The 144,179-nt window shown below is 39.3% G+C and overlaps 1 protein-coding gene across 2 annotated transcripts; it reads left to right on the top strand.

The window, feature by feature from the left end:
* Positions 1–45,961: 45,961 nt before the first annotated feature.
* On the top strand, positions 45,962–109,607 carry PLPP4 (phospholipid phosphatase 4; the record flags this gene model as incomplete). Of its 2 annotated transcripts, XM_082309207.1 has the most annotated exons (7): positions 45,962–46,017; positions 67,063–67,171; positions 71,592–71,682; positions 75,070–75,133; positions 76,633–76,757; positions 104,825–104,995; positions 109,408–109,607. In XM_082309207.1, 7 exons carry the CDS (start codon positions 45,962–45,964, stop codon positions 109,605–109,607), a joined length of 816 nt encoding a protein of 271 aa, XP_082165333.1. The 2 variants fall into 2 exon arrangements, with proteins under 2 accessions (XP_082165333.1, XP_082165334.1); XM_082309208.1 differs by lacking the exons at positions 75,070–75,133; positions 76,633–76,757.
* Positions 109,608–144,179: the final 34,572 nt, after the last annotated feature.

Below are 144,179 nucleotides of genomic sequence, written 5' to 3'. Positions count from 1 at the left end.
GAGCACTCAAAGTATTATTTACAGAATGATACTGTTCCTTATTCTTTCCTAAAATAACATCTGGGTGCCTATTAAATTCACTGATCTGTAGGACTGTTCTCAGTGCTTTGGTTGTCCCATTTTGCTGTTGCCTTTTTCATGCTGCTTCACACATAGCCACAGTCTCCAGCCAGAGCAACCATCGAAGCAGCCCTGGAGGTCTCAAGGACAAGAGAGAGGGTGAACTCCCCTTGGTGTTCTCAAGCATGAACACAAGATCCATATGAGTGATATAGTCGTATGTATAGACTTATGGCCAAAGAGCTACTGAATTATTTTGCAGTTTCCCTAGGTCCTCTAGGTTCACCCCCTTTTCTTTAGACTTTTACTGCTATGCCTTCGGCTGGGGCTGCACGGCTAGAAGGCGCGTCCCCTGGGTGGTGGATAGGGGATCCCTCTCTGGAGGGTGCACCGGATAAAATTGAAGAAGGTGCCGCGAACCAACGCAGCCTAAGGGAAGGCCACCCCGACAGAAAAACCACTGGCCCTCCAAGTCATGGGGGTTGGGCAGGAGGCCAACTACCTCCTCCCGGAAAAAAAAAAAAAAAAAAGTTGCAGAAACGACGAGCATCAACTTTCAAAAAAAACGAAATGGCGGAGATGGAGAAAATCAGTAATGAAGTGAGGAGGAGGAGATGGAACTGGATCGGTCATGTCTTGAGGAAAAAACCAACAGAAGGCTGCGCTGTGGCCCTTGGGACTCCAGAGCACGCAGCCGCAGACCGGTCGAAGTGGAAGAACGATGTTTGCGCCTTGTGTGCCTCCTGGCACTGAGAGAATTCAGATTCAGATTTACTGCTATGCCAGTTATAATGGGATCTCTTCTTGATATGCAAGACTGTCTTGGAGTTTGTGCATGGTCTCTCCCAGAGCTTCAGCCATTGGACACAATATTTATGCTTTGTTTCAACTGAGAAATTATTGTCACTTCTCGGTGTTAATTTGCTAAGGTTTCTGAACATCATTACAAGAAATCAAGACAAAATCAAGACTAAAATGCTCTAAAACGGTTCCCCTCAGTTGCTTTGCCAGTGTTAAGCGTTCTTTGGCTATTAAGCATCACTCTCTAAGGTGTCCTGCACTTGCTTCTCCTGAAACAGTCTTGTGCAGCCAGTATTCCTATTCCTTTGCTGATCCAATGGTAGAAATAAACACACAAGACCTATACTTCTCTTCCAAGTTCTTCATGGACTTGAGTCCTTCTGACTTTTTTCTTCATCTTCCTTGACTGTGTTTTTCTGTGCCCAGTTTGACTTATGACGCCTGTGAATCCCAAACAAGAGACTCTGTCGGTAAATATAGGTCCCTCTATAGTAAGGCTTCCATCTGAGTATAAGTCAGCAATGACCTCTGTTATTCTGCCTCCAGGAGACATTGAGGGATGGGTTCTACATTAACTATTTTTTTTTGACTGACACAGCGCTGCATTAGTTGTGTGAGAATGGCCTATAAATGCCACACAGATATTTTCTCATTACAAAACAGTAATCTTTTAAGGTGTTTGAATTAACACATGCCAAGAAATGAACTTCAGTAGCCAAACTGAATGAAAGAAATTGCAGATAAAATTAAATCTCTGTCTTCTTAAGGTAATTATCGAGTATTAATGAAGTCTTATAAATGTAGTTACATCAAAGCTCATAGGTTTGAAGAACTTCTTGAGAGACCTGAGGTATGTGAGATACAACTTCTCAGTTTTTCTTTTAACTCACAATTCATTGTGCATAATTTAGTCATAATTGACTTTTCTGGCTGGATGTTCATTGCCTGGTCCTTCTATATTACATTATGTGGCTCTTTCATAATTATAAGGATTTGTCTACTCAGAATTCTTCCAAAACAGCTCTTCAGGCACAGTTCCAGCATAGGTTATACTAAATAGGAAAAAGACAGTTTAAAGCTGAATTAGAGAGCACAGCACGGTAATTATTCTTGACTATCTATTTTGGTAAACTTCCAAATGCAGACAAATCCTAAGAGTTCAATTAAATACAACCACTGAATACTTTTTTTTGGAATTGCTCCATTAAAGTAATCATGGTTGTTACTCTTCAGGACTGTATCTGTCTTGTTTTATTTCTTATCTGTCGGCCAAACTTCACTCTGAATTAGGCCGTCCCTTCAGTATAAAAAGCAAGGCTGCTATAATGCCATCCAGAAGTAGGATGAGATTTACTTAGTTTCAAAACAGGCAGTTTTGTGGCCCACTGCTAACAGGCTGTACGGAGAAACAAAACGGGGGGTATCTGTGAAGCCTGGGGCACTGCCTACAGCTGCCTACGGCTGCCTACAGCTCAGTCACTGCTTTTGTATTTTGCACCTGGATTTCTCCTTTTTGAGGATTCTTGTTCACATGCCCTCCCAAGGATTAGTTGCCCCGAAATCCTTGTGCGAGCAGTGTTTGAAATAGACACAAATACGCAAATCTGTACAGGATCAGTAAAGTCATACTAGAAATGTACTGTGAATTTGAGAAGGGTTGTTACAATTTAGAGAAGCAATTTGCAATTACATTGTTGACTTGCATTCGGTCATATTCAGATGTACAAAAAATACACAGAAAGAATGATGAAATGAGAGATGGTAGAAGATACCACCATGGTTATAAAAGACTTTTCTGAGTCCTAGACATCTCTTGGAACGTTGAAGTGTACCTTGATAGGTTTTCACTTTTGGGTCACGACTGCATTTGTATCAATAGTGGATTCACCAGTTTGGGGATAATAGTTTTCCTTTAAAAAAGCAAGAAATAGATTTACAACTAAGCAGACACTTCTACATTTTGACTCTCTTCATTTTGTCAGTTTCTAAATTAAAATACATCTTTAACCTGAAAATAAAATTATTAATCTGGAAGACACTGAAACAGAGATCTTAGACTTTTCAGGTGTTATTACATTTTTAATTAATTACATGAAGAAACTGAAAGAATTTCCTGAAAGTTTTAGTTCCACTTTTAATTTTGTAATATCTACCTTTCATATTAAAAAATCTTAACAAAATGTTCTAAAACTGTCACTCAGTGCTGTCATTTCTTGGGCTTAGCATTTATTATGCCTACAGGCTGGGTACTGAGAGGGAATCTTGACTCAGCTGTGATCATCCTGGCAGATGTGACTTGGATTCTGACTGCAAGACAATTCCCTCTATAACAGTGACAAATAATATGTGAGGCAGCATATTTAGAAAGTCATAGTTAGAAAAACGTAGTGTACCCTCTATAAATTTGTGGATGATACTAAAGGAGGAGGAATAATTGACATGCCAAATGGTTGAGCTTCAATTTAGAGGGGTCTTGAGGACTGGGACAATGAGAACCTTGTGAAATTCAACCAAAATGTCTTGCATGTGGGGTGGAGTAAGCCCGTGCATCAGTATAGGATAGAAACTGCCCTGCTGAAAAAGACTTGGGTTTATGGTGGCCATCAAGCTCAGCATGACTCACCAGCATGCTCTCACTGTAAATATCACAAACTGCAGGTGTGGCTATGCTTGGAGGAGCATGGCAAGAAGACTGACAGAAGTCGTTATTCCTCACCACCTGACACTGGTGAAGCTACACGTGAAATACTGTGGCCAGTTAAAGGATTTCAAGAAGCCAGGAAGGATGAAATTGAGAGCTAAAGGATTGTTAGGGGCCTAGAGCAAGTGCTTAACCTGAAGAGGAGACTTTGTAACTGAAGAGCAGCCTTCAGCTGTTTGACAGGGAGTGCCAAAGGCAATGGAGCCATACTCTTGTGTGACGGATGGTACGGCACAAGGCAATGGCAGCAAGTTGCAGATTGGGAGGTTCAGAATGGATATGTTGGGAAAAACCTTTTCACTAGTAAAGTAGCGTGGTACCACAACAAAATTTCCTAAAAAGGACAAAGCCATGGTTGACATCATCTGTTCTTTGCAACGGTCCCATTTCTAGTGGAAATGTGGAGTAGATGATCTCCAGGTATCCTTTCTAATCAATGTTTCTGTGATCTTAAAAGTAATAATAACTACTGCATAACGTTCTCTCAGTGCATTTCATTCCATTGAAACCTTCTCCACAGAGCTGGTCTCTGCCAGACTTTTCATTTTACTGGCTGCTCATGAGTTTTCTCTACCTCCTCCACCTGTCAGACACTGTTTAGTTTACTAAAATTATTTTAATGGCTGTATGTTACTTAATTAGTAATGTACTAATTAACATTAGTATGTTAATATGTAGACATCCTTCAGAATTCATAATCTCACCACCAGCTCTATTTCTGTCATAGATGTTATTCAATTACAGCCATCTCTGATCACAGATTTAAAGTTTTAGATTTTCGTGGTTTTTTTTTTTTTTAAGACCCACAGGTCTTAAAATGCTCTAAAAGGATATAGTTTATTTCAATAAGAATTTGTCCAGAAAAAATGCCACTAAAGACATTGAAGGATCTACCTCAGAAAGAAGCACAGGTTCTGCTCTCCAATAACAGTGCAAATTGATTTTTAAAATGTGGCTATCCTAGCAGGGGTATGCTACCACCTGCTGCAGAACACTGCCAAACTGCGGGACACTGCTGGAATATCGTGTGATAAACAACTCTGTTGATCTCTTTTAAGGGTAAGGGAATCCCTTCGGGAGGGTTTCTTCACTGAAACTGTTGACTGAGATAAGAGGTTGCTAAATTTTGTTCCTCTTTGCACTGCAAAACAACAGCAGAAAAAGGGACAAAGAGCTATATTTTATTTTACTGTTGTGGAAACAACACTTTGAAGTAACAGCCCCTCTAAACCTCCTTAAACCAGGTGCAATAAAAGCTTGCTGAAGTAGTCAGAGAATGTATCTCTCTAACTGCTGGCAGAAATGAAACAGAGCAAACCCGTCAAAAGTTCTTCCACCTACTCCAGCCGAGGAAATAAACCACATTAAACCTATTCTCCCATGAAGGACTGAAGAGAATCCCCTGACTTTCAAGAGCAGTACCCGCAGGTAAATTGGGCAGTAGAGTTCTGTAAATATAAAATGAAAAAAGAGGGCAAAACAGCTTTTGGGTTAGAATCTGGCAGAATAATTTTCCTAATACGTACAATAAAACACATTAGTGCTTATAGTGTTTAATGAAACCATTAGTATGATGTAATATTAACCTCATTTGTGATTTTCAATGTAGTCTCCCAATATGACTTCATGTTGTTCTAGTTTAATTGGTTTTGTCAACTTGAGAAGCTTATTTGAGGAACAGAAGAAGAGAGTCTAAAGGATTTGCCACATGTTAAACAAACTGTGACTCTGATAACTCAGCTCATTTTACATGCAAGGGACAGAATTAATGATATTGTAGAGGGGTCTGGAAAATTACATTTGCTGACCCTGCTGACCCCATGATGGAAAACCCATCATTGCCATTAAGTTTTGAAAATGCAACGTCTGGAGCTGGTACGCTAAGAATTCAGAAATTATATTACCTCTATTAAAATGAAGTTTTAATGTCCTTAAACAATTAAAGCTCAAATATTATATGTCTGTTAATGAACTTCATAAATATTTATAAGGTGCCATTAAAGCGTACGGTCTAAAATGAGTAAGGAAAGACTTCAGCTGCCTTTTGCTTAATTTGAAAGGATTGTGTCATAACTTGGAGTCTACCTACCTCTCTGTTGCATGCAATTCTGTATCCTTTTACCATAGTAAATCAGAGGTAATTACACTAATGTCAAGGAAATTATACCAATGTAAAATATGAAATATCTTACTGTTACATAATGTTTTTATTGTCTGCATTCAGTCTGGACTTTGGCACCAGAATGACTGGTATAGATACAGGGGTACAACAGGAGCAGAGATGTAGCAGATTGTGCTGGCAAGTTTGAATCGCTACTTGTTCAGGGGCAGGAGGGTACTAGCGTTTTCAAATTTTTATAGTTGTGGTGCAGTATTTAAGAGCTGCATAGAGAAATCTTTTCAATGTAGTCCATCTTATGTTTAAATGTCAAGAAACGCTTGTTCCACTTAAATCAGGGCCAGTGAAGTTAATGAAACTTTACTCATGTAAAACTGGTGTACCTGAAGGGAAGGGATATGGCACAGTGGTTTTAGCTCTGGTTATAGCTTTAGGCCCTGTTAAATGCTTCTCTCTGTTAAAAAGCCTTATTGTAATAACCCCCTTTCTGGCTGCAGTTTTGTAGCCATAAATACTTATATTGGCTAGCTGGGATACATGTCCGGATAGCTGGAATACAATTCCTCTCTCCTCTGTCCGACCAATGAACCCAATTAGGCATTTATGAGTATTTATGAGTATTGAGGCATTCCTGCTTTTAGGAAGCTGTGGAAGTTGCTGATTAAGGTGATTTGAAAAAGTGTACTTGTAACCAAGTCAGTTTAGCCACAGGCTGATTGCACACAAAGAGAAGTTGAAAAAGCTGCCCTTGTTCTGCTTGTATGCCCTTGTCTACGTCTTCGTATTTTCCTACAGGTTTTAATAAATTCCTTTCAAATCAGTTCATTCCAACTCTTGGATTAAGACCCAAAAACAGAAAACAATTGCAGTGCCTGTGCTTCTGTAAGAGGCTCATCTCCAGCCATTGCCAACTTGATGGCCCATCTCAGTCCACTGCCTTAAAGTATTTGTTCTCCTTTTGGTATTTGTCTTGGGAAGCTCTTGGTTGGCATCACACAGCTGGATTCCCACATTAATGAGCTTTCTTTGTATCTTTAAGTACTATTGATATTGACTTACAACCTCTCTTATTATTTCTGGTTGTGTTTGTTTGGGGTTTTTTAATTTTTTTTTTTTATTTTATTTCCCTCTAGAAAGAATAGATCTTAGTTGCTTTGTCTTGTATATTTGAGTTTCCCTACCATAGCTGCGGGACAGCAAATGACTTAATAGATTAGTCTCCATTTTTCTCTGTTGATAGCTCGCTGCATCACTGCTGTTAAACAGCAGACCACAATGCATTAGTAGTTGCTTCCCAGATGAAAGTGAAATGCTTATAGTAAGTGTTTGGAAACACGTAGCAGACAAGCGTAAGCAGCACCCTTTCAGACAGCACTGGTGCTTTTCACAAATTACACGTCCTCTTCTAGACTGATAACAGATGGAGTTTTCTGAGAAATATTTTTCCTCTTTGATTCTTTAGGCCTTGCTACAGCTGCCTGAGTTTCATCTTTGGAACTGATACAATTTTAAAGATGCACAAAATATTCCCTTACTGGAGAAAGCAGAACGGATTTGCTGATACGAGAGAGGTTCCACTTTGTTTTAATTACATGAGAGATCAATAATGAGACAATTTTATTTGTTTAATCAAAGTTACTGTTTTAACTTCCTGGAGTATTTACACAAGGAGAAAAATACATCACATGGATTTTGACACTTACAGCCAATGAACACTGCATCTTTAACAAAATTGCATATGAGTTTCGCGTACTGTACTATAATTAAAACTCTACAAACGCTGAGGTTTAAATCAGAGCTGACTGATCATGTTTAATTTAAATGTCTTAATGGCTGTATTTTGAATAGAACATGGGTACATTAGCTAATCCAGGTTTTCTTCATACAGAGAAAGAAGGAGGTAAAAATCTCTAAGGCTTTGCTCCAAAAAAGCATATAAACTCATAGATTAATTCAGGCAACTAACAGTTCCACTGAAGTCAGTGATAATATTACTTACTTCAAGTTTTGTTTGTATTGAAAGAGTTGATATATCAAGAGCTTAATCTTGCAGTAACTTTTTTTTTGCACCAGAAGAAAAACATTTTGATGGAACGCGAATATTTCCTTAGCCTCCGATTCTTAGGGGACACAACAACGATCTGTCTTTTGCTTTTGCATCTGGCATAGTGCATTCAGAGATCCCAAATCACTTCCCAGGCTCTGTGGGAATTAATTCCACCCAGAGCAAAGGAGGACATGACTTACACCACTGGGGATAACGAAATGACTGGATGTATTTAAATCATAGTGAATGAGGGCAATTTTTGGCATTAGTTTTGGATTTTATCTAACAGAATTTGCTTCTTTCTTTACTCCCCAGAATAAAAAGGTATCTAAACTTTAACAAGGGTTTTTTGAAGGCATACAATGAACATCAAGCAGTTGTAGGGACAATTATAAGACAGGAATAATTACAAAGTATTTTGAATTGTGAAATTTTTCATCTCCCCTCTGTTTTGCCAAATCAGCATTTCTGAGGAGGATAAAAATGTTGAAAAACTGTGAAAATGCTTTAGTTTGAAGTCTCTTGCCTAAGGCAGTCCTTTTCCTATAATGACTCAGTGAATGGAAAACTGGAATGAGGTTTGTGAAATTGTTGGTGTGTAAAAATACATTTAAAGTTTGATACTGTATCTAGTTTTCAAATCATCCTTAGATTCAACAGTTCCTCTTCAAAGACATTAGTACTCAAGATGGCCAGAGCTGCTATTGAAAAAGGTAATCATTGGGTAGCCGTCTTCACGTGGTACATGCCTATTTATGGAACCTCATTAAGCTGAGTTGTGATATACTGTTTCAATACCCACTGCATTTTATGGCTAATTTTGAAATTCCTGACCAAACAAGATTTTTAATGGAGTTCTGACATATTTTTTGATAATCACTACCAAACAGCAGCAGGAATGAGTCTACTCTACATAATGATTAGGGCTGTTAAATCCTAATTCATGTCTCTCTTCTGACTGGACTATACTAAAAGATCATGGGCTTCAATCATTTGGAAATGTACCACAACTGACGTATAGACAGAAAAATAGCTAAAGAATCACTGTTAAATATATAGAAGAAGGAAAGTATAAAAAACAATTTGCTTTTATAAGCTCTAAGCCATATCTTTGGCTCCAGACCTCCCAAATAACAAGGTAATAAATCCATATGAAAACTGAACTTGCTACATCTGTGCTGCCATTAAGCTAGGCTCATTTCCTGTACTTTCCAGACAACTGCTGCTCTTAGCTGCTTCTTTGTGAAGACATCTTAGAAATATCCATTTACAAACACAGGGAAAAGTCGATCTTTAAAAATTTCTGTTTCTTACGACTTCACAGCTGTTCCTAAACATAGAAGGGGAAGTAGCTGCAGTTAATTTCTGTTATCTATCAGCAAATGTTGACCATATTAATGAGATTAATTAGTCATTTAGAGGTTAAACAGATTAATTAGATGTGATCTTATTTTATTTTTCTGTATGCTAATGAATATGTTATATTATACATTAATATACGTATATTATAATTTTCTGCACGCTCTCTTCTTGATGCTTCTGTTTAAAATATTAACAGCTCACTGATGCACACCTCAGGCAATATTTGATGAATTCAGTTCCCTGTCATTTTATGAATGTCTTTTGATCAACTGTTTTTGCATGGAGTGTTTCTGCATCAACTGTTTTTGCATCTCCTCCTCCGTCTGCTAAATCGTATTTAGGCAAACTTTTTTCCAGACACCAGGAAGTATTCAGGGGCTCCATCCATAGCTTTTCTCCAGTAAATTCAGCTTTATTTAGAGAGGCATCTGTATTCATTCAGTTCTGATTCTCTGACCAGGGGAGGCACAGACTCCTGCCTTGTTTTCTCAAACGAGCTTTGTTAGATCTTTGTTTTGAAGATGTCTCTCCTCTTCAAAACATTTAGTACCTCTGACTGTTAAGTTGCATTCGAGCACAGCAAATATTCAAGAACGTATTACTAGCTGAAAACTAGCTGAACAGGCTGCCCAGGGCAGGGGCTGAGTCCCCATCCCTGGAGGTATTTAAAAGCCGTGTAGATGTGGTGCTTAGGGCCATGGTTTAGTGGTGGACTTGGCAGTGCTGGGTTAACGGTTGGACTTGATGATCTTAGGGATCTTTTCCAACCTTAACGATTCTATGATTCTGTGGTTACTGTACATAGCAAACTGGGGACTAGTCCTAGCCCTATGGCTTTGGCAGATGGGAGATGATACCATCTTTCTCTTTCCACTGGTACTGGCTAGACCACAAAAGATGCCAGATGAGGACAATATCTCTGGAATTTGTTTGGTTTTATTATTAGGTGTTTTCTACCCCTATAAGTGTAATACTTTATGAATGAGCTACCTCAGCAAGTACTACAGCAAGGCCTGATCCAGTTGCAATGCAGATGTAAGCCAGGCCTGCAGGCAAGAATTTGATATAACTTGGATCCATCTTGTGACCCAGTGTGTGTGCAGCCCCAGGAGTGGTAACAGGGAATGGCCTTTGATCCTCTGATTTTAGGTAAATGCCTCCCTGAACAAGGGTTTACCACACTCACGCTTGGATTTCACTTAGATCTTGACCTGCTTTTGTGGGAAAAAGTGTGTAAAATCAATTGTACTGAATTATTTAACTTTGTTTATAGGCTGCTGGAGCTAGCTTTTCAGATGAAACTGAAAAGAATTCTGAAGTTGTCTCTATTTGGGAGAGTTCTATCTTGTTTTCCATTAAATCTTTTGCAATATTTAATCAATATTTAATTGACTTTATTAAAAAGTTTTCAAAATTATCACTGGACTGGTTTTTGCCTTTTTTTTTTTTTACTCATCCCCATGATTTTCAGTGCATGAAATATTTATACCGAAAACTGGCTTAATTAAGATTTTGGTATTAAGGAAAATTTTAGTTTTGACAAAAAAAGGCTCTGGTTTTGCTAGTAAGAAATTGCAAATCTTTCTTCCTGCTTCATCAGCAAGTGCATTTCAACCTTTTCAATTGCATTTTTTAATGATTATGATAAAACATCTCTGATTTATTAGAAAACACTGGTGAAGTTGACATAATTCTTAAAGAAGCTATGTGTGTATGCCAGCTACTTCCAGTAATGGTACTTCTTTTTTGAGCTGTTAATAGGTATTTCTACCTGAATAAAATCTTTTTGGAAATTTATTCAAAACATTTTAGGTTTAATGAACTCTTCCTGAATTCAAAACAGGGTCCAAAAGATTCATCGTAAAATGCCTCAGGGCAGAGTTTTAAGTCAGTCTGCAGTGGGAGTGTTTTGTAGAAATCCCTGCACATACCCAATTAAAATAATGCTCTCAAATGTCAGGTTCACTGAGAAGCTGAATTTCTAATTCAAATTGTTGGTTTGGATTCTGGAAAAACGTAAGTTTTATTCTGGCAACAGAAGTTTCCCTAAAAATGGAAACCTCTACTTTTTGATCAGCTTAGCTCCTAAAGTTGAACCGATGCTCCAGTAGAATTCCTTTTGCTTAATTTAGACTAAATTAATAAGCAAGCAAAAAACCAAGAGAGTAATGAGTCTTGCGATTTTCCTGGCTGTGAAAATAGCAATACACTAACACCAGAAACAGACAGGCACAGAAAAACTATACTGTGCAAGATGAAAAATGAAGTCAGATGACTAACTCACAGAAAAGGCAAAACTAAATCATGTTATTTTATGTTTTCTAACAGTTGTAATTGATTGGTATATTGTTCTATGTAATTGCAATTCATTCATTTGGGATTAAATGCAGTATCATACCATATTATCACATTGTAGTGCTCTTGGCATTCAATTTAATATATTAACATCAGGATAAAATTGTGAGTATAGATTTTGCTAAGAACAGGAGAGTAACCACAGTCCCTGGGAAAAAAAAGAGATGAGGTATAGCCGCAGGCAAGAGGACTTGAGGGACTGCACAGGGGTATTTGCATTATTTCTGTTTCTGTTGCTTCCATCCAGTATTTTGCTCTTTGTCCTTAATCATGCTTTGCTTTTACTTAATTGCTTCCCATGATGAAGATAAATTCAATCACCTCTTAACAAAGTCTTGCTGATCCAAAGCCAGAGATGTCTGTAAATGGGTGTAAACCGTGCATTGCTAAATAAAAGCTGAAAAGGCTGAAGAGACTCGAGAGAGATGTAAATCACACTCAGATTAAACTGTACTTCTCAGAATTTTCAGAGCAGGGAAGACATCCAAATTTGTCTGTAGTTATGGAACTGGTATTTTTTGCAGGTTTTGGGTACCTGTATTCCCCACTGGATTTTGAAATGTCAGAGCATACTCAGGAGAGCTCTCTGTCAAAATTCCCCTTCCACAATCATTTTCAAATTTCAGAAGATATTCATGACCCAGTGTGGCATGAAGTTTCACTTTGTGCTGGATGAATAAATTAGCAGGAACTTAAGGAGGCTTCTACTGGTAACCAGACAGACAGGAAAATTCTTTCTGAAGATTTCCAACCAGTCTGAAGGCAGCAGCTAGAACAGCATTTCAACAGGATGCCTGGGTCCTTTGTGGAAAAGCAGATGGTGAAACAAAGAGGCCCAGGTGGTGGGAATCAGCACAGGAGCTTGAGATTTGGCTAGAAGATTTAATAGGCCTCCAGTGAAAGAACAGGAAAAGACCGGGGGGGAATTAATCATAGATATCTCTTTCTTTTGAGATTAAAGAGTACTAGTTTTTTGTTACGAGCAACATGGTAGCATTTTTTTTGCCATAATTGGGTTGGGTTGTCTCATTCATTTGCCTGGTGGAGTAAAAAAAGCATTTTGAAATATATGCTTGATTTGCTGAGGCTCACCATTCACTCGTAGAGACAAACGCGTAGACAGTATATGCAGCTAAATTACCAGTTACAGCACATGGGCTGATCATGTCTCTCCCTATGCATCACTGAAATGGGTAGAAGGTTGTTACCGATACTTGGCTGAAAAGGTGGGAAGGGGTATAATTGGAGAGGAGGAACATGGCAGGGAGGCTGGAGAATGATAGGGTAGGTGACAGGAAAATGTAGCTCTGGGTCCTGCTGCACTTCTTAGGAAAGGCAGTAAGATCCCGCTTGAGGATGGGGAAATCTGCAGTAAAGGGAGAGATGACATGCTCAGATGTGTCAAAGAAGAGCTGAGGATTGATGCCTGAGTTAGGGTGGTTTGTAGGGTTGATGTAAGCCTACCTGTAGGATGCAAATTCCAGCAGTTTTCTAGCATTCCTGTTCCAGATGTGTGCAGCATCTGGGAAAGAAGGGTAATTGAATGATAAGGCTTGGAGAGATAACTGGTGGCATGAGAGCAAAGGATCAGAACATGGGGAGAAAGTGCCGAAGTCCTGCAAAGCTGGAGACAAGGGCTGATAAAAGCCCTGAGTCCTTGGGTTCCTGGGATCCCTGGGCAATGACTGGAAGTGCTTAACAGAAAGATAAAGGTCAGCAATTTGAATGGGGAGCTGCCAATAGCTAGCTGGTATAGGCCATAACTAAGGCAACATCATTGCTTTCAGTCTCTCTCTCTTAGCATTCATGATTGTGAACAATTAAGTAATTTTTTTTCTGTGTGGTTTACTCCTTAAGTAGTGTAAAGGGGCATTGGAACCTTTGCTTTTGCTTATGTGGCATATTTGTTAAAACACCTCTTTGAGGTATGAGAGGTCTTCCTCTAACACATGTGAAAATAAGGTTTAACCTCCCAGGAAAGTTCTCTCAGAGGGCTATAGGTAATCTTTGCAGAGGGCTTAATCTGCCATAGCTGTAGGGTTTTGTAAAATTAAGTAAGTACTTGCTGGTTTGGAATGAAGTAAAGATATCCACAATTGAGTTGACAGCCTACAGGTTGGAGTGCTCTCAGGGCATGGCAGAGATTTGAGTCTGAGATGCATCTCAGAGATGCAGGGAATATTGAATCAGGTATGCTATGGAATAGCTCCAGCAGAAAAGACTAGGATATACGTAAGTCACTCTACTCTTTAACCTGCAATTTCCCAATGTCAGACAGTTTGGATCAGATGAGGTAGCGGAGGAAACATGAGCCAAACTATACTACTCACTTATTGCTGAAGGAGTTGCAAAGACACAGTCTTTGAAAATCCTAGCAGATACTACCTCACTGCTGTACTGTGCGTTCTCACATACTACTAGTCATTAACACTCAGGTTTGCTTCTGGAGCTGGATTTTGCAGAAAGACTGGAGTTCGTAGGTTAAGGAGCTACTATCTTTTTTGCAGGTGCTCTTAATCTGATGAATTAGCCTCAAGATAAAATGTAATAATGTTCTCAGTCCAGTTTCCAATGGTAGGAGATTTACCATTACAGAAAGTATCACAAAGGGAGACAAATAAATGGCAATTTTGATGGCTGCTTCAGGAGAAATGTGAGGGCTGACCCTCCCCTGCTTCCTCGCTCATTTTTAGAGTCACACCAGATTGTGCAGGTCTAGAGAGCAAAGACCATTCACTTGAGAATGAAAAATTTACGGTGATCCCATCTGTATCGTGGCCAAATGGAGACTTGAGGGATGCCAGTCTTATGTATTCCTCAGGATCCCCATTGCATTGACCAAGAGGACTCTCCATCAGTCCAGCAGAAAGAAGTTCAAGAGCTTAGATTTGCTTTCTGTTGAGGGTTTTCTTATCCCTTTTCTATAGTTTCAATTCCTTTGGGCAGCAATGAACTCTTTCTTAAAGCAAAGGGGTTTTACTGCTAATGCTGCTTGTCTTCCTATACAGCCATATAGTTTTCAGGAATTTCTGCCCTGGTGCCCTCTCCTAAGTTGGATTTGCTAATCAAGGGGGAACAGACCCCTTTTCCAAGAGGTTTTGTTCAAAGGGAAGACATAGAAAAGAAAAAACTGATAGTTCCATAGACTGGAAATTTGTGCCAACTTAAGAAAAATACCGGTGTCCCTCATATATCACAAAAATAGTCAGTCAGTCAGTCAGCTAAAGGGACATATTAGCTGTTCTAGGTATTACAAAATTTATACATTGACTCTGCCTGTGTAATCAAGTATATACTGTCCTTATGATGGATGCAATGGAGTTAAGCATTGTTATTATAAGTGGTTGAATCTGTATGGATTATTCTCCGCTAGCAGTAGTATCAGAAAGTTCAAAGAAAATAAATCCATCCCAGAATAGCTACACAACTGAATGCATTTCCTCGCACCTTCTCCTACTTAAAGTTACTGGACACGCACTGAGTTATCTCCAAGTTAGGCTAGTTTATCTGTTTCAGCAGTTTTAAAAAATGTCAGATAATGAGACACTGATCAGATTCAAAACAGCCCCAAAACTGAAAGCACCTAAGAGCTATTTTATAAAACAGAGTTAGAAACATAATTATAAGAGAGTAGAATGAAGGGCACCTCCTAAATTTCCCTGTGGCCCTTGCTAAGAAATTAAATCAAGTTTGTACTGGATAAGCATGACTGAACTATTAGAAATGAGGGAAAGGAAAGATTAAAGTGTTATCTTCCAAACAATAAATACATAATGACCAGAAAATAAAAAAGCCATTATAATGACAAGAAAACAGAAATATAATGGATTGTATAAGACCCAGCAGTTAGAATTGGTACTGGAAAGAGTCAGTCAAGAGTTTATTTTGGAGGAACAACTCCCAAATTTTGGAACTTGTGTGGGAATAGGTTTGTCTGATATTTCGAGAGTAGTAATGTTGAAGCTGTTTCTTGAGCCACCATCTGCTGGAAGAGGAAGATGAGACATCTCTATGGATAGGTAGGAGATGTAATACAGCACCTGTCAAAATCAAATTAAATCTTTCCATTGGCGTCATTAGGCTCTGCATGAGGCTTTAGCAAAACAGGTCCCCTCTGATCTTGGGATGAATTTCACGTGAAATCTCACCTCAGATTTCTGGAAGCCACAGGAGAAGAGAAATGCACAGCCAAATGCAGCTGGTGGAATAGCAATAAGATGTTTTGCACAGCTGGGAGAGCAGCAGTGATTAAAAATGCTAACCACCACCAACCTTCGTTTTCCAGAATTGTCCTGCTTGCACAGGGACAAGAGGAGGCTAAGAGCTAAATAGATAACACAAAAGTTCTGCCCATAAAGAAAAAAAATGACATCTTCTAATGAAAAAAAGAACATAATCTGATTTTTGGAGAGTGAACAACTGAGATGACCTCAATTAATTATTTCAGCTTACCACAGCTGCTTGGAATGATATCAAAGCATTTATCATGAGGCTGCAAACAGCTTCTGCCTTAATCAGGTTCTCTCTACTACCTTGCTGACTAATCAGAGCAGGGTGTGAGCCAAGCTGAAGGGGTGTAGTTGAAGGTTTTACAGCTACTAGCTAGTAAGTCTTTCCTGTATATGGTTTGGTGGGGCTTTACATACTACCTGCAAGTTCTGCTAAAGAATAAAAATTATTGCCCAACAAAATGTTCATATTGGCTTGATCTTGCAAGATTTTTGCTGAATTTAACTTTTTTTATTGACTCATTGGAAAAAACAGTTCAAAATTTTGAAAATGCATTCATTTTCCCAAAGGCAAAAGCTGAACAGCATAGACAGGAAGTTTATATCCTGAGGGACATTTGTTCCTTGGTTTTGATGTGTAATTAATCACCTATATCCCATGTTATTCTTTCTGATATCTAACTGGGTAACTGAAGCTTTTTAAGTTATAAACATGAGAATGGAAAACAATAAGTAGTTAATTCTTCTGTCTGTTTCTAAAATTTAAATTTGCATGAAAATATGGGTGTTTGTGTTGATGTTTATTCCCTAACAGTTTTCTATAAAAAATGCAAAGTACCATACAGATGTTTGAGCAAAGTAATGGAATGTAAGTCTTGCGGACTTTTTTTTACAATCATTTCAGGTCCCAAGACCTTGTTTTCCTGCAATCTCTCTCACTCTCTGTTCTGTTTTGTTTTGCTAAATCAATTTACTTTCCAAATACAATGATTGTCAGCACTCAGGTTACCTCTGTTTCTGGAATAACAAGAGAAATCAGCAATCAGTTTGTGGAACTTTTCCAAATATGCCTAGAGGGCCCTCTTTAAAAGAGTGCGAATCTTTGGCAAACAACATGTTGTTGCATTAATTAATGCTACAGACACTTGCTGCACAAAATCAGAGGGAAGAAATGTCATAGTTGTAGCAGATATCTTTTTTTAACAGACTGGGTCCCTATTTATATTATGGGCTGCTGGAACTCCCCAGACTTCAACTACTAAAGCCATTTTCCTGTTACATCCTTTGCTTAATTTAGTAGTCTTAGAATAAATTATCTTTTTCTTACACGGCTTTTACAACCCTCTTATAATGGCATTGCTACAACTAACTGTCCCTCATGGGCAATTTTTAATTTTTTTTTTTTTTCCCCTAAAAGCTTAAAGTTTTCTCTCTCTAGTTACTGCCCAGTTCCTGTTTTGGAACATGTTCTCTGTCTTCAGTAACAAGCTTATGAATATTAACACTCCAGCATTTATCACAAGCTACGGAAGGAAAGCTCTTAATCAAAGACACTTGGGCATGTATATGAAGGTTACCTAGTACATTATGATAAAAGACCCTCCATAGATTCCATAGCTCACCTATTTTACTGATTTCGCACTGTGATAAGCCTGCCCATCTTATAGATATTAATAATTGAACCTGCTCCATTACAGTTAATATCTCTCTGAGAGATGTGTCTGATGAGGAAAAATGATACACTTATGAACTTTCTGAAACAATAAAATTGATCAAATCCTGAGCCAGCTTTTCCTGTGAAGCTAATTCCTAAGTAATTTATTTTCACTGATTAAACCTGCTGTCTGAAAGTAGGAGCTAGCAGATCTACATGAGGTAAACACAATCAGCTGCATTTGCAGATGGAGCCCAAAATCTCCGTAGAATCTAATGGAATTTGCACTGAATGAGATAAATGGTATACATTTTTGTGTTTACTTACAGAAAAACGGGGAATCAGTCTAAGACTTGGGGAGTTCTTTGTATTGAGCATCACGTTCTTCTGATATTCCACAGAGTGCGGCCTTTCATAATCGCAAGAACATGATAATCAGTGAAATTACGATTGTATTGATTTTACTGGTTCAGCAGGAGAAGGAAGGATGCTATTCGTTCTGGGATGAAAGGAGAAAGTGTAGTGTTTTACTGTGAAAAGCAATTCCACTAGGCATCAGTTTAGAGTCACTCTGTAGCTAATGTTTGTCCAGTGCTCTGTAACTAACTCATTAAGAATTTGTAAGTTAAGACTAAACATCTTAGAGTCTACTGAGGAGGAAAGGCAGATGAAAGAAATAGCTGCAGCAATATCCACGTATGAAAATAACATGCCTGTAATTAGAAATCTCACCTCTGGAATGATTTCCAAATCTGATCACAAAGGATAGACAGGTCCTTTCGGACAAGAAGGAAAGGCACAAACACGGAAATGGAAATCACTGAATAAGTCCTGGGCAGGAGAGAAAGATTATCCAGACATACTGTGAAAGGAAGGGAATCTTCTCAGGACAGCAGCCCCTGTGACATTGGTCTGCATGGATGTATTCCAGTTGTATTCTGCCAGCCCCTGGCTGTCAGCACAGCCTTTCAGAAAGGACAGTTGTCTGCTAGTTTTAGGGCAAATTCTTAAACTTATTTTAACTTGTAATCACAGCAAAAAATCCACATTGGTTCCTGACCAGACCTAAGGATGGAAAATAGATATGATTTCAAGCTATTTTTGTGTCTTGCTGGCCTGTCTGAATGTAAGTTGTAAATCATGACAGCATAGGACAGCACTTTGATTTCTATTAGTGAAGTTCTGTTTTACTGACGTGACCCTGAATAAGCCATTGAGGAAGTAACAGTCCGTAAGCTGACAGCATTTATGCATGCAGGGATTCCTTGGGTGCACAGCCTGTGCTTTAGCTCATTCACCATGCCCTTGGTGGACTGCATCTGGAGAAGCAGTAAGGTGTATTTCAGGAGGCACTTCACAAGCAACAACCTCATTATTACAGGGTAGAAACATCAAACGTTACAGACCTTCAACATTTATACGCTGTTTTAAGGAGGCCCATATGCTTCTAGATCCCTTTTATCAGGAAAATATATGTTAGTAGGGAAGCATAATCAGCCTTCTTTCATCAAAGATGGATACAGGAACCCCAGAATACATGCTGGGAGATGGGAGCTGAGGTTACTCGTACGCTACCATGACACTTCAATCCCAGGCTCTCTACAGCACAAAACCAGACAATGAGCCTTCGCTAAACTGGTATTCAGATTTTTGCAAAATTAAGCAAGCGATGCGAGGTATTTCTGTCACAGATTTTTTGGCCTTGATTTGAATTCAAGCAAGGACTTAGGATGACGCCCTCTGAATTTACAAGCTATTCCTCTATTTCTTCTCGTTAGCCTAACAAAATGCTATAGAATGGAAACTGAAAGCTAAAATATCATTCAGCCCATATGCCTAATTTTTACACTGAAGATTTATGTATGAGGTTAACTACATAATTATCCTGTTTAAGGGTATTTCTGTGTTTCTGAATAAAGACTGATGGCATAGATGAAAAAGTAAAGGTCATTCTTTGATGCATTAGTTCTTTGTTGACGGACAATTTAACACACAACTCCTTTGTATTTAGCATGAAACCTCTTTCATGAAAATCACATCCCACTGCCTGTTGTTATAAATATTAATTCACAAAATGTATGTACTTTATGTAGCTCCTGACAGCCTCTGTGGTGGAACTGACAAATTAGTTGAAAAGAGAGAAGTACCAAAAAAAAAAAGCCTGTAAAGTTTACTCCAAGGTGCCAAAGGGCATTAAGATACATATTTAAGTATAGATTCTTACTGAGTTGTAGAGCATAATCAAGTCAAAGACACTGGGGTAGATGAAGATGGAACCACCAGCAGTATATTCAGATCTTAAAATTCACACTGTAGGTGGGAATGCTCCCAAAAGGGCTATGGCAAAACAGTAGCTATGGCTACTGAAAAGTCCCAGATTCCTGCTACTTCTCAAAACAATCTTCAGCTTAGAAACAGATGTTATAAAACATTTATCTTGATTCAGGGAGATCTATATCTACTGTACTAGTGCATGTTACAAGAAAATCTTTACAGAGCTGGATCATTAATTTCAACAAAACAGAAAATATATCAGAAGTTATAGAGGAGTTTTTCAAAATGGGAACAGGCAAACGTCAGTACAATTATCAGAGGTCACGTATTTCAAGGACCTGGCTATGCTCTAAACATAATGCTGGGATTCTTTGTGTGCCTCTGTTAAAACAGTACAATAAGTTCCCATATGAAGACATCAAAAGGGTTTTATTGAATTCACCTTCTTAAAAATCTTTTCAGTTGGTGCTATACGTGTTGTGGTGTGGCAATACAGAAAAGCTATAGACAGATCTGTTGCAGTCTGCTTTTGATTTGGTTTCAATAACAAAAACTTATCCTTTCTTATTTTAGGTCTCATTTCTTATTTTTTACAATCTCGTCACTTGACAAGGATTACAAAGACTAAATCTACATTCTAAAAGTGTATTAATTTGTGTCTACAATGTTAATGCTTTGAATCTATATTCATTTATTAAACTATACAATTTTCAAATAAATACAATTCCAGTTACTTTAATTATATTAAACTATATAGTTCTAATCTTATGTGTTATGGTAGCTCCATATAGAGAATACAGAATATTCTCCTGGAATTTAACCAGTGAACTTTGGCTATGTGATTCACTTTCCATTTCAGTATTACTATAAAGCATCTTTATATCTCAATGTCCAAAAGGTGTATACACACTTTTACCTTTTCTTCATAATACTTAATCCACATTAGTTGTGTTTGTTATAGAGGTAACTGCCTAGATTTGAAGAGCATTGACTTCCAGCAACTCAAAAACTAATTTCATTTTTGTGGGACCAAATCAGGGTAGTGGCATTACTGAACGCTAAGTTGACTACATAAATTTATCTGCTTTCATTTGAGCAACACAAAAGTGGACCAGCCTAGAACACCATGGTGTTGAATTTATTAATTTTTTTTTAGATTCACTATTACACCACAGAAAGCAAGTTAATAACTTTATCATTTTATAATTTAGATACTTAAGAAAAGACAGCAGACAAACCCAAATTTAGTGTGTTATTAAAAACAGGGGGGGAAGCATTTTCTGCTTACATTAACTACATTACAAAGAAAAGTTACTTTAAAATTTTTCTTTGGTAGTAGAAAAGTGGTATTTCAAAGCTGTTTTCAGAGTACAGAAATCTTGAGCATGCTGGAGCAACTATTATATTTTTCTTTATCCACAAAAAGGGAGGCAAAGATTTTACTTGAAATATTATTTGTACTTTTTCACTGCATTTCAGGAAATTATATTGGTCCTTGCATTTATTTATTTTGATCATCCTCCAGGGAATTTACACAGTCGTCGTGCAAACAAAATCACCCAGTATATCCATCAAAGATTATCCATTTTCATAATATTTTTTAACAGTAATCAAGCTACATAAAAACTGAAATGCTTCCTGAATTGGAATATGTGGCTGTATGTTTTATGGCTGGCTCTGATGTGAGGTGATACAGGGCAGACTATCTTACCACTTCTTTAATGAAAGATGTAATGATTGAATCTCTGTCTTATAATCTCTTGTTCTTTAGAAATTATTTAGTTGAAATTTTCTGTGGATATGAAATTGCTATGTATTATGCAGAATACTTCAAAGATTTACTATTCAGAAAAAGGAATTTTTGAGAATATCAGGGTGCAGTTTCATAACTGAATTCATCATCTCAAGGGGTTATCTAACTTGACCTCTTCCAGCTGCAAGTTCCCTCCTGCTTCTTTGAGCAAGTGTTAGTATTCATGCAGCTCTGTGTGAATCATTGGACCAAAAATGTAACCTCCAAAAATCAAATGGTTCGTTTTCATTTGAATAGTGAAATGACTGAATTTACCCTGTGGGCCACATAACACCAGCAATAACTTAAGGGTAATTATGTGGAAGCAGGAGCGAGAGGAAGGATGGGATGGTCCCTTTTGGTAACAGAGCAGGCTTAGATTGGCTTGTCGTTGCCTTCTGAGACAATTTTGGGACAGCCTTTGCGGGCTGATTACTTTAGAAATGTGGACTTGTGTTTCAGAGGTCTGTGGTGGCCACATCATGTAGCCTTTTTCAGACCTGAGCATGAGAAAGCAATTTAGAAGAACTTCTAGACTTCAAAAGGCAGACTAACCTTAGGGCACCTAGCCCAGTCATAGAATCATAGAACCATAGAATGGTTTGGACTGGAAGGGACCTTTAAAGATCATCTAGTCCAACCCCCAGCCATGGGCATGGACATCTTTCACTAGATCAGGTTGCTCAAAGCCTCATCCAACCTGACTTTGACAACCTATGTATCAAATACTCTTCAAATCTGCATTCTTGTGAAGTCTCGACTATCAACCATGGATCAGGAAAACCTCAGCTGGAGTTTTCATGAGAATCCTCACTTTTAAAATAGAGTAAATTAAATCCCTCTGTTAACTCTAATTTTTAAAAATTCCTTCCAATAAAAATGTTTACGTTTCTATTGTTGATGGAAACATAACTACTCTTCCCTGTTTTCAGATTACTACACTCCAGAACTGGATCCAGCCCCTGTTATGTGCCAACCTGAAGTATCTGAGAAATTCCACTGCCAAGAGGAAAAACACCTTGTGCCATCTCAGCCCTTTCTGTAACTGGACTTCTGTTCTATGGAGAGACAGTCACAGATCTAGGAGATGATGTGCATGGAATAATTTGCTCAGGGTCTGTTTTCTGCCTTCTAGGCAACTGCAGTTACACTACAAATTGTAGCACAAATTCTTGAAAATAGAGGTTATAAAGTCATTTGAAGGTCAAAGCTTGATACAAACGTATATTCATATGTGACAGCTTCCCCACTCTGCTATGCTAGCACATACGGTTCTAAAAATGTTTTCTATATCTGCTGATGCTATACCTTCATAATTTAGTCCCTTACCAAAATTTCTTTTCTGGGATTCTTGCCAAAAGTTTAAATCCAGAGTCATGGTAGTTTTTCTGAGAGGATTATATCTCTATGAAGAGCCAAAAAGATTGCATTGGGAAGCTGTCGCATCGTCATGCTTCTAGAGCTGTGTATGACAAAGCAAAAAGCCTTAATGTCACTATTAACAAATGTACTATCGCTCAGCCTTATCACCTCCTAACATCCTGAGACTTTCTCTTTCCAATTTCCTTTTATCTTCTCACTATCCCAGATACCTATCACTACAATAGCACTTGCTGCACACCAAAAAAGAATTTAGATCAACTGTCATGGGTCCCTGGCTAATCTTCCATTTCTTTTTACCTTTCAAATGTAAGTTATCCAAATGTGATGTTTTTCAAATCTCCTCTGTCCAGAACTTTAGGGATGTTCAAAACCCATCTCTGTTCCACCAGGAAAAATAATGACTCCTGCTACAGTGGATTCCATGGAGCTAATCTGAAGTATCAAAAAAAGTGAGTTAACATTTGGATTTGTGAAAATAATATTTAGTTGATTGTAATGAGGATTATACGAGTATAATTTCACATGCAAGGATTAATGAGTCAAGTTACAAAAGAGGCTTGAAAAATAATGAGACTTTGCCTCAACATATATTATTCATTCTGTAGATATTAATACTTTTCTTCAATAATTCATGACCTGTGTTCATTTTTGTGGGAACCCAATATTTTCTAACACAGCCTCACTCCTTGGCAAGAAAGGGATGAACAGAACAGAAGCTCACATGTGGAAGATTACTGATTTTTGTAAGATTGCAGACCTGAGGTGCTACTAGGGAAGCCAATATGTGAGGAGCAAGTGCTTCAGGAAGAAACCATTTGGAGCCTTTAGACAGTTCAATATGTAATTCTGGTGATACTACGGAGTTTTTTAATGCCAGTTTCTGTAACGATTTATCAGAGCTAAGAGATTATAGTTAGTTATGGGTGTAAGAAAACTGTTTTTCTTCAGAGCTATATCCTTAATTGCGTTTTTATACAATACGTTCTTGTTGTTTCTAAGTGAAGTTGTTCTTTACTATGTGAACCCAGTGTGTTGGGGTGCAGCGAGGGCGGCTGCGGTGCGGCAGGGGCTGTAGATCAAGCCAGGCCTCAGCATCAAGCCTATCCCAGGGACAGGGGCTGGCTGCAGCGGGCTCTGGGAGCTCTCCCAGCGGGAATGGGCAGCCCTCCGCTGTGCTGTCCTGGAGCTGGCCCCGGCCTCCCCGGAGAGGAGAGGATGTGCTCAGGGCCCTCTCACATTTCACCAGAAAATTTTCTCTTTTAATTAAAAGCCAAATACTGAGCATTAGGGTTCAGGAATTAATATTCCAATATCAAGATAACTTTTCTCTTGTCCCTGTTTGTGTCCCACCCTACCCCCTCACTGCACCTTGCTGGACCATTCGACTGTAGGGCAGAGTCTATAAGCCCCTGCTTGTAAGTAAGGATGCCTGTGGTGTGAATACAAAAGAATCCAAGCTTCTACCTTAAAAATTTCATTATTTTTAAACCAGTGGCATCATTTTTGAGTAGCTATGTGACAGGGTGGTGAATTTTAGCATTACTCTTGTGAAAGATGGATACGGTTCATTCTACCCATTCATCTTTTGAACGTTGCTACGTTGGCTCATTTTACCCATTTACTTTGATGCTGTTAGGACTAAGGGAAAATTTTTATTCTAGAAAAACAGAATTGAAGGGAATTAGGTAACTTGTAGGCATTGCCAGGTTGGAATGAAGGGCTTTTCAAGGACCATCAACATATGAATAGGATTACCTTGGATGCACTGGTGACCAGACATATTTTTAGCCTTTGGCAGACAAGAACGGAACCTCTGAAAACAGCATGACTGCCGCTCAGCATGTAAGAATTAATATGTCAGGAAACTAGGGAAACATTTTGAGCATTACAGAGGGGGAGCTGCAATTTTTGGAGAATGGGACAAGGAGACAGGCAGTATCAAAAGCAGAGACGTATTTTTAATTTTGTTTTTTCCCTTATGATTTAAGGGTCCTAAAATAACATGTTCCAAATGAGTAGTAAATGTCAGGTTGTTTGCAGAAGTCTGCCACTGCACATTTATGTTGTATTGATTTTGAAAGAAAGAGTTCCTAAATGGAGGCTTATGTTCATTTGAAGCAAGCTGGGGGTCCTGGTGAGAAACAGGGGCTGTGAACTTAGCAACAAGTTATGAGAAGCAGGGAATGCTTAAAATTTAAAACTGAAATGGTGCCCCTGACAGAGGAGGGATTGGCTGATGTCAACAAGCACAGTCTTCAAAAAGAATTTTAGCTCTTTTAAAATTCTACCTCCTTTTACAGCAACATTTAATCATTACCTTTAACTTGTGAACTACCCTTTGGACGCTTATAGCTAATAATGCCTGGGATCTGCTAAAACCTGTGCTACGCCAGAAGTCTCTTGGCTTGACTGCATTCTCACTCTAAGTCAGCTCGAAATATCTCTTCCAAATGCAATGTCACTCTTAGTGCCAAGCTCGTGAGACTAGGTAGCATATAATATCTTGTATATGTAAATAGGTAATTAGAGTTTAATGATCTTATGGCTTAGATTACTTCATTGAATAAAATCCATGCATATTTTTAAATATATTTCACAGTGGGATTATTTTTAAGCCTTACTAAGAAATGTTGTCAGTCTAGCTTAAAACAAAGCAAAAGTGAAATCACAAAAGAAGACAAAATTAGAAAGCATTTTAACCCTCGTGAGAACTAAATTCTTAAAATATTTTAATAAGCTTCTGTTCATCTGCCTTTATTTTTATACTCCTGAATAGCATTATACTCAACCGTATCACCATATGTAGGTATCTCATAAAGCAATTTATCCCATTATAAAATCTGTACCAAAAATAGACAGGATGGCTTCCTCTCTGACAGTGCTGCTCTCTCTACATTGACTATAAAGGGAATGTAAATGACCATCTTAAATTACACAACATACGAGATGACAAATTGAGGTGATGTGAATACCATGATGAATTCAGATTCTTGGATAAACATTCAGAGCTAGGGCTTTTTTTAGGATCTCATTTTCTAGGAAAGTCAACAGAACTTAAATGAAAAATGCTTTTCAGATTGGCCCTTTTTATACCTGACATCAGTAAAATCAATCCTTTCCCATTTTTTCTCTGACCTGCCAATATAGATGTAAACGTCCTGGACCAGGACTGTTCCTTATTATATGAACAACATATAAGACAGCAACGGTGACTTAATTTTATTCTCTAAGAGCTGTTTGTAATAGGATTGATAAATAGTGCTAACTATAGAACGTATTATGTGTTGTGATGTTATATTTATTAGCTGCTGTACAATCTCCAATCTGCCACAATATGGAAGTGCAAAAAACTGAATGAAGACAAGATTGGTTTTACTCTGAACTAGTGTAGCATAGAAATGGATTAGGTATGTACAAAGATTATTTACGAAGTAGCAAATCATGCTAGGGGAAGAGTTCTACTCCATAGAATTTCCTGTGAAATTCATCTTGTAAAATAGCATAAAAGGATCATTCTTTTCTGTTATATGTCAGCTGACTTTTCCAGGAAGATCATTAAAATGTGTGTGGGCTAGTGCAGGAGGGGGCAAGAAGACAGAAACATTTTAGCAACTGTTAAAGCATTTTAGGTAGGTTGTTTTATTTACTGGTGCATTTTGAAACATGTTAAAGGTTAGAAACACTAGGGAGAAAACGCCTACATAAATTTTCCCCTCCCATCTCACTGAGTCCCATGAACATGGAATGAAAGCATTCTTCAATGTATTTTTAAAATTTATTCTTATTTGAAAAGTCAAAGGCCTTTTTTTAAATAGGAGCGACATCTTAAGAAACCCTTCATTGACACAGATCTGAGGGGTCTCAGTAAGGAATCATGTTATGAATACATGCAAGAGGCTTTCCTCTAAAAACACAAACAGCCCTGAGGCAAGATGCACAGAGTAAATATTGCAAATGTGCTTACTATAATCTGTAGCTTCTAATATGGCAAGGAAAAGGCATTTCCGAAGCTTACTCTTGCAGCCACAGTAGATATAAATCAGCAGAGTAATATGGCTTGTTTGTGCTCCTTTTTGTAGCAGTGACTGATGTTTTATATCGCACTGATCATTAAGCATAAGGTACCAGAGGTGGATCTCATAAAAAGAAGTAATACGGATGTATTTTTCCTGTTTGGAACAAATCCAGACAATTTAAAAACCCCACGTGTTGCTTGCACCTGCCATACGTAGTTTCACGACCGAACACAAGATGCCATTTATAATAGGCATTAGAAGTCATTAGAGCAGCATTTGTTGCCATCTCCTTTCAGAGATTTGGACCCTGGATCACAGGGCTTTAGTTAAACCTCTTTGGGAAATTCCCTCTTGTCTCCTGAGCCACTTCTGACCTGTCACTTTAACCTCTCTCTAGCCGAGAGCGATTTTCCCTTTTGCAAAAGAGGTAATCTTGGTAGTTGCTGCATATTTCATTCTCATACAGGTCTCTGATCATCATAAACCAAAGATTCCTGGGATTTTTTTTTATTACTAGATGATAAAAAATTTTAGCCTTGTGCTGTTGCAGCCCACTTCTAAATTATGTTTGCTATCTCTCTGAGATCGTACATCCTTCAGAAGGCTCCTGACCAGTTTGGGCCAGGCTGTTGTTAATAAAAGATCACAAAAGTTGACGGGAGATGAGATGCTGAAATCCGGTCCTTATTTAGTTAGATTTTCATGCCAGAGATTTGTGTTGTGTTCTGTTCCTAACTCAGCTTTAGTGTTGGCCCAGGTAATCAGTTGCACACAGCATATTTGCTTCCCTTCTGGATTCCAGAACCGATGATTTGCAGCTGGCTCAACAGTAATGTGCTGTAGGATCTTCCAGGTCGGTTCCCCTTTGATGGATTCTTGCCAGTTTGTGCTACAAATTCCCATACCATATGGAAGTGCATCTCAGCCAGAGGTGTTTTGTTCAATATGCCTGGGTGTCTTTTGCTTTTCTTAGATTGTAGAGGTCCTGCTCATCTGTAGTTACTAAATTATAAGTAGAATAGATACGGATTGACCAACAGGAGATCTAAATAAATCGTTACAAACTTTTTCCTCTTTTGTTACTCAGCTCAGTTTCTGGTGCAGTTAGAATGCTACACAGTAAGCAAGGTGTTTGCATAAGGTTAGATGGAAAATAGGAGTTAACCTGTATATAGTACTGGGACTTACTTCCCATTTCCTGGTCTACTTCTTGACTCTTCTTCACTAGTAGAGGCATCCTCCTTTCAGAAGTGAACCACTATAAAAACAGAGCATAGGAAGCACAAATGTAAACAAGGAGAAACATTTCTTTTTTAGTCTTCAAATAGTCACACCAGCTGTTTCAGACATCTATTTTAGCGTTCACACTCTGATTTGGTCAATACAGACGTACAGGAAAAGGGATTCAGGGAAGCAGAATGTGAATGAATGATAGCTGTTAGCCTGGTGACTGGACAAGGAGCTCTGGTGGACTGTCTGTGGTACCTTGCATGGGTTGTGTGGAAGAGTGGATGGAGTCAGCAAAGGATCGTGTCATAGCAAGGGGGTCTGAAATGTATCCAAGCCAGCTCCAGTGAATACCCTGCCAGGCGCTCCAGTGGAGCGATGAATCTTTGCTGAGGTTTGGGAACCTGAAAGCCTGAATCAATACATAAGCATTTACTGGTGTCAGTATTGCAGTTGGTGTCTGAAGATGCGTCTTCATTAGTGTATTAGCACCAGGAGCCTGCTCTTTGAGAGAATCTCCTGATCATTTCCATTCACCACATTTTGGTTGATGTCATTGTGTCTCAGAGCAGAGAAACTGAGTTTTATTTGGATGAAACTAAACCAATCCACCTAATCTGGAAACTGGAAACTCCTCTAATGAACAAAAACTCATCTAATGAATGCCCTCACTGGCATTCAGTTCAGGGCACCAGCCTAGATACAGTGTGGAGCAACCCTCCCAAATATGCATAACAGACATCAAATGCTCAGCACCATTTGATGCTACAACCCCACTCCTAATAGGTTGTGCTGCCTGTTAACATATATACATATGCAACACATACTAGTAAGGGTTAGAATATTGCCCTGTTTTCAAAACTTTCCCCTAGGCATTCCTCATGAAAAGAACTGCAGAACAGCTAAAAGGTAAGCACAGATGTTACAGTAAGATTTTGCTCTGCTGGGATCCCCTTTGTTTACCACATAACTTGTTTTTCTTTTTCAGAGGCTCCACTGATATAATCACAGCTGAAAGCACAGCACCTTAGCCCTAAGATTTTCCAACCCTGTCCAATCCTGAAAGGAATAGTTTGAGAGCTTCTGAGCTTCTCTTTTTTGCTCAAGAAATGTTGTAGGAAATATAAAATCATTTCAGCATCCCATAAAGTTCCCACCCCTCTTTCATTTTTGAAGTGATCCCTACATTGAGCTGCCCAGTCTTGCTGAGGTAAAACGTGGCTTGTGCAACTCCATCTCTCTGTGGGACATTATTCTTCTCATTTCATGACAGCCTTCAGAGTTTTTATCACTACTCCGTGACTTAAAATCTGCTTGTTGCAGGGGCAGCCTCCCATCTGCTTTGCTACTGGCACGCAAAGTCAACTTCCTACAGAAGCAAGGGCGGGGGGATGTTGAAAAAGGAAAGGAGAGCTGAATGTTTCACTGTAACGTCCCTTTCATTAGACGCGAGGTCATTTGCTGTGCAGGCAGCGAAACTGTCCGTATTCTCCACGTGTATGCCAAGATCTGCCAACTTGGGAAGAAGCTGGGAGTTCATAGAGAAATCACTGTTTCAGTAAAGCTGATAAGACACTCTCTGTTTCTGTGGAAAATTATTGCTTTTTTTCTTTCTTTCTTTTTTTTTTTTTTTCCTGAGAAGCAAAATGTTTCTACTGTTTGGCTTTGCAGGGAAACTAAAAATAGATTTCCCAGAAATTAGATCTTTTCAGTGAAGAAATTCATTGAATCTAAAACCTGCATTTTCCAGTTTTGATAGAGACTTTTCAGTCTGCTCATTTCAACTGTTTTTTGAAACACAGAGGAATTTAAAAACAAAACATTAATGCTTACTGCAATGATATTTTGAACACCTATAAATGACAACTTACGTTCTGCTTTACATTTTCACATATCTATTAAATGTAACCTATCGTCCTATCTTTTATTAAAAATGACATCCACTTGCAACACAAGCTCTAAGATTGCTTAGCATTTGTAAATACAGGGATATTTTTGTTCATGTTTCACAGTTCAAACATCTGGCTGGAGAAGGTCACCCAGAACTCAGCACCACCTTGGAGTTTCTCGGCTCCCACTAAAGGTACTCGACTTGCCTGAAGACACGCAGGTTACTGGGGAGAGAACCCAGATCTTTGGGACTTACGGGAGAGAATGAAGAACCCAGGTTTTTAATCCTAAGTTGAAATAACACTGAATATCACTGCTGCCTTTGTCCTAACGATGGCAATACAAAATGCAAGCTTTTGAGAGTAGGTGTTACAGTGTTTACTACAGCAGCCTGTATGACAAAAGAGGTTTTACCACAGATACGTTGCAGGAAATATATTTAAAATTATGCAGTAAATACCACTAAATGAAATAATAGGTATCTTTCCCATATGGCATGGCAAGGTTTGATTCATTCAACAATTTGAGCTATTACTTTCATAATAAGTATATATGCAAAGTAGCGTATATGATTGTGATGGGTTGACGCTGGCTGGACACCAGGTGCCCACCAAAGCCGCTCTATCACTCACCCTCCTCAGCCGGACAGGGGAGAGAAAAATATAACGAAAGGCTCGTGGGTCAAGATAAGGACAGGGAGAGATCATTCACCAATTACCATCACAGAAAAAACAGAGTCAGCTTGGGGAAATTAGCTTAATTTATTGCCAATCAAATCAGAGTAGGGTAATGAGAAATAAAAAATAAATCTTAAAACACCTTCCCCCCACCCCTCCATTCTTCCCAAGCTTAACTTCACTCTTGATTTCTCTACCTCCTCCCCCCGAGCGGCGCAGGGGGACGGGGAATGGGGGCTGTGGTCAGTTCATCACACGCTGTCTCTGCCGCTCCTTCCTCCCCAGGGGAGGACTCCTCACACTCTGCCCCTGCTCCAGCGTGGGGTCTCTCCCACAGCAGACAGTCCTCCATGAACTTCTCCATCATGAGTCCTTCCCACAGGCTACAGTTTTTCATTAACTGCTCCGGCATGGGTCTCTTCCACAGGTCCTGCCAGGAGCCTGCTCCAGCGCCGGCTTCCCACAGGGTCACAGCCTCCTTCGGGCATCCCCCTGCTCCAGCGTGGGGTCCTCCAGGGACTGCAGGTGGATCTCTGCTCCACCGCTAACCCCCATGGGCTGCAGGGGCACAGCCTGCCTCACCATGGGCTTCCCCACGGGCTGTGGGGGAATCTCTGCTCCGGTGCCTGGAGCACCTCCTCCCCCTCCTTCTTCCCTGGCCTTGGTGTCTGCAGGGTTGTGCCTCTCACATATTCTCACTCCTCTCTCCCAGCTGCTGTTGCGCAGCAGTTTTTTCCCCCCTTCTTAAATGTGTTATCCCAGAGGCGCTGTCACCATTGCTGATGGGCTTGGCCTTGGCCAGCGGTGGGTCCGTCTTGGAGCCGCCTGGCATTGGCTCTATCGGACACGGAGGAAGCTTCTAGCAGCTTCTCACAGAAGCCACCCCTGTAGCCCCCCAGCTACTAAAACCTTGCCACGCAACCCCAATTCTGTAATATCAAGTATGTTATTTAATATTTATGCAATTCTTTTAAGGATTACAAGTAATTCTTACAAGGCTAAGAACTCCAGAGGCTATGGTGCTTTGGTTTGGAACTGGTAGCTTCATCTCAATTTAGACTGTGATGGCTTTGTGTGCCTTTGAAATTGATATTCTCTTCAAAGAACAAAGAGCTTTAAATGTTTTTTTTTTGTTGTTGTCTCTTTCAGCTTGGAGCTCTTTTGAAACAAATTCAATTTTGAGTAAAGAGAGTGTTCTAAATTTTAAAATGTTAATGTAAATACTGCAGGGTGTCAGTGTAAAACAGGTGCCCACTGTACACAGGACCATGTTTTTGTTCATGTCTGATCTCTTGAACAACAGAAGTTTCAGACTGTTGTAGAAGGGGCTTTATAAAAGAGAGCTGGATGACTCAGTTAAAACTGCAAAGCATAATGGCAATATACAATTACATCTCAAGAGCTGAACTAAAGTCTTTTTTCTCTCTCATTTTTATCTACGTGTATCATTATCATCTATACAGAGCTACAGTTTTTTGAAGAAATACCTGATTTTTGATGCCTCTATTTTTTTTGATTTCTTTATTCAAGGCACTTTGCATTTCAGAGAGTGAAGCAGGCACTTTAAACACCCAGACTGGCTGCTCATATGTTTTCTGAGCTTTATTTTCTGTCTCTAGATACAAAATAAGTTGCTATAATAGGTTTATTAGCTAGAATGAAAACTCGCAAAGATTTAGCCTCCCTTTTCTATTATCTTGACAACAGTTTAGCATTGCTCTGATTCTGTGGAGAGCTTGAAAGACATGGAAAATTTAAAAGAAGCTGTGGCTCTGTGCCACAATTAAGAAACACGAATTTCTCCCTTGCAGAAACTTGTGCTATGGACTCTTCTCCATCGTATGTCTGATGCAAAGATGTATGCCTGTCTTGTGACCTGCTGTTGGAGGACAAAAGGAGGACTCAGATCCCCCACTGGTACCTTTAGAGCTGGAAACCGGTGAACTCTTACTTTCTTTGAAAAACCCTGCTCTGCGTGACTTTTTGAAAGTGCTTTGGATATAAATTGAAACTTGGCTAATTTGGATTACCGTTACTACAGTGTCTACCAAGACAGCAGGTAGCATGATCTCAGATTTTCAAAGACTAAGTGCTCCAGCACAGCACTTTCCCCTCAAATTATCCCTGGTAAACCAAAGTTACAAATTTCTCTTTCTGCCAGGTCTATGAAGCTCATACAGTTGTAGTAAACTATTGCGCCCTCATTCCCTGAAAGGAAAAATTGGGAGCTAATATCCAATGTTCATGACCTACGAGTGCTTGCAGATGAAAAATTGCACCTTTTATACATACAAAGTGTTTGTTCTGTGATATTTGCTACACCTTTCCATTAGTATATTTTCCCAGTTTACAGTGAACTGAGATTATGCCTTTTTTATCACTCGTCATGTAGATTTAAATTTAAACGAGGTAAACACGAACTTTAATGCCCTTCTCAAAGAGTCACTAATCAGATTATCACAATAATTAAATAACACAATTGTTGTGTCATAAAACCACAATAAATAAGTGGGAATATTGCCAGGACTTCAGAGACCACTGAAGATTCACTGGTATGCCAATGAATAGCTTGTGAAACGGCAGCTAATGTCATCTCATTAAAAATAAATATCTATACCCTTACACTACAACAAAAATACCATGAAATGTTAACTTCATGGTATATCCCGATGCTTCCTTGAAAAGCAAGGAAATAATAAACCCAATGTTTTCTAGGATCTAAAGGACCTAGTCCTGAAAGAAGTGATGGGAATTTTCAGCCCAAATCCATGGACTGAAAACAGAGCTGAAACAAATCACAACCTGATTCCCTTGTTCAAAAGTGGCCTCCTCCACTACGCTGCTGAACCCTTTGTTTGCTACTGTAAATGTAAAGAACTCCTTTTTTCACTGCCTCTAGCAGCAGTTAGAGGCATAGCCTTTCAACTGCTCTTTACTCTTGCAGCAAATTGCAAAGGAGGACAAGTCATAGTCACTTCAGAAATAATGAGAAATCAAGGTTATTTTTGGATTATATTGATGTGAGAATGCTTTGATATTTTTGTACCACTATAAATCTAAACTTCTCCCAATTCCAGTTCTTGAGTGTGAAAAGGATCACTCCTATTAACCATGTTAATACCTGCATTAGAACATCAGCCGACAATTTATCCACTTTCTCCATCAAGACCTATACTGCAGTCCAGTAAATATGTTTTGATAATCCGGAGCAAGAAAATGGGGCTGGGAAAGGGCATAATTCTTTGAAGGAGGAAAAGAAACCAAAAAGATTGGGGGGGGAAGAAGAAGAAGAAAAGGGAAGAATCAGAAAAGATATGGAAAAAGAAAATCAGAGGACCAAAAAGTAAGGGTAGTTGAACTCATTATTTGGCTCCAAGAATTCATTCATTCAATTTATTCCACCTGAGTGTAGGAAACTTGGATGGAATGCCAGTGTCCAAAAACCTATGTCCAAATGTCAGGAATGTTGGGCAAAATGGGGATCCACAGTTTTGGAACCCCCTAAAAAAATAATGTGCATTTTTCATTACTATTACTAAATTTAGCCTGCTATTTTGGTATACACAAGTAATGAATAGTTCATGTCCACTGTTTAGAAAATACTCAGTATTTTTTACTAGCAGAAAACAAGACAAGATGATATGAATTCCAATAGTCAACTAGTAAGAAAATTACAAGGTTGGAAGACAAAATGAGAGGACTGAGGATCTTGAGAAAGGGAAATTCTTTTAAGAACTTTAATAATTAGAAAGCAGTCTGATGTGTTCATGTATTCTTTTTCGCCATGTTCAACACAAATCTAGCATAACTGATTACTTACCACATTCATACATTATCATTAACAACACAGGGGACCAAAGAGGGATGAATTATTCAAGTAAAAATTGTATAAATAGTCACTTGAAAACATTGTTTTTTCATATCTTCCTCTAAGAGTAGCAATTCTCTTTTATTTGTACTACTTTTTTAAATAAAAAATTCAGTAAGAAAAGGAAAAAAAAATCTCTCAGAATAATCAGTGAAGTCAACCTAATGGAAGAAAGAAAAAAAAAAAAAAAAAAAAAAAAAAGAGCTTTATTGCTTACACAGGATTTTTCCAGTGTGCTTAATTCAATGCATTCCTCAAGATTTTAAAGTATTTTAGCTAATACATATCTTTGCAACTTTACAGTCCTGGCCCAGTGAGAGAGCCTCTGACTTAACTCTGGTAAGTACCTACTGCTTTCTTGTACCCCACTTCCAATGAAGTTGAGTTAAATATTCCCTCTAGAACAAATTAGAGCACAGAATATGTCAAGCCTTCCATTAAAAGCCTTGGAAACTTTAACAGAAAGCCCATTATATTTGTGGGCTGAATTGCTAACAAAGATGCTCTGTTTTTTGTTCACGGAGGCTAAACATTCAGAGTAATGTTAGGTTCTTTCCTAAAGCCCAACAATAAGTAGTTAATCACTATTACTCCCATGGTACCACACCGATGGCTATAAATACACAGAACTAATTTCAATGAACATGGAATTCTGTAGGAATCCCACAACTTCATTTAGTTTGAATCGATACCCTTTTCAAAACCGTGTAATTTGTGGTAGAATCCACAATAGGATCCTTTTGTGGGTATTTGCACAGCAGAAAGAGATCTTTTTGCCAAAAATAGTTCTATAGTTCAATATTTACACAGAGCAGTATTGGTATAGTGTAGCGTTAAACAGCTTGCTTTCTACCATCAAACAGTATAAAAGCTTATTCTTTAGAACTAGTTGATTAAAATCTGTCTGCAGTTGTAGAAAGTAAAAGATGCATGAACTGATTTTGCTCTAGTTTGCTGAATTATCATTATTTACAAATCAATACATAAAATTTCATAATATGTTTTAAAAGCCAAATAAATATTTAATATTTGCCTTAGGCTTTCCCAGGGAAAATTGCCCAGCAACAGAATATGCTTATTTCTACTTCTAAGAGGAGACACAGTTGCCTCATAAAAAGAAACCTAAATATTAATTACATACCTAGACTAGCTATAGCCTGGGATAGCACCAAGCTTAGTGGAGCTAATTTAAATCAGCTGCCTATCATTTTACTTCACTGCTGTCAACAACTGTTACCATTTTCCACTTACATATGGCAATCTCTGTCTTACCTAGAGGAGTGCATTTAGATTTGCCAACTCATGGAGCTGCTGATGTCCAGAACTCTAGGATTATTACAAAAATGGCGTATACTTCCCCTGGTAGGCAACGCTAATGGCTGCCGATCAAACTGGCTTGGAACACAGACTGCTTTATGTTGTAAGCTGGGATTCAGCCACTGTGTTTAATTAATTAGTAGCCTTCACTTTGAGGAACTACAGCCAGATGTGCAAAATTAGCAGTAACAAACGCTTACACACCCATTCAGCTCTTTAGCCTTACTCAAGTTGTAGAGCTGCTGATTTTTTAAATATAGATAATATAGAAGGCAAAGAAAGTACTGAGGCTGTCACAGTGCAGCTCAGGTAAAAATAAGCACCAAGCTCTCTCAGGCTTTCCCAGCCTACCTTGCATAAAATAATGAAATTATCAATACATTTTCTAGGCATCTAAAAGGTAATACTCCTCGACACTTGCCCTGTCCTTCCTCTTCTTGACTACTGGTAAACTATATCCTTTACTATATATCAGAAATGATACAAATTAAACCATGTATCTTCATTTGACAGAAATCTACATCACTCTAGATGAGCCAGACAGCAATGACTTCTGTATTTAAATAAGCACATAAGTTATGACTAAGTAAGTGTTATGGAGCATGAATTCCAGGGCTCAAGCTGGGGAACAAAGTTTTGTCACCTCAGTCACAAGTAGCATAAAGTGTTCCAGTCTAATTTCAGTTCGCCTTCAGTGGCATTCATGGAAACTGGTACTAAGTAAGGATATTTCTGTCCTCCTCTGACCAGTGTTATGTGTCTAACAAAACATAGTTGATATATCCTGATTAGCCATGGAATTAAGAACGCTTCTTTTACTTTTGCAGCTGTTGGCTGGACAGTTCAGCATTCAATAAGGTAAGACATTGATGCGAGGATAAAGTAAATTGCTCCTTTTGCCGCAACGTGGGTGAATGCACCCAAACTCACAACATCACAGAATTTAAAAAGGATAAAGTCCCTGATGTTGTTTCCTAGTCCCAGGTTTAGAAAATGCTTTTGCAGTAGCTCACAGCTACGACTTAGAAACTGGTCTCATTCTCATCTAGCAGAAAATCCTATTTCTCCTCCTGCATATCACTGACATGATCAGTGGCTGAGGAAGCCCACAGAATAGCAATAAAACACGATTCCTGCTGGGAAACCCCTGATGCACTGTTTTTGAAGCTCTCAGATACCGCTGCAGTGAGCGCAGTCACCAGAACGCAGTGTTCTTCCAGTGCTGGGAATGCAGATCCCTGTGCACTCAAGTGTGCCGTTGCAGAGTCTGATTCCTAAGGCTATGCAACAAATGGCGCGCTTAAAGGGGAATGCAGTCTGAAGCTGTATTAATACACTGTCTCATCCCATTTTCCTGTTCCCAGGGCTATTTCCAATAGAATTGGGTTAGAACAAAACCCTGCTCTGAGTAGCTTCAATATTCTGCCTTCCTTATTACACAAAATCCAGGTGAAATGGCTAGTAGTTTCAAAAAAATCCAAGTGAAACCTGAACAAATGGTCCTTTATTGCTACTGAGTACTAAACCATCAGGCCATATTCAAACTTTGGAGTGTTTGTTTTGCAACTTCTGTCCAATCCAAGAGGCCACTTTATTTTGTACTACTCGTCGTTTGTGCTTCTTCCATTTACCTTTTATATTTAATTGTCCTGCTTCATTATGTTCCCTTTTGGGTCAAAAGTCATTTGAAATGACTGTGGCAACTCTTGGCAAGTTTCTACTAGATTTACAAGCAAAAAAAAAAAAAAAAAAGAAAAAGTAATTACACAACCATTTCATTGAAGTCAATAAGGCCATTCTTGGCCTGAAGTGTTACTTAGGATTAAGGACAGCAGATGTCTGCTTTAAGTCACAGTCTCCTATTAAACGCTGCACAAGAATACTAAATATTGTAAATGTTAAAGACTTGAATTTATCAAAGTTTACTACATGAGCATTAATACTTTAATTACATTAATAATGTGAGCCCACAACAATATACACGGTAGATTGAGTACTAAAGCTACAGTGCTGCAAATGTCAATTGGCTCATAAATAAAATATATCAATTTCATGTATACATGAATTTAATTATTTAGACTTATCGAATTTCACCGAGATGCTGATTATTAGGTGCAATAGTGAAAATACATCCCTGTCCACCGTGGTCAAGCACAGTTATAAACGACATATTTTGAAAGACCTAAGCCAGGGTTCAGTAGACAAATCCCACTGGAAGCAGCGCAAGCGGAGCCGGCAGGGCTGACTCGCTGCCTTGGTAGGGTGGGATGCCCGGGGGCAGTGGGTATCGGCCAGGTTTGCCCGTGCCCCGGGGCGGGCAGTGGCACGTTTATTGCAGTGTAGTTGTGGGCCACAAGATGGCTCCAAGCACATACACGCAAGCCTCATCAATTTTCAGACTATATACTTGACACAATTTCATGAAATGGCAACTACTGAAATAGGCTGATACGTTAATGTTTAGAAGAACTGTTTAATTAGGCACAATCATGAGCCAATTGTAGGCACTTGTATAGTAACTAAACAGAAACGTTAACGATTTGCTTTTATAAATGTTTAAATATGATATCTAGGGCAATTAAGATGCGCATGGTTACATCATGCTGATTGAGGTTTTTAATTCCTTTGAGCTTTGTTCTCTGAAGTTTCTTTTGTCCATCAGAGTACCCATAGGTACTTAGGAAAGAAATCAGCAGCAGTATATATGGCACAGCAAACAAGTCCACTGATGACAGGAACTTCCCAGCTGCCATATGCATCTCTGTAGACATGGACGGAATACGTAAAATGTTCTCAGTCTTGACTCTGGTTTCCTTAACAAAACCCTCCATGACTTTGGAGCTACTCTAGTGCTAAATCTACAGCCAAGGGCTGTGCACTGCACCTGGGTGCGCAGTATAGATCAAACTCTCCAGTAAGACCAGCAGTGCTACTTAGGTTTCTCTAATGACCAGGACACATCTTCCCCTAGTCAATCCTTACGAAGTTGTTGAAGGTTAGAATTAGAATAAAGTCTGTCTTTTCATTGACATACACTGATTTCTGAACCCTTGGCACCCGAAGACATTTGTCCTATACTAGGCAAAGATTGCTGCTAAGCCCTAGAAACAGGGTGGTGCAAATTAAATTCGTTGGTGCAAATTAAGTTTTTACATCTCATACAAAATTAACTTACCAAAATTAGCAAGCTAACCCGTAATAGACTTATAAAATGCAATAGATAAAATCTCCTGAATTACACTATTTTGTGCTGGCAGTGTTCCACTACTCCAAGAAGTCTAACCAATTCAGAAAGCTAAAATTCTTGACTGACATAAACTGGCAAAAGACAGTTTAAAGTTCAAGCTCTCAGCTGCCACTCCCCTCAAAGAGTTCTGCCTGTACTTCAGTCTTGATCGCTCCAGATGTCAATCAACACAAAGCACTTACATCAGGGGAACTTTGCGAGTATGTGTAGGGAATCTGGATACATGTTGTGCAGAAGAGGAAGAGAAAATGAGGGTTTTTCCCCATGGTGACCTAGATTTAATTAGTCAAGCAGACATGAAGAAGAATAAGAGAAGCAGTGAAATGTAAAGAAGAAAATGCTGACAGAAATAAAGACAGTATAAGAAAAGAGCTAAAATAGCCTTTCATTTATATCTTTGAAAGAATAAGTAGATTTTTTTAATAGATTGTAATTGCTAAAGAACAAAAAGCTACTCAACTGTCATGCCAGGCTTGATTTTAGTGATTGTTTGGCCAGCTGGTTTTGCTCAATCGTCTGGTTGTCTACAGACTTAGGCAATGGGAAACTGGAAGTTCTGTTCATCCAGACAAATCTTAGTGTATGATCGGAATGGATTTGAACCCACGTCAGTTTTATGTCACGTGACAAATCTGAGTGCAAATAACTCCAGAATGAAAGTTGGCTGCCAGGCTGTACCTGATTTTGCATCAGAACTATGAACAGTTGATAAAATTGTCAAGCTTTAGTCACCATCACTTGAATCATTCTGAAAACATACAAAATTATTTCACATGTATGTGTTCCAAACTCCTAATATGGGTTTACAAAGAATCAACGCTCTGACTGCTTTGTCCTATGAAAAACCTATATCACTTAGAGGTAGCACTAAACTTGAGCTATGGTATGTCCTATCTAATATCTGTGTAAGATATTATTATATGCTGGAGGTGTAATTCTTACTTTCTGAAATGAAACGGTCTTCCTGAAAGTACACTTCAACAGTTGCAGTGTCATCGTGAGGAAATATAAACCAAAGTTTTCAGCTTTCAGATACACCGCTTTATATATAAGGTAATAACAACCAGCGATTTCATGGCTTTAACAGTGAGGCATTTACTCAGTAAAAAGCCTCAGTAAAGTTATAAAGGGTAAGAGAGAGGGTGTTCAGTTCATACACAGCATGATTGTTTCAGATACTCTAAACAAATTTTTCTGTATGGTATCTTAAAATTCTAGGTTTGGCTTTCCTTTCTGGGGAATCCTTTAGATCTCAAGGAATCATAATTTCATTAGTAATAACAGTAATTACTGGTAATAACTGTAATTTGGTAATAACACAAAATAATTGCTATTTTTCACTGTTAAGTAACATGGCTCTGAAGTATTTGTGTAGACCTGACCCACCCAATGTAGTACAAACCTGCCACATAATCTTTCTCTGGGCAATCAGCTAAGGCATTCTGTAGATGTGCTCTGTACCATAGAAATTAACAACAAAAAATACAGCCTAGTTGTTTCTGGAATGAGCTCTAGTAATTAAGAAATGACTTATGCAGATTTAAGAGTTTCCCATGAGGTACTCATACATATACATAGAGATTTTCTCAGAAATAAATTATGTGCTTATATGTGTTCCTAATTTCTTATTCTCTTCATTCCTCATCATTTTGGTTTAGGTTAAGCAACGTAAAATAGTGAATGACAGACAGAAGAGGGCTATGGAACTACAACATTTTGGAAAAAGTTCAGGGAAGAAAAAGAAAAAACTGTGGCTCTTGTTCACTGACTTATGTGAACTGTTCACACCAGTTCAGCTTAATGGAAGAGTTTCACATGGTTAATAATGACACCACAGAATCAATGAGACTGACTTGGGCAGACACCTAAATCTATGCAAAGCCCTCTGGTTTTCATTAGGTATTCAGGCACACAAAAGGGCCTGCCTGCACTGGATGAAGTCCTCAAGTTGTGCTTGTGTCCTCAGGTTGTACGCAGCCTTCAGTCTCACTGCCTCAGCAGGGCTGTGACATCCCTCTTACTCCCAGGGACACCACTTTTAGTGCATTAGTTGAGTAGCACAGGGCCATTGATACTGTCATCGCCCATTTGCTACCTCATTTGGGTAAAGGAGCTGACTGTACACATATGCCACCTAAACCCATGAGTAAGGTATACTCAGACTGCAGCTCAATCAACTTCCAAAGCATTCTGCTAACCCAGACAGAGTTAGGAGGTCTGAGAAAACCTTTACTTAAGAAATAGGCTAGTTTCACTGTGCAGATGGGCCCCAAGCTTGCAAGTGCTTATCGTTACATATGTGACCCTTACGACTAAAACCTGGACTTCTGAAAAGTGCCTAGATCCACAAAATTCTTCTTTCAAGGAAAAAAAAAAAAAAGAAGGAGAAAGTAACACAACTTAAAATAGAGGAGATATTCCATTTTGATGTGTTTTCAATCAACAGGTACACTTTGCGGATCTAAATGGCTCTTACATTCGAAATTTATTTTAATTTCTGACATTATAATTTAATTTATGTGATTTTGTAAAGAATACACCAAAGTATTTGCATTTATATTCATAGATTAGACACTAATACTAAGCATAGAAAGAAGAAAAAAAGAAAAATGTACTTTGCCAAAAAAAGTTTAAAAAGAGTGAACATAATCACTACTTCAAATCATTCAAGAGTGAATAAATGTAAAGTCCTAATAGTAAATGTCCTTTGTTTTCTACCAATGATAACAATGAGCTGTTTTGTGAAATCTAGTTTTAAGTGGAACTTCTTGAGCGAGCACAATGATAGGAATTTTTCAGGATAATTTTGCTATGCTTCATTTTGGAGATATATGACAGATTTTAACATCCTGAACCAGTAGAAAGATTCCTATCAACATCAACGGGGGTTAAATATGACTTTCAATCTTTTACATTTTTGCAGTGATATGAAGAACAGAGGTTGTTTAAAAGTATTAATCTGAATTTTGAAATAATTGAACAATACTCTTTTTTTAAATTAATCCTGCTATCGCTTTCCTTCCTGAAACCTATGAATTCTCCGATTGATGATGCATTCCTTAGGATCGAAATGTTTTTCTTCAACTTTTGAAACACTACCGGTGAATCTTCACAGATTATTTTTTCTTCACCTGTGCAGCCTGGGAATGCTTGATTTAAGAGTTTTTATAGATAATACTTGTCTCTGATACAAAAACATAAAAAGTACATAGATGGAGATGGTGAAGTTTTCTAACAAACATTTTGGGCTGGACCTGTGATTTTTCTTTGACTAACCAGTGCATGTAGCCATGTAAGACTAAAAAAGTTAGACTTTCATGTAACCTTTTTAAGAATGCTTTATAGAGAAGAAAAGCCATCATCAGCCCATGAAACTCCATGGACTTAAGAGCTTCCACAACTACAAGACCTAAGAATGGACCAGATAACATTATTTCTAGTGAGTATTTTTTGTCCTTAAGATCACAGAAGAGTTACAAGCTCTTAGGAAAGTCAGAAAAAGCAGCTTCTGCAGTTTCAGTTGTTACTACCGCTTTGGTTTTTGTCATGTCCCTTTTACTGCAAGTTTGCTCTTTTCCACAGCTTTTTGGTAGGATAAAGTTTATCTGCTTTGATGGAAAAATCAGTCTTTTTTAAACTCAGTTTACCATGAGCTGCAGGATTTTTCCCCAAGGCAGGTAAGAAGCACTCACACATCCTGCTGCATTGGCAAAGAGCTGGAACCTCCAGGTTACAGCTGTAAGCTCTGTATCAGCTATGCAGCCGTTTCTGCCTGTGAACATCTCTTTATAGACTAAAAGTAGGCTGCAGGTGGCTCAGCCTTTCCTCTAAGTATACAGTTGAGGAAAGGATTCAAGTAGCTTTCTCCTTTCTTCTCCCCAACTGGAGTCAGTACAAATAGAGACTAATCCTTGTGAGAGAAAAATACTTGAGAAGCCTAGCTAGCCACCTAAAAGGCTTGATAGCTCCCTCCATCGGAGTGGGATCAGTGTTCTCTTCTTTGCAGTCACACCTAAGAAAACAAATAGCACTGAGAGCACCTGCTATGCCTGTTGTAGGGATGGGTTGAATACGAAACTGGGTTGTTCCCAGGGTCATTGTGGTTTGCTCTGAGAATCTGCTGCAGCGCAGTGACTCTGCACTGCTCCTACTGCAGGGCTGTAGCTTCATGCCACGATGTAGCCTGAAATCTGTTCCTTGCCAATTATCCCTCTAACTCATATTTGGTTTAAAAGTCAAAGCAAGTTCTGTTCAGCAGCTACCTGCAAGCTGGGTCTAGTTTCGAAAATCAATCTGAAGTATTTATGCTTCATAAATCACCATCAGCTGATACATGTTGGAGAATCTGAACACTGCAAGCTGATAGCTGCAGCAGGACAAATTTTGTTTAATTTCTAAATAGTATTGTTTATTAGCGCTGCTGATAACAGTTGAATGATTCCAAACACTAATACAAATCTGTGAAGAAAATCCCCTCTTCTGTAGCAGGATAGTAGCAAAGGTACTGTAGCAAAGTCCAAGGGGCTGAAGGACCCACAGGCTAAGGCAACGCAACTGAACAGATATATAAAACTCCAGGACAGAGGAAAAGACGTGCGACTGTCTCCCCTTTAAACAGTATATACGTGGTGTCTAGATGCTCAAGCAGGGCAAACACAGCTTACCCACTTCTGTGACCTGCCTCCTCCACAGTTTGTGCGGAACCGGTAACTGCAGTACAGACTGCCAGCGTTATCTGGTAGTCCCTGCAGCTCCTGCTTTCATGACTGGCTTGATTCACACAAATTATGAGGCTATTTCTGTAAGGAAAGCCTATTCACCAAGACAAAGCTTTTTCTTGTGCAACAATGTACATACACGTTCAGTCACTGGGGGCACAAACTGGAGGAAGTACAAGTATTTGACAAAGAGAAAGCAATTGAGTGTCCTCGAAGGAAGGGGATGTGTCCTTTACCAACAACAGCAGCTTAATATGGAGATTCCACAATTTAGCTTTGTTTCCTGAAGCAGAATCACATTTTTTTTAAATCCAGAATATAAATAGTTGACCAAGCTCTGTCTTGAAAATTAGTGAAACAAGGCATGGAAGGGAAGCAGATCTCATTGAAGTAACACTAACATTTAAAGTGCTCTCTCCAATGCCAGTCACGCACCTGTGTTTTCTGGGCTTCAGTCACCCTCCTGGCAACAAATCTAGCACTGGTGTAGTTATCTGTAGGTGTTGTTAGTATGGAAGCTTGTGCCTCTGTTCTTTCACAAAGGTGGTCAATAAAAGTTTTACTACATGGTAGTTAATTCAGAGTTCAAAGCTTCCACCTGACACATAGTGGATATATTAAGCAGATAGGTTTAATAAGCCTCTCCGGCATTAATTCTCTAGCAATAATCATGTAGTAAAGTGAATTGGATCCCTACTGCAATACTGATGGTTGCTTTGTAACTATGTGCAGTATTAATAGCTATGAACACTTTCCTGAAGGACATGCCTTCAAAGGCCACAAGAAAGCAGATAATTAAATACATTTAAATATGAATTAGTTTGCTGCATGTCGCGGTTTAAGGCTGAACTTCTCTTACAATAAAGATGTTCAGGATTCAATCCCTCCATGCAGAGAGAAAGTTAAATGAACTCTACAAAACTAGGCCGAGGCAATAGAAGGATTAGGGGGGCTCAGAGCTTGCCATTGGGAGGAATGGAGGATGGATTGGAGGAATCACAGGGGTAAACCAAGGCCACGGTTGTTTTTGCTGCCTTTCTCCCATCCCAGCAATCCGCAGTCCTGTATAACTGCCTCCTCTGCCTGTTTGCTGAGCTGGACCCAGCTCTGTGAACGAACTGACACTGAACTAAACACACATTTAGGCGATAAGATCACATACTGGGCAGAATCTGACGGAGTGAAGCAGGAGTGACGCGTGGGTTGTTTGCATTAACAATAAGAAGTAGGGTTTAAAACGGCATGAATGTCGAAATGGGTGGAAAGCCCGTTATATACACCCTGCAGAAAGCAGTCAAACGCTGTTAATCCCTTATGCAAAGGTTACGTACATGTGCCGAGCTCGGTGTCAGCATGGGTGGTCTGGGATGCTGCACAAACGACCAGCAGTTTAAGTCTTTATCAACAGCCGCTATTATCCGTGCCTAGCGGTGCTACCCCCCGTGGTTTTTTTTTTTTTTGTTGTTGTTTTTGTTTGTTTGTTTGTTTTCTGTATCTTTTCGGGAGCGTAGTCTTTCGTTCCGAATCAGAGAGGGATACAGAAACGCCAGCCCAGCTCCTCATCCGAGCTGTGCCGTACCCAGGAGGTCTGAAATCCAGCATCTTGCAGGCTGTGCCGTGAGGGAGCTCCCGGCGACGCAACGCCAGCCCCTTGCGCTGACAGGGAACGGGTTAATTCCTTTCCAGCGAAGGATGGGTGGAGTGTGGCATTAAACGGGAGAGGAGAAGCGCTCTCTACGGCCCTTCGCGCCCATACGGCACCAAAGGGCGCCGGGGACCCCCCCAGCCTCAGGCGGGGGCAGAAGCCCAGGGCCGCCCCAGGCCGGCGGGACGGCGCGGCAGCGGCTCGCCAGCGCCGCGGGGGCGGGGAGGGGAGGGGAAATCCCCAGGATCCCCCGGCCCCCGCTCGGGGAGACACCGCGTTAGTCACCGGCGCTCGGCTCCGCCGCTCCTCGCTCCCCTCACCGCCCCGGCCGCGCCGCCGACGGGACGCGGCGCCTCCGTGAGGCGCGGGCAGCCGCGGAGGCTGAGGCGGGGATGGAGGGGCCCGGGCTGCACCTCGGCGGGCTCTGCGCCGCGGCCGCCCTCCGCCGGGGCGGCGGGGAGGGCTGCCGGCGGGCGGCGTGAGGCGGCGGAGTCGCCCCCGGTGCACCCACCCCACCCTGCCCCGAGCGGGGAATGAGAGGCGGTGCGGCGGGGCTGCCGGAGCCCGCCGGGACCCACCATGCGGGAGCTGGCGATCGAGATCGGCATACGGGTCCTGCTCTTCGGGGTCTTCGTGTGAGTACCGGCCGGACAGCGGCAGAGGGGGGGACGGCACCAGCGGGTACCTCCGGGACCGCCGCAACTTCCCTCCGGCTCCCGAGTCCTTCCTCGCACCCCAGCGCGGGGTCGGATCGCCGGGCTGGGGGAGCGGGGTTGGCCGCCCCTCAGCGCGGGCTGGCGGCGGGTCACCGCCCCGCGGCCCCTCACCGGCGGAGAGCTGCCCGCCGGTGGGCTCCGGCGGCGGGGGAGCCCCCGCGCTGCCGCCGGGCCCCTGGGGAGCCCTAGGCGAGGGGCAGCTGCCGCCGTTCCCCCGTCCGGGTGCGGGGGGCACCCGCTGTGCCGGCAGGGATTTTTTTTTCCCCGGGGTGCGTGAGTCGTTGTGGGAGCCGCGGGGAGCCCCCCTACCCTGGGATTTTACTGACGACCTGAAGGAAATGTTTTTCGGAGAAACTACAGTTTGTGAGAGAAGCGTGCAAAACCCAGCCAAACCAAAAATAACAAAACACCTGCTTCTGTTTTCGTTTGGACGATTATAGTTTTTGCTGTAAGGTCTCATCCGCCAAGGCTGTAAGCGCGCCTCGGCGGCTGGCTGGCGGCAGCCCGCCCTGGGTGAGCCCCGGGGCAGCACCCGCAGCGGGAGGGCCCCAGCGCCGGTGCCTGGAGCCGAGGGGGGACCCCCGGCTGCACCTGAGATGTGAGGTGTTGCGGCTGGGCTTGAGATGCCCATCCGCACGCTGCTGTGTAGGAAGGAAAGTCATGGAAATCTGGGTGCTGAAAGATGTGCAGCTATCGCTGCAGGAACGCTCTTGCCTTCTTTAAGGGGAAAGCGGTTACATATTATTTTGCTCTGTATGCTTAAGGTAGGCTTCCCCCTTCCTTCTCAGGGCTGTACCTGTTTCTTCTTTCTGGCAGTTTGTGTTCCCCATGCATTTGAACAATGAAAAGTTACGGTCTTCATTTAAGTTTGCATTTCAGTTGCTTAATGTTTAAAGATGAGTACTCTCAATCTTTGTGATCCCTCTGAAGTATCACAGAAACCAGATCAGATTCTCCTACTGTTTACTTGTTTTTCTACTTCACAGTGGATCCTGTTGGTCACAGGTGCAGGCAGTAACAGTGTAGGACATCTATTAAACCGTGACACTGACTTACAGCTGGTGGTACTGGAATGCTTTGATGTGATTCCTTTCAGAACCTCTCAAAAAAAATGAATAACTCGCCCAATTTACTGATACTTGAATTTTTCCTCAGTGCTCGTTTCTCTTGAATATTGATGCAAATCTTTTGATTTGCAACATGTTTGGTAAGTGTTATCCTCTTCGTTTTAGGATAAGCTTTGATACCTTCAAAAACCCGTAAGGTACATTTGCTACCTTTCAGTTCACTTGCATCTCACTTTGAAAGTAGACCTGTTCCTTTCAACAGAACTCTTTTCTGGAATATATGGAATTGCAGGGTGAGCAAAGACCTTGGAAACTAATGCCACATCAGAACCTTTCCCTTCATTAGGACTTACATCACTTACACCATCCAGTAAGAGATCTCTTCATATAGCTTATTACCATGATATGTAAACCATGCCCCATTATAAGCAGTAATCTCTAGGTTATGCTTGTCTTCTGTCCTCATTTCCTCTCTAAAACATTCTGTAATTTTCACTATTCTTTATGCTGTGGTTCTCAAATCAACTGAGGGGTGGCTAAAGGAAATACTTTTGGTAGAGCCACCATAATGCCAAATGGGAAATGACTACACGAGCACTTTTCACATTTTCACATAGCTCAGCTGCTTCTTTCTTGGAATTCTGGGGAATAATTCTGACGTTGTAAGAGGTCATTTGGAGCATTCATTGACATCTAAAAGTACCAAACGTAGTATTCTAAATTCACGTCCAAGCTGGTGTTTAGTTTTATGAAGAACTGCACTTTGTTTGTAATGGCTGTAAAAATATAACCTCTAACTAGACCAGAAGAATGGCTTTTGTATTCAGGTAATTTTAACACCAAAGTAATCTTTTGCTATTGAAGTAGTATTCAGTATGTCTCTCAGTTTTTCCAAAGAGGCAGTTACTCATATTTTGGAACTTTTGTGTTATGAAGGTTTAAATACTGTGTTTTCAGTGGTTTTGTAGGCAGCCAGGGCAAGGATTTTTATGGAGTGTTGAGTTCATTGAAATATCTCTTCAAGTTTGAACAATTACTGGTGAATTTGGAAGCCCTGAGACGGGAATCCAGGCAGTAGCAATGTAAGCTCTCCTGCAGAAGCTATTTCTAGGAATGAAAGGGCCGTACTGTTCCCACCTCCCTTAGAAAGGAATGCCATTAACATCAACGAGTTGAGGCTAGGTCTGAGATCATCTCTGTTGTGAATGCCAGCTGCCACATAGGTATTTGTCCACTAGGAGCTGGACTGAAGAGGATTAGTTCGTTCTGAACAGGTGTTGATGACTTTGGGTCACTACCAACCTTTGTAGTGTAAGAAATCTGACCTTGAAGATAATGGTTCCATAGTTATTTGCCAATTGTGAACCATCTGTGCCTCCCAGATGTCTTTTTAGCTTCGACTTACAGATTAATATAACTCAGAGTAATATACTGGCATATTTTGTGCCATAAAATGCAAGAGAAAAAGGTGCATATTCCATGTTGTAGTTTTGCTTGGTGATAAATGTCATTTCGTGAAAATGGAGGTGTGAAAACTTCTGTTGATGATTGCTGAAATTGAATGTATTGCCAATTTGAATGTATTTTACAGCAACAAGAGCCATATTTTCTATGCTTAAGACTGGCAACCTTTTTTCCCCCCACGTGCCATAATTATCAACTTTAGTCACTCCACCAAAGGCAAAAATCTATACTTCTCTTCTGTCATGCAAATGTACACCATTCCAAGTAATACACATTTTTGATGGTTGTGTATTGGTGTGGATGAATTCAACATGCAATCCATGAGGATAACTATAACGACTGACTCAGTTCTAGATTTTGTGTTCTTAGCAATTGCTAAGTGTTCACTTAACAATTAAAGCTGGGTTTAGGTATCAAAATTAGAGCTTCTGTGCGTTAACAAACATCTGTGCTGAAGGGCATTTTAGCCCTCAGGATTTGCTACTACTGAGGGAAGGATTAGTTAGGAGAGATTTATTAGAAGAACTACAGCTGCTTGCAATTCAGAAGCAGGAGATAAAAAAACCAACCAACCAACCAAAAAAAACCCCACCAAAAACCCCAAAACCCCAAACCAAAACCCAAATGCGACTGTTTGCAGTCAAAAACATGCTTGATGCACACTTCACTGGGAAGGTAAATAGATGTTCTTTGAGTACCTTCAGCAAGATAGCGCTCAAGCCACAAGTTACAAACTGTAAGGAGAATAGTGATATTTCTGTTCTGCCCTACGCTTTTTCCCAGTTCCTTAACAAATTCATTTACGGTTTTCAAAATATTTAGCCTTGCACCTTTTGACTGGGCTGAACTGAACCTAATGAGCATAGATGGTTTGCTACTTACTAGACAAGGACAACTCTCATGCTATAATTTGACCATTACATCGTTACTGCATTATGCAGTTTCAAATATTTTTCAATTAAACCTTGACTTTAGTCAATTCTCACTTCATATTTTTGTTTTGTTTATTTTTTATTTATTAAGAAATATCTGTGAGTACAGAACTGGATTTTTTTTTTTTTTAAAGTGAAATTTTTCATGTAAGGTCTCGGAAGTAGAAATGGTCTGTTGTTTAATACAATACAACAACTGTGAACATGTACTTTGTTTATAGAAAAAATCAAACACTAATTTGAAGAATGATTGAATTAGGGTCTTGCATCTCTGTTTTCTGCATTTTGCACTTATTCCTATGACCTGGAGCATCTTAAGATGTCTGATTAGCGTTAAGGCATGTTAAACGTGGCCAGTCTTTCATCTGCTCTGTGTGGACAGTGACATTTTTCACTTACTGAAAGCTTGATGAAAGCAAATTGTTTTGACTGACTGGGTTTTATTCAGTTAAGGCAATTGTAAAAAGACTTGTGAGCAAGTCTGATATTTTTACACAGGAGTGATGCCCTTAAAACCATGTTCTTCATCTGTCTTAGAAAGAATTAATTGAGTGGTAGCTCAGAATGAGCCTGTAATTGCCAGTAGGGATGTCTTAGTTTCTTAGCAAAATCCGTGTTGTTCTGTTTTAGGTATCTCCTACAAGGAAAACTTTTTCACCTATTTCGGAAGTTTTAGAAGACCACATCATTGTCTTGGTAGGAAGACAGAAGAATTTGCATGTGGTGTAGTATATTTAGCCCAATGACTTGTCAACAGCATATCGCTGATGTTTTTAGAGCTTATTGATTAAAAAGACAGTCTTTCAAGGATTGCTTCATCAAACCTCGAGCTCTTCAGTGAGTGTGATGTGATTAAAATATAAATGTCATTCAGAGTAATTGGATATCTTCCCTACAGCATAGTCTCGTTAGCAGCCTCCCTTGGGAATAAATGTTTATCTGCAGGCTAACATATGTATGTATTGCACATGTGTGAGTATACAGTATTGACTAATGGTGGCATCTTTTGTGTGTGTGTGCCATGATCAGACTCTGGTTTAAGTAAATAAAAGCTGATTCTGTGCACGTTGGGTTTCTTATAAGTTTAGAATATTAAGATTTTAATTAAGTTATGAATATGCATGAAATGATTTAGTCTGAAAAGCTCTTTCATGTAGCTTTCTTTGTCATAGGTGGCGGTCTTCTGGATATTCTGTATATTTTGCCTTCAGAAATTATACTATGTATTGTCTTGTTAACGCACACAGAAAATCAATTAGCTGAGGCAATTGCACAATGCTGCAGTTCCGCTTTAGTATTTTCTCACCGTTTGTGCTTGCCTGTTCTCTGTTGTACCTACTGGATTTTTGGAGGATAGGCTGAGCTGAGTGTCATGAGCAGTCAGAGATCTGTAGGTAACATAAGCAAAACAGTATTGAGAAGAAATCATCAGTCTGAGGCATTAGGATTTATTTCCTCATGCTGACACAAATGCTGCCAAATTGCACAAATCAGTTGGACCGAGATTTCAAAGCACCTTTTGAGCCTAGGCTCTATAGCTGAATGTTTCAAAGTGAAGTTCGTATTTGGCCACATGAGCTTCTTAGTCTTTTTGTGTCCTACATTCTCAATTTGAGTATCCCATAATTCTGACTTTGTTTGGAACCTGATTTTTGGCTTGTCATCTTAAGTCTTGGGCTTCACTTCTCTCTAATTTCTCATCAAGAAAGGGAGAGTAACAGTTCTTTTTCTCACCCTTTGTTCATTTAGTTGATAAATAATTTGTTGTCAGGTATGTGGACAGTAGCCAAACCTACTGAACACTGAATATCCTTAGAATTCTTTCAGTGTTAGTTTCACAAGTAGTAATGATAATAGGAAGCGAGAATATCAACATGTTTGATTACTAACCTGTTTAAAAACAGGCACCGTGTTGTAAACCATCATTTAGATGATGCTAAAATGAGGGAAAGATTTAGTTTTGTGGCTCAGGCTGAAGTCTGCTTCACTGAGTAGGGTTAATGAACAGTTAAGGGAAAGACCTGCTATAAAAAAGACCTTAGCCTCGCAGTTGTGCTTAGGATCTGAGAACATATATCAAAGGTTGCATATTGAGCTCCAGTGGCAAGCAACAGACTTGTTCCAGTGCTCAGCGGAGTCAGTTATACCTTTGAAGTGATGGAAGAATTAGAATGCCATGGAGCTTCTGTAACTCACTGAATGCAGCTGATATATCACAAAGTAACCCGAATTTTAACTTTGCTCAGCTCTGCGTCCTTGAGAGGTTACTGTAAAAGCAGAAGGCCGTAAATACCTATTATACCTAGTGTAATATGAAGCACGCAACAAAATGACCATGTGCCTGTCCTAATATCTGTGAAATATCACCAAGCTAACAGAGACACTTGGTACTTGGCATTCCACTGAGCTGAAGCTTCTGCTTGCATTGTTTTCTTATTTTGTTTATTGAAACTAGGGTAGGATTTTACTGACTTTGATAACAGCTATTCAGGAGAAAGTGTACCTGTCTTTTTTTGTGCAGACTTTGGTCTGTGCAAAAGAGAAACTGTTTTACAGACTGCTGCATCCATACATTTAGATCGTAGAACTAAGTTTATTTCATTTGTCTTCCCTGAGTCCCAAGGGAAAGAAAAAGGGGATTTAATGGCAGGAATTCTAATTGTCCTGTTAATAGGATGGGATTTACAGTTGATGTCCATGGCTAAACTTGCAGCTGAATACATGCTAAAAAAGAATGCTATTGTAAATGCCAAAGTATCTGTTCCAGATTTTTGAGGAGTAAATGGTGACTTTGTGTCCCTTTGTGTTGAATCCTATTTGCTCACTGACTTTGGCACTTTGGGTTTATTTGCTCCCAGTCCTGATTGAGGACGTTTTATAGTGAGAATGTTACTGACTGACAGGGTGTCTGTAAGGGAAATTTTTCTGTAAAAAAAAAATTGAGTTTTATACTGTGATCTAAGCACAGTCAAGCTGTTGCACAAGCGTGTTTCTTATGGCAAAGACTTTAATAAAAAGTACAGCCTTATTGCTGAGAGTGCACTCATACCTGGCACAGTAAACCAAGGTCTTTATAGTCTCGCAATCTGTTGGTGACTTTGAAAAGTGAGCACTTGGAAATAGCTGGCAGAATTATTGACACTGTAAGTGGATTAAGGATTACATTTAGTGTGTCTCGTAGCTTTTTTTCTGTAGTGAGCACTGTACTGATAGTGAACAGGGGACGTTTGAGTGCTGCATCCATATTGGCGAGGGTTGGTGGACAGAGAGAGAAAGCTAAAGCCAATGCATGTGTCCCTTGTTGAAGTATTGGTCATGACCCACTAATGAACATCAGGGACTTACACTTGAATGATTAAGGAAAGCTTCACTGGTTTCCGAGTCAGAATAACTGCTTTACAGATGATGCGATTAGATTGTCTTCATAGGAGAGACAAAGTTGTCATCAGATGTGGTGCTTGAAATAAGCTTTTCATAACTGCGTGGATTTTAAGGTCTTTTCCCTTCATGCTTTTCCCTTGCCTTGTAAATGGTAAACTTGTGATCGTTGGACCACAAGTCACTGCTATGCAAGTAACTGTGACTGATCTATATGATTCTGCAGAAACTAGATTAGGAATGTTTGTTTGTTGTAAATCAGATTGCTACAGTCGCTGGGTATTGTATTTGTTTGTTTCTCTGCATTACAAAACGTTTTTAGCTTTTACTATGCAAGTGGCTAAATATTTTCCTTGTTAAAATACCACTGAATTTTAATTAAAATTGCATGTAGATAAAATGCAATAAGTGTGAATTATTTTACTGTAGGCTGGAGTAACAGGGTTTTACAACTTGTGTTTTCATAGTAAGTGGCCGATTAAGATTATTTATGCAGGTGAATTTCAGAGAATTGAGGAGGATTGAGAAAGATGGTAAGAGAGGTACAGAAAACACCTTTTCTGAGAAAAGATAGAAATAATTGAGCTGTTTAATCGAGAAATCTGCGGAGACTTGGCAGTAATCTTCAAATGTAAGCAGCTACTGTAAAGACGTATGAAGAAGGCAAACTGCTTTTCATGTCCCTTGGGAATTTTACAGAAAGGAAAGATTTTTAAACTTGTAGCAAGGGAAACTTAGGCTGAGTGTGGGGAAATACAACCTGATTGTAAGGACTTTTGAGCGCTGTGATAGATTGCCTGAGGCATATCTAGAATCTCCACAGATGGAAATTTTAAAAAGCAAATTACACTAAAGTATGTTGGGAGCATTTTACATAAAGTTTTGCTTTGCTGCATGGCTGTGAGGAGACAGACTAGGTGGCCTTGTAAGCTGACACGAATCAGTTTAGTGGACTGAGGTTTATACTGCCTCAGAGTGTCCCAGTGTGCGGGGAAAAGTTGAACGACATTACGATAAAATTTCTTGTAAGAGATTTTTGACTCGTGTTGGTGAGCAGAAAGGGAAATGGTATTACCAATTCAAAGGTACTTGGAGAATAATTTAGCAAAGGCTGAGCAGAAGCTGGTGATCTCTTCTGGCTGGAGGGCATTGCCATGCCAGATACCATGTTCTAAATATTCTGCATTTATGAGATTGTGGGGAAAATGAAATCCTAGATTCGGTGAAATGTTTCACTCTGCAATCTTGCAGTTCAACATTTTACTCTATTTTGAGTGAAAAGTTTTACTACTTCTTTAGAATTTATAATGGAGGTGTAAATGTCAGCTCAGAAATATTTCAGCTTTGAAGGATATGTGGCACCCTGCCAAGTGTTGTGAAGCCTTGCAAATCGAAAACAACAGAGGAGAGTATCATTTGATATCAAGTGTTGTATTTTCATTAGCTGCCAATTTTCGCTAATGGGAGAACAGATCTAATGGCCTGACTGTTCTCTCATAGCCCACAGAGAGGCCATTAATAATTTCATTCATCTAGTGTCCAAGGTGCTTTACAGGAGTGTAACTATTGCTATTGGACTTTAGCAAGTGCTACAAAATGCTAAAATTGATGTTCCTATTCCCCATTACTGTATTTTTTTTTTTTTTTAAATCATTATTAATGCTCTGGAACATGTAGTTATTCACACAAGTGTTTTTGGATTGAGTGATTTTAATATAGTTGGATTTGATTGTGAATATCATTAGGCAGGTCTCTCTTTTTTTTTCCCAGAGAATAATGAAATCATTGCATACAGCAACTGTGAAGGAAAAACTGGAACAAAATAAGTTGTAAATTTATATTGCATTTAGTGAATAACTTGACCAAATAAGTGTTTTATTTTAAAATTTGCATTTTTAAAAGCATTTTTTTATTAAGATTAAAATGAGTTTGATAGATGCCCAAACACAATATTTCATTTCAGTTTGGGTTAAAATGGTATGTTCCTGCTTGACCAAAAATTAACGTTTTAATTTCACATAAAGAAACTTGATCGAGCCTTCTAGATTGGTCCATAGTGTTTCTCCCCTCTCTTGCTTCCTTACCAACTCCTGAGTTTTTGGTCCGAAAAAACATTCTGAGAATATGTTTTGGCACTTAGCTCTGGTTGTGGGCAATTTGCTTGATACTACTTAATCCTCACTTGTATTCAGCCTGTACCGCTCGGGGACAGCATTATGTGGGGATAGGCTTCACTGCCATACAGGTTCTCTTGCCAGGTCATGTCTCTGTCTCGCCATCATATGTTTAAAGGGAACAAGGGTGTATAGTGAATGGGATACAAATCATAAACATTTGTATAATAAACATATTGTAGACTACAAATAACTTGGCAGCAAATAATCAAGTTGTGTTCCTTCTAGTAATATTCAGGTTCTGGTGAAAAGCTGGGTGAGTGAAGAAAAAAAAAATTCTCGTGTAGAAGTGGTAGGTTTTTGATATGGGACTTTTGAAGAGATTGGGTGTGGGGGCAGTGGCTGAACGGAGACGAGGTCCTGCGGCATGGAGGAACGTATTGGTGTGTTTCAGAGATTGCTCCTGAATAAGCTGCTAGGGCCAAGCTCTCACTTCCAACTGATTAAACCTTGTTCCAAGCAAGACCTTAAAGAGCTATCGCAGGAGGGACAGGAGTGAGAAGCATTGAAGTAACAGTGCGTTACAAAGGTAATTTTGGAGGAGTGATGGACAGAAATAACTGAGAGGGAAAGCTTTGGTCACTAGGAGAAGCTCAGCATCTTTGAGTTTAACCCCTGACTTTCATTTCAGGTCCAAACCTATAGTCAATAGGAGTGTGGCACACAGGTAGGAAAACAAAAGAAACTTTATCAGACTGCTCAGCTCTATCAAATTGCTATGAAGCTAGGATAGTTGTCCAAGGAATTGTTGAGAGTTGTTTGGCTGAAAACAGTTTGAGATGTAATAAAAACAAGCATTAAAAACCATCAAAAGCAAAATTTTGACTGTCTGTAGTATGTTTTGGTTCATTATTCAGATATGTGCTTAGCTGATTTAAGCCTGTAATAAGAATTCTGTTTTTCACTTCAGAATAAGGTACAACTGCCAGCTTTGAAACTTCTAATGGCCACCTCAACGTTCATATACTGATGATTTCCTTTCTCTCTTCTCCCTCCGCCCAAACACACACACATTGAAATGGCTTTTGTGAAACAGCTTACATGAAAGGGTATATTTAATGAAAGTAGAGCACAGAGGCAAAAATTGATACCATAAATCATGCTTTTTATTAACTGAGAGACAATGCAATTAAAACAGTAGCCAATAGTTTTCACTTTGTTGGTATCTCTTATTTCTGTAAGACTACCACTGTTGATTATCTCTGTTACGGTAGTGCAGCTGTACTGCATCGCCTTAAGTATTGTACGTTGCCGTAATAAGTAGCAGCTCTGACCTGCTTGCCTTGTGCTTGAAGTGCACCACTGCTCCTTGTGAGCAGGGATCACAAGAACTGAACTGCTGCTTCACTTCAGGAGCAGCTAAATGCCAAAATAAACATGTTTTTGTTTCAGAACAGTTTAGTTTATATTCTGCTGACCAGAAAGTAAAAGGTGCAAAGATCGCTTTCAATATTAGGTCAAAGAAAGCTTTAAAAATATAAAACCAGGCAAAATGTGTCAATTTGACTCATTTTGCAGGTTTTTTTTTTTTTCCTGTTTCGGTATAGCCACTCGTCTCTTGTTCTTCTGTTCGAAGCTGCAATGCAGCATGACTGACTGTTCCCTCTTTCTTCCTTTCACTTTGCTCATTTCCAAATACTCCACTTCTGTAAGGAAGAAAAGGTAGTGAAAAGGTTGTATCTAAGCTAGTTAAGTAGTTTCATTCCTGGATACCCATTTTTATTCCCATTGAATGGGTTTTGTAGATTCAGTCACTTCATAGTGGCAATAATGATACTCAGCAATATTTAGTGCTACTTTCATTCAAAGTGCTCAGCCCATGAGCATGGCGAATGTATGGACTGGAAGTTCTTGGATTCTTTCAGGCGCACCAGAACAACTGTCTGGCTGTGTTAATTGCTTGTTCTTGTGCTGTTCATGCATGCTCGGATAATCCTTTCCCTTTCCTCTTAGGTTTAGTATGGCTGAAATAATATCAAAGGAAGGAAACCGCTTACCCAGAGAGAGCTGAAATGCCAGGGACTGAGAAAGCAGTAGAGGTATAATTTAGATACTAAGGAAATTAACAGTAGGTTCTAAAACTCCAGGCTGTTCTCTTTTTTTTTTTTTTTCCAGTGTTATGAAAAGATTGTTGGTTCACTATTTCGTATTAGGTATTCTAAGAACATTTACGTATCATTTATGTATTATTTCATAAGCTGCAGGACTCCTGTTGTGAATATATATTGTTGTTAGTTCAAGATCTGAGCTTTTAACTGAGCCTAGATTCCCCAGCTGTTGCCTCCTTGCTGATTCATTTAATTCATATTGTTTCTTGAATTTAGACCAAGCAAGGAAGAGAAAATTTGAGCAGAGGGGTTGGGTCTGGTTTTAACCCGTTTCTGTTCGTATATTCAGTATGGGTACATGTGGCTCAAGTCATGTGCTGTAGCAGACCTGAGCCTAATCTCAGGCACAGCTGATGAAGCCTTTACAAATACAGCCCCAGATGCTATATCAGAGAAGGGTCCAGTGGCTCAATAATCATTCAGAGACACTGACTGGCGCAGTCTCCATCATCTAGTTAGACACATTCTGGTTGAAGAACCTGTCTCGCATCATGGTTGGCTTTGTTGGCCCAGTACAGCTCACCCTGACTGGGGTGCAATGCTAGCTGCGAGGAGGAGAGTAAAGAGGGTGGCCGTTCCTCTTTGGAAGAAGTCACACCTAGCTATATATCTGTTAAATCGGTGGGTATATGAAGCAAATCGAGGAAACCTGAAGAAGACTGAAGAAAAATACTGGCAACTCTCCTCTTTCCGCACATCTGGGAAATACGACGGTCATGGTAATTGTCACGTCCCCCCTGGGGAGGAGCGGGGCGGAGTGACTAAGGTTCGCAAATCCTCGCGGTGTGGATTAAGGTGGGCCAACACTTAAGGTCTGTACACAAACACCAGCTTTAATAGAAAGCTTCTAGAAAGACAAATATTGAGTACAAATATTCGATACCCACCAACCCTCTCACAGTTATATCTATCCCAGCTATGCGGCTTCATGGAAAGTCAAGGTAGGCCATGCAGTACTTGACTACAATTTAACAACTTTAACAACTTAATCACCTTAGGAAGAGTGAAAGAGAGAGAGAGAAGGAAAAGAGAATCACCAGTCCTGGATCCAGCGTTGGTCCTGCCAACAGGGGTATTTGGTGGGAAAAAGGAGAAGAGCGAGGAGAAGTGAAGGTTCTTATAGAGATGTCGATTCTGCGCAGGGTGCTCGGGGATAATTCCACAAATCAAACATCCCATCATACAAACTACAGCACATTTATCAGGCTACATGATTAGTATAAACCCACCTAAGTTTACACTTATTGGTTAGTGATTAACATTTCATAAACTATTGGTTTACTGTATTTAAATTAGCCTCGCTTGCTATGTAAATTAGCATGCGTGCTCCTTTCAGGTGTGGGGGGGAGGGGACAAGTCTTTTTGGTCCTGAATTGAGTTGGTGGTCATGATCTCCCCTCGCCGCATTTACCTTTCACCCAGTTTCTGCAGCTTTATCAAACTTCATGCTTCTCTGGCCACTGTCCAGTCTTTGGTGCCAAGATGTTCCCTTTTATCGGCTTCTTAGCTCTTCTTCAAGGTTAGAGCCGTTAGTTTTCCACAGTTCGTTACTTATACGAACACTTTCATATCTTTTAGCTCCCTCTCAAATTCCTTTCCCAAGGCACAAATGGTTAGTAGTTTTGCGAATTGGAAAACTACATCAGCGACCAGTCAAACCAAGAGAAGTGATACCAGGACTGTCCCCCAGGCAGTAGGTGTGTGTGTGGGGGAATAAGATGCTTCACAGACCCCGGGGCTGGGGCTGAGGCAAGGCTACCCTGTCTCCACAGGGCTCCCTTCCTCACCCTTGCTCCAGGTACTGTCCGGTCCTGGCTCCTAGTGACCATTGCTCTGCATTGTGGTTATAGCACCCAGGCTGTTTGAGACATCTCGTCGTTTTGCACTAGCAGTTCTCTACAGCAATATGTACATTTTTAAAACTGCATCAGAATTTATTTTCAATCCCTTCTTAATCAAAATGATTTCTCATGTATCTGAAGGGCTAATTTGGGCATATGTGTTAATAAAATGTAACACTGCAATTGCTAGCTGATTTAAAATATTCAGAAATCTTTGACATCAAGTGATACCGGTTCATCTGAAGCTAAACCTACCCTTGAGAACCAGTTGACTTGCCAGTGATATTAAATAAAATAAATAAATAAATAATCTAAAATAAAATAAAATAAAAAAAAAAAACAAAAACAAAAACCAAAAACCCCCAAAGATTGCTCCCACCCTTTGTCCTTATCAGTCTCAAGATTTAATTCCATTGACTTTTGGCTCCTCCCTACATAAAAGTGCACCCACAGAATTAAAAGTAGGGAAAGCTGTATACATTGAGATTAGAATATCAAATGTTCTCAGGAAGTGGTACGAAGGCTTTGTTTCTAGCTTCTCAAAGATACAGAAATTTAAAAAATGCTATCAACTTGCACTGTTCCTGGAGCTGTGTTAGACACTGAATAGGGACTGAAAGAAAAAAGCCTCTTGCAACATTTTTCTTACCGTTTGCTTTCTGCCAGTACTCCTCTCAGTCTTCATAAATACTTGCCTACAAACAGAAGGTTACTGCAAATGAAGAGAGGCATCAGATCTAATTTCTGTAGCAGTAAAAACAGCTTCTGAATTATCTTTGTAGGGTGTTCCTGGTGAATATTAACTACCTTGTATCCTGCAGGACACTCAAACCCAATAAAGCTCCATATTAGGATTATAGATTGTTAATCAGAAGTGGTGGGTGTATATACTGCATGGTATTGTATTGGGAAATAAATGTTTTTAGCTGTTAAAAAGGTAGAGATAATTTATTGGTACAGCTGCTTCTGTATCTCTTAGTGCAAATGTGAATTACTTAATGAATTGGTTTTACTGCGGTTACAAGATGATGGTTATAATAACACACTTCCATCAAAGCCTATGAAGAACCAATAAAACATTAATTTCTGTTCTCATGTGCATGCTTCTTATGCAATCAATATCTACTGCAATATAAATTCTAATATATTTTAGAATTTAACTCTTTACTTTTGATTTCCATGTCGAAGTTGAAGTTGAAGCTGTTGCTTACCTACTTGAATGCTTGTCAGCAGTGCATACTTGGCTTATGTGAATACCAGTCCAGTTAATGAGCAAACCACAGCATTAGGAGTCTCGCTTTGATACTGGTATTGACACTTCTTGCTGGAATGAATTGCCCTACATGCCATTGTAAAACAGTGGCGGAAAACATCACATCTCTTGATAACCAGTGTTGTGCCTTAACTATAGGGAAAGTTTCTCTTTCTATGAAAACTAGAGTTTATATTATTGAAGTTATATTTTTAATTCATGTCAGCTTCTTCCTTGGTGAAATTGCAGTTCATACTTAATAATTGGGCCTTGGTCATATATTTTGTACCCCAATACATAATTCCCTTCTTGATGGCTGAGGAACTGTGGATTTCCCAAATTACTGCAGAAATTAAATGGCTCAGATCTTTGTCCTTATGCTAGCCTCTGAGCTAACGCAAAGCTATCTCCTCACAACAATACGCACAGACAGCAGCATTTCAGAAACTGAACTCCTCCAGCATTCATGTGGTGAGCAGAATGGTGGTGATAAACCACAGGCGTTGTTTCTTATCTTACCTCATCACTTTCCTGTCTGCTTCAGTTCTGTTAATTTTGCATTCCAGCCACAGTCCATTTCAAGCTTTTCCTATTTTTTCTGTCTTTGCAGGAGTTCCTGAAATAACCACTAAAGAGTTAGTTACATTTTTTTTTCTTTAATATTACCTATAGGGAATAAACAAGACTAGGTTTTCTCATGGCATGACAATAAGTTATTCTCTCCAGGTATATCAAATAGCATGACATGAGTCCTTTTCCCACTATTAGGATGTTTCAGAATGGATAAGTTGAAGTCTTGGATTCAAATGTGAGGAAAAGCAATGTGAGTAAGCAGTGTTCAATTCAATGTACTCAGCCAATGTAAACACTGGGCTCTTTCTGTTTAGCCTAGGTCACTTGTTGGAAACCCCTAAAGCAAATTCTGTCTTTCAGAATATAATTTTCTTATCTCCACAGCTGTTGTGCCCCATGATGTGTTCTGCTTTATGGCTCTTCATTCAAAATGTTGGGGCTGCAAATCAGTTGCATGAGAATATCTCACCAAGTTATGTATTGTGTATGTACCCTGTAATTAGGCCAACCTATGCAGAGCCCTACCAACTTCAGCTTCACTGATGCTGCTTGTGACTATGCAGTTTTAGTGTCAGGGCAACCGATTGCACAATTTAACATGGCAGGTACGCTACAAAGGCTTTTACTACGAGATTTCAGACCTGGTTTGGGGAATAGTCAAGCAAATAACCCATGTAAGAAAGTGCAGAATGGAGTTCCAATAGCACAGTCACAGCAAATCTGTTTGTGTGGGAGAGGCAGCGGTGAGTTCACTCCCGCAGAGTTCTGCAGTCAGGGAATGGTAGTTTGAGCCAAACTTTTTTTTCACGAGCCCTCACAAGTGATTTATAAGAGAGTTTCATGAACACCTGTGGCTTTGCTCCTCTCTTCATTACTTGCTCAAATGAGGAACTGCATACAAAGCTATTTTAGGAGCAGATCTGCTTATCAACAGATATGTCATGCCATATGTACTTCTCTGTCCTCTCTTTTCTTAGTTATTGTCACTTGTTACTGGGGAAAACCCTTACCTGCGTCTATGAAGAAGAGAAATACTTCAGAGACAAAGCAGAAGGCAAAAAACCCAACCCTCCCAAAAAACCAAACAAAACCCACCTTGTACATCCTTTAGTTGATGCTCAAAACCAGGGAGCAATCTCTAACCCTCCCGGTGTGCTATGGACACTTCTCATGGAGCAGCTATCTAGGTCTCCAGGATTGCCAGGATGAAAACCCCTGTGTCTTCTCCTGTGTGATTTCATATTGTTGTTCCCTGAAAGTGGAGCTGTTGGCCAGCAGCAGTCCTTGTAACGCTAGTAGGTGCTTCTAAGGTGAATGCTAGTCGTGATTTCATTGCTGGTAGTTTGTATCTTATGCTAACAGGGCGCAACAATACAATGCTAATGTTGGGCCCATCTCTCCTATCCCTGTCCTGTTCTTATGGCTAAGATTGGGAACGTACTTTTCTACTCTAACAAGGTTTCTACCTTACCAACTTTGCCAATGCAGTACTGCTTATTGCTCTTTCTGTGATCTTAGCAACTTCTAAATGTCATTGCTGCTTGATTTTATGCTGCTGAATGCCAGGGAATGGTGGCTACTGTAAGCAGCGTTTGAAACAATAAGGTGAGATGCTAAATAATACCCTGCTGCTAATTATGGGAGATGAAGACCACGGTGGAAGCACAGGTCAAAGACTCTGTAAGGATATTTATGTAATGTTTGACTCATTCACTACCAGTGAATGGTTTCATAAAAAAACATTATTAGTCCATATTGTCACAAAAGTACTGTGTACTTTTACCTTGTTCAGTCTGTGATGTGGTAGTTGCGTAGAAATGATCTTAAAGGGCTATATGCTGTTAAATGGTAATGAAGTTAATGTAACCTGGAAGTGCTTCTGTCCTCGGAAGAGAACAAGATTTTTATTGAGTGTAGTGTTGTAGGCAGTAATGTTGGGATGTCCAAAGCAACCTCAGGCACTTGGGCACCTGTTCCTCACTGATGTTTTTAATGGAATTAGGGCTCCTGCTTCCCTTAGGTTGCTTTGAAAGTCACAGTTAAAGGCTCTTGAAGTTAATGGAAGTCCTTTTATGCCTTAAATATATGTTATCAGGCTGAAGTGTTCAAAATCTTGCGTGTTAAACTGTTAAAAATGTTGGATGAATATGTAAACATGCAGAAAGTGTAAGGCCAAAAAGCTAATGCTAAAATTTCATGTACTAATAAGTAAGCTTCCTAAGTAGTCCACCTGCTACCAGGGGACGTTATATGATTGAGCTTATGTTTTCAGCCATAATAAAAAATGTCTAGAAACCAGTTTTCTTTATCCAAGGACTACGTTCATTTCTAATAACATCTAGTCATTTAAACAAGCTTGTGCTGGCTTATGAATAGCAGTAGGCTGTACTTTTGGTTAGGACGAAGGAACATAAATCACTAAATGTCAGGCAGCTTAGAAACCAGTATGTCCTCATGATTGTTTAATAGAGTACAAAGGGAATTGCCTTCCTGCTAGTGAAATCTCATATCCAGTCGCCCATTGGTGATGCTTCAAAAAAAGAAGAGAATTGTTCTCTTATGAGTCTTGGCATAAAAATTTAATTAGCTGAGCTTTTTCTGAAGACAAAAAAAAAAGTGATTTCTTTTTATATAGTCACTTTCCCTTAACTGTTTACTTTGTATTTCTGTATTGTTCACACAGACAAGATCTGCTGCCTCCTTCTACATCTATCTTTTTTTTCCCCTCTTTCGGTAGTGATTTTGAAATTATTTTACCTGGTTTCAGCAGGTGTGTTTTTCGTTGGTGTGGTTTTTTTTTTGGTTGTTTTTTTTTTTTTTTTTTTTTTGGCATTATGTTTCAGCATATCTGAACACTGTTCTTGGAAGACATTCAGAACACAAGTCAAAGGAAGAAATGGATACGGAATCAGATTTAATATGTAGTGGATACAAAACTGCTGTTATTAAATAAATTAATTATAATAATTATTGCTGCCATTGATAGATTTGTTGAAAAGAATCTTTAGAAGACTTTAAAGATAGCGAGTATATACTAATCAGAAAATCCGTCCTCAGATACTATTTATGTTATTTATTATAGTTTCTCTTTAGCACGTGTTATTTTGCTCTTAAAGTAATTAAATCTTATGACTTAGCACATCTTTGCAGTGGCATAGTATGATTCCTGTGAGAACTGCAAATTTGATTTTTGTTTAATTTCTCAGATTTAAACAACTATACTTTAATTTTAGTTTCCTTACATAACAAGGAGACAGGAAACAAAAGAAGAGCCCCAAACCTTTAACTCTGTTGACCTTTGCTCATAGTGTCAAATATCTTAATGTCACATTAATTAAATCTCTGGTCTAACGTGACACATTTTCCAAAAATGCACTGATGCACGGATATACTGTGATGACCTTGAAGCATAGATGTTTGTGTCTTGTTTGGTTTTTGCAGTTAGTAGAAATGCTTGAAGGCCTAGATATGTCAAAGAACATGTCTCTGCTTCAGGGCGTTCCTTGGTGTACCCGTCAGTCCCAGTGCTTTGAGAACTGCCTCAAAACAGTCGTCAGATCAGCAGATACCTGAGGGAATATGTCAGAAAATATGTGACTGACAGAAAGATGTAATCACTGAAACTTAGCTGGCTTCTTTAATTTCTTGTATGCCCAGACATGCATGTGCTTACCTATTTATTTATGTTTAGATGAAAGCAGTGAAGTACCTCCTGGCCACAGATCCTGTGTTACATCTTCATAACAAATGTTAAGTCCTGGACAGTGTAACTGTGAACTTTGCTGTTCAAGTCTCCCCGGTGACATGTGTTGGGTGTCATACCCAGGCCTGTGACTTTACTTGGCAACAGAACCCTTTCAACCAGCGGTTACTTGCTTCTAGCTGCCGTCAATATCTTTAAAGACTGAAAGTAAAAATAATATACTTTAGGACTCTCAGTTGAAATTTGGAGACAAAGTTGCTTGCATTGTCTACAAATCAACCTTTATTTTTCTAGTTGAAGAGAAAAATTGTAAAATGAATTTTTCATATATGAGGTGTTTTATTTCCTGGAAATGGTCTTTAGAAATGTTTCGCTCTTTCATGTCTTGCACCAGCCATTGTTTTTTAAACTTAAAAAAGATTTAAGTTTTAATTTTGAAAACCCTGAAACAAAGTGTTTTGACACTTCTGAAATTCACCTTGCACCTTCTTTGGAGAGCAGGGTTGGACGCTGGATTTGACGAAGCTGAGTACAATAGTAAATATTCTCCTTGCGATGCCAGACTCCTCAAGTTTCCAGAAGAACCTAGTTATCCGTGTAGGTCAGTAAGGGAAACGTAACTATCGGTACGAGTGGCAAGACTGTGTTTGACTTGTTTGGTCCTCAGAATTTGTTGGTTTCATTTAGGAACAAGAGGTCGGTTGGGCTCTTTGGAGCAGACAGAGAGTTTGGTACCTTCTGTCTAGTGGGAGTCTGAGTGTGCTCAGGTAAAGGAGGTCGGTAGCAGTGCGTGCTGGGGACGTGGAAGACTGTAGCTAATGCAGAGACTGTAGCCTATAGTGAAAAAACAAAGAACAGCTGGTCAGTCCTCGGAAGGGATAAAAAGAAGGATTTCCTGAGACCCGGAAGACTAGATAAGGCTTGCTGTTGTTTAGGAAATTGCTGACCTGGCTAAATTTGAGGACTCGTCTTCACAGGGGGGAGTTGCATATGTGTGGTTTAATTGTACTCTGCTTTACAAATTGCTTTGAGCTTTTTCTGTTTACAAAGTCAGTTGTTGTAGCTGTTACTTATATAAAAACTGGGTTTGGAGGGGTTTAAAGTCCTTGGCTTTGGGAAATTTACAGTAAAAAAAGCTTTGGGCTACTATACCTCTGTGTTCTGGCTCTATGAGCTTATTGGGTAAGATGAATCTGCATAAAACTGGTCCCTGTGCCTTCTCTCAGCAGCCATTCTTTCAGTCCTAGTAAACTAGCCCTGAAATCTGAGTCTCCATCCCTGGAGGTATTTAAAGAACGGATAGATATGGTGCTTGAAGACATGGTATAGATGGACTTGGCAGTGATAGGCTGACGGTTGGACTCGATGGTCTTAAGGGTCTTTTCCAACCTTGACGATTCTATGATTCTATGAAACGGGTAATGTGAAGTAAGGGCAAAGCTTCCCAGGAAGTCTGATACAAGTTCAAAGCTAAGAAGAGTTAAAGGGCGGGGAAGGACTTCGTGGAAAAAGGAATATGGTTTAAATGAAGAGAGACAATTTATGTAGTCCTGAAAAGGTTTTGAAATTTCTGACTACAGTCAAAGATCACAATTCCTCCTTCCTCTTTCAGTGCTGGATAAAAGATACCCACACAAATAATTTACTTTCTATATAACAATGTAACCTCAACAGGTTATTTTGATGCTCTTCATTTCAAAATAACAATTACAAAACTGTGGGGTTTTTTTGTTTGTTTGGTTGGTTGGTTAGTTTTCTTTGTTTGGTTGGGTTTTTTTAAGAGAGCTAAATGACACGAGAATGAAATTAAAACAGTCAGTTTTGGTAGAATGAGACATTTCTGGTAGAGCTAGATCCTTCTTAAGCTTGAGAGCCAAATCAAAATACTGGGAATCTGAAAAAAGAAAAAAATGTGTTTCTATGAGCTCATCCTGTTTTAGGAGTAAGTCTCTTTTGGCGATATTCTCCAAAGTTATCTCTTCTTTCAATCAGTAGAAGGAATTGTCTGGGTTGCTTCTTTCTCCTTGCTTTGTGATCCTGCAAATACAACTGTCATACTTCAAAGTCTGGATCTTCACATTTGAAAAACACATTTTTTTATTCAGTATCTGGTATATAATTTCTTCAGTGTAAAACTTGTGCTGCATGTGACTTTTCTAAACCCACAATATTATTTGCACACTTTTCCCACAAAAAATAAAATGACAATTTATTCTCCACAGTAAAGTTTATGGAACTTTTATAAAGTTGTAGAACATAGACTTTTAAAAATAATTTTCCTAAGTGTATATTTGTGAAAGTTGTGTTATTAAAAAGCAGTGAGATAGGATAGCAATGTATTACAAGGATAATTCATGCATGCTATACCATAATTAACTTTGGGGGAGGTTTTAAATTAGCAGGACTCTTCTGGGGTTTTTGATCATCATTTCAAATTGTGAAAAAAAATACATCTTTAATTGTTATTTTCAGTTTTACAGAATTTTTGGATCCATTCCAGCGGGTTATCCAGCCAGAAGAGATCTGGCTGTATAAAAATCCTTTGGTGCAATCAGACAACATACCTACGCGTCTTATGTTTGTAAGTACTGAAGTTTTATTGGTCATTTGTTGGCTGTAAACTATGTACGCTTTCATTTGATCAGCAGTAGGAAATGTTTCGGAAGTATAGGACGTTCCTTTTATTCTAACGACAATTGTTTTCCAAACCAGGAATGTCCAAAATGGCAACATGTAGGAAATCATGGGGGGTTTCTAAAAAGCAGCATGACCAGGAGACTGAATTTAGGAATGTTGATTTTACAGTTTAAGATTTAAGCTAGTGTTAAGTTAGAGGGATGCTAGAGAAATGATTAGAGAAACTTTTTCAATTAGCTGGTTGTGTGACCTGAGAAAACCTTGCCATGCTCTTATTAGGTTAAGGGCTTACATTTTGAAATCCGATTTGTTTTAGTCATGTTGTGCACAGAGGTATTTGTCTCCAAATACTTTTTTTTTTTTTTTTTTTTTTCTCTCCATGTGGACAAAACCTTTGTTTCAGCTTCTGCCAACCATCCTAATGTCATTGGGAGCATACTTAATATATCATAGAGCTGCTCTGCTGTCACTGTTCTTCCGGCTCTCCCCAGCACAGCTCATGTTGACATGCAGACTGGCTGTCTGATTTTGATGGTTTGTCTGGTTATCAAAATTCATCAGTTTGATAACCTTCACTAGCCATGATTAACAATCATAACAATCTACACATACAACTACAAGAGTACAGTGAGATAGACCACTACAGAAATGCTAAGAAATTATGGGTGTAGTTCAAGCTATTAAAACAAGTAGGTCAGTCTTCACAAAAGCTTCATCAGTCAAAGTGGAGATTTTCCAGGAATGGACATGGCAGATGAGGTCACATCCTAGTACCCTTAACGTCAAAGCATCTTTTCCTGTGTCTTCCGTGAAGCAAGGGTTTTACTTTTCAGATTAAGAGCTTGAATTCAGAATAAGTGCAAATCAGCTAGGTAATTTGTCTTTGGTATTTTTTTTTTTAAAGGCTCAGGCCTTCAGTTAAGGAAACTTTTTAATTGAGTAAGGAAAAACTTGAGGGTACTTCCTATTTACAAGGTGACAATATATCCCAGTTTTCTAAGACAGAGGCTGAAGGTCTGGTTTTAAATTCACCAACATATTTTTTATAGTGCATTAAGAAGAAGCTCTATTAAGAACTTTTTCAGCCTGGATGGGTGAAAACGTGTGTTTTTCCTGGAATGGAAGACAGCTGTGTGAAAACAAAAAAACTCCAAACCAAACATTACATTGTTGTGCTAGGAAAGACTGAGTTTAATTCTGCCGTTTTTCCCTATGCTGAGCATTACCTTGCTGTCTCGGTTTGTCTGGTCTGTGTTTATAACTGAAGAGTTCAAGGACTGATAGTGAATCATTGTACAGGGGTTTGCTGCAGTGGCGAAACTGTTTTTGAAACCGGTTGGGATAATAATTAGTCCTTCCTCTGTTTTCTAGGCAATAGCCACTGGGAAGCGCAATTTGGGGTATAAGCATAGTACATGTCCCCGTTAACCACTTCCCACAGAGCCAGCTTTTGGTATGCTTGATGGCAGGTGGAACTTCCAGGCAGCTCTGAGTCAGGAACCTTTGTATAGTCTGTGTTCTGTTTCTGGCTCAGACCATGATATCTCAGTAACTCAGTGAACAGCTTCTTAAATTAAGAAACATAGATAATTTCTAAATGTTTTTTCTGATTAATTTAAAAAAAGAAAAATCCAACTCTAGCCTTGATCACGAGCTTTCATTATGTAAAGAATTTCTTGCCGCTAGTGTTGTACTCTGATATTGAAATGCATGGCTATGGCTTACCAGAAAGCAATCTCTACGTGTTTATGAACTGCTGGATTATTTGATATGCCGAGAGCTTTGAATTCAAGAGAAACGTTGTGAATACTCCAAATCCAGATCCAAACTAGACAAAGCTGACCTCTGCATGGATAGCAAGCAAGCCACAAAGGACTGAAAAGACCTGAGCCTTGTTCTGTGTCTCTATCAGTGGATATTCCTTGTCTTGGAAAGTGTAAGGTATTGTCAGCTTCTCTTGAATGCATGGAAGTATGTGGGAGTCCCTGCAACTTTAGCATATCTCTGGCTTGCCAGGATGAATAATAAACGAGAGAGGTTTTGTCCATGTTTCACAAAAGCAAAGCAATGTTGGAATATTTCACTGCTGAAAAAGAAAACATTACTGAGGTGCATCTGAGGACAGTATTGCTCATTAGACTGTTGCCAAATCTGTTATGGATATGAGCCATACAGAATCTTTTTGCAAAATAAAGAAAAAGGAGTCTTTGGCAAGCCAAACTTTCTTTATATGTGCATTTTGCTGCAGAATAAAAAACACCTCCCAGCTAATGCTTTTGTGTAAGGAACAGCAATGGACTACAAACATGAATAGTTCTTCATCTCTCTCAAAAACCCATATGCTTGTGAAATATGAGTGAATCTGCAGTTTTACCAGACTTCTGAAGATTGATTGTGAAGTGATTTGGAACAAGCTGCCACTTGAATTCCATTCTTTGTTGATATTTTCTGCTGCTCCTGCTTGTTCAAAAGATTTCTAACTCCATTAAACCACCAGTATAAGCCTGTCAGCCTGGCTGTATTTCTACATGTTCTTCAAGAACAGAATGCAGGTATCTTTCTTCTTTTCTTTCCTGGTGGCAATCCTTACTTTTTAGAATGAAACTAATAATTCTAGGTTTTGCTTTAACCATTTCTATTTCACTCTTTGTCTCTGAATGCAGAAATTAAACTATTGCTGAGGATAGAGAGAAGTGAACATTTGTGGAGCAGTAACATGGCACTGGCATCCTAACTTAACCCTCCTTACTCTCTACAGTGTGTGTGAGATTCAAGTGGAAATGGTGCATCTTTTTTGCACAAAACCTGGTGCCTTCCTACGTTTCTAAATGTAAAAAAGGGGAGAAGAGTCCAGACTCTGTTTTAATCTGCGTGGCTCTCTGAGTTAGATAATATTTTGCAGATGCAGGTGAGGGGAATCTGGGCCAAGATGCACTACCAAAATAATAAATGCAGTGCGTTTTCATGTTGTTCTCTACTTGGATATTCTAAAAGCATAAAACGACAACTGAGATTAATCTGTATTATAAAAAGAAGAGTGTCACTTGTCTCTTGTTATAATATTTCTGTCCTGAATCAGTGTCTCTGTTTCTTATTTCAGTGGGGCTGTTTAAGAAGTAAGGCACTGTTCAGCCTCAGTAAAGATAGCATAAACTTACTTAAGCCCTGGTGCCCCTTGTGCCTTATACAGCTCAATTTTTGCCTTGTTTAAAAAAAAAAAACAGTAATTTTCACTTTTCTTCAAGAGAATAAATGCTTTTGAAGGACCTTGATTTGTTTTTGAACAAATGTGTTTTTGAAGAAGTTTGTAGATTGCAGAAAGGAATTGGTTAACTTAGACCAGAACCAGCAAGAAGCATAAATGGACTGCCTTCCTACGAGTTGCCTTTTACCTCTGCAGTTGAAGGTCCGAGACAGAAGGGATGATGGAAGGACCGGTTGGGAACAAAAATATAGTTTCAATGGCAAGCTACTAATGAAAAACTCCCTGGTATTGTGCTTGGGAGACACTGATATGTCTCTCTGGAAAAAGACGGTAAATACCTGCTCTGGGAGGACAGACTGCAGTATACAGACACTGCACGAATGCTTTTTGGATGACTAGCACATTTACAGTGAATCATAAACCATAGTCCAACTTGCTCTAGTGGAGATGCTCTTTGTGGAAATCAAGTATGTGCATTGATGTGCAGATGCCATTTCAGGTTCCTTGTAGGAGGAATTCTGTCCTATAGCACTGACAATAAAAGAATATGGTTCTGCTTAACCAATGAGTGTACTTGCAGATGTTCAGGTGTTGTTTTTCTGTTTTTTGAACAAAATCAAGCAGTTGGCTCCACATCCAAACACTTGTAAACGGAAGAATCATAAAGACATGATCTTCTCAATGCATTCAAGACTGACAGTTAAGAAGAAAAGAAAAAGTAAAATAAAGAGCATTTTAAAATGTCAGGAAGTTGGTGCTGGAGCCTGTTACGTTGAGTAGGGTCTTACTGAGAGCACAGCCTGGATTGGCTGCCTTCTGGAGCAACGCTTAGCATGGGCAAAATGTACGAGATCTGTGTGGATCAGTGTATGAATTTTGTGGACTTTATAGACTGTTGCTTTTCATTTATGAAGCTGACATTTTAAATGCAGCTCCAGGCAATTACAAATCAATTATAACCCACAGTTATATTACAGTTTTAATGTATTTGTTGCCCTGTAGTTGCAAAGACAAATCATCCCACTTTGCCTAAGGTCAGGAGTTTGACAAAGATCATCCAGCCTTCCAGTTTAAATGGAGCTAACTGGAACTAATTATTAATCAGCTGGACTGAAAAGGAATTGATGCTCTCACACATGATACTTGTTATCTCTTACAGGCAATTTCATTTCTTACGCCACTAGCAGTCATTTTTGTGGTGAAAATAATCCGGCGAACAGACAAGACTGAAATTAAAGAGGCTTTCTTAGGTAATGTATGTCATACTTCAAGATGGAAAATGTGTGATAGCTCTCAGAGATTGATTCCAATTGTAGTATAAGCCTTGAAGAAAACCCGTCTCCGTTACAGTCCATTACGGTGGTTTTCAGTGCAGTTATAGTTGCAAGCCGTCTCACAAAAGCCTTTGTTTTTATGTATGTTTCTAAATGTACAAATTCTGTGCCTTAATTCCACAATGTAGCTAGCAAGGGCCAGAATTCGATCAGCAAAGTCAAGACCATCTGAGAGACTGTTCAAATGGGTATTTTTCTGTCACACCCCATCTATTACTTACCTCTTATTTACACTTGCAGCTATTCTAAATTAAGGGTTTGACAGGAAAGTCCTGTGAGACTCAGCTGCTTAGTGTAGGAAATTACTCCTCTCATTGTTTTCTCTGACCTTCTGGAGTTTACTGTTCCCCATTGCAAAATCTGTGCTCATGGTTCAGCCTTTCCGTTCACAAGCTGATGTTTCATCCTAAACTGCCAGTGGAGTTGGATATACACTTAATCCTGGACTGTGAACTGCTATGGCTGTGTTATGGGTGAGGTCTAACTACAGCTGTAGGCAGCAACTTCAAGCAGAGAGGCAGGCAGACTACAAGGATGGTAAGTCTTAAACTGTTCCAGCTAATTCTGTCTGCGCCCATCTTTTCAACTCTTTTATAGTGATATATGCCCAGATCCTTCTTACATAGATACGGCGAGACCAAAATTGACTAAAGCACTTTCACTGCCAGAGGATACTTTGAAGCACTAAGAACTGCAAATGTTTTTGTTGGCAGTATGTTTGAAATATGCCTAATTCTGGAATTCTGTTTTACTGGCTAATTTACACTTTAATTTATTGGCCCTTAGATTGTAACGTCAAAATGATACTCAGCTTTGCCTTAGCTAGATAGGATGTAAATGGCATTATGGATCTGCCTTTGAAAATTTTTTGTAGATGAGGCTGGGTTCCCATAGCTTGTTCTTTCTCCAGTTGCTCTAACACAAGTGTGAAGAGATCCTGGTTTTGTTTTGGCTGCTGCCAGTCAGTTGTAGTAAGTTCTGAAATGCCTTACAGTGATATTTTACTGACAAGTCCATTCAGTAGAAATAACTCTGATTCAGAAAATGTGTACAGTCACAGTGCTGAGTTTTACTTTCTGTTGTTTAAGAAGGAAAGGAGCTTTGGATTAGTTTCTCCATCACTTATTCTCACCTTTTTGTTCTAAAGAGACATTCATTTTTTCTTGCCTTCTGTTATGATTCCCTCTGTAAGGTCCAGGAGAAAACTTGCCAGCTTCCCCAGTGTTCTCCTTGCTACCCAGACTTTAAGGAAACCACAGCCTTGATATTCTGTTCTGCAGGGTATCCTTGTTCAGTATGTGCCATAAGTGTGGAACTTCTTGTGGCTTAATTATGTTCAAGTGTACTGTACGTTAATATGATTTAGTATGTTAATGTGTCTGGTGATGTAAAGCTGATGTGAAGATTCATTAACTGTGGTGGAGCTTTGCTGATGTGCTGAGACCTGCCACATAATGTTCATAATGAATGATCAGGAAGTCCCCCAAAATTTGGTGGTGAATTTCTTCAGACATCATTCATAGAAGAGATCAAAGGTTAAAAGGATGTGAAACTGCTTTGCCCCTCATATAGCCATAAATAAAAAGAAGGTGGTTCAGTGAATCTAGGGTTAGGAGTAGTGAGCTTCCTAATGTGGGTGCCCTTAATCTTTCCCCTGAAAGTGCCTACCTCTCTCTACTGGCTAGATTATATGATTTTTGGTGGGCGGTATAAATCTTTCCTACAGGGAACAACATGAGAGCAAATGCAATTTGTTTGTCAGCTTATATTCACACTGTTATTTGATACTTGGATTGCCGTTGCAAGGAATATGCGACAGTGAAAGCATGGTTCAGTCAGGTATGCAGTGAACGATCAAGATAAAGCTCAATGAAGAGTAAACTTTGCGTGTCTTAAAAAGCAGATATCTCTACATCTCCCATTTTTGAAAAAGGAGAATGTAGTGCTGTGACACTGCTGGTCATATGCATTTGACTTTGTGGAAAATTTCAGTTCACTATGCAATCGCCATAAATAACTAAGAGAAAACAATTGAGAGGAAAAAGAGAGCATGGGATTGAGTGGTCACTGTGAACATAGGTGCTGATAGTGGAAGACTTTTTTGAACAATATCAGTGTCTCTAGGATTGACTTGTTACTTTATTTTTGCTGGCAGCTGTTGCTATAGTCTGAGAAAATCCTTGGTTTTGCTTTGATGGAGGACTTCATTTTTTTTTTTTATTTTTTTTTTTAACTTAGAGAAAAATAGATCGTATAACACACACATTTTTATGATCTATTATAACCTCAGGCAAAAATTTTATGGAGACAGGATGAGTGCTGCTGAAGTACAGCATCTGGGGCAGTAGTCCAATGAGAAAATAGCTCATGTAGCTGCCATAATCAAAAGTTATATTACTGTAACTGTTCCTCTGGAAATCGGAGATTTGCCTGATAGCTTTTTTTTCCTGATGGGAAATAAAATTCAGTGGCTCTTGTGTTGTAACAGGGAGCTATGGTGTCGACTGCAACATTAAATCAATTTTAATCTAAAAGGAGAGTATGCAATGGATCCAAGTGCCACTGAAGTCAAGGAAGAGATCTCCACAGGCTTTAGATGAGGTTCTTCAGAAAGTCGAGGGACTTGGCACGCAATTACAAATAAAGAAGATGATTCTGTCATACTTAGTATAACAGTTCCTGTTTATTACTCCAGTTTTATTAGGAAAATTGGTTAATCCTGGGAGCAAATGCAAGAAAAAAATATCAAGATTTTTAGTCAAAACATCCACATCCTTTTGAAAGAAAAATAAAAAAAATCATCCAATTCTAATTTTAGCCAAAAGACAATTCTTTAGCCTGAAAGTGGACTGTTTAATTGGGTCGTGCATATACATATATATACATATGTAAACACACACACACATACATGTATATATATCTTAAGTATAGGCCTATACAGGAATTCTCCTTGACCCAAAGAGTTTAAGATTTTCATCTAGTAAATTACAAAACTGATAAACACGGTACTTGATTCTCTAACAGTTGTTTCCATCTGATGATTTATGCAAATGGCATGATATGAAAACTGGCTTTGCATAAAGAAATAAGATTTCTCAAGAGTAAAAGAAGAACAAAGTCAGTCATATGATTATTATCACACTCTGGGGTCCGTCCTTAGCCTGGGTAGTAAGAAAAACTGCAAAGATCATTCAGTTTTCAGTCCATTAAAGGTTTCAGTCTGTAAATCAAATGCTGTAATGCTGCAATTTATAGCTTGGCATTTAGGTTATTATTATTCTGTTTGTTCATTTTGTTTTGTAGCTGTTTCCTTGGCTCTAGCTCTGAATGGCGTCTGCACAAATACTATTAAATTAATAGTGGGAAGGTAAGTCTTGTCATGTTATAAATGATGGCTTTAACTGTTAAAAGGAATGAAGACAGAATTGACAAATACAATACCTCTTAATAAAAAGAGAACTGCTGCTCGTTGAAGCACGTTGAATTAGAATGGGCCTCTCTGAAGCTGTCCTTTCCCTGGTGCAGGTGTTGTGCAACTTCATTACGTGACATCCAGCTGGGGTAGGAATCTATGCCCTTGTGTTTTGTTATTTGTTTGACCAGTTGGTGGATTCAGACAAATGAGGGGCTTGAAAGGAAAGGTGTGAGCTTGAAATCAGTTCATTAAATTGGAAACGCAGAGGGGAAGAGTCACAGCATGTGGGAGTATAGATGCCAGTGCCACTAGCCTGATTAAATAGGAATCAGCTGAGTCTCTATATAACCCAGTGCTTGCATTTTGTGTGAAGCATATGGCTGAATGGTATTTCCAGGTAACATCAAGATCTGTGGCAGAACAAACCTTGGAGCTAAGCAATAAGTGAACTCCTAGGTAGGCCATTTTTTAGGGAAGCGTAAATTTGAATGAAGGGCTCAGAAAAATACTAGCAAACAAAACTCTCTGGAAAATAATTTATTTTAGGTATTTTTTGGCTCTTTATCAATTTTTTTTTGAATAATTTCAGCTGAAAAATATATATTTGACTTGAATTCATACAGTATTTAATAGAGTCTAATGCTGCGTTTGTTGTTCAACTTCACTTGTTTTGCAGCATTGAGGAAGCAGTATTTGTGCTTGGTTTCTGATGAACCCTCTCTGCTACAGTGCTGATGCCTTGGCAGTAATGGTACTTGGCACTTTTATTTTAAGAGTGCTTTTGAAATATAATTAAGAATGTCTGCACCATCTTCTCCAGACAGACGTGAGCTCGTTTTGCCTGCACTCCAAGCCAACTAGTTGCTCTGTCAGCTTGTCCCTGAATCTGTGGTCATTCGCCTTGCTTCTCTACGTGGTTTATTAGCTCAGGATCAGTACGACACCAGTCAAATCTACGTGCTATCATTGAGCTCAGAGCAGGGTCAAAAGAAACTTGGGGTTACGTTCGATGCAGTTAGAGAGTCAGCATCAAGGCTGGCATTAGAATTTGGTGGTGGTTCTGGTGCCAATCTTGTAGCCTAAGTTGTAGCGCTGTTCTCGGCTAGCTGTGTTGGCAGGGCTTGTGCAAGTTTGTGGGGTTGCTATGCGACTTTGCTCTGTCACTGGAAGTGCTGTGCAAGATTGATTGCTGTAGGCAAGAGTAGCCCTGCGTGTTTGTTTTCAGAGACAACTCCCACTTCCATGCTGCACTGGAAGCTTCCCTGAGAGAGCCTGCCTGTAAAAACGTGACTTTGAATTGATTATTCAAAGAAAACGAAGCATGTCTGTTGCTGTGTTAAGGCAGGAGGGAATGAACTCTGTATGTAATAAGCAGTAAATGTAATAATCACTTTGAGGTTTATTTGTTACTACAGCTTTTATATTTTTAATATCCATGGTGTTTTTTGTAGACCGCGTCCCGATTTCTTTTACCGCTGCTTTCCAGATGGAGTAATGAACTCTGAAATGCACTGCACAGGTGATCCAGATCTGGTGTCTGAAGGCAGAAAAAGCTTTCCGAGTATCCACTCTTCCTGTAAGTTCATTTAAATGCAGTGCCTTTTTTGTAAAAAGCTGTCTTATCAATGTTTTGGAATTGCTCTTTTTTTGTTAGGTTATGAACGTGATTTTTGCTGGAGGGTTGTGAGCTTCTGTCTTAGGTCACTGCTGCCAGAAATTTCTTTCTGGAAATAAAGTTGTGAGCCTGTGACCGTTCCTTATCTTGAGGACCAGCTGACTTCACTGAGAGCCATAGCAGTATGGCTGCTAGTAGAGTGAAGCACTATTCAAGATTAAAGAAAACAGCATGGTTCTGAGGGGGTATCTGTTTCCTAATGCAGACCTCTGTATGCAACCTTTGTCTGTACAATATATATTTATTTTGTTATATTTCATTGAAGTATGATATGTGGCAAGGCATGATTGACCTGCATAGTTTTGACAAGATCTAATTAGTATTTTTCAAGTACTAGATCTGTTAAACCAAAGTTCAAGTCATAAAGACAGTTCAACTGCTTTTATCGTTAAGGTTTCTTCCTGGGAGGTTGTATGCTTGAAGGTGGAAGGAGTAGAAAGGAATAGACAGAGATCATGTTGCATCATGTTGGTGCTGTTCATCCTAATGAACTGGGTACAAAGTGAGGTTCAAGAAGTCCCTATAGCACTAGAAGCTATTGTAATATGCCAGTAGAAGGATGATTCTTTCATTCCCTGTTTTCTTACTCTTCTGACAGTATCAACTGCTGGCTGTGGCTAAGGAGGGGATCTTGGTAATGTCTTGTCTTTGGGGGCCTTGATTCTGAGGGGTTCTTATACTTCCATGTTCAGATGTCTACTGCCACTGGACTGCTTTGCCTGGGCACAGGCAGGAGTAAATGGTAGCTCTGTTCCCAGCTCAAGCAAGCAGAGGAGAATAGGTAGAATGTCCTGACTTTTCTGTCAGCACGACAGCACAGAGGTACCATGTAATACAGGTGGGCACACAGGTGTATCAATGGTATCTTATTTAGAGGAGCAGGTGGGCAGGAAAAAGAGGTAAATTGGGCACAGTTTGAAGGTTCTGTGGTTTCTTGTCTGCTCCTAGGACAGCAGTCACTTATCACTCCATTTGGCTTTGAGATGGTCCTCAATCTAGTTCTGATGGTTTGATCAGTTACTAATGCTGTATCCTGGCAGACGTTTAGGTGGCTTTATAAAAACTCATATGTCTGATTTAATTAGTTGTATTAGCTCAGATGTTTACAAAGGTTCCTTTCTCTGTCTTGAGGAGCTGCCTTCTAGAGTGTTTTATGTCAGGTGTCTAATAAAACTTCTTTTCATCTGTAAAATAGCTTGATTGCTGTGAGCTTTTTTGCTTTTTTTGGCCAGTATTGTTTGTTGCCTTGTGCTGCTCTGTTTCCGAGAGCTGCCAATTGAGTACCAGTAGTCATATCTCTGGAATTTGTTTTTCTGATCTTCTTTTAAAGTAATAACTTCAAAATTTCTAATTGTGCAGATTATATATTGCAAACAAGTCAGGTAATGAGATGAATGGAATTCTGAGCTGATCTTGTTCCCTTTTCCTTGTTTGAGTTTATTTGGGGCAGCCATAGAATGCATACTGGGGTTTTACTTTTAACTGGTATTAGTTTTATAAGCTCTGAGTTACGTTACTGCTGCTCACACAAAATTCAGTTGGAGCAGAATGATGGCCCAGTGTATTTAGATCAAAATTATAAGAACAGCTTTCTCCTTCACTGGCTAATAGAATATTAGCATGTAGCTGAGTTGACTATATTTCCCACTACAAAGTCTTTTATTACAATGTGATAAGAATGAAAAGATACATATGCAGTAATTTTTATCTGTTGGTAAGTGTACGATAGAGTGAGGCAATTCTGCAGCTGCTTGAAGTACTTAGCTGTTTGAAGCCTCATGTTATAATATCTAAGTCTCTGACAAGACCGTGTGTTTTGAAGCCTTAAAATCCATACATATTTTAGTCTCATAATGGAGAAGGAAACCATTTTAATTGGATAATTAAAATGCTAACCTCTGCTCCTTCTGTGTAGCAAAATTATTTAGATAACCAGGATTGTCAGTATTATTTTATCAAGAATAGTTTATAGTTCTGATAATAAATTTAGTTTCTTGCTGTTACTTCATTCCCCACTGGACTGAAGAGTGAAAAGCAAAATATTATGGGAAACAGACCATTATACTGCCTTCCTTTTTTAGGAAAAACTTCCTCACTTTAGGAAAAACTTCTTCACTGAAAGAGTTGTGAAGCATTGGAACAGGCTGCCCAGGGAAATGATGGAGTCCCCATCCCTGGAGGTACTTAAAAGATGGGTAGATGTGGTGCTTAGGGCCATGGTTTAGTGGTGGCCTTGGCAGTGCTGGGTTAACGGTTGGACTTGATGATTGTAAAGGTCTTTTCCAACCTAAACGATCCTATGGTTCTATTCCTGGACGTATGAAGCAATGAGAATGTTGAGGATATAATAATTCACGTTTGGAAATTTTGCTATAATTCTACATTTTCAATATTTTGTTTTGTGTAATGTATGAACTATACCTCTTCTACCTCCCACTCCTTGTGAAAAATTGTTCTCTTATCTCATTTTTAAAAAGATGTCCTTCCTGCTTTCTTAACATGTAGGTAATTGCAAATTTTCCTTCCGTAAACTCAGTCCAAGATTTTTTTTTCTTGGCCTCTTTCTCCCTTCCTTCAGCATAAGACTGCTACTAGGTAAAATGAAGGAGTTCTGTTCTTCAGATTTCTGTCATCCTTTCTCTGTTTGCTGTGGAATTCATGAAGCAGGACCAAAAAAGGTTTTTTTGTTTCTGTTACTGTTGTTCCCCCCCCCGCCCCTTTTCATGGCTGCAGAAATGTAAGTGGGGAGGATGAGAGTGGCATAAACGATGGTACCTCTCTTGGAATGATAGTTACAAGTAGCCCACTACAGTTTGGTATTTTCTACTTCACTTGAACACATGAAGAAAATAAATCACAAGTAAAAGCTGCCAGGCAGCTTGTAAAGGGAGGTTAGAAGCTTCAGTCAAGAGCCATTTTCAGCTTCAAAACAGTTTTTCTTAGAGCATTTCTTGGACAGACTGTCAATCAAAATCTTTGTTATACCAGGATCTAAAACCTCATCCATGCAAGATGGGGCCTTTAACAAGAAAGTCTGTGGTGCTGTGAATGTTGTGGTATAAGAATGTAGTGCGTGGATGTATAACAAGAGTGACAGTACTGACACTCGCAGATGGCCTGACCTGACCTTGTGTATTCAATAAAAATATTGTGAACTACCTGTCTTCCACTTTGAGGGTCAACTTGTGCCCTGAAGGAGAGTGTGTTCTCCTTATTAGAGCACAGATGATTTTCTTGGCTTAAATTACCATGTCTTTCATCTCCCTGTGCCAAGGAGTGCATGTAATACAAATAAGAAAAACGTATGGAGCACAAACTGCTTTGTAAAGCCAAAGAGTGACTTGCAGATTAATGCAAACTATAGTTGCCTGAAACAATTGAGGTATTTTGTACCAAACCAGAAAAGGAGGTTGACCCACATGAAGACAGTGTTGGTGTTACTGCCTTTTCTGAACGAGGAGCAGAACTCTACCCGCAGAGGCTGCGGAAACTGTACGTTGAGTTGGCATACCTCATTCAAGGCTGCTGTCTCCTAGCTCTGTCTTTTGCTGTCCTTTTCTGGAGACTGTTGAAGTTAGGCAACTACTTCTCTTGATAACTTTTAACTTTTTATAACAGCAACTTGAGTTTAGAATCTACACAAGCACAACCCAACATTCAATGTCTCCATTGAAATTCACCCAGCAGTGCATGCTCTACTGGATCGAAGAAGTCCCTGGACCTTCTGGATTGTTTGAGGCATATTTTGTCTCTTTTCCAGTTGAACTGCCAGTATATCTTGTTTGAGGGAACCAACATTTGGGAGTAGGGAGCCAAGATTCCTGCCTGGGTTCAGTAGCTCAGAGGTGTTCCTGAGTCCCAAGTTTATATGTAGCTATTCTGACCAAAATGCTTCCAAAATGTAGGTCTCTTTTCCCATATTTAGTACTTCCATGGCTCTATAATCCATTGGCTATTTTATGCTATTTAAAGCTACTGCCTGTGAAGATACCATGCAGCTTCTTTATGTCCATACTTCATTGAAATAATTGTGTTTATGAAGATCACAGATGCAACATTTCTTCCTCCTGCCTATGTCCTTCCTGTGTGTTACCTTCTTTAGAGTTGCCTTGCAGAGAGCCTTTAGGCAGCCTGCCTTGGAGATACCTCATGGCATCCTAACCTCTCAAGATATGCGGAGTAAGGATGCATACTCTTCAGGGTTTGTTCTGGCTGTACTTTGCAAGCTTCTTATCCAGATAACAAGCAAGTCTGTCTCAAACATGGCCCTGAGAGTATGGGGAGTTACTGAAAGTCTGAAGGCCAGTTACACCATCTGAAAGTGCTGACCGTAGTAAGGAGTGGAGGAAGTCAGCCATCCCTGTGATGAGCTTCTGAAGATACTTTTCTCGTGTTTGGTGAAGTAGGATGGGAACTGCCCTTTGCTGTATTTTTTTTTTTCTTTGGCATAGTGTTTACTCACTTCAACCTCCTCATGTGCAGCAGAAGTGAGAATATATTGTTTCCTCAGGTCACTCCTTGCAGTGCTGGAAAGTACATAATCCTACTGCTGATGGACTGGTACAAGACCTCCACCATTTTTCTTTCCTTGCAGCAAGATTCAAACAGCAGCAGCAAGCAACAGATGGAAAATGAAACACAAACAACAAACTGGATGGGCATACAGACAGAATGATTTGGTGTATTTAATGAAACAAACAGAACAAATTATGCCAAGATCAGTATAAACCTTTTATTGTCTGGCATTTATAAGTGCAATGATTACCCAGCATACCAATTGCTGAAAAATGCAATGTATGAATGAAGAGTTATTTAACTGAATGCAACACATGAAAACTGATTAATAAGAGGAAAAATATGGTGAATGAACACAGAACAGTTAATTGGATAAGCCACATACATAGCTGGTAACTGAAAAGATCACTGGATTTGCAGGTGCACATTGTATTAATGGGATGGGCAGAAAGCTTTTTGTAACTGATTTCTTCCTTTTTATCTCGTGACTGATGTCATTTTGATATTTGCATCAGGCTGACAAGATCTTTCCACAAGCAAAATATGAACCTAGAGTCCTGTAGTGTTATTTATCTGAAAATCAATATCATCTAACTCTTAATATTTGTTGTTGAAAAGTTACCATCATGCAGAAGTCTCTTGTTAAGTTTAATTATTCCCCAGTATGTTGTTATGTGCATGGGAAATAAATGCTTATAATACCAGGTGTAGATCCAGTGGAACAATTCCAGGTAGACCAAATATTCAGTGATTAAAAACTGAAAAAGAAATCAGAAGGGTTCTTTTCAACATCAATTGTTTGTTACTTCAAGTAGTTTTATGCATTTACTAGTTCAAGGAAGATTTCACAATATGCCATTCTTTATATAGGCTACAAGCAGCGAGTATTTGCTTGTCTGGTATTTATGTGGACAGAGAGTCCGAGTTCATTTTGGTGACAAAATTCGGAATTTTTATGATTACCGTGGGATCCTGAGGAAGAAAATCAGTTTTCTTCTCCTTGTTTTAGTCTTAAATTACCATTGCTATAATTGGGCAGATATCTTTGTTTTGAGAATATGTCTAAATTTCTTCAGGGGAAGTGTTCAGCCTACAAACCATTGGGGCTTTTTATACTCTAGGAAGACTGATTCTACTTGTGAATAGAAGACTGTATGTCAAGTATGTGTTTAATTAAGGTGCCAGAAATACAGAGCCTGTTTTTGATATGAGAGCTCACGTTTCTGTAAAGCACAGAAGTAAAGTTCGTAAGTTGCAGCTTACGTTTGTTGCAAAGGAAGAAGGGAGAAGAATGCCTTGGGAACTCGAAAGAGTTCTGGGAAAGGTGCACACAGCGACAACAGATGTAGCTGTTCTTCCTAAATCAGTGTCGTACATTATAACTTTCAGAGATGCTGACAAGTCCAGATTGCAGTTGCACACCAGTCAAAATTCAGTTCTTTTCCTAAGCACAGGGAAATGTTTTAAAATCCATGAAGTCATTAACATGCCCATTCCTTCATTATATAGGAGATTAAACCTTTATTTTCCAGGAGTGGGGGATATAAAAAGTTAAGTTTACTTGTTGTCTATCTCTGGTTAGATAGTAAACTGCCTTCCAGATCCCTGACAGGTGCCTATCACATGGATGTTGGGGTGGACAGAAGATGCATGGCACGTCACCCATCACAGTTGATTAAGAACTTCCATTCACAAAGAATGATGACTTGTTTGAACCACACTAGTGCTTTATCAGCTGATGCTGACTTTAGTTTTAAACCCCTCCGTGTTCTTACTCCGTTAATTGAAGCAGCAGAAGATGCATGTTCAAATCCAGCAGTTTTACAGGCAGAACAGATGAACTGCAGGAGATCTGTAGCTGATACACTATGATGATGCCACTAGAGGAAATAGTGGTCGTGACAGAGAGGCAGAGGAGAAGAAAAGAATATGACCAGTGAGGTAGCTGTGATGTTGCCATGTCACCTGTCAGGTGGCTGTAGGTAGGGGGGGAACTAAAGGGGCAAATTCTCTTTTCACTTTATGGTCCTGGTAATGTCACAAATATAAGCTAGTTCTATCAAATATTGCTGGTTTGGTGTGTTCCCCCCCCCTCCCCAGTTTTGAACAGTAGAGCTCAGTTAAATTCTTGAACCCTTAATACGCAAAAAATGTTCAGAGTTTGCATATGGATTTTGGGAGTATCTGCTATCCTCTGTCTGTTTTTGGAAGGTTTGGCCTGGAAGCCGTGTACACTGAAATCATAGAGAATTCAGTCTGGAAACAGACTTTGTCTTTCAGGTCCTCAGGTAGATTCATAGACACTAAAGATGGAAAGCCTTCTTGTATCATTTACAGTACATCAGTTCATTGCTGTATACAGATGATTCCTGACAAATTAAAAAAGTTCTTATATTAATTTTAAGCATCTTACATAGTAGGATTTTCCTGCAGCTTAAAATTAGGCTGGTTATTATGCAGTTTGTGAGTTCACTCTAGGATAAATATCTCTGATCTAATCTTGAGCCACCTAATTGGACATTTCTTTTCTGAGCTTGGTGCCTCATTTCAAATTGCTCTGAATTCATCATGTCAGTGTGATTCTCCTCTATTAAGCTACAGTTTACTATTACAGTTTACTATGTGTTCCAATAATTTGCTGCATAATTTGTTTGGTTTTTTTTTTTTTTTTTTTTGCTGTCATGTTAACTTCATTTTCTGTACTTATGTATATCATTGGTAGCACATTTGCTTGTTTTTCTCACCAAGTATGGTAATAAGGAGTTCAGGAGATAATTTTTTTGGGCTACTGCACTGTGGGACTCTCCAGGTATTGAAAACATTGGAAAACATCTGATCATGTCAGAAAGAATTACGTGGTAGAACTAGATAGGAGGAGGAGGAAGAGGGAGGGATGCATGGTGTGCTGGAATGAGCAGCAGTAGGTGAGAAGCTACGGTCTCCCTATTTGTAGGGAGCGCAAAGAGACCTGACTGCCAGCTAATACAAGGACCAAGATGATGCTTTAGGAGCTGTCACACTATCACTGATACTATCTTTTAAAGCCTGTTTATACGTTTCTTGGTAAGTGATATAGAGTGATCATCAATGCCTGTTGTAATTGTACGTACTGTAAGTTGCCTGTGCAAGGGTAAGCTTAGATGTGGGGTTCCTGTTGGATAGTGTCACTTGTGGAATATGCTATGAGGAACAAGTGTTTGAAGACAAATAGATGCCCTGTAAAATAGATGCTATCACAATATTTGCTCTAGTCTTCTGAAAATCCCGTAAGGCACTCTATAATGCAAAGCAAGGAAATTAATTTCAGGATGCATTTAAAATCTAGCAATTCTGGAAGCGGAGCAAATGAACTGAAGCAGATTTCCATTCCTTAAGCCTGAAATCTCTGAAAGGCTGGCCTTAGTATCCAGTAGAGTTTTACTTTTTCTGATTTATGTAACAAAAGGGACTGTCAGTTACAAATAGTTTAATTACTACTGCCAAAAAAATAATTTTATGTAAGATCCTTTGAAGGATCTTTATGGAAAAAGCTGCAGTTTTGCAGTGAATGCATGGAGTCTTCGACCAAGAATGAACACCAGTCTACTGGATATTGTTAGACTATTTGTATGCTGACTAGTAATTGATTTAAAGCACCGTTTACCAGGACTGCAGGTAGATTTCTGCAGGTGGAGAAGGAGTTGAGCATACTTTGTGTGTATGATGAAGGAAGACTAGTAGGCAGTTCAGGGAATGAAGAGGTGGAAACTGAAGGATACTACAAAAGATGGGAAAAACAGCGATCAAGGAAAGCATGTTTTAGAAGCAAAAATTTATAGAAATCCAAGTCTTGTTCCAATTGCTGTCTGAAATTAACTGCCTAAGCTTTTAGCTGTGAAGATTTTGGCTTAAAATATGAATCCACATCATCTTCCCAAGTTGGTGATACCAAGTTTTGGGTATCGAGCTCTAAATCAGAGGGAGAAAGACCCGACCAATGGCATTTTAACCGAGTCTTTGACCCAGAATTCATCTGTATAAATGAGGGTAGGCCACCAACAGCAGGCAAAAAGAGTGCTGCAAGAGTATTATGTGTTTATGTTAATATAGTTTAATGAGTGAGTCTTGACCCATTGCCAAAACCGGGTCAACTTTCCAATTAGATCTGACTTAAAATGTTTGCTTGTGTTCCTATGTTACTTAGCACAGCAGTAAGTAGATAAGCAAGTTAAAAGAACTAGACACCACTGAGCTGGCAGTCAGGAGTATCGCTGTACTGCATCCAGCCCCAGAACGGTCTTGTGTCCGTGTGTCTGGTTATGAATGCTGTGAACTGTGATGGTAGAGAGGGTTGAGGGGAGCATAGCATAGCATCTCAGAGTGTGGGGCTCTTGCTGTCATAACCTGCCTTCTCTTTCACATTTGTTGACTGTTTATTGGGTGGTTATAAGAAAATATTTTTTTATTATTATTATTAAACTGCTAAAGGAATGTCCAAAGCGATATCGTGTACAGAGAAAGCATGTGCCCAGAGACCTACTGCGTATCTCAGCTCAACAAGCAATAGACCGTTCTGATGTAAATATAGCTCTGCAACACCAGCAAACCCCATAGAATTGTATTCTGACCTGCTTTCCCCATAAATGATTTCTACCTGGATTATCTCCTGAAGCTTTCTTAGAAAAAAGTAGCAACTCTGCAATATAGCCTTGCTTCAAATGTTCAGTACAATAGGTTGTTTAGGTTAAAAAAAAAAAAAAATTCCTAGATAGTCAGATATCTTATATGCTGACATGACTGAAGTCCTTGTACAAGCAAGTATGGCTAAATAATAGTAACACAACACATTTTATTTAGAAGCACCAAAAATTCTGTGTGAATGAAATGCCAAATTCTTGACCCAGTTTGCTTTCTTAGAGGAAGTGATTAATTCATCATGATATAACTCCCTTTAGGCTCTTATTCTACTCAAAACATTTGCAAGCAGATTGCAATTCCCAGAGTTTTGGTCTCAGCTTTATTTAGTGGCTATTTTTAAATGTGTTAATCCTGAATTGGTCAGAACTATTTAAGCTGTGTTTTTCAGCTAAGAGATTGCTGTCATAGATTTGAGGATGTTGCACGAAACTGGTTTTGATACCTTTGTGCTGAAGAAAAAAAAGAACGGCTTGGTGAGAGTTTAATTTAACCTCCTTGTTAACCTCCTTGGAGCCTGTACTGCTTAGTATTGGTAGTCAGTGGCAGATCGAGCCCATGATTGTCACAAATACCCACATATGCAGCTTGAAATTGATGTGTCTGCTATGAATAAATGAATAATCACTTGCCAGTCTGGTTTGTATCAGCTTATAGTTTGATTCACAGAATTGTTAGGTTGAAGGTACCTCTGGAAGTCATCAAAGCAGGGTCAGTGAGAGCAGGCTCCTCAGCACTGTGTCCCGTTGAGTTTTGCATGTTTCTGAATATGGAGATTCCACAACTTTTCTCATAGGGAAACCTATGTTTTTTCTGTCATAGTGAGAATGTTTTTTCTTATGTTTAAATGCAATTTCTTGTGCTTCAGTTTGTGCCCATTGTCTCTTCTCCTTTTACTGGGTACCGCTGAGAGGAGTCTGGCTGTACTTCCCCGAGACCAGGACTTTGCACTTCCCTGTGTTGAACTTCAGGAGATCCATGGCGGCCATTGATCTCAGATAGAAAGGTCCAAATTGATGCTAGTGGATTTCACATGAACTGACTGAAAAACAAACTTGATAAAAATTAAAATCAGTTGAATAACACAGTGGCCACAGAGATAATTAAACTTACAATTTCATGTTGGGTTGGATAGATTCATGGGAATAAAATCAATAAAAAAATAACATTTTCTGTATAAAAGTGCTGTACCAGCAGTAGAAGAAATAAAATATTTATGTGATTTTATTTTTCTAGCTGCAATTTAGTTACTTAAATTAGTTTGAAAAGTTGACTTTTGGCTAAATTGTGCCACTGTTTGTTTAGGTTTTTTTTTAATATAAGTCTTTATTGATTCCAGAGGTTCCTTTTTGCAAGGAAAAATCAAGGTTTGAAGAAATTTTTTAGTGGTAACATCTCAGTTTGATTTGTACAGCTTCCACAGTGAATGTTAACATAGTGCTGAACAAGAGCTCTTTTCTTGTGTGGGTCTGTTTTTGTTTTTTTTTTTCTTTGTATTGGCTGAAAGAGAGTTGTAGCAATTACTGTTGAATACAGCTGAAGAAATCAGAGAATTTAATCAGAAATCTGAAATGAAGCATGTAATCAGAGTGTTTGGTTGTAGGGACAATAACAGCTACTGTTATGTCATATGTTTTTTCATTACCTCCTTGAAGAATGAAGGGGTCTTGACATGTTTGAGAGAATAATGGCCTTTTAGAGGTGAAGAAGAAAATTTTTTCTGCCTTTCAAGCTATAGCATACACTTGTCTCACAGTCTTCATAGACAAGATGGCAAATTATATGTAAACACTCAACTTTTATGGATTGGTTGACCCCATTTTTATAAGGAATTAATATTTTTGAAAGAAACAGTTCCTTTCACTGTATATTTTTAATAACTTGCATTTTGTATACAAATAAGACCTAGGTAGTAATATGTCACTATTAATGTAACCAACATGAGCAGTGGCCAAATTTGCAAGGTTGTAACCTGTTGTAACATCATGAAGAATGATTTTTCACAGTTTCGTTATTCAGGATGAGGCTTTGCAGGTATGAACTCATTGCAAATCAAGGTAAACGTCCATTTCCAACTCAGGGCATAATCTTGCTCTGATCAAAATCAATGCCAGAACTGAATTGCCTGGAGAATTCTAATCTATTAATAGTCATCATTACTGCATCAAAGAAGCAATCAGCGAACAGGGTTAATGGGATCAGTGACCAAGGAATTAGGATCTTAATACCTACTGTGCCCTTTAATATAGCTTTAAGAAAACATTGGCAGTGGAGCACGTTACACATTGTAGATTCGGTTTATATTAAAAGTAGGATATGCACATTATAAGAGTACTGGATATGAGGTTGTCTGTGCTTATTTGTTGGGAGAAAGAACAGTGTCTCCAAGAAAGGAGCTACAAACAGCAATAGGAAAAAAGTAATCAGTTATCCTTTTCTGCTGGCGTAATAAATGAGATTACATCTTCAGACCAGTCCTGAATAGTAATTTCCTTCTTTAAGTAGCCAGATTCATTTATGAATGACAGCAGTAATTGCTCAATCTGTTGTAATAAGCTTAAGAATATATAAGAAAAATTCTTCTGCAGAGGTCCCCCAGCCCTATCTTCCAATAAGGAGAGAGGAATCTCAGCTGACTTTTTTCACTGCATTACCATTTCATCCTTCGTGAGCAAGGTCAGCCCCCACATCCTGCAGATATTAGGAATATGCATACCTTTTCCCTCCAGCATTGGCATATTTCCCAGAACTGGAGTTCTTGTGCTAGCTTCTTGAGACTGCTCTTTAGTAAGGCTTCTGAAGAGCAGAATGAAAGGGACTATACCGGAAAGCTAATATAATTTGCATTTGATGATTGTCATTGAATGCAGGTGGCAGCAGGCGGAATGACCATGTGCATTACCAACCTCATGCCTTACAGAGCATCCCATCTTGTCCAGGAATGGCAGTATACACAGCTTTAGAGGGAGTACTCGGGAGATAGTTCCCTTATCCAGAATAGGGCAGGTGCAGGCTGAAGGTCTGTGCTCCTGCCTTTTTCTAGGAAGAATCAACAGTTAATTTCCACAAGCTATCAAGAGTTTGAGTATAAGCTGGCTCAGGTGCCAGTTTATCAAGCAGCTCTAATGTGTATTATTGGGATAAACAAGGTGGCTATTTACCTGCCTATTATCTTTATGAAAAGATATAGCAATGCAGGTATGCTATTCATCTTTGTCAAAGCTTACCACTTATCTGTCTGAGAATATACCAAATCTTAAGGTGAAAGGACATGTCCTTATCTTTCCATCAGTTTCTCTGCAAACAGTAGGCTTGCTTCTAAGCCGTGTAAAAGCTCTTTGCCTCTCCCCAGCACCAAGCCTTTTTCATTAAAATGACTAGAACTGAAGCATGGGGTGTTATATCTCTCTGCTACCTAGCAAAACTCAGCAGACCTTCTTGAAGAAGAGCTGAAAGTAATGTGATTCTTCATGTTAACATGTTATTTTGCAATACCAAGGGCTGCATGAAAAATCAGAAATTGTACCAGATAAGCCTGTTGCTTTCGTGATCTCAGGACTGTGATTTGCTGACTTACAGTCCACTGTAATTTGTGGTTCACATAGGATACCAAAGAGGTGTGTGGGGGGGCTTTTATTTGTTTTTGCTTCTCCTAATCTAGAGACCAGATCATTCAGGGAACTGAAGAGTAGAGTGAGACTTCAGAGGAGAGTAAGTAAAAACATGGAATCATCTTGAATCCTGGGTCATTAATGAGGAATAGAATGAATGACTCTGTGAGTTAACATGGTTCATCGTCAAGTGCTGGAGAGCTGAACTTAAAAAGTGAGCTGGAAGTATGAGTAAATCTCTGAGCTTAGCTTCAACAAACCAGTTTTCCCAGCAGCTATTGCTGTTTCTTGGTTATTATAGCTGTTTGGTTTGCTTTCATCTGTGTAGGGAAGAAGCCTAATTACCTTTCAGTCTAATTTTCCCTTTTCTCTTGCCTAACTTTAACTTCTCGGGTAAAATTAGTAAGCTAAGGTTAAGGTATATGCTTGATTTAACACCCTGCAGAAGACTTGTTGTGATGTTGTAGACTTTAGCTGCATGTAAAGCTAAGACCATTGTTCTTGGGACTGACCTTTTCAGTTAAAAGGACTTTGAGTTACACTGGAGATCTAAAGATCAATTTTCATCTGTGAAATGCAGTGACAGCTCTTCTCTGGAGCAAAACGGGTCAGAAAGCTCAAGACTAATTTGAAAATGGATGGCTATCAACTCAGCTCAGATGGAGGAGGCTGGCACATCAATTTCTGACCATCTTTAAGAAAGAAGTCTTGTAACACCACTGGCAAATATTGAGATTCCTTGAAATTGCCATTGCAGCATAGCACTGACATCACACTCCAGAATCCATTCGGTATGGTTTTGTGTAGCATTTCTGTGTAAGAACAAACCAAATGTAGAGATGTTTCTAAAACAGGTGTGTTGTTAGCTCTTCCTTAGTAATAATCCTTCGGTGTGGACTTTTCTTTAAGGTAGGTAAGCTCAACAGTGGGCTGTTTTAGGCAGCACTTGGGAGGTAAGAGAAGCTTGGCTACTGCACTGTATATGAGACACAGGTAAATAGTCCAAGAAAACCATGGCTTGGAGGCATTTTCATTGTATTCATTTGCATAAACATGTTTCTTTGCTCTCTTCTAACTTTAATTTCAGGTCAAACCCTGGCCTCGTGAAGGAAATCCCTTCATCCTCCTCTGCAAAGAAGAAAATAGAGAATCATAGGTCTAGTCAGAATTCCAGTTTTGAGAACCAGAAGCTGATATTTGTGTGTGAATTTCCCCCAACCCTATCAGCTGTGAAACATTTTGATCAGGTTTGATCAGGAATGCCTGCTAGAAGCAGCCTTGCTGTTAATCTTGATAGGGTAATTTTCTATGTCTGTAGAGACTAAGGGTAAGTCTTTCTGTACGCTGTTGAAGACAGTGTTACGACAGTCCCCTCTTGTAGCACAGTTTCACATCACTCCTGTCTTGGAGCCCACGACAGGAATAAACCAGAATATGTATGAGAGCGTTCTGCCTAGACTAGAGCTACTTGGAAGTAAAACCAACCATTCTGTTTCCATGGGGACTTTAAATCTGTCTAGAGGGTGGTCACCTTCAAGAGTTGGGGTGTGTGTGTTCCACTCTACAAGAGCTAGTTGTGATCAGTCTCCAAATGCTACTGGTTGACTCTAAAACCCTTTTGAGCAGCAAGAGTGATAGAGCTGACTCACATAAGTACATGTTCTTGTAATACAAATAACCCTGAGTCAATCCAGAATTATTTCAATAAAAACAAGAGTATCAACTACAATTCTGCTGTAAGCAAAAGAAAAATAAATCAATAAAAACCTTGAAATTGAATTATAAAGTTAAAATGCTAGGCACCTTTCTTGAGAGGTGGCTGACTGATTTATCAAATTGCAGAAATCTCAGTCATAAAGATTTCTGAAAGCATTAATTTAGGTCTCCTGAAAACAAGGGGATATTAAAAGTCTCTTGAGATAAAAGCTGTGAGATAAATGCAGGAAATCAAGCATATTATTTATGCCAGAAAGAAAAAACTACAGAACATCTGCAGAAAGCCTCAACTGGATTTTGCTATTACTGTCAGTTCTACATGGAAAGCACCAGCTATTACAGATAAGTAGGTAATTTTTTTCCCTCCCTTCTGCAGAGGACTGAGCAAATAATGAAGTCAGTGTTTTAACTAACAAAACCTACACAAAACAGTTTATGCAAAATGTTTTTAAAACTAATACTGCGTTGTTGCAATCAACTGATTTCTCTGGTGATTTTCTCTTGAGACTTTTAGCTTTTGCTTGTTTCAGTCTGCAGTAAGACAATGATTTTAGAAGTCCCTCTGTCTGGGGTTCCTCCATTCTGTTTAAACAGCCAGAAATTTTTGGAAAATGATTACGTTGGAAGTTTCTGATCATGTTGGAAGGCAGTGTAAGTTGGACTCGTGGATGAAACTGCCAGTGGATAATAGTATAGGAGGTCTTTTTAAAAAAATTTTCTTGCGAGGGAGGAGAGATGAAGGAAAAATCTTTGGATGATCTTACTGAGGGAATTAGAGAACAGAAATCAGAATGGTTGACCACATGTTTTTGATACCGTAGCATTTCCACAGACAGTCAGGACTAAATATGATTTGAACTGATGAGGGGTGCTCAGCGATGCAAGAAGTTCCCTATCATATGACTAGCCATTTTATTCTTCACTGTATTAGCCTGTCTTTGCTGATCTCTTCTCCCTGGTATCCAGTGATAGGATGCGTGGGAAAAAGCTGCGCCGGGGAGGTTTAGACTGGACGTGAGGAAGCATTTCTTTACCAAGAGGGGGGTGAAACACTGGAACAGGCTTCCTAGAGAGGTGGTCGATGCCCCGTGCCTTTCAGTGTTTAAGAGGCATTTGGACAATGCCCTTGATAACATGCTTTAACTTTTGGTCAGCCCTGAAGTGGTCAGGCAGTTGGACCAGATGATCATTGTAGGTCCCTTCCAACTGAAAATATTCTATTCTGTTCTATTCTATTCTCCATCTTCTCTGCTCTGGCTGTCTTCCTTTATTGCTTCCTTGAAATCAGTAAGTTTGTGGGGGTGAACACAGCAAGACCCTGTCTAGAAAAATGGAACTACTAGTTGCTGTAAAAAGCAAAAAATTCTAAAGGCAAGGGTTAAAAGATATTTATGTTATCAAGCAATAGAATAGTATATTACTTTCTGGTATTGTTTAGTATGGCAAGGAGGCTGGAATCTGAATGAGAGAGAGACTTTCACTGTATTGAGAGAATGCCTCTTGCAGTAGGGTTGGTAACGGGTAGGAGTTAAATATGAGGAGCAGGAGTGTAATTTGGATGTGCCTATTCATGGATCTAGCCTTGATTCCATTACCAAAAACTGTTATATGGCAAACCTTGGAAATGCCTATTTATCTCCAGCAATTATAGTCTTGATAACTAGTTCACATACCAGTGTCTGCATTTGTTTGGGTGTGTTCCATTCCTCTTAGCTAATCTCTGCTTATTTGGGCAGAAAGCAATCTCAAGATTACTCCTAAATTAGCTTTCTGTCCAGTCCACTCCTTGGTTTTAGGGGAAGGAGAGAGAAATCTCTTGTTTATTTTTCCTTCTCTAAAATAGTTATAAAGTCTCTGACAGTCAGACTAGGAGTCTCCTTGGTGTGAGTTGTCATCTCAGACAGGTGAGGACTACTACAACAGTTCTTAAAAGAAATAGTGCCTTTGCTGTTGACTGACTGATGGGATAATATTTTATTTTCTCTTTATCTCCACAATTAACTGTTCCACTCAGTGTTGTTTGTCACTGTATAGTGCATTACCATTGTATTACCCCCAAGGAGTTGCCTTCTCTGATGATATCAAAGATGATATCAAAGCTTTATATTATATGATATATGATATTATATATATGATATTATGCAGTTCATGCTTGCACCAGATTTGTTTGATGAAGCACTAATTAAATGAATGTAGTATTTGTGGTGTGTCTTGCTGTATCACTAAAAAAGAAAAAAAGGAGACTGGAAAATATTATGTCTTTAGAGTGAAAGGACAGCTAGCTCCTCCTCCCCTTTTTCACTAAATAATTGAAATTAGTCAGTTGTGAAAAGGAAAAGATTTTTACATTTCAAAAGCCATTCATTTGTTTGAAAAACTGAAATGATTTATGTGCTTCAGAGTGAAGAAATTGAATTTCAATGGAATTGTTTGCTCTCCTGTGATAATTTATATAAAATATTACTGCAGTACATGTAATTATAGTTGGGTATCTAAATTTGAACTGTTAATTATCTTTAGCTAGTAATTTCATGGAGGATAATCATATTTCCTTCAGTTGAAAGTGAACATTTTAAGTAACAGATGAGCTACAAGCCACAGGTTTTTGGCAGTAATTGCTGCTACTCCCCTATTTTCAAGATAAATCTCTTAATTAACAGCTGTATGGCAGTGTCTCTCTGAAATATTTCATCCTATTAAAGAAGAATCCAGGGAAATAAGGAATGGATTTCTTAGATATGGAAGGAAAAAAAAAAAAAAATCTCCTGTGGGGTTTATTGGCTTCTTAATTCAAACTGTAAGTATATTCAGAAATGGTTGGTTAATGCTTTTACCTCTTCTCTAACATATTTACCTCTCAGTACTCAATAAAAAAGGCTGTTTGAATTCATGAGGGGCTTGTGAGATGAAGTCTTTAGTTTTCCAACTTTAATAATAAATCAAATCCTGCTAGTCTGTTTGAGATTCAGATTATGTATATGTGTCAAGCATATCTCCAAAAGACTTTCTATTTTTCCTGAATTTAAAAAAAATGCAGTTTTTTTACACTGATGTGATATCATGTATTAAACAGTGGTTCCTCATTCGTATTTATCTTACCTAGCAAACATGTTCTATGCATTGTCTTTTACACTGTAGCATTTAACACAATAAATTTTTTTTTTACAGTAGTATATGGTAATATATTTTCTCCTTTTCTATGTATGATTAAAGAGATTAATCCCAGTTCTACTGTGTACTCCAGAATGGACAGCAACTTTATTTTTGCTATCCTCAGAGGATCTAGACTGAATTGGAAATGAAGATACCCACTTTCCAGTCCTTGTTTTTTCTCAAGAGAGTTATTTAAAATTTTCTCCAAGAGAGTTTTTTTACAAGTTTGGAGCCCAGCGTTGAATTCACTGACGATATAATGTAGCTGTGCAGCCACTCTCCTCTTGGTGTCCTGGTTCACTTTGCTACTTAAAGTGTGGTTGAAGAAGGCTTCAGGTCACTTGCCTTTTTTTCCCCCAGACTCCTCCTCTTTACGTAAAACCCCCAATGATAAGTTCATGTTGCAAGTGGTGGATAGATCAGGCTTTATTGCTTTGCACTTTGCAGTGTACCAGGAATAAATAACATTTTCCTATTCCTGCTGGGTCTCACAGCATGAAAAGAGAAGCAGAGGTCTTCTATATAACCCTCACTGCTGTACCTGTGCATAGTCTTGGGGTTTCCCTAGTTTCTTTTTGAAGTATTTAGGGGGATTATTTGCAGGCAGTACTAACACTCATATAATCCAGCAGACTCCTTGACACTGCCTATCATGCTGCATCTTGTGTCTTGCAGAATCATTCCGATCCTCCACTGTAAAAAGTTTCTGTCCATCAAGGTGCTGTTCAAAATGTCTTTTAACTGTATTTTACATGCTCATCTGTATGCTTGTACCAATTCGCTTCAAACAAATTTTAAATTAAATGCACATACCCAAAAGACTGATACAAATCCTTGGCATGGTGAAAGGGAGGACAAGTAGCTGAGCAGGATGTGATCCGTTATCAAGGATACTACCAATGGCATATGTATGGCAAAGCAGGAAGCAAGAAGTTACCCTCATCCAATGCGTGGGACTTGGTATATTCCAATCTTGAACTGGAAAGAAAAAATGGCTCTTGACAGGGATTATTTGTGGTTAGAGACCTCATAAATCCCCCAGTGACAGTAATTTGTATTAGAGTTGGAGAGCTGATGATCTACAGCTTGTGGCTAGATGCTGTATTTGTTAAAGAGAAATTTATTCTCTGGTTATTGATAGTTGACAGGGTAGTAGCTGTTTAATTAGTACTGACCTGTTTGAATTAACCTGGCAACTCTCATCTCAGTTTGAACAATTTTCAATTTTTTTCTCTTATCTCAGTTTGAACAATTTTTTCTCCAGAAACTAGAGGTATAGTATCAGGACTTTATTTCATAACGGGATGCACATCTGATCTAACAAAAAAAATTCAGTCAACACTTGGTATTCCTGACGCCTGTAAGGAGAAGAGTGCATTAGCCAGGGACCACACTAGAGCAGCCCCATCGCAAGTGTGCTCAAGGACCAGTTGCATCCTGATGTCATTCTGTCCTAGGTTTAAATCTGATACAAGTTCATTAGTTGGGCCTAATTTCACCAAGTGCAATTGAGAAGCATGGAGATCTTGGCAGCAAGTAAGGACTAAAAAACATACCTTGCAGAGAAAAATGTCTTTCTAGTCTGATACAGTTGTATGATTAGGGCTGAGTTTACAAGGCAGTCTCTTGTAGCTTATATTAATACTAAGGCTGCTTTGATTAGTGCATGAGTGCTGACCTCTACTCTTCAAAGTAATTCCAGAATCTGAGCCCTTTTAGGCTTGTCTTTATTGTATTCTCAGAGAAAGGGGATTTGTTCAAGGTTTTTATCAACAGAAATGGCAAAGCAGGCTATAGAACAGGTTCACTTCTAGGACTTTTTGTAAATGGCATCATTAACTGAACAAATCAGAACTTAGTTCTCATTTTTTGGTAGCCGTGAGATGCACCCTGAGACCACTTTAGATATTTCAGTTGTAATGAGGTATCTTGAAAGGTGCATGAAAATAAAATATGTCAGAAAAACCAAAAAAGGTTCATGAGAATTCACTGTGACAGTCCTGCAAAAACAACCTAATGACTAATACTCTAGTTACTTGCTTTTCCGATAATATAGGTCTATTTTTGTTCTAACATGGCTCTGTCTCTGATATCTCCTTTTTGTTTCCCAAGTCCCTGCACACATTAGTGTTTTGTGATGTGCTTTTCATGTTGCTTCTGCTGAACTGTCTTTCTTTGTGAAAAGAAATTAATAAAGCTAAGCCAAAGGGAAGGTGATTGACTGTCCTACTTGGAGAAAAAAAATATTTTGCCTGTGATAATAAGCTCAAAACATTCTCTGGGAATTGTACTTCTATAAAATCCTCTTTGGATTGAATTTCAGCATTAAAATTTATGCAGCCATTTGGTATCATACTTTTTCCTTCAGGAAAGATAAATATTTCAGTCTTTGAACACTGAAACTGAAAACATTCACCAGTGGCCCCAGCTAAAATTGCAGTAGGCTGCTGTGCAATTTCAGTGATGAATAGTATGTGTTTGCATTTGGAAAATATACAGTAATCACTGCAAGTAGAAAGCATTACAGACAAAGAGATGGATCATTTTCTCTGATTGTTACATAGGCCATTTGAATGGTTGTTTTGCAGTTTCATAATTTGTTGCCACTTAAATAAGTTGAGGATTTTTTCTTCAGCTCAAAAACTGCTTAGTGTAAAGAAGACATGTATGGCATGCTTAGCAAAGCATTCGTTAAAACCTGAGAAGCTGAAGATCCTCATGGGGTAGTTTAATTTCCAGAAAACACCCACAAAAACAATTACATTTTTAATGAATAATTTATTTGGGGTGCTTTAGATCAGATTCTTGTTCACCGTTTCTCACTTTATGCATTTCCACTTGGTAATTGGTTTGGTCCAGAGTGATAGGTTTTTAAACTCACCTAGATCTGCTGTCTGGAGAGAATCAGATGTCAGGATGGGGGTTGCGGAGTCTCTAGATGCTATCATTGTCTTTATTTCTTCCGTGAATTTTTTTTTTTTTTTTTAAAGAAGGTGATAGAAACAAACTGAAAGATTGAGTTTAATGTAGTTTTATTTATTCCAATAATGATAATGCCCAAGAGGAAGCTGTTTTTTGACATGCTTCAAGTACCATTAAGGTATAGTTTTAAAATGTGGCTTCCATTAGCAGTTCCAGATACCCCACCTACACAAAACAAAGTGAAAGGCACTCTCTTAAGTTGGCAATTCCTAAACCATTAGGATATAAAGGTCAAAACACCACTTTCTTGTCTTCACACAGAAGTCTACAGCTATCTGGGGACACACACACACACACACACACACACTCTTCCATTTTCTACCCTCTACTGGTTGCTCATTCATCAGATCTGCCAGGTTTGGACCTGGTACCTTTACAGAGTGCCTTTATCCCCTTGGAGGCTTTCCATGGTGACACGATTCTGTGCCCTTTGATCCAATTGCAGGATGAGAGCTTAGTACTTGAACTCCTTGGGCAGAAGGCATGCCAGGTTTTCATTTTTTTTTCTATCAAGTATTTTGTTTGTGTCATTGCTATAACAGTAAATAAACGTACTCAGATACTTCCTTTTGCTTATACTTCAATAGGTGCTTGTAACAGAGTGTTTGCATCAATTCTGCATCTACTTGATTGTTGTGAACTGGCAGCAGCACTTCTTGTAAGAAAAGAGCCTTACGGATTTTTTTGCCTACGTAGCAGTGTTTATATTTCTCTTCCTATTGTAAGTGTTTTACTGAATCAGGTCCTCAGATGAAGATGGCCCATGATGATAGGAGTTTACAATTTGATCGTGGTTTTGTCAGTAAGAACTTGACCAAGTGGTTGGTGTTACAAGTCGTCCTGCATCTGAGATAATTCTCCTCCTCTATCTTCAGATTATTTCTCTGAAAGTTATGCTTTATGCAAACTCACATTCTGAGGCTAACTGGATCATACTTAATGGTGTGATGTATGGGAGGTCAGATGAAAAGATCAGCTGGTCCTTTCTGGCTGCCAGCTTTGTGAACTTTTGAACAGTCCTTATTCAGCAAGCAAAATAAGCAGTGTTATCTGCAGAGAAAAACCCCAGTGCGCTTTGTGAACTGGACTGACTTAAAGTGGTGACTTCAACTTGATCGATCCCATGTATATCTGGTATTCAAAAGTCTCATTCTGAGAATAGGAATAGGGAATTCATTTTGATGAGCAGAGAGAGAGACAACGTGCTTTCTCTGCTGCACTGCTGGCTTGGGTTGTATGACAGAACTTGCAGTACAGTCTCTGAATGGTTTATAGCCACGTTGCAAGCAAAATCGATGAGACACCTTTGACTGGCATGTCTACATAACCAGTAGGTCTACATTATGAAAAAGCAAAGCAGCTAGAACAGGTGTAAAAAGGAATGGAAATTGATTTATTTTTTCACAAACTAATGCTTATTCATGAATGAGGGACTATCTAGGTACGATGAATATTATGTGGAGAATGCATATGCATTATTAAAGATTCTTTGTAGATAATAGTTTGAAATAAAACCATATAAATACAGCAAAAACGTAATGTGTGTGAATTCCAGCAATTCCTTTAAAGAAACCCAAAACATGCATAACATGCACTATGAATCTCAACTCCCTTCAGATTCTGTTCAGAAAGGTACAAAGATTTGCAAATCCAGGATTTTTACTGGTGTTTAAATAGCCCTGTTGCTCTTAAACCAATTATCTGACGCTATCAGCAGATCCTGGAAATGGAAGTAAACAATAAGGGGACAAATCGAATATTGCTTAATGTGTTTTCCTCTCATTTATCCCCTTTAAGTTAGCTTATAGCACCTATTCCTGTAAGACTTAAATTTTCCCTTTCCATTCCAAAATTCCCTTCATCTCCATTAACTTCTTAAGAAACCACGGCTGCCTTATTTAGCGAACAGTTCCATAAGAACTTTCAGAATGCAGAGGGAGAACAGTGAGGCAGCACAAACCTGTAGTTAGGGCACAGACCCTGGCTCTCCAGGAGCCAGGTTTCATCCTTGACTGAGCGAATCCCTTCTGCTCTTCACCTTGCCTCCATTGCCTTTGTATCTGTAGTTGCTAAGCTTTGTGGGACAGTGTCCTCTCTGTGTTTGCATAGCACTTGGAATAATGGTAACCTTGTCTCAGCCGAGACCTCTCAGAGCTGCTACAGTGCAAATATTTTCTGTCTTTCAGTATGTTCACAAAATCTCCAGCGTTTTATCAAGCCCTGACAGAACACGTGGCTTGTCTTGGGAGAGGTTTTCCTGTGTTGAGCAACTTGTAGTGTCAGGACTTTGATTTGAGTTAGCTACACCAGTTGTTTATCTCATTTCTTTATACCGTGTGTTTCATTCATTCCTTTCTCCTCTGCCAACACTTAATAATTAAATATTTTGGTCTGAAATTTGCATCAACATCTGTCTTAAGTTAACATTGTTTTAAACTAACAGACTGATTTTCTTATTTTCATTTTTGCCAGTGTCTCCAAAGAGGGCTGGTTGGTATTATATGTTGCTCTAGCCTTCTTTATATAAACAGATTGTTAATTTCTTATGATCTAGGAAGAAACAAACTTAGCAGGAGTCTTTGTGTAGATGAGGAATGTTGCTTTGCTGATTCTTTGGAATCTGTCTTCTTCTGCAGAATGATAACTTTTATTACAATGTTAGGAAGTATTTAATATATTAGGGCATGTGATGTGTGTGTATGTGTGTGTGTGCATTTTCTCTGTGATACAGTGAGGTATTGACTCTAGCTGGTGCAGAAAAAAATTTGCTCAAATATGTTTGTCCTGGTTTCGGCTAGGATAGAGTTAATTTTCTTCCTAGTAGCTGGTACAGTGCTGTGTTTTGAATTTAGTATCAGAATAATGTTGATAACACTGATGTATTAGTTGTTGCTAAGTAGTGCTTACACTAAATCAAGGACTTTTCACCTTCTCAAGCTCTACCAACTGAGAAGGCTGGAGATGCACAAGAACCTGGGAGGGAGCACAGCCAGGACAGCTGACCCAAACTGTCCAAAGGGCTATTCCATACCGTATGATGTCATGCTCAGTATATAAAGCTGGGGGAAAGTTGACTGGGGGGGCTGCTGCTCAGGAACTGGATGGGCATCAGTTGGTGGGTGATGAGTAATTGCATCGTGCATCACTTCATTGCTTGCTTTCTATATTCTTTTATTATTTTTTTAAAAATTTTATTTCAAGTCTTAAACTGTTCTTATCTCAACTCATGAGTTTTCTTACTTCTGCTCTTCCAGTTCTCTCCCCCATCCCACGGGGGGGGGAGTGAGCGAGTGGCTGCGTGGTGCTCGGTCACTGGCTGGGGTCAAACCATGACAGTCCTTTTTGGCACCCAATGTGGGGCTCGACGGGTTGAGATAATGACAAATCTGCCCAGAGCGTATTAGAACAAAGGTATTAAAAACATTCGTTATATTAGTTTGGTAGTCACTGGTCACAATGTTGATTAATGTGCTCTCAAAGTTGTTGTGCTTGTTCTCAGAGTTGTGTTATGTACCCCTTACTTGCAGTGTTCATTCCCTGTCGTGCTGTTTATCACTGCTGGGAGCTGGGTCAAGGTTATCGTTTTGCTGTACTTTGTAACGCTGGCTTATGATAGGATAAAATGGCTGGTCGTGAGACTGATCTGGTATTTGTACTCAGCATTGCCATCACCTCTGTACTTCGGGAGCCATCTCTCTGAAACTATTAGTAATTACAGTTTGAACCTTTTCTCCTTGGAGAGCCAATTTACGGGGGAGACACCTTCCCCCACACATCAGTGTGTTATCAACATTATTGTCATACTAAATCCAAAACACAGCACTGTACCAGCTACTAGGAAGAAAATTAACTGTATCCCAGCCAAAACCAGGACAACGTTCTACTGATTGACCAACTCTTCTGTGTGAATATCACCTATAGTCCCAGGTTTCTTGAAGAGTGAATTGTTTTCCTTAGTTTTATTGACTGACAACATCTTCAAAATATAGCCATCAAGCAAAGAAGTTGCCTACGTGGAGTGCACAGTAATCGAGTTGTCTTGGAATATATAGTTACCTTTATAATGGATACTCCCACATCCCAGGGCATTTAGCTGTTAATTCCATGTTCTTTGCTGCTGACTCTGCACACACTGGGACTATTGGGTCAAGCAGTTCTTTCTGGACGTGCATGCTTCAGGGTAGGGGAAGTCAATCTTGCAATATTGCAACATAAAGCTGCTCTGCAGAATATTAGTTTCATAGCCACAAGCTAGTGCATCGTTATATTACTTTTCCATCTTACATTAGGCATAAGTTCCCCTGGAGGGGTGTTTGTGAGTCTCTCTTCTTCCTGACCTTCAATTTAGAGGAACGCATCCACCATCTAAGGCAAAATCTGCCTCTGTGTCTACTGCATGTATAGATCCTGCTGAACTTCCGTATTCATTCATGAGCACCTCCTTCTGGAAATGTGGCATATCCCGCAAAAAACAAATTCTGCAGAAATAATTTTTTAAAAATATCACAAGGTTTGCTCTAAAGCCCATTTAGCTAAATCTGCTGCTGCTGTCCACCACGGTGACAATTGCTAATGAAACTGCCTGGCAAGTGCTAGTAATCCTGAATGCGCGTCTGTGTGAACTGAACACCTACACTGTAGTTTGGGCAATATTTCTTTAAGCCCTCCAATTGCTAGGCATTGTAGATTGCCTGAAAATGAAGCCATAAAGCACTTGATGGTTCTGCCTGGGAATACTGTCTTCAGATTTCAGTTCATCTTCTAAAGATCTGAAAAATAATAACCTGGGATGGAAAATGGAAATATAAAAATAAAACTGATTTTTGAGAGGAAGTATTTGAAAGTACTAATTCCAGGATTGCACTTGATATTGAATATCCAAGACAGATTTAGTTTTGCTCACTCCAGTTATTCAACTGGAAGATGGAATGACGCAGACGAGCCCTGTCCTTGTGGTCTCAGGTAAGTTTATACACGTTTCTAGTTTAAAGGTCTGCAGAATGGATAATCCTATGTCTTCTCACACAGATGCAAATGTGTGTTGTTAGCCATCAAAAAAAAAAAAAAAACAACCCTATAAAGAGCTGCAGATCTTTGATATGAAAGACAATCCCACAAAAAGTATCTAGTGCAACAGGAAGAGCACAAAAGAGAGCGGTGTTGTCTTTTGTCATGTTCCAGGGGCTCATCTAGCAAACGTGAGAGGCACAAGAGAAAGTCTACGCTGGAAAGAAGAAGAAATGTTTATTTTTGGTTTAAGTGTGTCAGTCTACACTGGGTACTAAGAGCTGGAGAGGATGTTTGAAAAGGGAGGGTGGGGGGGAGTATTCCAGTTTTCTGAGATATGTTGTCAGGATCATAGATTGATTCCCCCGCCCCTGGTGGCTATAGCCTGGTGCTCTGACTATGCATCTCACAGCCTGTTTCTGTGTAAGACATGCTACCCTTAGGAAAACACATTCATTTCAAGAATACCATAACAGAAATGTCAGCAGAAATGATTTCTTCTTGTCCAATAGATAGTCTGAAAGGTAAAGCAAGTCTATATGACTGTCAAAGGTCTGTACACAAGAAGGTACCCCAGTCTGCAAGAAATATTTTATTTATTCCGGATTGTTTGTTATATTTTAAAGTTTGCCTCCCACTGTCTTCTGACAAGTACAGAATCAGCACTGGTTGAAAAAGCTGCTAGGAAACAATATATCTGATATACTGGTTTGATGACTAATCAGCATTCTGTCTTGCTCTGCCACATCCAACCTAAAGAAGTGATTTATTTGTGTGTTTGCAGATGAAATGCAAATCTTCAGTAATTGCATTCAAACAGCTGTATAGTATAAACTTATGAAACCACTCCATTGTGCTGTCAGCTAAAAGTGACCATCCCGTAGATTTATCAGCAGAACACAAAGTAATTACTTTGTCACATCTAGCGTTTGGGAAGATGAGGAGGAGAGCATTTGAAAAGCCCTAGCAGGAGATTAGAAAAAAGATGCATGTCTGACCCAGCACTGATGGTGATTTTACCATTAAATTCACTGATAGCAGAATTAGAACAGAATTTTGTATTATGAATGTGAGCTATTACCTCTTATCCATGTGCTTAGATATCACAAAGATAAAAAGTATAAAGGTAGACACGAAAAAGATTTCAAATGTTTGGATACATATTTATAGTTTTGCTATCTGTGCTTTACATGCTTATATTCTATTTAGATCTCTGCAGTCAGGAACAAAATTGAGTGTGACATTTGTGGAGAAAATAGAAGATATGTTTCACAGAGCTACCTGTTCAGCTGCAGCACTAATTTTCCCACAGCAAAAAAAATATTTAAATATTTTTCTAAAAAAAATTAAAAATACATACTTAAAAAGAAATCCATCCAGTATCTCTCTGGAAGGTGAACAGCTGCAAGAGGAAAGAAGTTCAGTACAGAAACTTGGTGCCTAAGTTCTGTCGTCACTGCCAGTTGAGCCTGTTGTATGGAAATAGGTTAATGGAACCTGAAGATCTCATTTAAATGTAATTCAGTTGCAGGACAAACTGAGTGAATCCTTTTCTGCTTTGAACCTTAACTTTTTAGAATAGGTCTAAAATCAGGAAAGAAGTGCTGAAGGTTAAGCATGAAAGAGCTTTTGTGACTCAAGTTAAAAATTTGCCTAAATGTTTAATTTAATGTGCAAAAAATATCAGGGATTCTTTCCGCAGCCAATGTCTCCCCCAGAGGAAAAAGGTAAATTGCTAAAGGAAAAAAAATTGAATTGCTATTGGATAGATGAACGTCTAGAGATACCACAGTATTTGCAGACATGTCAGGTTATGTGAAAGCTGAGTATCTATGAGAAGGAATTTGCGTTGCAGTGTTTACTTGCCTGATTGCTTGCATTGCTACCTAGATAACACTACTGCTGTGGAGAACATACCTACATCATGGATCTTGTGGGAGACTACCTTTTCCCATTCAGCCCTCAAAATACTGTGTTTTTAAATTTTGTAAGATCATGATTGCTTTATTAAAAAAAAAAAAAAACACCAAACCAAAAAAACTCTCTACCTAGGCAATTTGCTACATCCCTTTAAAATACTAAGTCATAACAGCGTCATTTATATGGTTACATAGGAATCACCATTCAAATTATGAAACTCCCTCAATTTTTTGCAGATGGGTCTTAACTTACCCTAGCTCCTAATATCACCCTAGAAAGTCCAAGACTTCTCTGCAGTAGAAGGATCTTGCTGTCAGATCTTAAAGGATCTTAACACTATCATACAGTGTTAATGACAAAATACTGTAATTCTGTGTTTTTCTTTATCAGTTGCATTTTCAGGCCTTGGCTTTACCACCTTCTACTTAGCTGGAAAGTTACACTGCTTCACGGAAAACGGCCGGGGGAAGAGCTGGCGGCTTTGTGCAGCAATTCTCCCACTCTACTGTGCCATGATGATTGCCCTGTCACGTATGTGTGATTACAAACATCACTGGCAAGGTGAGCTATAGAAATACCTTTTTTCTACTTTTTTTTTTTTAATTAGATTTGTATTTCTTTTGTATTTCTTTGTATTTCTTATTGTTTCCAGTAGAAACTTTGGATCTTCATATTATGTGAGCATTCTCATGTAAATGAGGCATTGTTATAATACAACGTAACTAGAGCAGATACCTTTCAGGAGGTTTCTTAGTGAGGTTAAATTAACTAGCACTGACCTTCACAGCTTCAGGGCTATGCTGCAGCATCCTCTCTTCCCTCGTGGTAGGCACTTCTGGAGTGCAACACCCTTCAGACCAGTGCATCTGTCCCAGGAAGACTGTTGTCTCAGAGTCCTTTAAAATTCAGGTGTGAGATGTAACTGACACAGAAGGTTATGCTATTTATTAATTACACACTTATATTACTGAGTTCCAATTCTGACTTCATTCTATTAAGTCAGAATTATACCACGCCTTACCCACCCACACTGAGTCTTTCAGACATGGCCCTGGTAGAGAGTCTGGCAGATTGTCCACATGGCTGCCCTCCAGCATCCATGGGTCAGTTTACTACTGTCTGTCAGCATCTACGATTTCGCTGTCAGAAAATCCTACCATCTGTTATTTCTTTTACCATTTCTTGACCCTCTTTTTCACCGCCTTTGTACCTGCCTTTCTCCACTCATGTCTCCTCCTAAGTAAAGCATCCCGTAATTACTTTTTTCCTATTTATCCCCATATTCCTATTGGAAATACCAGACTTGGTATTTCTAATACTTTTATGTAGGTCACTTGGCTTTATGTGGTATTGCTTGTATGGTACTGCCAGCCTTGCAAATTATACTCCCCTCCAGGTCCTGAGCGCTCCTTTCAATTATCTGCTTCCTACTGGTTACATGTTGTTTACCTGTTTTCTAAGACATATCAGTCTGTTGGTTCCTCTACATAGTTTCAATTAAATACAGCATATCTCTGTCCCACTGAGCATGTCTTACCTCATAGGGCAGTCAGCATACCAGAGCAAGACTCATCCATGCTTTTTCTCGCTCTTTTTTTTTTGTGTTCGTGCAGCATCTTCTTCTCCCACAGCTGCTTAATCACCAACCATTAGCCTTGACATGTTCTTTAAGGAGTCTCCTGGTTTCCTGCAGAGGCCTTGTCTTGTTACAGGGCTCATTACTCTTCTTTGCTCACCGACACTCGGAGTTGGAGAGAGCCTCCAGCACAAAGCTGCTGAACGTGCGGTGTGTGCCTCGCCAGGCTGGCAGACAGGACAGACAGCAGTGTTACGAACCTCATGCTCAATGAGATGGTTTAAAACAGTAACACTTGGCTGGTTTGAACTCCCTGTTAGAGAGAGGAGCGTGAATGAATGTGAATGGGAGCGTACAGGTTTACTCTCAAGTTTTGAACACGTTTGCAGTTTGTACTATCTCTTGCCAAGAGTAAGAATTATTTATGTACTGAAACATGTGCTAGGAGGCGGATTATTATGGTGTATTTTATATATGATAGAAGAAAACGACACCCAGGGGGTTGTGACTGTGTCCATTACAGCGGCTCATATTTTTGTCTTTGAAGTTTAAGGAGATGGAGCTGAAAACTCGGCTCTTCCCGAGCTGAGAACAGGGCTGGCAGACATTATCCTGCAGGTGACCTATGCTTTTACCTGAAAGAACTGCATTCGCAAGGGAGGGACTCTCTGTAAGACACAGCACAGAAGCTCAGGCCTCATCTTTTATGCTCAGCAGAGTCAACTGATTGTGTTCAATTACTTACGGTGGCTTTGTGATAGTCTTAACTATGCTGTGGGGAATGAACAAGGACCATCAATATCATGTCCAAGACAGCATACTGTAGGTGAAAGATGGAGTGGAGTATCCTTACATTAAAAAGCCATTGAGTGGGCTCAGAATGTTAATATTATGAGTACTTTATGAGCTCCCCTCAGTTTGGCTGGAAAATGTAGTATTCGAGACCTTAGTGTTGGTATTGGTGAATATTAGGATATTTCATTATGAATGGGGAATGTATTGACTGATTTTAAGTCCCTAGATCTCTGCATAGTCTTATAACTCTGAAAATGCTAATTCACTCATGAAATAAGTGGAAATTTTGTATGGAAAAAAGTAAAGATAAATAGTGAGACTGAAAGAATATTCTTTTTCCTCTATGGGTAAAGGAAAAAAGAAAAAAAACCAAAAAAAGGAAGCTGTGGCTACCATGAGCTCAAACAAAACACAGAATTGTTGTCTTCAAAAACAGGAGTCAAAATAGCTGCCTGTGTGTTTGCTCAGTACCCACAGTCAAGGTCAGTAAGCTAGAAATCTTTGGCATAAGTCATGTAGTGAATTTGTATTATTGTGGTGCCCAAACTGAGGCCCAGAGTTGCATAATTTGCATGTAAGTGTTTTGAAAGAAATTATCTAGGCAAGTTTTCAGCAGGTCTTGAAATACCGAGGAACTTCTAGAGGACTAGCAGAAATCTGGTGTTTCTCCATAATTAAAAATAGTAATCATAGGCTTGACCTCATTGTTAAGCCAAATAAAAAAGCAGCTGGAACAGGATTCAATCAGCCACAGTTAAAGGAGGGTAATCTGAGAATTGCAACCAACACAGGTTTATAGAAAATGAATATTTTACAAGTTGATTGATACTGTAGTATACTATAGTGAAAATCCTTGCCCTTGGTACCTTTTGTATCATGACAGTTTGACAGGGACAGTCCGAAGGGTACAAAATCAGTCGGCTACCAGCGTGAGTAGGATAAGCTTCTGTCTGCTTGCAAATACTGTGTACACACAATCACCTTTTAAAATCTTACTTGAGTCTCTATTACATTTGTTTGTGATAGATTTGTTGTGCCCTTTTGTGTGTAGGAAGAGAACATAGGATTAGAAGGGATTTCCTAGGTCATTCAGTCTAGTCCTCTTCCTCAACAGACAACTGCGACTTATAATCACATTCCTTAAATTTATCCAATTTTTCAGGTTTTCTTGCCCTATCTACTACTTTTAAAAGGCTCTTCAGAATCTCGCTCCTCCGATGATTACAAGTCATTTATTACCCACTGAAATTTGAACAACATGACCTTTGTCCCAATATATACTAGACTGACAAACTAGGGCATTTATTCAGTATTTAACTATTTTAGCCAAAAATAATTTGTATTGATTAACCCTTCTTTGTCATTAAATTCAGCGATTCGCTATTCTTATTACACTGTGGTTTCTTTGTAACCGAAAGTAAAATACAAAAACACAGGTATACACAGATGATAAGGTGCTTAGTAGAGCCTTGTTAAAATAAAACATGGTGTCAAGTCATATTCTAGTCAGTGCCTTTTGCCTCACTTTCGTTATTGTTTGTGTTCAAACCTGAGGCTTTCAAAGTCAGTGTGTATTTTCAGTGAAGTTTTGGTCTGGTTGCTTGAAAATGAAACACGGGATCAGGCGAGTATATTAGCAAGAAGCAAGGAGAACCTGACAACAGAACAAATCCTCTTACCCTTCAGGTGCTACACGGTTCCCATGGAAAACTTAAAATTGCTAGTGGGTGAGAGCTGCAAATATCTCATTCAAGGGCCTTATTTTATTTTATCTTATTTTATTTTCTGGTAGGAGTATGGGATAGTAAATGGCATCAAAGAAAGATATTCAAAAGGCGTTAAATCAGTTAACAGGCATGCTTAGTCTTTGACCTTTCAGGTGCTTTTAGGAAGAATTCACCCAGCTTGAAATTGTTCTTGACAGCTGTCTTTCTCAGGGGCCTTTCAGGAGCTGCAAGTGAAATGAATTGTTGTAGCTACAGTGGCCCAATTCCTGAAGGAAGACAATTTTCCATCCTACATCCTACCTGCTCCCTGTCTGCATTGGAGAATGCCTTCCGGAATACAAAACAGTCAAAAGTACACCTGGCATTTTAGCTACCATCTTTCCTGGGGGTACTGAGGCCACTGTACTGTAGTCAGTGCAATCGTTTGAGTTGTACCTGTCAGTGGGAGAGCTCTGGATGCTGTAAACAGCATAGTTCAACTGTATTGTTCATAAATAAAAAACCTGGTGGTGGTCATTGTAAATCATGGCAAACTGAAAGACAACGTGGGTTCCCTACCCTTAAAGGCTGGTCGACGGTGAGCTGGAACATCGTGAATGTTTAACACCCCATGGAAACGATTCTATTTCCCTTGTTCATCTCCTGAAACATAGCCAGCCATCTACATTTTTGGAGATGTCCCTCAAAGAATACTGATTTTATGTATTCTGGGTGATTGTGGTGTTCAGCTCCAAATTCTTTATGAAAATTTGAGGTTCACATTTTCTCGATTAAATACTTCCAGGTCAAGCAAAGGTCTTTTACTTACAGTTGTCACTACTGGCTGTCCTTTCCATGGTAACACACTTCTGGTTTTGTTGCTTTTTTTTATCTAGATGCTTTCGTTGGAGGGATCATTGGCCTCATTTTTGCTTATATTTGCTACAGACAACACTACCCTCCTTTGGGTAATACAGCTTGTCATAAATCTTACGTCAGCCTGCTAGATCAGAACTCTGTGAAGAAAGAAGAGAGACCTACAGCAGATAATGCTACTGGCCTGCCTCTAGAGGGAATAACTGAAGGTCCTGTATGACTTTAAGAAATGTGCAGAATGAACTTTTAGCCTTCTCACATTTCCTCCAAACTGGTCTCTTAACACAGTGTTTCTTACTGTATGTGTTTTTTCTTTTGTTTCTTTACTTTTTATAAAGAAAAATGAAATATTTTATTTTTAATGCCATAATATCATCATACTTTTAAAGTTAAATTTTCAGTTCATATTGACTTAACTGAATTATCTGTTTTCAGTCTACTGCAAACAGATAGACTACTTGAGGGAGGGGGAAAGAAAAGTAATTAAAACCATCCCATGTGGAGAACGGTTGAGAGAGTAATTTAAAGAAGATGCGGTTGAGGATATAGTAGATCTGGAAACAGATTTTCTGAAGTACTGAGTGTCTCCTAGGAAGTTCTGGTCATCTTCAGCACCCATTGATTTTGATGGGTAATGAGTACACACAGCACTTTTCATCAGATGTTCAGCATCTGTTGTGGGCAGGCATTTCGTTATATAATTTGATAAGTTGGGCATCATCCTTATGTTTATCTTGTTGCCTTCTAACATAAAAATCTCCACATGCTGGTAGAACTTTGTATTAATTGTCAAGTTTCGACAAGATCATTCTGAACTACTAATGATCAAGCAACCGAAAGGTCTGAACGGTTAAGTGTTTGTAAGAGCCAAGCCTCGTGCATTAGTAGTTCCACAGGATGATGCTGACATTCAAGAAATTCCACACTGTTAAAATTATCAGCTTGCAATAACATATATGTTCATAGGATGGATTAGAAACTTGGTATTACATCATTAGCAATTTTTGAGAGCTCTTGCAGTAATTACTGTCAAAACAAAATGAAACAAAAGAACACCCATGACGTTCAACAAGCTGAAATCTTTAAAACAAATTTTTAAAAATCCTAAAACTGCGAGGATAAAGAAACACGATGTTTTCTGTGAATCTCGGTGTGCCATGTTCATTCTTGTGTAGTGACTCACTGCAGCATTAGTGATCTAAAGAAACGCAAAGATTTTCATTTGTGACTTTGGGTGCACAACCATGAATGCTCGTGGTGGTCTCCAGTACTGTAACATATCCAGAGGAATGCTGGAGATGGTTTTCCACTAGACCCATTCCACATTTTCAGCTCATCATCTTCTTGAGCATGGTGTTCGCGAAGGTTGGCTTGGTAGCTGAATTGAAACTCACCTGAATCAAAACACTGTTGGTATGGAGAAGATTACTAAGTGTATGACTTTAATTAATTTATTATTGGTAGGATCCTGTTTTGTTATGTATGCACTATGCAGTATACATCACATTCCTGTGAAATGATGTACCTTGGGATGGCAGAATGTCAGATTCCAGAATTTTTTTTTCTTAGATATCCTGTGAAAATGCAGGCTAATGTTCCAGACCACATCTCGGCAGTTGAACATTTCTTAGCCGGAGCTGCTGGTTAAAGCGATCAAGATAGCGTTGATCAATGACCATTATTACGGTGCTTTAGACTGGAGGAGACTGCTGCCATAATTATAATTTATGTGTTCCTGTTGGAATATGTATTGGCCTTGTAGGCATTTTGTGATTCAAACAGCTCAATGTCTTTATGTAAGGCTCGTCATTCACTTTTCTCAAAGGTAAGCTTTGTAGATTTTTTTGAGAAGAGCTACTTCCTGATTGGCAACACTTGAATTTTTCTAGAAAGCAAGTAAATTAGAATCCCTTTAAAAATAAATGTAATAATTGTGTACAAGAGGATGCAACCATACTATATATAAACTTATATGATATTTGGAATTATAAATAGGAAGTGACATTAAGAAACAGAATGTAATAGGCATGAACCCAGGACAGTTCTGTAGAAATTAGGCCTGATCTACTCAGAAAACTGATACCAGTTTGACCGCATCAGTTAGAGGTAGGATTTTTTACTGACAGTTCCGTTATTCTGAGCTCTAGAATAGAGACAGTTACCCAAACATACCTGTGTTTTTGCTGGTGTAGATATGCTAGTTCACAAAATTAGCATCAGCAAAGCAAAATTATTCTGGTATTGCGTTTGCACTAGATTTGACGGAACACTTCTCTAGTGTAACTGAGGTCTTATTCTAGACATCCACACAGTTTAGTGGAGGTTTAATCTTTCTATAAAGTTTTTAAACCATCCTACAGAATTCTGTAACAGGGATATCATTTTCTATTACTTCATATGGGAGGATTAATGAAAGCCCTAGAGTAAGGGTGTCATGTCTTTACGCTGTATTAGGGCTTAGCCATTAGCTTTTTCTTTCAGCAGGAACCCTAGTCTTCCAGGTTATATGCAAATGTTAAAAAAATCTTAAATCAAAATTAGAAGTTTAATACTGATGCATAGAGCATTTTGCATGTTTTTATATAGATCTGGCTTATTCTCAAAAATGAGTGGGGCCTCCTAATTGTGCTGTACACATTGCCGGTATTTTAATGGCTTTTGATACAAACAAGCTATCTTCTCTGGGATGGGGAAAGCTTATGCAGCCCGCAAATGAGTAGTGGCTGTTAAAAGGCTGGAATATGAAGTGTAATGCAGCATAAATACTTACATTGCAAGAGTAATTGGTGAACTTTGCAAAGCAGTAAAGAATAACATACTTTAATGGGAATAATTAAATTGAGAGTCATAAAATAGACAATGTAAAAGCTTTGATTAAAATGTAATTAAAATTATGAAAGACTTAATGAAGTGAAACTTGTGGAGGGATCTGTAGGCGCTGTAATTACCAGTGCAAAGTCAATGTAGGGAAGGCATTTTTGTGGATCAATGTATTTTAATCTCATGCTTTCTCAGTGTGAAGGAAATGTAATGTTGTAACGCACCAATAAAACAACACATGAATGTGGGTTTGTACATCTGTGTGTTATCATTTTTTTGAGAAGAATAAAAGTTACCAAGGAAGTTTCATTAATCAACCACATGGAGTATTACAAAAAAAAACAAGCCCAAATGTGACTGCATTATTGCTAAACAGCAGTTCCAAAAGGCATTACTGATACCACTAAAATGGAACAGGCTTCCTCCTTTAACCAAAGTATGCTGTCCAACTTTCATCCAAGAAAATGTACAGTGTTTCATCCAAAAAAATGTACAGTGTAAACCTGCAAGGTTGGAATTTTGAAATATTCAACCAGCTAAACTGCAACAGGTCCCAAATATCTCAAATAATACTAGGAGTGCCACAATAGCAAAGGTGATGAGACTAGAAAAGAATAAAAAAAATCTAATAGAACATAGGAGAAATATCCTGAAACCAAGAAAAGCGGGAGGTTGTGAGCCAGTCAGCAAAATGTCCCCATAGTGAATGCATACCTTGGGCAATGTGTTAGGAACAGAGCTGGAGCGTTTATGCTGATTCATTCTCAGATTTTGTTGTGTGCAATTCAGTCTGCTTTGGCCCTTTATTCTTTCCCCGTGCATACAGCAAGTGCTTTCTATTTAACGTGAAAAAAAGAACCTCATTTTCCTTCCTTCTTTCCATGACTAAAATATACTGTACTATGGATTTAAAAAAAAAAAAAAAAACAACAAACTAAAAAAAAAGCCTTGTTTTTGTTTTATGGTACTAAAATTTCATTGACTTCAGTGGAACTGCTGTGGATCACTAAGCACATCACATCCAGCAGGTGGAATAAAGCCTTCGCAGAGTTTTTGCTCGCACTCTTACATTTCTAGGAGTACAATTAGCAAAATACTGCCACTAATTTGTCTGCAATTGTGTTGTCTTGTGGTAACATGTATCACTTCTGAGTTAGAAAACTCAGCACCAGGATGATGGGAGTGAAAAGGTTAGACGCGTTTCTGTTGCTTTTTGATGTTCGGCATGTGGTCAGAATTGCCACAAGCAATAGCTAACAACGATTATAAAATTTCTGTGTTACCTGCTCACCAGTGTTCCCGCTTACAGTAGCGCTGTGCCGGCTGGGACAAATACAGTACGGGTCCTGTATTGAAGAGTTATGCTATGTTTATATTAATTCACAGAAAGAAAATAGAAATTCTGCTCTTCCTTACACCAGTGTAAACACTGCTGTATTGCAGGGAGTTACTTCACAAAAATACTCTTCTTATCAAAGCAAAATTTGAGATTTTGGTCTTTGGTCACTGTAGGCTGGATCTTGCTTCCAGTAAACTCCCATCAGCTTAAACATGAAAAGGAGGGCCTATAGTTCCTTTCTGGAGAACTTCTGCATTGCTCTCCCAAGAGGCTAAAGCTAAATGAAAAGTTTCCAGTGGCACACAGTGTTTCATACGGCTTATTATATAGAGAACTCGCTGTTCTACAGGTGTGCACGTCAGTCCCTGCTCAGGAACATGCTCTGAACAGAGAGAAAGCATCATTTTGCCACTAAGTTAAAATTTGCTCAACATGTATAAAATGTATACAATTAAAATGACAAGACTGGGTGGATAATTCCTGATGCACCAAATTGAACTGAGAGTCCTTTTACAGATGCCCGGCACGTTGGCTGAATGCTACAGGATTTTTGCTTAAACTTGTGAAGATAGCCAAGAAATCATCATTCAGGCCAGATTTGGATCTTGTTTGAACCCAGATAACTATCCTAAAGGCATCTGAGCTGCAATAGATGCATGCTGAAGTTACAGAAGTAAAGATCTGCCATTATTATTTTGCTGCCAGCTTCTGAGAAGACTTTCCAAAGGGAAAACCAAGGGGCATTTGGGGGTGGCCCGCATTATGCAGTCTGTGTAGCAAGGTAGGAACGGGGCATGAAATGGAAAATCCTCGCTCAGTGCTTTAACTTGATAAAAACAACACAGCGATGCATTCGACCCGTTCAGGAGTATTGCAGAATGTCAAGCATGAAACGCAATTCAACCAGCTCCGTAAACCTTAAACCTTTGGACTGACTTTCTCTGTTAGTTTGCCAAAAAAGCTCTTAATTTCACTGGCAGCTTTACAGCTGTCATCTGTTATTCTGTCAACCTACTAGAATTTAACACTTGATATCAAGACTCAATTCATATGGGCTGAAACAAGTTTATTTCCAGGAGTAGATGGGGCTGGGCACAAGGAGGCTCTGGTTTTTATTCCAGTGTTCATATATGGTTTGCTTTTATTTGGCCTCTTGTTCCCAGGTATAACTGTGCTTTTTAATGACCCCCCACGTCCTCTGTGCTCCTTCAGGTCCCTTCTTGTTCTTTTCATCTCCAGAGCAGCATCTACTCGACTGATGATGGGGATGGGAGGAGAAGTGTTTGCTAACATCTACAGATACCTTCTGGATGGTGTCTGTCTCCCTCCTCTCCCTCTTCCATCCTCTCTACGTTAGGGGACTTTAAAGCCCTGTCCTCTGTTGTTTTGCTGTGTATTCTCTTGTTCCTGTTTGAAACCTGCCTTTTTCTGAAGTCACAGCTTTAGTCAGCTTGATAAACACAACAGACACCCCTCCTTTGGGGCACTGATTTAATTCATAGGCTGGAATAGTTTGACCTAACATTTGCAACTGTTATTTCCACACTCGGGGAAAGCAGCCAGCAGTTACTTTAGGATCAACTGTTTGGGTTAACTGTCACTCTTGGATGTAAATGAAATAAATAAGCTGAGACTAAGGGATCTGCATGTGTAGATCGACGCCAGTGAAACAGCTCAGAGGATCACAAACTGCAACTGGGTTAAGCGCTGCAGTGCTGCTCTCCAGGCACCCACCGTGCAGAATGGAAATACCTGCCCAAGCTGCCTGCAAGCCCTTGCAGCCCTGCTCTGTGAGCAGGAAAACAAAGTCTCTCTCCCTCCCCAGCCCCTGCTGCCGCTGCCCGAAGCAAGCCCCAACGAGGAAACGCTAGGTACGTTTAGATCCGCACGTGGAAAAAACTCAGGAATGGAAACATCTGGAATGCTTGCACTTCATATGAATAACAAAGAGGGAAATTGAGACCTCTGTGTAGCAGCAGTCATACTGGGGCTAAACATAAATTAATAACAGGAAACCACTGAAATAAAATAGCTTGGAATATTAAGAATTAAATACATATGTATAATAACCTGTCCTGGCTTAATCCCTTACGCAGACACTTATCCCAGAGCGGGAGCTTTTGTATTTGGGGTTAACAGAAGCATCAACATTTATCAACTTCCAAGTCTAATTAATGCACTTATATATTATAAGCAGCGTTTACCCACAACACAGAATACAACTCTTAAGGGACCATATATCATTACAGAATTGCCCAACTGAATCAAAACCAGCTCCGACAGGAGGGCTCGGGTTCCCGTTGTCCGATACACAAAACCTCTCGCTCATAAGCCACAGGGCACTTTTAAGACGTGGCTTTTACAATTCTTAATGTTGCAGTGAGAAAGGGTAATAGCCAAAGAGAAGTGCCCAAATGCACTTTTGCTCTCAAGTTCAAGGGAATTCTTATCCTGATCCACAGCTGGAGCAGAAGCAAACGCCTGCTCTTCACTTTTTTGACATTATAGTTTGAGCCAGCACACGTCTGACCTGCGAGATGCTATGAGTGACTGCTGAGTGCACTTTTAAGAGTGTGGTTTGGAGGCAACGATTCAGGAAAATTCTCCCTTCCTCCATGATGCCTTCAGAAGGCAGCCTGCCAACACGGTTACGCTCACAGCAGGCTAGTGTTTCACTTTGAAACATTCACCTTCTGAGATACAAAAAGCTTAGTCCATCCTGTCATCAAACCTCCTCGGCCTGGCACAGGTATCAGTTTAGCATCCATTTAAGACAGCATGAATCCTGATGTTGCTGCTTCAAGAGGAGGCAGAGCACACCTGATAAAGCTGCTCTTCTTCAGACCACTGTCTAATGAAAATATGTTATTAGCATTATTCTGTGAAATACAAAATCTTTGTAAAATAATTTGTTCCAATTCTCCTTATTTCGTGTTTCCAGCACTGTGATGCTGCTGCCGTTAGAAGCCTATTTCTATCCTCCAGCTTTCTGACGCGTGGTCACTGCAGCAGAATGGAAACAGTCTGTGAAATAAAGACGACACTAATCTGCCATCCTGGGAACCGTTGGTATGAGAACCATAGCTAAGGCCAATTTGGCCGCTATTCTAGTTAGCATTACTCTCTCAAAGTGACTTTCTGACGCCAGGCAGACGATGAAGAGTGAAGAGATGCTAATTAAGATACATGCCCATTACATCATTCCTGGAAGAGATCTAAACAAGGGACTGTTTGATTTCTTAGTCCCAACAGCCTTGCCCATTGCCCCTTGCTGGACGCACAGAGTGGGTGACTCTCACGGAAGGCTCCCGGGAGTCGTATTATTGTCAAAATTCTCCTTGAGCTTTGTATTCAATTCCTTCTATCAGGGTCATTAGGACAAAGGAGTCCCCACTTTATATAGGGCGATGTTTACAGATGATTTATTGTTACTCAACCGACTGTTGAATAACTATCCATCTCCTTTACCAGAGAGACTGCATATACAATACTATTGTATTAGTCTGTATTCTGTGCACATCATTTCTTATCAGCGTAACAGAGCATTTGTGTATACAAAACTGCATTTCATCTTCATTTTCAGTCCAACAGATTGAAGCCACAATAAAAGATTCAGATGCAAGTTCCTACTGAAACCAATAAAACACTCTAAAAAAGGAAGGGGAAAAGAACTTTACAGCCATGTCACTCTAATCTAAGAGGTGTAAGCCTGTCTATGGAGTGAATGTGCTAGAATTCATATCTGCAGCGTTGTCCGACAAGGATAAAGCAACTTAAAACATCCTCTGTATCAGTGACCGTGAAAAAGATTGGAGCTGGCCTCTTCAAACAAATACTTTCATGAAACAAAGGGCTAGAAATCACATTTCCAAGGCTTGTTTGGAAAAGAGGAATTCCACTTCACAAGCATGTGATGGGTTAGAAAATAGTTTTAATTCCGTATGTTAATAAAACTCAGACTTCTAGGAATATTTTAATGGAAAAAGCATATGATCTCTCTAAACAGCTCAGTGTATAAAGCCCTCTGCTAGCATATGGAGAGAACGACTTCCACCCTTGCACCTTCCAGGCTTCCAACCCACTCATGTCAAGCAAATGCCCATAGTAACAGGGCTATTCGCAAGTGGGCAACTTGTTCCTTCCTAATTTGACCATAAATTCTAGCCTGGGCTGAGAAACCTCCCCCAAAATGTCAGTGCAACTATTCTCTTTCTGTGAATCGTTCTGATGGGAAATAGATCCATTTTAATTTTTGACCAATTTATTTTTAGCATCAGCTTGAGTCCCCTCTTTTTTAATGCTAAAAGAAAACTCCTGTGCTACTAACCCCATGAGAGAGAGCACAGCTGATCTGAGTATTCCATTCAGGCTAATGGAGAACAAGCACAATCACAGACAAACCCAGCCTCCTGCAGCAACATTTTAAGAGCTGGCAAGCTTAGGAAAAGGAGAGGGCACTGGCCTGTGGTGCAAGAAGAGGCACTCCAGGGATTCATGACTAGTAAGTGGGTTTATGTTTTTCCATGAAAAGGTGAAAACAGCCTTTGTTCTATTTGGGAATTCCCAAGGTAAATGGAAATAAATTAGTTGTGAGTGCTGGGAATTTGTGAAGTTTAAACACTGTATGGTTTAATGCAGTGAAACTGTAGAACAACTTCTGGATAAAGGGGGGGCAGGAGAATTGATCTTGTTTCTTGATGGCCCTTAGTTTGTGGAAGGTTTCTGCAGCAGGGAGGATTGGAGCTGATCACCCAGTGGACTTTTTCAGCTTCATATTTTTTTCCTAACTCTAAATAAATAGAGATCTGATCCAAATTCTCTCAGTGCCAGGAGGCACACAAGGCGTGAACATCGTTCTTCCACTTCGATCGGTCTGCGGCTGCGTGCTCTGGAGTCCCAAGGGCCACAGCGCAGCCTTCTGTTGGTTTTTTCCTCAAGACATGACCGATCCAGTTCCATCTCCTCCTCCTCACTTCATTACTGATTTTCTCCATCTCCGAGTTGATGCTCGTCGTTTCTGCAACTTTTTATTTTTTTTCCCGGGAGGAGATAGTTGGCCTCCTGCCCAACCCCCATGACTTGGAGGGCCAGTGCTTTTTCTGTCAGGGTGGCCTTCCCTTAGGCTGCGTTGGTTCGCGGCACCTTCTTCAATTTTATCCGGTGCACCCTCCAGAGAGGGATCCCCTATCCACCACCCAGGGGACGCGCCTGCTAGCCGTGCAGCCCCAGCCAAAGGAAATAAATAGAGAAGCACCAGGTTTTGTGTTCTTAAGCGTATTCCTATCAGCTGTTAAATAAAGCCTGGTGTCTAACTTGAAGTGTACTGGTTTATAATGAATCAAGACCATTAATCTCCTCCAGCTTTACTTTTATGGAACGATTATTCTGAAGAAGTCAACTAGTTTTCTGAACCTGTATCTATTTAATGCTTATAGTCATTTCTAAGGAGTTATACAGAACTGTTAGGCAAGTAAGTACATATTTTGCCATTATGTTGTCCTTGCTAAAATTAAGAGGGAAACTCGCATTGCTTCTACTACTATCTTCCTGTAAAATTGTAGTCATGACAGGATGGTTTATTTAGTTTAATGGCACTGGTAATGGCTATACAATAAGAAGCATTTATAATGTAGTTAGCACAGCAATGAAGTAAGGTGCTTATAAGGTAAATCATAGAAAGACTGCCTCGTTATGTTGAGATAATCCACTAAATAACTAGAGTCACTGCTGTAATTAGTATTAATGCTCAGAATCGTACATGAGGTGTAACATCCTCAGAACCTAGTGAAATAAATCATCCATTAAGGACTGTAAGCTTGCTTTTCCTCTGCTAAATCTTTGCTGGTAGCATTGCTGACATTCACTGAGGTACATTGAGATTGTGAAGAATTTGTTTAAACACCAGAACTAACAGGCACAATATGATTTAAAACAATTCTGTGACCTGAATTTCAATGGCTTTGCTAGGAAAGACTGGGACAAAAATACATCTTGTTAGCTGAACTCGACTAAAAGCTTTTCTGTCAGTTCCCCATCACGCTGAATTTTCCCGTAGTTTCAAAGGAGGGCAAGAGGTATAATTTACTCCTCTCGGTGTGTTAAAGGAATAAAGGTTAGGTTCAAAGGGGGAAGTTAATCATACAATGTTCAGGTAAGCAGAGAAAGATTCACATGTACCTTTCTCGCCCTGCCCTTGGTGTAGCATCACAACTGATATTTTATGGTCCAGTGATGTGCTTTTATAAAACACACTGTGCCTTTCTTCAGGCTAAATTGTGTGTTTATGTTTTGGGTCATTTCTAAATGCTTACATTAGTGCTCCCACTAAGTTTTGTAAGCTAATGCTACTACACAGGAAAAAATGTCTAGAAGCTGAGTTTTTAGGTGTGATGTTTTTTTTAAATGGGCTCTCAGTATCTTTTGTGTGCAGCGATTGCTCACTATTATTAAACAGTGATTCCCAAAGGTGATTATTTAAGAAAGTGAGATTTTCCTGCAAAGCACTGGCTCTTAGTATTTCAGTTCAATGGAGGTTTCTTTTTTGCTTTCACCAGTGCTGGATACAGAGCTGAGCAGTTCAGATTTTATTCAGAGAAGCTGGAACTGGCTCATATAAGTGGGCTCTGAGCCAGGCTCTACCTGACATTGGGTCCTTAAATGAGGCTTAGTGACTCTGGGCTTTCTCTAGAGTCAACAGACCACTCAGTACTTAGACTGCTCTAGAGGAGGTTTTAAACCTCCAACTGTAAAGTGAATCCCTGACTCTGTTTAGGACAAATACAGACATCTGTCTGTGCACTTGATAACGAAGAGTTTATACCAAAATTAATGTCACTACTGGTCATTAAGGAATAGGTCTTCCTTTGATCACTGCTGAAATCAATAGAGGCCAAATATAGTTGGGGAATACTAGCATTGTACTGTGCATTATCTTCTATAAATTTGTCCATGGTAAGGTGAGTTGGCAGGCGTGCTTATGCTCTAAAACAAGTCATCATAGACTCAAATTGGTTCTTTACATGAGATAAACTTCTCTGAAATCTAAAAGTGGGTCAAACTGTTTCATTTCAACAAATCTTAATTATTCACACTGATACTCGAGCTCTGATACAATCTTTCACCCTTTTCTGCTACACAGCAAACGCAGGTAGTGGGACGGATAGTTGTCCGGGGTACACATGTGTTGAATCACTTCTAATCATCTATAAAGGCTATTTTTTTTTTTTTTTTATTCCTGATAGCATCCAATGAAGGACATGAAAGGGCTTGAGGGATAAAAGTAGCTCTCATCTTTCCTTTTGCTCTCCTGCCTGTAAACTCCACTAGGCAGGAGCCGTTTTCCCCTTCTCCCTTTGTTCACTGCTTGTTACAGCGAAGGTCTTTGACGCTACAGAAGCAAGTTGCCATCTTGGTACTCTGAGGTCCCCATGGCTCTGTAATGTCTGAGCCTCAGCTCTTCATATGCAGCAGTGTAATTGCCAAAGCAAAAGAATCTCGCCAGTTAACCCTTTCCAAGATCACAGTACCCAGATGTCAGAATGCTCATTAGATATTTAATATTACAAGTTATTGACTTGCAGGTTTTGTCCAATGAAATGTAAACCCGATTTGATATAAGAGGGTTTGCCTTTTTAGGCAACAATTCTTTTTAGGGCCACATTTAAACCATCACCAAAGTTTGTTCCTCGCTTAAGTCAACAGAAATAATTTCTCATGTTTAGGGCTGTTCATCCCCACAGAAGTGGTGTCCTAGAAGCAAGTGAATAGATGGCACTTCTTATTCTATTTCTTGGTGGTTAAATGAGTCCAGTGAAAATGCCTTCCTCCTTCACATGGTGTGCTCCAAAGGAAAATACGCATGTCATACTGGATGCATGGCAGTATTTCAGACTACTTAGAGTTACATTAATAGTATCAACTTGAAGAGCCATTGCATTTATTGGCACTGAGCATAATAACACCCTGCTATTTTACAGCAAAAGCCTGAAAGAGCACCCCTCTGACTCGCCTCCCTTCCAGAGGTATCACTCTGATGTCTGTTGGTTTTTTTCTTTGCTGGAGGCCCATTCACTGTGTTGTCTCATGCATATCCCTTCCCACACGTTGAATATAGTACTTGATATATGATCATCTTTTCTAAGAATACCTAATTCTGCTACCCTTTTCCTGAAGCGTCAGCATGGATTTGATCCTGCTGGTACTGACAGCTATTAACCTCAAAAAAAAAAAGTACCCACTTCACGTCTGTAGCTGCTGTCCATGCTCAAACTTGCCTCCAGTATGGGAGAGTGTGGTGGAAGTGCCCCTTCCAGAACTTCCCCAGGATGGGTTTCAGTGTGTCTGGCTTGGTAGCCAAGCTAGTAACTGCTGGAACAGGGCAAATGAATGTGACGAGTCAACTTAAAGGCAATCTAACACCACCACAGCAATCCAACACCACCACAGCAATCCAAATTACACTGCAGCCTTCAAAAGCTGTGAAGCTTGTATGAGCCCTGTATTTATATAGGCTATAAGTCTGGAATATTTTAAGTCATTAAGTATTAATGCCTAGTTCTAGTTAGGATCATCCAAATTTTTATTAAGTGCTAGGTATTAAATAAATCTTTATTTCATGTACTTAAAATCAAGTAGGTTAATTATTGATCATACGTATTATTATGCTTTTCTCTTCCTTAGGTTTAGTGCTAAGTGAGAATCCTGATTAGAATTTGGACATGAAACATGGGGTTACTCCCTGCTTTGTTTGGTGGATTGTTTTATTCATGGGCTGGTTTTTTTTTCCCCTTATTATTTTATTGGACAACTGAGGGTTTTTCACTGTTAAATGACTGTGTGCCATGCCCCTATGGTTACCTAAGTGTGGCTGGCTTCAGGGTCACTTTGTATTTTATTGAAATGGGATTACAGCAGAGGTTTGAGCTAGAGGAACAAAGTCAGCAGCTGACTTGAGATGCTTTGAGCTGAGCATTTTGTTTTTGTGCAGGCAGAAAGCAGTGGCTGCCTTCATTTTGACTGCCTTATCTTCATTGCTAAGTAGAAAAGGGAGATTCAGGCAATCTTTCAAGGCAAAGGCTTTATCTTTTTGAAAGTTTGAGCTGGGGAATGGCTGAGGTGAGCCCCAGAGGCTTCCTCGATGAAGGGCTATTTTATCCCTTGTGGAAGGGCACAATCCAACAGCCTCATCCTGAAGCAGATGGAGATTAATACCATCCACCTGGTAGGGCATAAACAATTTATTCTGAATACAGCTAGGAATGTAGTAGAAACGGTTTGCCTCCACTCTGTTGTTCATTCCAGTTCTTGTGACTCATGAGACTGTAATGTGGAAGGAGGACTGTTTTTATTTCTAAAGCTCAGTGACCGTACTTCACTTGTCAGGTAGTTGTTTGTCATAGACAGTTCATGGTTACATGCAGTTCCTCATTCCTGCAATAGTCCCTCATTTCTATTTTAATGAGGGAAGCCATGGAGTATGGAAAAGAGCCGTATGCTGTGCACTATAAACCTTGAGCCTGGGACTACAAACCAGATGTTCCTTCCCAGGAGAGAAAGGACCAAAGGCAACTCGCACTTGAGCGTGCATGCTCTACAAGAAATGACTGGAAACATTTCCGTTTCCTCCACAGCAATCACTAATGACCCACTGCATTTCTGTACAGTCCAAATGTCAGCTGATTGTTTTACAACTTAGCAAGTCAGGAAATTTGTTACCTGTGAATGAAGGAGAAGATTGATTTGCCACGAGACTACAGTGAACTCCAGAGGCTACTTGCTTGGATTTGTCTGTTCCATAGGCTGTTTTAAATGTAAGACTAACTAAATCGTTCCATCTAGCATTGCAAATTACCTGTGAAATACACAGAAATGTGGCTTTGTGCACAAACATGAAATATTGGAAGCATTAGCTACCCATAGAAGAGGTTACCAGTGTCTCGGCTGGGGTGGCATCCCCTGGGTGGGTATCCATGGAGTGCCCGTTCATTAAATGGGTGAAGGACGGCAGTGACAGCATGATTAGCCACCAGCGTTATTAAACAAAGTCCTGCCGTGAATGGAAGCCTGTGAGCCAATGTGTTATCACCATGGTGTGTGAGACTGGGCTACAGGTGTCTTCCCTGGGATACAGGCTGGGCATCCAGGAAGGTATCCCTCTTCCCATGGGAAAGCTTCTATAATTTTCTTTATGTGTAATAGTGATTAGAGACCCACCTTGATATAAGCAGGAAGGACTGCAGTGATATTTTTCCTCTGCCCCTGGCCTTGATCCAAAGTCATTCATTAATTTAAGTTACTTTTAGAGAACAGCCTTAATTTTTCAGGCTTCGTTCCTTCTAGTAGAAAAATGTCTCAAAACCATTTTATTGATGTATTTGGGATCTTCTCTTTTCTGTATATTCCAGGCTAGGAACATCTGGAAAGCTGCAGACGATGCTAATTATCCTGCAAACTTTTTCAAACCATGCAGTCTGAATTTGGGTCACTCATTTGCAAATGAATCTGTCTGTCCTTGGTTAGATAGATGTACTGTAATGACTCCCTGGCACCTAGCTGCAGGCCATTTAGGATATGGCTAAGCTGGCTTTTCTTTGTGTCTCTAGCTGTTGGCTAAAATTAAAATCAGAGCACTGTGTAAAGTGTAGCAGTGTTCTAAAATGTGACTGCAGCAAGAGATCAGACCCTGGACCTTTTAAAATATTTGGCAAAGTCTGAAATGGGAAGACAATACAAACCCAGGAAACAAGGCAGGGCAGCGTGGACCGCTTGTCAGAGCACACCTGCACTAGGAAAGTGGTGGGCTCCTTTGCAACCCTGGTCTAATTTTCTAGAAATAGCCTAAAATGTACAGGTTGTCCTCATGTAAAAATAAAAATACATACAGAAAAAAAAGCAGTGAGGATTACTTCCATCATGCATGACACAAAAGAAAATATTTCACAGACTTTCACTCAATATAGTTTGGAATTTTCAGCAGAATAAAGATGAATGTGTGGGATTAGTTATATTTATTCTGAGAAGAACTTTAAGATCTTAAAGATCATGAAGAATCACTGTAGAATATTTTATTTCTGAAACATTAGGCCAAATTCATCACTGTCATATGACCTTTTGATTCCTAAACGGGACAGGTTTCTTACCCCCAAATAGAAAACCAAAGCAATACTGTAGACAAGTATTTGGGGAATTTGTCGTATTCCTGAGTGTCAAGAAACTGCACACCTTTTCTAATGCTCTCTCTTGAAGTGCAGTGTGGAGTGTAATGGTGATGTTCAGCTTAACCTTTCACGAAGAAATCAAAACTCGGCTCCAGTTTACCTGCACCCCAAAAGGGTTTTGAAGTAGGACTTCAAGCAACCTACCACTTCTGGTAGTAGAGATGGGTGCTTCTGAATAATCCATATTCTGAAGATACGAAGCAGTTTAAGGCCAGGGGTTTAGGCAACAACAGTCCTTAAATCCAGAGCTTTGCTTCGGGTTAGTACAAGCTCTTAAACAACCAGGGACCAGGAGTTTTGCAAGGAGCCGAGCTCATTTGTTGTGCCATGTTAGAGCCAAGTAAATAAGTTGTTTTTAGTCCTGTATCCAAAGACTCAAAGCAATGTTCAGGGCATTCAAAAGATGCCCTTGCACATCTTGAAGCCAAAAAAAGAGTCCACTGCAATTCAGCAGTGAATTTGTCATCCTTAGGTGACCATCCAATTTGCTACTAATTTATTCCAGGAATTCATCTATCACTGTCCTTTCTATGATGCTTATCTGTAGTAACCTTACATATGTATTATTATGCTAAATCTATATCTTATTAATTCCTACTAAAACTTACATTAATCCATATTTCTGCATGATAGAAAACACTGCATTGACTCGTAAACTATATAATTTCTCCAAGTTAAACTGCTGTTTACCTTGTGTTTAAGGGGGGGAAGCTATTGCCAACACATAATCAAATAACTATTTGCATAAGCAAATAACTATTAAAGGTGAGAACATTTATCAGCTAACACGAATCACAAAATAGGGATTGGATTTCCTGGAAAGAAGCATTTGCTTCCCCAGCTGGGTCAGTTTTGTGCCTTTGATATTCTACTCAGGAAACCTCTCTACTTGTTATTAGCACAGCTACTTTTATAAAGATTCACTGTTTGTAACTTATGCATCTCTAACTTATTTTTAGCTTGTATGTTAAATTTCATAGAACATGGCATGTTCCATTTCTCTGGTTAACCCTCCCAGTTAACATCAGTAGTACTTTGCACATGTTGACCAGAACAGCATATTTTAGAGAAAGCTGCTTCATAAAAACAAAATTAATTGTTCAAAGACAGACATTCGTGTGGCAGCAAATTTTGTAGCTTGCTTATGTAAGGTCTAACATTCAGTGAAAGCTTTAATGATGGTATTAAAATAGATCATTCCTATGTCTCTGGAGAAGGAAGGTTTTGCAAAACCAAAGACCCCCGAAGAGCGGCATTGCCTGCACCCCCAGCGCTCCCCGGTGCAGACTGGCTGCAGACGTCCTCTGCTTGCAAGGATTCTGCCTCTTGATCAGCGAATAGCATCAGATGAGTTTTGGCAGGAGCTCTAAATTTTGGCTTCCTGAATGGTACTTCCACACCTCCTGAGTTTTTACCAACAGTTTTATGTATGAGTGGCTTTTATTTCCTCTATGTTAATTTGTCATGAATTATCCATTATAAATGATATACTTAATTTTAAATCCACCAAGGGATAAGTCTGGAAATATCCAAGAAAGACTATGGATCAATTACATAGAAAGTTGGCTAAATAACCTACATTTATCTTTACTAATGAATTTTAATGACCGATGGTGTACTAATCGCTATAATAGTGCAGCTCTTGCATTCCAGAGCAGGTTAAGCAACAGCTTAGCTGCAGTTATGTACCTATGCAGAAAGCTGGCAGGAAAATCTTTCCTAGCAGGGACAGCACGCATTTGGCGCACCGCACGTTGGCACTTACCTCAGTGTTGTGAGGGACAGATTTATGTGGTCACAGGCTTAAAAAAATAAAGAAGAAGTCAGGGTCAATATTCAACCCTTGGCCGAAGGTCCTACAATCTTATTGCACTGAAGGCAGGATATCTAAAGTAAAAAAATCAAACCTTGGAACAGAACCTGGCGGTAGAAAGTCTGAGGCAGAAATAATCAAACTGGAAATAAGATACCTTTTCGAAATGAAGAGATTTATTCCTCATCCTTTCTGATTGTTAATTATAAGTAGTAGCAACATCATCAGTATTTGAAGACCATACATCAGGTCTGTGTGTCTTTCTAAAAGATATGCTCTAATTAAATCTCAGGTTAATGGGAAGTCAGGCTAAAGAAAAATAATGGTATTTTTTCTTGTTTAAAATCCATTAACCTATGTAAGTAGACGATTAAACTTGCAACCAGGAAACAGTCTCTGGCTTTAGAATCCGGACTCTGGCTCTGACAGGTAAAATGGTCCAAAGGAAAAGTTTCAGAGAAGTTCCTTACGTTGGAATGATTTCCTTTTCATCAGGTTGCAGGGGAAGTTAGGTTAGGTCTTCTGGTTTACTGGAAGAACAAGGCTGCTAAATATGTATCATAGATTTATTTTAGCAGTTTTTAATTTCTTTTCACCCTTCCCCCCACCCATGCCAGTCTTTCTTGACTGACAAATACAGGTTTAATTTTCTGAACATCTATTGCTAAAGCTATTGAGAAGAATTTTTATTGTATTTCTTCCTACATATCTTTATCGACTAGGGCATAATTTTTTTTTTGGGTCTCTTTCACTTTGTAATTCAGCAATATTAACCTGGTAATGCACGCAAGCAAATCAACACACATTTTGGGTAGTAATTTTCCCAGCAAAAAGAAATTAAGCAGGTTTTGGCTCTGGATGCAGGAGCTCCTGATGGAGATCTACCCACTGCACTGAAGACTTAACATGCTAAGTGTAACTTTTTCCCATAACTTACCTCTGAGCTTATATTCAAATTGTGGAGCAAGAATGAACCAAATTGTTAGATTTATATTCATTTAGACTTGATACTAATAAAAATACCCCACCACCTGGTATCATTAAGGTTCTCATTACAATTTTCTGATTAAACAAAGTCCGTAAATATTTAACCCCCCCGAAAGCAGGGATTTGCAGTAGAGATGTGTCTGTTTTGGTAAGGATATGCATGTATCTTAAGGTCCTGCTGGATTGCAGCTAGATAAGGTATTTCTGGTCATGCGCTACCCTGGTAGCTCACTGTGTTCTTGGAAAGGATGACACGTCTCCCACAGGGGACAGTGGTTATCAGCAATTCTTGTGCTGATATGAATGCTTTTGCAGGAAGCAACACATACCAAATACCTAAAGACTTGTGTATTCTGCCATATATTTATACTCCTATTTATACTCAATCATATTTACGCCTCGGGTTGGTGGAGAATTAGGCAAATCTTCCACATAAATAGGAGAAGGTGAGGGCTAGCAATGACGTACATGAGTAGCTTCAGGATCTTCAGCCTGGTTACATGGGTAATACCCAACACAGCATTGTACTGTGCTGTTCTCTTTGTGAGAGTATGCTGTTAGGAGCACAACAGGTCTTAATGTTCTGGGTAAATAATGAGTAATATATTTAAAACATCGGTTTAAACTATACATGGGAAACCTGGAGGAAGCCTTGTGTCACAGAGGTACAGTCCAGCTATGCTTTCTAGGGCAAGGAAAAACATTTCCAGCGTGGGATGTGTCCTCATCCTGTCAGTTCTCTGGCACTGAAGACTTTGTGAAGTTTTGGGTAGCTCTTAAGCTGACTAGCAGTCACTTGTTAAATACAGTGTGCAAGGTGTCACCGATCAGTTTCCCAGCAAGAATCCCTCTAGGAGGTGTCAGCCGTCCTTCATCTGGCTTAGGGCACAATCCTTTAAGAAGGTACAGTCCCCTTTATAGAATCATTTAGGTTGGAAAAGATGTTTAAGATCATCAAGTCCGACCATTAACCCAGCACTGCCAAGGCCACCACTAAACCATGTCCCTAAGCACCACATCTACACAGCTTTTAAGTACCCCCAGGGATGGGGACTCAGCCACTTCCCTGGGCAGCCTGGTCCAATGTCTGATTACCCTTTCAGTGAAGAAGTTTTTCCTAATATCCAACCTAAATCTGCTCTGGTGCAACTCGAGGCCATTTCCTCTCATCTTATCAACTATGATAAGATGCTGCAGTGCTGTTTTAGGAGCATTTTGACAACTGTCAGGAAAGTTTTCCACTGTTGCTTTAGCTTAATGCTCAGGCCTTTTCCAAAGCTGCTCTTCCCTACCTCACGTTACTGGCATATTTGTCTCCTCCCTCCCGTTACACTACTTGCCATGCTTCTTTCTGGTGTCTGTGGTGCCAAACGTAGCTCAAATAGCTACTACAAATTTGATATTTTCTAAAAATTATTTTTAGGGATACCATCTATAACCTCAGGCATGTGTAGCATTTAAATGTTTTAATTCTGACTCAGAAGTTTTGCCTTTGTAGGCAGCAGGATGGGTTTCTCTGTATCTCTTTATCAGAACTGTTGGGCCTCTATGTAAAGGATTAGGTCCTCTCCTTATGACCAGATAACACACCACAGCAGGAGAGCCGAGGGGCATATGATTCATGGACCACACGGATCCTTTCAGCTCTGATCTCTGCCTGCGCTAGGAATCCATCCTTACTCTTTGTATGGGATGTTTTATTCCTGTGCTTTTCTAACGAACCCAACCTTTTTATCCACATAACAGCCAACGTATTTTACTAAACATCCCCCCCCATATGCATTTAGGTCCCACATTTTAGTGAGAGCTCGCTCTCCATGCTCTGGCTGTTTGCTTTCTATTGCCTGAGGCATCTCACGCCATCCTGGCGCAGGCACCAGCATCCAACACTGTCACGCACTTCTATTCTCCAACTGATAATCGCTGGTATGAACAGTTTGCTGCTTTTCACCAAAAATATCACATTCATTACAGAGCAGTATCTCTGTTTTACTGGTTTCCTCTAAAATAAGCGCCCCAACCCCAATCTCACTCTCTACATTTTAGCTAACTATTGCTCTATCTGCTGCTTTACAACGTACTATAGCAGATGATTTTTGCCTTGCAGCTTTGCAAAAGCTGATGGAAGAAGTTAGTATTTTCCTTAATGCTTTTGATAGCCAGATATGCAGTATTTTTTCTGTTTTGGGGATTTGTGCTTTGTCCGACTCTCTTGTCAAGTTCTTGGATTTCTACACTTCTAGTGCTGTCAGTTGCTGCTTTTTTTGGTGGTTGTTCCTTCTGCTATTATTAATGAGCTTTTTCCCCTGTGTGCCTGTTCAGCTTAGACCTCCTCACTGAGTAATTTTGATTTTTGTATTGCATTTATAGTCCCCAATCTGCTGAGACTGACTGGGTCCCTTTGCCTTGCAGGTGCTAACTGCCTTGGCAGGGGCTAATTCTGGGCCAATTACATTGCTGCATGGCTTTTCTCATTTCTCATACCAGTCATGGTAAGGTCCCAGAAAGGACTTGCTTAGCTGAAGTTGTAAGATTTTTCCATTGAGACTAATTGGTGAAACTGAAGAAAATATCAGTGCTTTTTCAGCTCCCTTTAAAACACATATTTTGTATGCTTCATGTGAGTGCATGGCTCTTCAAACTCCTGGAACAGAATTGCATTATTTAAACTCATGTTCCCGAGTTAACTGAATACCATTAAAACAGCAAGTGCCTCAAAACCAGATATTGTCAGGAACAAGTTGTCTTCTGGCTAGATTTGTTAGTGTCTGTAGCTCACAGGTGCAGGGTACTTACATCTTCTGCTATTTACGTCCTCTTTCCTTCCATTCTTCTGAGGCTTTAACTACCAGCCTGCTACTTCTGCTATCTTCTACTCAAGGTGTTTTTGTTAATTTGCTTTGCTTCTGCTAGCTGTTATTTGGGACTCACCAATGGGTACTGACAGAGGTTTCCATGCTAAAAACCTGAATTCCAGCTGCTGGGCCGGGATGAGGTGAATAAGATGCTTTGCATAAGGCACTTGCTGTTTCTAACTCTCTTGCTTCCCAAGGTGGCTCTTCAGAGCAACCAGGATTTTTACCCTGAGGATTGACTGCCTTATCTCATTACCAATAGAAAGATAAAGCATTAGATGAATCCCTACAAAACAATCCTTATGTGGACATCATGCCTCAGAGAACTCTACTCCATCAAGAGATAATTTGGTCCTTTGTTAGAGTCCTATTTCTTCCTGATTAATACCAACTTGAGGTTGTTAATTGTCTCAGAAAATGTATGTACTGCTGCGATAGTGTGCCTGGCCTTTCTGACTGCATCCGACTGCAAGGATATGTTTGTATTACCTGATGGTTGAGTGAAGTTTAATAGATATCATTACTGTGCCTGTCAATAAAGAAATGAACAGAAAGGCTTACTGCAAATCATGTGTTTGAGGAGAGTCAACTTGTTAATCTAATTATCTACAAGCTCTCTAAAAATGTCTTATTGACTGTGGCTGTCGAAGCCTCAACTCAAATATAAGGAATTGCACAGCACTGAGCTGACAAGCCCCCCCCCTCCATTCAGGCAGTGAAGCCCTGTTGAAAATTCCCATTTTCATTGCTAACCAGCCTTGAGCAAAGGGGATGTGCTGCCCCTTGCTGCTCTGGGTGTGAACAGAACAGCAGTTCACAGTCATGTGTTTCTGATGCAGATGATGAATGATAACTGGGTAAAGGAACCATCCACCCCAAAGAAAAGTTATCTTGATTTAACAGTCTGTATGCAGAATGTTTGTGGATATTGTTAGCCTAATAGTCAGTTGTGAAGCCCACACTGACTATCAAGCACTACATGCGTGGCTTTATCTCACTAAAATATAAAATACTAGGTAAGAAAGCAAATACATAGGATTTATTCTGCTTCATAGTGATAAAACTTGGCCAGGGCAATCTTAAGGCCCATAAGCCAAGCCTACTGGCTTTTAAACTACAGAGTTGTCTGTGTACCAGACTCCCTCCACCGTTTTTGTTGTCGTTTTTGGAGGAGTAACAGTGTCTCTCAGGGCAGAGAAGTGACCTTGACTCTAAGGATGAAGTCTGGAGAAGCTCCTCAGCCAAAGCAGACACCAGCCAATGTTTGATTTCAATCAGCCTAAGCCCTGAGGCTGCTTTGAGCTTGATAAAAATGCATGACAATTTTGGCTGTAGGTCCATGCATAGCTGAGGAAGAGCGAGAGAGCAGGAACCCCGGTGGGAGGTGTGTCAGGTTTACTGGCAGACGGTCTGATTGCTCAGCACTCAGGAGGTTCCTTAAAGCAAGTTTTGCTGATGTTTTCAGTGCCGGTAGGGCTCGATAAAGAGTTGCCACCAAACAGACCAATAAAGCAGTAGCCTGTGTGAAAATATGGGCTTTCAGTATTAGGATTTAAAAGTAACCCCAAGAAGGATGGATGTTTCTTTCTTCTAGAGAAGAAAGAACACACAAAAGGTTATTAGCTTACTGGGAACTTTATAAAAGGAGCTAAACACTGATGAATATAAAATTAAAATTTTATATAATTGCACTGGATAATTAGTTTTATACTGGCTTAACTAGAAAAAATAATTTCCTCTTGCCAATAATGGTAATTATAAAGATCTTGATGCTTTAATAAATACACTTGATAAGGAGAAGTTGGACTAAAGGAATATTGAACTATTATCATAAAATGAGGAAACAGTCTTATGGGGAAAATGGTCTTGGGGAGAGCCCTAAACCATCATAATGTGGTTCATAGAAGTGGTATCCAGTGAGCTATGATGATTTGCCCAGCAAATCAATGAGTATCTCAAGCTAATATGCTTAGCCCAAAATAAATACAACTTTAAATATGCCCTTCTAGAATATTAAAATTGGAAAAGGGAAATGACAAAGTGCTGAAAGCCAGTTTCATAATGGAGCTTTAAAAATGCACCTGAAGTTCTTGTGAGTGCATGGTTTAGGCCCTTATCACCCTCTGCTTACATGTTCTAAATGGATATTTTTGCTTCTAATGATATGCTTATGTTCAAACAGACAGTTAAATCCTTCTCAGCTCTTTTGGACTTGCAGATAGGGACTCCAGTACAAAACAAACAGATGAACCTTCAATTTTCAGGCTATTGAAAGTTTGAACTTAAAGTAATAGTTTTTCACCTCTAATTTCTTATAGTCTGTAAAAGGTCTGCATTAAATAGTTAACTTTGTCCATCCTGCTAACAGAAAAAAGACTGTACTATTTTTCTTGGGAAAGTTTTCCAATCTGAGAGATATCAGAATTAGGAATATTTTCTAATATTTTATTTGAAACTTACTATTTTTTTAAACTTCTCCAGGACTTAGTCTCATGTTGTAACTTGTTTATTTCAGATCTCCGTTCTTATTCTTTTTCTGTCTTGGATATACAGAAATTTTAAAGTGTTCTCTTCTCTTTCATCATTATCTAAGAGACGTGTAGTTCTTGTATAGTTAAATCTGACAATTTTTTTTTAAATCCATCATTTAGGAAGGCAAAACCGTTTCATGTCATCAGTTATGTGATGTGAATTACTGCAGTTGGATGTAAACGGTTTTATCAGCTTCTACAGTTTGTCTCCTATTGCCTTATCCTAATAACCTGTGTAGTACAGAGCTATGCACATTAAGCTTTTTCCTGCCTTTTTAATAAGGATTTGACTAACATGGCTCAAAGCCTTGCACCTACAAGTTTATTTTGAAAGAAGTGGTGAGGAACAGCTAAATCCTGTAATTCCCATTGAAGTTGATAGGAAATTTGGAGTGGCTCAGAATACTTGGGTGGGCTTTGGGTTTGTGTTGCAAATGCAGATTTGATCTTCATTTGTGTTGAAAGACTGAACCAACCTTACCTTCTGTCATCTTTAAGCTGTAGCTTTGTATCAGGTGATTTGATTAAAAGTTTAAAACCCATGAGATGGACAAAAGGTTACTTGCAAAACCAAATTTGGTGGTATGAATAGTATATTCACCAGCACATTTGAAATGAAATGAGATCTCAGGAATTTACTCAAATACTACAATAAGTCCACAAATGGGAGTATCATTCTGATTTTTCCAACCTGCAGAGGCTGTGCTACTTTTGTGTGAGGGAGATAAGAGGAACTCTTAGAGCTTTAATCCAGACATCCCCAGAATCAAATCGGACCTTGTCTTTTTTCCACATTCTTGCATGTTCTTGAAGTATAAAAGGCTGTGGGTATAAGCAGCTGCAGTGGAGTTGGAGCGTAGCTCCTCAAGTAATTTTCAAGGACATGATGCCTTGGTCCAAACACTGCGGTTAGATGTCCGTATGCTGCCGGATCCATTGCTAAAGGCAGTGAGGCTTGATGCCCACCAGAGTTTTTAATTTGGAAGATCTGGGCTTCCTAAAAGACAGACCATAACAAGAAGTCTGAGATCAGAACCTAATGGCCAGGGCTTATATCCAAACTACCCTGAGCTTTTCAAAGTTGTTTGGCCTCATTGTGTTTCCACCCAGCCTATGGTAGTTCCTACAGGTCTACCAACAGCAATCTTCACCAGCTCCAACATGGGCTCACTTGGTAACCGTGTTACTTGAAATTAGAAAAAATGGACTTGTAGGTAGTTAACACACTGAATTCACGCAGGAGACTGAGGACTGTCATAGCTGGCTACCACAGCATTGACCACAGGTTCAGTTTTGGCATCCCAGCAAGGCTGATGGGAACATCTCTGGCCTGGTCCTTCTGCCAGGGTTAAATTTCTGCAGCTAATGTCCCTGCACAAACATGGCCTAACACTGAAAGATACTCGGGCATATAGCATACTTGTCTGGATATTAGTACTTCTTTCCAAAAATATGGATATAATCTCTTTCCAAGTGATTGGAAAAGGGTGCATTTCTGTCTCACCAGTAAATCACACAAAATGACTTAGCAGCAGCTTTGTACCACAGAAGGTTAATGAAAGGGAAAATGGAAAGTGTTTGGATAATAGCACCACATCTTCTGCTCTGAAAGTGCTTCTGTTTATACTGTCATTATCTTGGTCTTTAAACAGACTAAGAAAAAAAATCAACATTAAAACAAGGTTATTGAGTAGGAAGCTAACCAGTGAATGGGAAACAGTTATTATGAATATTTATGTAATGTGTAATAAAGGCCACATGCAAGAAAGGACTTCAGTGATTTAGATTGGGGAGGGGAGAGAAGAGCCTTTTGTTAATAATTTACTAATTTGACAAGACGAAGACTGAAATTTAGGCACAGAAAAGTGGACAGACTCACCTGAGGCCATGCAGCAAGTCAGTGCCGAAATGTGGACTACAGCCCACAGCTCCTCAGCCCAGTGGTGGTGCCTTGTACTCTCTAAAGGGTCTCCATAGGCAGAAACACTCAGCAAATTCACAGGCAGTTACATGCTCCAGGCTGGGATTCCTTGGATCATTTACATCCATCGCTTGTAATTTGTTGTACTAATTGCAACAGCTCAGCACAAAACCTTGAGATTTATCACAGAGCTAACGCTACTGTTCATCTCATGATCCCTCCAGTCAGAGCTGCCACCAACTTAATTGTGCTGTAAGGAGCCGCTGATGGAAAAATGACAATCTGGAGAAGGGAATACTAAAACTTTGAGTCAAAATGGTTATGTATAAATACCATAAGGTCTAATTGTTTACATGGAAATTTTTGAGTCCAAACAGCTGCAAGACAATAGAAACAAACGTTCTTCAATCTCTGTAGTTTTTTTGGTATAAACCTTTAGATGCCAAAGTGCAGAGAGGAGAGACTGAGAGATGCAGATCTCTAAATCACCCTGTCGTATTGTTGTATTTGATTCCTCAGTTGGATGTGGTCAGCAGCCCCCCATGAGTCCAGTTCTGTGATATTTTTCAGCACTTTCTCAATCTAGCCTTGCTCAAAGCCCTACAAAACAGCTTCCAAACAATGATTTTTTTTTCATTTTTGATAATAATTTGGCTGCATTCAAAGTTTTACAATGCTAGATAGTTCATTCTTTAACTTAGGTCTGCATCTTCTCTTGCGTATATGGCAAGTATATCACTGTACCCTTAAAATCTGTCTCAGTGAATTTCAGGCATTATTTAAACTACTAACACTAAGTAGCAGCAGCTCTGTAATTACAGTCTAGCTTCGAGTGACCTGACAGAAGTAGGTAGACTTCTCAGGGAAGAAAGAACTAACTTTTGTTCTCTTTGCAGGTAGGGAGAAGTGGTCATGGTCTCAGCATGCTTTGAGCTCTCCTTCATATGCTGTCTCCAGGTGGTGAGCAATGCAGTCTTTGAGAGCACAAAGCTGGCATTTTGTTAATGAATTCCAAGCCCTGTCTGGTTGCCAGCTGTACTGATTTCACTTGCCCACAGCACAGGGGCTACCTCAGCTGGCTGGCTACCGATGCACCCTTCTGATTCAATCTTGCATGGCAATCCATCTATGTGAATGACTCTTCACAAGTTACATTGGTTTTGCACAGTGTTTTACTCACTTGGCTTCAGCAATTAATTAAATTGGTTGATGTAATTTTGATATTAGCAAAGTACTCCTGGGTTTTGAGAGTTTCTGTCTCTGCGGTGGTTATCTCAAATCTCTCTGCGATGCGTGCCAGTCAAAAAAAGCCTTCAAATACATTTCCATCAGAATGGCTTTTGAACAAAAAGATTTTTCAGCCAAAATATTTCAATTTTCATTAAAATATTCACAAGGGTTTATAGATCAAAATCTATACATTTAAAAAATGAACATATTTTTATCTTGGTTATATTGTTCAGAGGAGAAATACAATTCTCAGCAATGATGCACAGATCAAAACCACTCTTCCACTTGAATTTAAAAGCCTCAAAGCACCAAACTATTACATGACCTAAACTCTCTGTCTAATTTGCCTTACCAACTCTCCCTTCAGTGAAATCTTGCGACTATTTATAACTTACCTAATTAACAGAACAATTCTAATACCTTTGGACTTAACACCTGCTCAGCACGTCCTATGACGATGGAGACTTATGCTGTGTCTATTCCTCCTTCCCACTGAATGTCATTACTCTCCCTGACGGCTTATAAATGAACTTTTTGGCAAATGGCCACATAGGAGAGTGTCCTTTTCTATACCTTTTTTTAACATTTAGTGACACATACTGTGTTGTTCTGTACGTTTGATGTTGAACGCTGAATACATTTTTAAAAAAGTTTCTTAGCATATTCTGTCCTCATATGGCAAACATTCCTGAACTTATATTAAATATAGGTGGTTCTTCTGATATGCACAGTTAAATGCTGAAAGTGAAGGCTTACCTGAGCTGATGAGAGATGGAATTGCTGCTTTGATTTATTGGATACTGATTAGACTAAAAATATTCACTTAGGATAAAACTAAAAGTAAATGGGAGGAAAATTGGGTGATCATGATCTCATAATACTGCAGGATGTGAATGGATTGAATAACAGGTTTGGCAGTCTCTGCAAGTACGTAGAAAAATTGACACTGGGGTTACTCGGCGAATGGTTATTAATTAATAATTCTGAATCTCTGAATCTGAATTCTCTCAGTGCCAGGAGGCACACAAGGCGTGAACATCGTTCTTCCACTTCGATCGGTCTGCGGCTGCGTGCTCTGGAGTCCCAAGGGCCACAGCGCAGCCTTCTGTTGGTTTTTTCCTCAAGACATGACCGATCCAGTTCCATCTCCTCCTCCTCACTTCATTACTGATTTTCTCCATCTCCGAGTTGATGCTCATCGTTTCTGCAACTTTTTATTTTTTTTCCCGGGAGGAGGTAGTTGGCCTCCTGCCCAACCCCCATGACTTGGAGGGCCAGTGCTTTTTCTGTCAGGGTGGCCTTCCCTTAGGCTGCGTTGGTTCGCGGCACCTTCTTCAATTTTATCCGGTGCACCCTCCGGAGAGGGATCCCCTATCCACCACCTAGGGGATGCGCCTGCTAGCCGTGCAGCCCCAGCCGAAGGCTAATTAATAATTAGGTGTGATAATATGTTTAGCCTGTACAGTACAGAAAATGGAGACACAATCTATTTCCAGAGGTTATGGCCAAAATACATAATTTTTATTAAATCATTATTTGTGAAGGGTCTGATTTCCCTTGTGTGCTTCTGTGTTTTTCAAAAAAATATTTTCTTTAGCTATTTCCTCTCTCAAACAGTAACTCCCAGAATAGCTGCACACAAACACTTCAAATAGGCTATTTGAAAAGATGAAAAGTATTTTACAACTGAAAAGAGCGACGTAAATGAATGGGAGGGGGAAAGTTGTGTTACAGTCCAATAATTTAATCATGACACCAAAGATGTGTAGATCAGAGAGAGGCATCAAAAGGAGAAGTATTTCTGTAGTGATCTGTGCTCTATAATAAAAACAGTACACTTCTACCTATTTTGCTAAAGTTTAATTTTCTTTCCTTTCTTGGAAGATGCCCAAGTTTGCTAATAATGAAAATTCATTTTATTCTCAACAACTTTTATATAAATTAAGCTGTGTATGGGTAAAATTCCTGATTTTTTTTTTATGTGGATTTGAACTTGACATGCTGCTCATATAAGACAGTATGCGTAAAGTACGTATAAGCTAGTGATATGTAAATACAAGATAAATCCATGGCTGACTTCAGCATCCACATGTGTGAAATAACTTGTGGAATCCGTGGGCACTTTCAAAGGTGGAACCATTTCTTGTCTGAATTTAGATACAAAGCTTTCACCTTAACTGTACTGAAGGGCGTGTAGACATTTGTGTGGACTGTCATGCCAAAAAGGTACAGTGAAGGGGGTTATCCAGAGAGGCTGCTGTTGAGTGACAACCCTCAAGGTGCACAAGAAACCCATTTGTATAAGAGTCAACGGTGCAGGGTTTAAATTTAAAAATGATAAATTTCAAATTAGTCTGACATACGCTCTCCCTTTGCAGAATACACTTGGCTGACACAAATAGTTGACACACTTATGGCAAAAGAAAACCTTCTGCATGATAGTTAATTAATATGAAGCAAAACTCCATTGATCTCCCCAGACACACAGATAACTGTATTAAATCTGCCTTTTCTTTTAAGTACAATAAAACTTACTTTCTCTTATTCCTGAATTATAGCCTGGTCTCTGGGTTAAACTTCCTTTGATTAAGTGGTTTTGTGGTTGTTGAAGTCAAAAAAGTAAATTTGGTGCATGAGAAAATAGATCACTGCCATTACATGAGCCATATGTTCAAGAAAAGATACGGCAAAAGAAGCAATTTACTCCCTGAAGCTCAGTTATTAATCTTTGCTGATTGAACAAAAAGTGTAACCGCCAGGTGCATCTAGCCATCTCAAATATGCTCATGAAGCCTGTTTCAGGAGGTAGGTCCCATAAGATAAGTTCATGAAACTAAGTATTGTTTTGACTGAAGCTATTAAGGAGTGCAGCGCTTTGAAGGTACACCCATTTTTTATATTGCAGTGTAGCACATTAGGTGTGCTTGCACCCTGAAGTTTAAAAGCATTCCGCTGAGGGTGAAAGTGTGTATTGCTGTTGGAGGAGAGGGTGAAATATCTTTTGATTATGAAAAGTTACTGCAATGGAATATCACAAAAAATATAGAATGAATTGACTTTGATGTATAAACACTGGATTGTACTTTGGAATTATAGGTTAGGTCATGCCCAGAACACAAGAAGGAAGACTGGGCACCTGCTAGTGACAGTGGGATCCCAAAATAGAGTAGGAAGCACTCTATAAGCAGTGCCACGAAATCGAATCTTTGTAAAACCCTGCCTGAACATCCTAGATTACCCTCACAGTTGTTCACTAGCATGTGCCTTCTGCAGCGATCAACACTGAATATGAAGGTCATAACCTGCAGGTGATGGCTATAATGGTGGCAGTGTTGTGGTATCACTTCTGCCCTCTGCTAATACAGTGAAAAGCCAGACTGGCTGCTGAGTTAGAGCAGATCTGTCACATCCTCAGCATGGAGGACGCTGGAAGTATTGTTCCAATTTGGCCACCCTGTTGCTCTGGCAGCCTTTGAAGCACTGGATAGGAAATACTGCGTTGCTCAATTTGATCGGTTTGATTTGTATCTGAAAAACACTAGGCCCTTGTACTTGTCAGTTTTAATCATTTCTGCTTTACAGCATCTGATTCCATGACAGCATGGATTTTAATTCATGTAAAGATAGCTGAGAAGCAGGGTAGCCTTGAGTGCTTTCAGACTGTACTTGGCAAGTGAGCTGGTATTATGCTTCTGTTTGGATAACCGGATAATGAGCCAAAGACCACAGGAAAACCTATCGGATCCTACTTCAATTTAAAAAGAAGATACTTGGCAGTCTAGTTGAGTTTCTCTGCACCTTGGATATGTTTCTGTTGATTTATGCATGGCAATTACTCGTTCAGGGAAGGTTTGTGTCACTGTGTGCAAATTTGTTTTATATAAAACCTTTCATGCATACTTCAACTCAGAACACTTGATAGAACTAAACAATATAGTTGAAGAGCAATAATAATTGCTTTTTTCCTTTCTGTTATTTTTGTGCATATACAACAAAGAGATGGCAATTTACATCTGTGGGTTAAAAAAAAAAAAAAAAGGAAAACAAGTGACTTGAAGAGATTCTGCCCCTGGGATAGAGGGAGAAGAAATTTCAAGGATGGAGGGGCAAATTCCAGAAATGGCTTGTAAGAAGTGCACTTGTAAATGTTTTCCTCTGCTAGCAGTGCCCTTTCTAGCCACAGAAAGCTGGCTGCTGGAGCTTTCATAAAATCCTCGTCATGCTGATATATAACTTCTAGGAGCCTGGAAAAGTGAAAATTCAGTGGCATAATTCTAATTTATATATTACTGTTATATTTTAAGGTAAACTTCTTTCCTTTAAGCAAGCTATCTGAGTTAGCCTCAGTTGCTATTTGCTTTTTTATAAATCACTTTGAACTCTACTGGTGCAAAACATTGCGTAAGAGCTAGGTATTATCATTATTCATGAAAGAAAAATTCTCTATTCAGCACTCAGGCACAACGTATTACACAGTAGTGATATGGTTTAGAGGTAGCCCTGTTACTTTATTTCTAGACCCCTAGTTATTGCCCTTCCTGCGTCCTGCTTAAAGATGGAGAAAACGAGGCGTTGAAGGATTAAAGCCAAAGGAGCCAAACCGTTCTTAGTGCAATCTCCATGGAGCTGGATTTATGGTAACAATAGCAGAATATTTGCTTTCTATACTAGTTATCCTTTACTAATAACAGCTGTAGTCTTTAGAAAGATGGTGCTGAAACTTTAGAAGATGGATGTAGAGTTAAAGGTAGACCTTCTGCTTAGGAAACAGGGGCAGTTCTTTGCAAAAAATTAAACATAGAGAATGGAGGGAATGTAGAGAAACATCTGAAACCAGGCAGTTCTTCATTTTGAGACAGGTAAGGCATAGGAATAAAGAAAACTCAACTCTGTATCACTAGATACATTGAAGGCAGTATTCCATTTATATAGCAGGGAAAGCTAGGACTACGAACTACACTGTTAAAAATGATCCATGACAATATAATGCTAAAGATCTGGATGGGTTCTGGAGGCAGCTGGGACACAAAGGAGGCAGAAGTTGCAAAGTATTAAGCTGCTTATTAGAGGTCTGTAAGGAAGATAACTGTAGGCAGGCTGGGAGGGAGTTATGCTCAATGCACAGTTCATTTAGGTAGCTGGTCAAAGAAGTCCCTCTGGAATTATTTTTATTGAAATCTTTCTTTTACTACAGTAGTATTTGGATGAATTATTTCGGGGGGGGGGGGGGGGGGGGGGAATAAATCTGTTCTTCATGGAAATCTAGATTTTTCATTCCACAAATGATGAGATCCTGTCCAAAACTGGAGAGACAGGTGCTTTTAATGGTTGCTACAGGGTCTCTAAGAATGGTTTGTTTGACTTATGTCTCCCTTTTTTCCTGTTCTGTGCTATATTATGGATATATTCTTGTAGTTCTCTCATTGCCATAGTATCTACAGGTCAAATGTAGCCAGTGAGGATTTCCAGTAACAGCCCCCTGGTCTCTAACACACTGCAGCACATTCTGGGAAAGGGACTCTGGTGTGGAAGGTCCTGGGCAATCAGTGGAGGTAGAAAGCACGGGAACCTTGGAGTGTGCTGTACTGGAGGTTATTTTAGACCTCTCTTTAACCTTAAAGTGCCTCTGCATTCCACTTCTCTGTCTGTAAATGTGTTCAGCCATTTGTCTGTTTGGATTTTAAGATCTTCAAAGCGTTACTTGCTTTTACCTAAGACAACAGGGCTGAACTTTCCTGTGTTTTAATCCAATAATAAATATTCTTTCATTGGCTGTCCTTGAGTGACACAAAAAAGACCCAATTTTGCTGTCTTCTCTTAATTGATTTTGAGAAAAAAAGATATGTGAAACCTTGTTGGGCTTACAGAGGACACTTATTTTTATTTATTATCTTAACATCTGAGGAATGGAGGAGGCAAAAGATAAAATTATGCAAACTAAGTGGGAAAATGTATGAATTATTACAAAAGAATCTCAAGAAATCTTATTTTTTTCCATTGCATAATCTCTAGGTAACAATACGATATTTCTTGCAGCCCCCCTGCCCAGTGTTGACTAATGAAGTACCTAATGATCTGTTATGTCTAAACAAAGTACAAATATTTCCAAAGGTCTTAATCCTTCTTGGTAAACGTTACATGACAAAGGATTAATCTAAGAAGTATTTTCTGATACAGAATTAATTTGCTATTTCATACTGTGACCCAGTATATCAACCAAGGATGCATTAACGCCTCCTTCAAATACCTTCAGAAATGTCTGGGAAATAGATTTTATTTTTCCTGTTCCTCTGGAAATGTCTGCAAGCTTCTTCTCTATGAAACCATAAAATGATTTTAATGTCTTGATGCTTTGACTCCTTGTGGAAAATTATGGAACTGGTATAAACTACGGAGTAGAGGAGTTTGTTAGGACTAAACCATTATCTAATGCTAGTCTGGGAGACAGAATTTGTGATTTCCAGTCCATAATGAGTCAAGAGGAGTCATGGAACAGTTTTCCTCTTCCTTTCCCTGTCATCTGGAGAGAGATGTAATTTGCTTCTCCTTCATTCCAGCTGTTTGGCAAGGGGAAGGAATGAGTCAGTGAAGAGCATCTGCTCCTTTGCCTCAGGACCAAAGTGAGCTGGAGGTGGAAAAACAAGGACAGAGGTGTCATTTTTCCACCCTTTCCTTCCATTTGTGATTTGTAATCCAGTAGCTTGAGTCATTCTATAGGTCCCTGACTCTCCCTGTGTGCAAATTGGGAGGCAGAAATACAGTAACATAGGTTGGAAAAAAGTGACTGTGAAGTCTGACGTGCGTAGGAGAGAAAGCGCAAGCTCTGTATCTGTAACGCTGTGGATAAAGTGTTGTTCTTAGCACAGCCTGGAGAAGGGAAAGCTAATATTGATGTAGCTGAGAAAGGGGTGTTTCGGGTTTTAACCTAAAGCTTTGGAAAGCCATTCTTGTAACAGTGTATGTGTATTATGGATTTATAATCCAACTGATCCAAGGTGTATGGTTATAAGTGACTGATTTCCAGATCAGACAAAAGTAAATTCCTGCAGCTTCCTCTCTGAAAGTTTTAACCTTTTGTTCATGGAGCACTGGGGGAAAAAGTGAGGTCTCATAATGCTCTCCTCTGGTCACAATATCCCCTCACATCCAGAGTTTACCATTTCAGGGGCAGCTTAGACCTCAGCCTAGTTGACTTAGATGAATCCCTGGCTCTGCAATCCTTAGCAGCTAAATTTTGTCAGGCCACTGCAAACCGAGGTCAAAATATCTAATTTAGAAGTACAGATTCCTCTCTGTAGCAGGTACTACAAATTAGGGTTTGCAGTACTTGATGTAAGGCCTGCACACCCCTTGAGAATTTAGGATTTGAAGTGTTTCTATACATTATAGTGCAAGTAAACTTGAGCTTTGATCTCCTTGTGCTACCAGCAGACATGAGTAAGCTGTTTCTGCTTTAGCAATACTAAGCCTGGCCTTAGTGCCTTGTTAACTCATACTGGATTTAGTGGGCTTTAGTGCAGGTGGAGCAAGTTCATACCTTTCCAAGAATAAACCACGTAGATGTATCCTGTATCTCAGTTCTCCATTAAGAAATTTTTTAATATCATGAGCCTGATCATAGGGGTAATGTGAAGAAACGTGCAATGAAATATTGAGAAAGGCTAGTACGCCACGTTAATGAGGTCAGATATACAGCCTATTTCACAGGAGATAAATAACCAGATATATGGTATTTTGGGCAAGCTTTTTTTTTAGCTTACTCTGTGCTTCAGAACAACAGGCTGTTAGAAAAGTAGCTAAGTTTCATCCCTAGAATGCACGGATAACTTGTTATTTATTCTTCATTAAAAATAAGAAGAAATACTTATTTCCTGATAATTGATAGCAACTGATAAAAGAGATACAATTTGTCTAACTGGTAAATAAACAGCACAAAGGAGCATTATATAGCCTTAATTATTGATAGCACCCAGCTCAGCCACTGAGCTTAGCCAGAGACAGGTATGAAAAGCCTAGATCTCTCCATCCATATTTGGGAAAATAGCTCGTATCCCTGTTCCTGTATTGTATTAGTGCTAAC

The sequence above is a fragment of the Platalea leucorodia genome (assembly GCF_965183815.1).
Source record: "Platalea leucorodia genome assembly, chromosome: 4".
Classification (NCBI taxonomy): domain Eukaryota; kingdom Metazoa; phylum Chordata; class Aves; order Pelecaniformes; family Threskiornithidae; genus Platalea; species Platalea leucorodia.
Note: the sequence above shows the minus strand (reverse complement) of the source record. Positions and strands in the feature narration are given on the sequence as shown.